The 144,179-nt window shown below is 39.2% G+C and overlaps 5 protein-coding genes across 7 annotated transcripts; 3 read left to right on the forward strand and 2 right to left on the reverse strand.

Moving 5' to 3' along the window:
- The first annotated feature begins 16,093 nt into the window (after nt 1–16,093).
- On the forward strand, nt 16,094–27,914 carry CCT8 (chaperonin containing TCP1 subunit 8). Of its 3 annotated transcripts, XM_050896050.1 has the most exons (16): nt 16,094–16,160; nt 17,924–18,014; nt 18,627–18,706; nt 19,914–20,063; nt 20,344–20,524; nt 21,258–21,319; nt 22,008–22,145; nt 22,578–22,756; nt 23,719–23,785; nt 23,866–23,953; nt 24,062–24,177; nt 25,461–25,532; nt 25,751–25,915; nt 26,352–26,471; nt 26,910–27,008; nt 27,673–27,738. In XM_050896050.1, the coding sequence occupies exons 1-15, from the start codon at nt 16,101–16,103 to the stop codon at nt 27,000–27,002; spliced, it is 1,662 nt and encodes a 553-aa protein (XP_050752007.1). In that variant the 5' UTR covers nt 16,094–16,100; the 3' UTR covers nt 27,003–27,008; nt 27,673–27,738. The 3 variants fall into 3 exon arrangements, with proteins under 3 accessions (XP_050752007.1, XP_050752013.1, XP_050752022.1); XM_050896056.1 differs by lacking the exon at nt 26,910–27,008 and having other exon boundaries at nt 27,673–27,914; XM_050896065.1 differs by lacking the exons at nt 16,094–16,160; nt 18,627–18,706; nt 26,910–27,008 and having other exon boundaries at nt 17,940–18,014; nt 27,673–27,914.
- A 2,265-nt stretch (nt 27,915–30,179) lies between these two features.
- USP16 (ubiquitin specific peptidase 16) lies at nt 30,180–51,234 on the reverse strand. Its single transcript, XM_050891262.1, has 18 exons — nt 51,177–51,234; nt 49,044–49,142; nt 46,307–46,485; nt 45,561–45,664; nt 43,074–43,177; nt 40,997–41,178; nt 39,912–40,004; nt 39,096–39,226; nt 38,645–38,732; nt 37,693–37,771; nt 36,698–36,789; nt 35,823–35,879; nt 34,485–34,652; nt 33,202–33,874; nt 32,383–32,477; nt 31,093–31,179; nt 30,622–30,778; nt 30,180–30,511 (listed from the first exon to the last, which is right to left on the reverse strand). The coding sequence occupies exons 2-18, from the start codon at nt 49,102–49,104 to the stop codon at nt 30,387–30,389; spliced, it is 2,475 nt and encodes an 824-aa protein (XP_050747219.1). The 5' UTR covers nt 49,105–49,142; nt 51,177–51,234; the 3' UTR covers nt 30,180–30,386.
- Nucleotides 51,235–51,554: 320 nt separating this feature from the next.
- RWDD2B (RWD domain containing 2B) lies at nt 51,555–54,745 on the forward strand. Its single transcript, XM_050891273.1, has 5 exons — nt 51,555–51,609; nt 51,853–52,071; nt 52,160–52,227; nt 52,940–53,305; nt 54,011–54,745. The coding sequence occupies exons 2-5, from the start codon at nt 51,865–51,867 to the stop codon at nt 54,246–54,248; spliced, it is 879 nt and encodes a 292-aa protein (XP_050747230.1). The 5' UTR covers nt 51,555–51,609; nt 51,853–51,864; the 3' UTR covers nt 54,249–54,745.
- Nucleotides 54,746–55,733: 988 nt separating this feature from the next.
- Nucleotides 55,734–86,832, forward strand: LTN1 (listerin E3 ubiquitin protein ligase 1). Its single transcript, XM_050895275.1, is given in 33 exon segments — nt 55,734–55,775; nt 57,337–57,540; nt 57,875–57,973; nt 59,023–59,253; nt 60,018–60,070; nt 60,521–60,701; nt 61,382–61,555; nt 62,654–62,844; nt 64,156–64,303; nt 64,683–65,468; nt 65,971–66,012; nt 67,051–67,243; nt 69,555–69,794; nt 70,802–70,955; nt 71,225–71,375; nt 72,108–72,255; nt 72,258–72,308; nt 73,241–73,400; nt 73,569–73,673; nt 73,974–74,116; nt 75,583–75,718; nt 76,629–76,773; nt 78,629–78,842; nt 79,136–79,373; nt 80,269–80,279; nt 80,282–80,342; nt 81,281–81,467; nt 81,938–82,109; nt 83,207–83,427; nt 83,948–84,068; nt 84,071–84,141; nt 84,802–84,969; nt 85,747–86,832. Coding segments are annotated over 33 exon segments (5,304 nt in total). The 3' UTR covers nt 85,810–86,832.
- Nucleotides 86,833–89,668: 2,836 nt separating this feature from the next.
- N6AMT1 (N-6 adenine-specific DNA methyltransferase 1) lies at nt 89,669–95,078 on the reverse strand. Its single transcript, XM_050911392.1, has 6 exons — nt 94,936–95,078; nt 93,785–93,874; nt 93,062–93,152; nt 92,073–92,156; nt 91,242–91,383; nt 89,669–90,202 (listed from the first exon to the last, which is right to left on the reverse strand). Exons 1-6 carry the CDS (start codon nt 95,076–95,078, stop codon nt 90,093–90,095), a joined length of 660 nt encoding a protein of 219 aa, XP_050767349.1. The 3' UTR covers nt 89,669–90,092.
- Nucleotides 95,079–144,179: the final 49,101 nt, after the last annotated feature.

Consider the following 144,179-nt stretch of genomic DNA (forward strand, 5'->3'; position numbering starts at 1 on the left):
CCTTTTCCGCTTTTCTCCACAATTCCGCTTTTCCTTCCTCTCCTTGCCAGTGACAAGGGATTATGATGCTTTCACGCTTCAGGGAGGAAAAAATCCTTCTGTCACAGGCATTATTAAGCAGCAAACTGTGGCAAGCCCAAGATTTTTAATTCATTAGTCCTGGCAAACCTAAAATACAAACAGACTTGCTTCATAGGACAGGAATGTTTTCAGCATGACCCAATCAGTGTCTGTGTCTATTCCAGCAAACTGGCAAAGATAGCATGACTCCAGTCAGCAAAAATGTCTGCAGCTCCAATCAGCTTGGGCTGACACTGCCAACTTGGACTGGCTACAAGTGAACTATCAAATGATAGCAGCGACTATCAAAGCTAACAACAAGGGATGGGCTTGGCATGTTAGCTAGGTTCATGTTGGCTTTGGTCAAGCCGGGCTTGTCTAATAGCAGACGATAGCCCTGCACTTCTGAGGAGGCAACGGGCAAATTTCAGAATGCGTACCCTGTGAAAGCAGATGTATTTATAGATGAGCTGGTGATGGCAGTGATAGCTGAAGCTGACTAAATCAGAGATTTGACTGAACTCAGAGGATTTCCTAGTGCGATTTCGGATTGCTTTTGTCAGTTTTGAAACCACAGGCAGGCAATTAATAGATAAACCTTGAAGTATCACAAGAGAGATGAATTTCTTCAGCTTAAACTTTTGTTTTCTGTAGCTGTGCCACGGACATGTACTGCCTACTTGAATTCTTTGATTGACTGCTATCACAGTCATTAGAACAAATGGAGAAAATGGAGAACAATTACGGAATGATTGTACAGAATATCTTTATAGTTATTGTTCTGTGCTTGAAAAGGGGGTTCTCCTCCTTTTATATTTCAAAATGTATTTTGAAAGTATATTTTATATTTTTAAATTCCAAATGGAAAAAGTTTATCTAACCCAGATCTCCTCTATAGGCACATTGCTAGATTCTCTTGGCTCAGCTGAGATATAGAGAGGTTGCAGGACAAATAGAGACATGAAGGTCTGAAGTCAAATTTTCATCCTTCCTCACCCTCTCACCTTCTGGCCCTAGCCCAGGATTGATCTAATCAGTGCAAATCTCAGGAAGCCAGCAGTTGCCCTTGTGGCCTCAAAAGACCTTTTTCATACTTTGAAATGACTAAACTGCAAAGATATTCTACCCACACTGCCTTTTCCCAGCAATGACCCAGGAGGCTATCAGACAGCTACACCATTAGTTAGGTATCTGGTGAGGCCGTCTTTTTAACTGCAGTGTGATTTCAGAGCAGAGTATGGGCTCTGGCCCAAAGAGTTAGTGAAAAGCGGGACTGCGCCTCTGACTACGCTGACCATTTTCTCTTCTCTTGATGTGTTTCTGAAAAGATTGAGGGTTCCTCCCTATATGTCTCCTTTGGAAGGCGAGGGAGAGAAATTTGTCTCTGATCACAACCATTATTGCAAATAACATTCTACAGCTCAATACCATCAGCAGTTGATATTGATCTCCAGCTCCAGGTCCAATTACTGTGAAAGTATTTGTTTGAAGATACAGAAAATCCTGGCTCCAGTGAAGTCACTAAAAATATTCTGCTTCAGTTTCCATGGAGCCAGGGTTTCCCCCAAATCATAAGATCCTCTTCTGCTTTGTATGGACAGATGGAATTTAGATGGTATGAGTGCCTTCATTACATGCCATTACAGTAAAGCCTAAAAAAGCCTCTCTACGTAAAATCTTAAGACATGGAAAATCTTCAATAGCCATGACAGCAAGGGTCTTGGACAGAAATGATAGCTGAACAGCCCAGGGGTGGTTTTTCCAGATGGCTCTGACACTCCACATTTCCAGACTGACACTTCAGTTGTACTCTGTTTAAACAGTACGTGCATTTGCAAATTGAGTTCATAATAATTTTATGTTTTGTATCCATTGTATACATGTTTTTTAAATGTCAGTGTTTCTAGTTAAATCTATATTATTATACACACTTTGCAAAAGAAGGCGGAATCACCTGTACTTCACTTAATATGCACACTCCTCTTCTAAGGGGTGTGCTGCTTCTGAAAGCTATGAATCGTGTGCTAAGATACCAAAACTGCACAAACCAAAAGGCCCCTGATTTGCATTTAAATATCAGTTCCATGCTTTACACAATGATTAGTCACCTGAAACTACTACTTTATGGAACGTAGCGTATTTTCAAAAAGTGAGAAAATTATAGCATTCTGTACACAGAACATTAAATTTGAAGCATCAGGATGAATGATTTGACTGTAACCATTTTATCATCTATTTATTATAGGGGCTATGGTGCTAAACCCCCCAACAATATGGATTTAAACAGCACATTTTAAAAGGTTCTCTAAATTACTTTATAACAATAAACTAGGGAAGATCTCAATTTTAAACAACGGGGAAATTGAAGTCCAAGATGCTTCACTTCCGTGACTTGCTCAAATTAATAGTCAAAGGCATTGTAAATTTTGGGTAGAGATAAATCCCACTTCTCTTATTCACTAAGTAGGTGACTAAAATCTGTGCATCTAAGAAAATTACTCTCCCATTTATTGCAACACAAAAAAAAACTTCTTTATAACAGTCTGCACATACACCTTACAGTCATCTCTGTGAAAATTACACAATGTTGATAACTCCAGGTTTTTTGTGCAGGAGCACAGCCTGTCCTGTTTCCTTTCCAGCATACTCTTAGTCATCAGATGCCAGGTACCCAAGCAAAATTCTTTCAATCCTGTATCACATTATGAAACTGGTGATATGCTAGAAGAGGATATCATGTTTTATTCATCAAAAACACCTTAAAGGAACATGCTCTAAATTAGGAACACTGGGACTTACTGATGTTCAGTAGCAGAAACATGCAAATTTGTAACAATTTTTAGGATGAAGTATCAGTTATTCTACAGATGTAAAAAAACCCCAATATCTGCTATCTAATAAAACACCTGTTGCCTTCCCTTTTTTAGCTGTGCTACTTTCAATTCATCTCAGTTTCCTAGTATAAGTAGTATTTTAGTAGCATATGACCTCATTCATGCTAAAATGGTGTTTCACAGATTGCCAGTCACTATTTAAAAATACACTTTAAATATTCTAGCATATGGAAGATGTTCCAAGAAGAAATTTAAAAAAAATAAAAATGCTTTGCCTAAAACCACACACAGAGCAAAATCTTCATTTTATAGATTCCTCTGAGTACAAACAGAATCCCATTTTTGACAATTTCTGATGAACTTAATTCTGCAGCAAAATTTGTTAAAAATCCCACTGTGGGAGGGATTTGGTCCCCTTTACTGACATTGGGGCTGATCAGGGTGAAGCTGCTCCATGCTATAGAGAATTGATTTTGAAAGCATAAACATTGGTGAGTCATGTCTTTTAACTCCACATTACCTGTAGAATTTCCAATACCACTTGGATTGCATGGCTCATAATTTGCCAAATATTAAAAGCTAGATGGTATATTCCGTTTGTCTGCCATGGTAATTGTATAAGTGCCCTCACACCAGCCACAAAAATAGAATTTCTTTGTTGACCTGATCTCTTCTTGCAGTCCATAAGGACAATCATTTCAAGTCTGCATGGAACTGGGTAGAGAATTGTTTTTTTATTACAGCAGCAGTTACCCTAGGTGAGATCAGAATATCCAATACGATGTAATCAAATCACAATTTTCCCAGTGAGAAATCTAGAACCAGAGAAGAATACTTCTTTCTTGTCTTTCGGATACTGGAAAGGTAGAGATCAAATATACATTATTTAGTTTTGTTGCACCTCACTCACAACCTGACATCCCAAGTCCTGACACCTGGAGCAGCCAACAGAGCACTTCATTACTGTTCTTAGATACTACCTCCAGTCTCCTTGCCTAGGTAGTATTTTAACACAGGTAAAATGATGTACTTTCCCCCAAGCTCTACACGCATAAATGGCTGAACCCTATCAGATTAAATTAAAAGTCATTAAAAATAGCATGAAACATACATTGAGCACTGACTTGAAAAATAGCACATAAGAAACTTTAATGGCAATTTGATATGCAATAGCTGAATTCACTTATATAGGATCATACAGATCTAATGAAGGAGATTGTTGCAGAGAAATTAAAAAATTGGCTTAGTCAAGGTAATGTGGATTTAAAGGAGCTGACTCAACAATTTTTACATCTCCCTTAAGATCACCTGGAAATAACTGCATCTTGAATCATTTGAAAACCTGACTGGTGAAAAACTCCATCACTTCCACAGCAAAATCTAGTTAGAAACTGTGGGAAGCTAATTCCGCTGAGAGGAAGAAAACTGAAGCCTTTGAGATATGATGCTGCCAAAGATCCTTGCATATCTCTTGCATGGAAAATAAGATGAAAGCTCAAGTTAGAAATATTACTGCAAAAGCCTCACTATTGTCAGAAATCAACAGGTGCAAACTTACACGCTTCACTCACATCAGCATATAGATGGAAATAACCTTTAGAAACTAATTACGGGAAGAATGATGGTGGGTCATCTCAACAGGGAATGAGGAAGGAGGATATGGATAGACAGTGTGCAGCAATTCACTGGGAGATCAGCAGCCAAATGTTCAAAGCTAGCATTGACTAGCACTGACTAACTGGAAACACCAGCGCTTTCTTGCAAGCACTTAAACACAAATGCATCAATTTTGCTTACCAATTGTGCCTCTAAACCACATCCAACTGTCCTAGGATAGAAAGATAATTCTCTCATATCCATGTAAAAGCAGAGTAATCGCTCCATTTCAACTGGACTTACTGTTCCTTAAGGGAATGCCTAGCTTACCTTACTTAAGAACTTACCTGAAGAGGATACTACAAGACATTACAGCCTCACTTGTTGATGATGGCTGAGGCCATCATGCTCTCATGGATACATGCACAAGACTTTCAAGTCAACACACTCTTTCATGAAGATTTGCTGCTCTAAGGAAGAAATCAGCATCCAGAAGAATGTGGCAAAATCCCCAGCAGCAGCTGGTATTCTGCCCATACTTGAAACCTCACTGCTGATTCAGCACCAAAACTGCTTTAGTTAATAGTGCCAGCTGCAAACATAGAGGAGAAGTTTAGAAACAATAAATGCTAGAATATTTATTAACAAAAAATTTTCATTAGTAAATGCAGCTTATAATAGTCCAGGAAGTCCTCACACCTCCTCTAGATATTTATCTTCCCTTCTTCCCTGAAGAGAAAACGTCTGGTATTATAACCAGCAAGAGCAGAGCAGACAGTTCAGCAGTGTGGTAGATGTATCAGGCGCATGACTATCACACAATGACAGGATGTGTGTACATGAATTTATCTTGTTCTGTGGAATGAACTACATTAAACAAGAAATCATTATGATTACAAGGTCAAAAACTGTCAGACTTATGACCTGCCTCCCTATTTACAGTTGCTTTGCAACCCTTGTGCATCTCTGATACAGTCTTTAATGATGGGTGCTCACACTATTTTCCCCCATGAACTCAAATTCAGCCAAAATTGCTTGTTCCAATGAAAGACATTATATTTTTATAAAGCCAAAGATATTATCTTTTTTATGAAGGCACACTAGAAAAAAACAAGACTTTGCTCTGGCAGATAAATTATACGAGACAATTTCAAAAGCCATCTTACCCAGGGACAGCTCCTGCCCAGAAAACAAGACTACCAATTTTCTATTGGGACGCCGACAAGACAAAGTAGGGTAAGGACAGTAAACTGCTTCTTTTTCAGAGGGGGAAAAGAGTGCTTGGACTTTGTTTTTCCTAAATGATTACCCAGGCCCCTGAGGCTGACTGCACGTGAAGTACCAAGCACTACCATTTTGTCATTATTAATGTCACGCTCTTCCTCTTATCACAGGACTTCAATAAGGAAGAAGCAAGATATTCTTGTGATCTAATGTACAGGACTAAGCCAGTGATATTAATACTCCAGAATATTCCCATATTAAGTCACCCACACAATACTGTTTAAGTGCAATACTGACAGGAAAGACTTGACATTATCTAATTAGCATTAGTCAAGATGACATATTGCTTCTAGAAACGACATAATATTGATATTTCTCACAAGAAAGAAATGCAAATAGGCTCTGCCATCAGTTTCTCACTAAAAAAAAAATTAACAAAATATCCAACTTTTTTGTATGATTTTGAGTACTCCACAGGGGAGAATTCCAATGGTTTTATCACTTAAACTGAAACATGTCTGCTACAGGATTTTTGACAGATTGGCAGTAATGACTCCCAAACATATTGGTTACCTTTGAAAACCTGTAATTCCAGACAACAGAGAATAAGCACTAATTTGTTAGTCACTTACTTACACATACTCTATATTATGAATAGAAGCAGCCGTTTACAGAGAGACCTGCTCTTCGATGCTGCCCCTTAGAGGACACAGTCGAGAAATTCATCCGTCTCATGTCAAAGCGCCTTTGAAGACAATACAAGAACTGGATCAGGACAGTGTAATGTTGCACCATTTGAAACCTATTGACTATTTTGATTCTGAATGTTCACCGATATGACATATTAATGTAAAACTCCTTAATCACTTTAAGAAATTGCCTTTGCTACAGCAATTTTTGTCAAAAAACAACCTTGATTCCCCATACCACGTTCATGCAAGCTCCTAATGACATCCTGGTTTTGATTTTATAATTTTCTCCATGTGGTCATCCACAATAATCCAAGAACAAAATGAAATCTCCAAACTAAACCTGTACTGAATCTTTTAAAATTCTTTTTTCCCTTTTTTTTTTTTTTTTTAAAAAGCTCTGTTGGCAATACCAGCTAATTGTTTTAACACCATGAACTATATGCAGGCTGCTGTAGCTCCTCCTTGAGCTCTCTAAATCCTGATTCTCATGTGAGAGTGACAGGAATGCTACCTTCACAGGGAGGCAGCAGGGAATGCTGATCTTTAAATTATCTGAATTACAGGCTCCTGATAAAAATGTCTAAGATTTTCATCTTGCAAAATACAACATCTCTATCTATGTGTGAAGCTTCATCATACCTTGAATGCCTTTCCTTTAGATGAGCAGTTAGATCTTAATGCCTGGTAACTGTCCATTTCAGACGAAACGTTATGGAACACAAGACTGCAGTCTCAAGTAGCCATCAATGGGATCATAAGAAAAGCTGTAAAATATGTGGGGTAGCACATGCATTTTTGGGGGAAAATTACTCCCATTTCATTCACTTAGTTTCTACAGGTTTACAGCCATAAATAAAATGACAGTGGTTTAAAATGAACAAAACTAGCTATTAATAAAGCCCACAATTCTTGAAATGTTAAATCCAGTAATAGAGTGCTGTTTACTAGAACTGGATAGTTTGTATCCCCACAGCTTAGCGGTTGATGACATTTCAATTTTAAAGCATTGCTTTCAAAAGTTACAAAAAACATGGCACATAGACATGACAGACTGCTTTTGAATTTTAAAAATGCAAAAAAGAAAGAAAAAGAAAACTTTCAAATATTTCTTCTCTTAAAAAATTTTTACAAGCCATAATTCACCATAATGATTACAAAATGGTGAAAATTGAGAAACATTGTCTAATTTCACTTGCTGATGAAACCCTTTTTTAAAGTTCTGAATATCCAAATATTACAAGGTTTTTGCTATTCATCTTCATACTACCACTCACAGATTTCACCATAACCTCACTTAAGCCTCCTAAAACCAAGAAATAGACACAAAAAGTTAAAGTAGTAGATTCCTATGAGACTGTAAGATGTTATGCAGAGGATTCATTCTTTTCTCCAAGATTTCAGGGAGGAACATTGAAACCACATATCTGGAATCCTTTAACACAGGCAACTAGAGACAGATGCACAACTGAAAACTACCTTTTCTTTAATGCTGCTGAGAAGTCTGCAGGAGGGCTCCTGGGGCATTTGGAACCTTTTAGAAATGTATATCATACAACAGGAAAAAAACTGTAATCCCACTTGTTCTAAGAGTTCCCTTATTTTCACCCTGTTGATGGTCCTGGGATAATTTATTATAACTACTAAGTCTGACCATAGATTAACTGAATAAGCCACACTGTTACTAGTAACTTAACCTACATCATCAGTGGGTAAAATCGTAAGAATTTATTTTTGGGTTTTTTTTACAGTAAAAATACTGTACATGGCACCCTTAAAAGCATACACTCTGTATTTCACTGTTTCAGCGTGGACTGTGATTCTAGTATGTAAAATCAATTATTAGCTCTCAAATTCATAATCCTTTATAAGTCTCATCAGAACAGAGCATTTTCTTTTGTAGTTCTCCTGTATGTGCCAGTGGTAACAGAAATTCAAGATCGAAGAAAAATTGCTGGTTAGACTGTATCATAGAGGATTGGAGGCATGGAGGCACAACGAAGTTCCCCGCTAGGTGTGAGAGTTTAAATTTCAGGGACTTTGAAGGCTTCAAAAGCAGGCATCAAGCTGCTGATGAAAGCAAAGGGAGTTACACTTGTGTTTTCAAAAGCATTGTAAATGGAATCACACACTGCTGAATGACTGCTTTGGGTTTCCCGTCTTTCCCAAAGATATCTTTCTGGACCCTACTCCACTGTATTTTTCTGAGTTCATGCACAAAGCAAGTCTAATTGTCAAATGTCTTCTTTTATTAACGAAGCAAATTAAGTTCAAATGAAGCAAAAACATAGCAGTATGGTTTGGAATCCTGTACACTCTGCCTTCCACCACTCCTCTCTGCGAAGGTGGTGTCTTCTGGGCCAACCTATCCAAAGCCTTCGTAAGTGATCAAACAAGACAGTTGCTCTCTCAGAGTTTCTGCAGGTGTTGGGAACACAGATGACTCCCTCCTAAACCCGCGACATGCTGATGTTCAAAGTAAGAGAGTGGTGGTATGGCTTGCTGCCACATATTGTCCCACTTCAAGCATTGGTTTAATGTCTTCTGCTGTCTCCTCGCCAGCTGGCTGACAACAAGGACATCTGTTAGTGGATCAAAATAACTGATGTGATGCTGTAGTATATGTTTGGGACCATTTTCATGCAAGAGAATGATTAGCAGAGAATCTGTTGTGAATCTCACACATGGCTTACTGATGCCCGTATTTTAGTCAACAGAACTCAGAACCTGGACCATGAAGATGAATAAAAAACATTTAGACATTCATTTCACTGTACTATGTTAAAAAAAAAATAGAAATGAAGAAGCTTAAATGCATCACAGAAAAAATCTATTCTTTGCTAAGCAATGAACACCTAGCCTGCAGAGTTGGTAAGATAAGCAGTATCAACGATGAAAAACAGCTGGGACAATTACCCTTCAAAAGCAAAAAAGGCAGAGATTTCTTTACCGCTTGATTACTGTTTCAAGAATCTTAACCCTAATACAGGGTTTGGAATTAAATCTGGCTGATGGCCAACAAGGAAAACTACTGATACTGCTGAGTCAGGGATGTGGTGTTGCCACCTTCACCTTGGAACTTCGATGTCTGGTAATATTCTTTTGCTTCCTTCAGCCTAGTTCTCTCATTCTCATTTCACCCATTCCTTGTGTAGGATGCAAAGTGTCTGGAGATCAAATACTTAGCAAATACACACAACTCTGAGCGAACAAAGTAAAGCAGTATTTCAGTAGTTTTACATATCATCCTAGCACAGTACAAACATTAGTTCCTGCTGATTAGATGTACATTAGGGTGATTTTCTTATTAAATAAACCTCCAGGACATTAACTTTTATTTTGTTGTACATATTACAACACCGGTACATTCACAATTATCTGTTTTGAAGTTGTTTATTAGAAAATGTTCTCTGTTTATTCTTTATATGTAAACTGTGTCACACTGCTTAAATGATACTTTGGTAACTGTCCATAATTATTTTATTCATATATATATGTTACTTTATTTTTCTCTATTGCAGAACTTAAATAGCAATGTTATAGTCTTCAACTTAACAGTTTTTTTAGGCAGTAGGTGATGTGTCTACCGTTCAGACACGAGATCGCACTTTTGGGATTTAGCATGCAATACTGGGAACAAGTCCTGTGTGATAGTCCCAACTTTTGGCATAAATCCATTCTGTGGCCTTTGGCCCTTACTACACTATGGCATGATTCCCTTATTTGTACAGCGTGGTATAGTATCTCCTGCTTTGCAGAAGTGCACAGCATTTATTCATTAACATTTCTTTAAACACTTCAAGAATCGTGTAGGAAAGACTATGCATTACTGTGCGAGCTATGATTCTTAGTTACAGCTAGGAAGGTTATGCAGTGCAGAAATGAGGGCTGCAAAGGTGTCTTTGGAATTCTTTTGATTCACAACCAAGCACAGGTTCAGGCCAATTTCCGAGCTGCTGGCAGATATATGGGGTTGACAGAATAGCCAGGAAATAATGGGACACACAGAAGTTCCCCAGGTCATGCTGGTGGGTAACGCTCTATGCTGGCAGCAAGGAGGAGAGTGCTCTGCAGACCCTGGGCCCGATTCAGAGACAGGTGGGCCAGGAGAACCCCACTGACCTGAGTTCTGGAGAATTTATGGATTTCTCAACAGGTATATTCAGATGACACACGATTAAGAACCCTAAAATTAATCCCCAAGTAAGAATGGGGACAATACGAGAAACAAAATTTGTAGTTACTTGGACAAGGTCTTTAAAATTATTTGGGTAGAGAAACAAAGTATTAAAAATTGGAAAAACCTCTGTCTTTGTCCTGAAGATCTAGTACTGGTTTAGATCATCCTTAGAAAATTCCAGATTAGGCATCCAAGGCAAAGCCATGACACAGTGAAGAAAGAAGACCACAGATCTCAGTGGCCCAGGCACCAACCAACATAAATTGTGGTCTTGATCTCAGAATCCTACCTTTTAGCTACATTTTTTTCTGCTTAGTGTCTGCAGAGCTGAAAGAAATGCAAATCAGGTGTGGTAGTAGCTTGTTTCCAGGAGTCTGCAGACAGTTGTTATTTATTTTACTCTTTGTGACTTCATTTGGGTGCTATTTCTGCAGAAGTCTTCATCTATTCAATGCCGAGCCCGCCACCCTCTTCCACTATTTCCTATCTTTTCTAATTACAGCCTACAATTCCTGTTTCCCTCACTCCTCAGTTTGATGTTCTCCAAGTTTCCACATCCATGTACCGATAAATTCTTCCCACCCCAACAAGAACAGCTGAACTTTTAATAGCAGTTGGCTTGTATTTCCAGGTATTTCCAGGCTCCTGTGCACTCCACTGGAAAAAAGTTCCCATATGACCACTTTGAAAACTGAAGAGATATGTTTCTCTAGCTCTTATCTGATCTTGGATTTGACCTCCTTATGCAAAACAGAACTCACCATCTAGAAGACATGTCATTTTTGCCCAATTATGCTTTCTTTCTTATGACATCAAAACCAGAAAGACCTCAACAATTTTGCTTTCTCTCCTGAAGTAGAGGCTCTTGAATTGTATTTTGGTGTGTACTGTACCAGTGTCACAGCATGATTTTATACTTTGATTGTACCTGCAATACAAAATCAATACAAACAACATTGATTCCTCTCTGAGACTATCATCCTTTCCAATCTTGTTTGTTTAGAGGTACCTCTGAATTCTTGCCACTTGTGCAGGTAGGATCAAACATACTGGATCCTTAACTCAGCTGGGGACTGTCATCACTATTTTAATACGTCAACATTTTCAAACAATTAAATCTACTGATCCCTTGCAAAGGCAATACTCCTCTAAAATCCCCAGAAGTGCTTTCCAGTGACTCAAACTAACTGGATTAGCTATAGCAGAAAGCACATACACTGAGGTAAGAATACTCAAATGCTAAGGAAATCTTGCTTTCCTGTCTAGCTTGCAATCCTCTGCACCAGCAAGCGACATAAGCCCAGGATGAGGGTAGCGTTTAACCCAGGAGCTGTGGACCAATGACCTAAGAAGTACTTAGTTGATTACAAGTACTCTAGTTGATTAGAGTGCTCCCTCTCATTATGTCACAAGTGAGATAAGCACAATCTGGGAAAAGCTGATGTAACTGCCGCTGCTGTTACTAAAAGAATTATGGTCACCCTGAATGTTCAGCCCTATGTGGTTCACAGTTCTCTGTTTCAGGTATAAGCATGATTCTCTGCAAACTAGGTATGGTCCTCAGGCTTCCCTCAACATGCCACTCACATTTTTTCATTGGCCAGATGTCAGTGTTGTTGGACAAACACAGTCAGATGCTATACTCACAACTTCAGCAGATACTTTTCTATCCCTTGTTTTCCAATCGCTCAGGTTCTCACTGCTGAATAAGCAAATAGAAATTAACATTCTGCCCTTTTTATGAGCTTCCCAAGATCTTGTTAAAATTTTACCGTCCTAGAATTTGACAAACATGTGCCTACAGATAAGCTGGGGATTTCCACGTGTACAGTAATAGATTTTGGCTGGTGAAAGGGCAGCCAACTGCCAATAGCCAACCCTCTGACCTTTGGATGGTCTTTTAGCGTGGCAATGTCTGTGCAGAATATAAATGGTGTAGATGAGTACCTAAAAAAAGATCAAGGCCAAGTCAAAGTCGTGATTAGACAGCGAGTCCCAAATAACTTCTGATTATAACAGAAAGAGATGTTTTAGTGATAGTTTAATACAGATTAATATATATGTATATTGTATATATTCATAATCACAAACATACATATATATTTTAGCTTTAGTGGTATTCTGGCTTTAAAAAATGTAGCTAGTGTAAGCTTCAATAAAAGCACTGTACCAACAGGGCAGTTCCAGAAATATTTGAAGATAGCATAAGGCAGCACTGCCACAGAGAGACTGCTGCTGCCCTGTCTCCCTTCATCTCTCCTTGTGCCAGCCCAAGATTTTGCACAGCCATGTAGCGAGCAGGAAAGCTGAAAGCTGGCCAGGCTTCTTTTGGGTTAGTCTTAATGCAGACCAGTTCCCTAATCTGGTTCATTGCATGGGTGCACAAATGTTTGGCAAGAGAGGCTTTGAGAGAAGGGGAAGGAGAATGCAGAGGTGAAACAAGCAGCCAGAGATGGGACTCCCTTTGTGGCCACTGTCCTTGCTTAAAATACTGGACCTGGACTGTGGAATCATTGAGCAACACTGACTTTATGACTCTGCAATATTATGAGTAGAAACAAACATGGGTACATTTACTTCTCCAAACAAAAGCAAGACTTAGGAAGAAGCTTAAACTGGAGTGAACTGGACAGCTGAAGTGCTGAATAAGAAGAGTTGAGTCTTTCACCCTCAAGTTGCTTATTTTACTCAAGCAGAGTTCACTTCACAAGAAGTGCCATGCAGTGCTGTGATGGTTACTGTTGGCCTGCGTGAGCCTACTTTGCTTTTTGCTGTAGTTCCAACATTATGCAATCTACACTTCCTGTATATAATCACTTGAGAGACTAATTAAATAACAGCATTTTAATCATTGAAGACTCAGAAAGGGAATGTCACCTTCTTAGTAGGATGAATGCTCACAAGGTTAACATGCCACGTTGACAGGCAATAATAACCCTTGATTTAATTTCTGAGCTAACATTTACTAAGGTTCTGATGAAGTGAGTGCTCTGGAGAGGCCATCCCTGAACAATCAGAGAATGGAGTTCAGAAGTTATGAAAACATAAATATTCAGCCTTTCTTGTTACGGAAAGGTTATAATGAATGTAAACTTGAGAAGTGTTTTTAACAGTAAAAGCCTGTTTCTTTAGCATCCTAAATACTATTGCCTTGATTCTTCTGTTATTTGTCTTGGTGCAAATCAAGGAAGGAGAATAATACCAATGTATACCAAAGAGCTCAGAAACATTTTTTAATACAAATCAATACTGTTTGGGGCATCATAATTTAAGCCCAGGTTGGCAATCCACCTAGGCAAGTGACAGGATCCTACAGGAAAAGAGCCATGGACTTCCTGGCTGAAGACTGCAAAATTTCCAGGAAGCCAGTTCATCATTTAACCACTGTTTCCTACCTGGAAAAAAATGTACTCATGGTAAGTCCTGCAACAACAAGGTAGCTACATCTGACTGATGGCATTAAGTATGTAAAATATATGGTAAAAAAATGACAAAACTTTTAAGTGTTGATGAATCACTAGAGACTTGCCTGAGGTCATGCAGCGTATTAGTCACAGAGAGCTGAAACGCATCCTGCAGTTACTGATCAGCAGTCTAACCACTTGAACCATCTTTCCTCTCTGCCTTAAAATGAATGTCTCTGACTAGAATGCATTCAACTATTGATATAATGCCCATGACTTCATGCTCATGACTACGAAAAGTCTTCTGCCTTGACTTAGGAGTAAGTACCTCCTCTGATCTTCACGGCTAACAATAGATTACAGAAGTTGCTTTATAAAATAGTTTCTGGTGTCTTGGCTGTAGAACAGGACAGACATTTCCTTCTTTCCTAGCTGCACTGTGGCGCAGATACATTGGAAGAGAGAAGAGAGGGATAAATGGGGTTATGCCCCCTGTGCCAAATCCCAGCACTTCCTTTTGGAAGTGCCCATACTCCTTGGTCACGATAGTCAGGGCTGAATAGATTCCCTCTTCTGCTTCAAGTGGCATCTGCCTCTAAGTACTTCTAGCAAAACTGCATAGAGATTTTTTGAAGTTCATTCATGAGGTGCTTTATGTAGTTTTGCTCTCTATCACTACTCTTTTTTACACTGCCATGATGTGTTACAGGTTAAAACTGATTGAATTTTAAGAATTATAGGACAGTAAAACTAAACCAAGTGTGTCCTCTTGAGGTTGCTTAAGCAACACGTATCAAGTGATTTAATTAACTTTGCAGGCGACCTATCTGTGCTGCAGAGGTGGAGCAACTCAGTCTCTGTTGGGTTACAGGCTCAGATACTGCCTGGCCTAAATGCAGCAGTATTATTTCTAAGGCCTTGAAGTTCTCGTCTTGAAACAGTATGTTTGATTTTTTGTGGCACAGAAGCAAAGTTAATAAAACTTATCAAACCTAAAGCAGTTCCATATGGAATCAGCCCCACTGTCTCCTGGCTGGACCTCAGCTACTTGTAGAGATGTCAAGGTGAGCCTCCAAAGCACTCTTCAGCATGTCCTGTAGCATGCATATTACTTGGGATTACCCTGGATAATGAGGACTTGACTGTACCTAGTCTTCCTATCAGTACATTTTGCTTCCATTTGAACAAGTCAGCTATGTACTAAGCAAAATACTCAACTGGAGTCTGCAAAGTTTTATGACCAATTTTTGCCATCAGTGGCAATGAAGGCTCTTAACTGTTTCTGGAACATGTGTCACTAAACGTACTCAGAGAAATGCCTGGGAGACAGTATGCTGAACTCAACAGTGAAAGACAGACTTTGAAGGAGCCAACATCAGCCACCGCCACAATACTGTGCATCACTTTACTACATGGACGATGATTCCTAGGAAAGACCACCACCACTCAGCACCCCTGACAAAAAGAGGTCGTGAGTTCCACGTAGTACAATGAATCAAGCAACACTATCTTACCTATTTCAGAAAAACATGAACTGGGCTCTTTTGCTTTTAAATAAATGACATAAATGTTACATAAATACTGTAAAAGTGAGATGAACTATCGACTTTGGTTGGTTTCGTTTACCTAACGCAAAACGCACAGCCACAGGACAAGCCGGTCATCCCTCAAGTTAGCAGTCTCTAAGTGCTACCCGTTCTATCAATCTCCGTTTTCTTTTAGAAACTCAGAGGCCTTAGTCCGACGGTCAGGCTGTCGGCTAGGCAGGCTTAGCCGGGACTGCGAGGAGAGGAAGACGCCAGAAGAGATGGTGTTTTGCAGGACCCGGCTTTCAAGGACACCCCTCCGACTGAGGAGCCGAGGCTCCGCCGGAGCGGGAAGCCGACGCCCGAGCACCACCCGCCGCCACCTCTGAGGAGAAGCAGCGGACACACCCCGCCCGCTGCAGCGCCTGAGGCCGCCTAACGGCTCCCTGCGCCCCGCCCCGCCATCGACCTTCCCTGGGCGCAACTCGTCCTGCCTGCGGGCAGCCCGCCTGTCCCATCGCGCCTGCGTGCCTCCTCTCTCCCGTCGTCCCCCGCGCGGCGCGGTGTCTGGCAGGAGGGGAGCGGAGATGGCGCTGCACGTCCCTAAGGCCCCGGGCTTCGCCCAGATGCTCAAGGAGGGGGCGAAGGTGAGAGCGGCGCCGGGCCGGCGCTGTTCCCTCCGGAGCATGGGCGGGGGGGGTTGGGGTTGGGGAGGAAGAAGTCTCAGCGTGGCGGCGCGGGGAAGGTTCTGGAAGGCCGGCGGGACCCGGCGGCTCCACGCGCCCCGCGGGGCGGGGCAGGGGCCTGGGGGGGGCCTCGCGCTCCCCGCCCCCCCCCCCCCCCCCCCCGGCCTTGGTCCCCTCGGCGGCCGTTGCGGGGCGGGGGCGGGGGTCCGCCCCGCGCCGCAGGCTCAGCGCGCGGGCGCGGGGCGGTGGCGGGAGGAGGGCGGCGCCTGGCGCACGCGACCTTCGAGAAAGCTCTGCCGGGGCCGGCGTCCCCTCTCCCCGTGCCCGGGGGCGCTGCCCCTGCTTCTCGCCGCCTCGGCGATGCTCGGTGGGTTCCCGCCGTTTCGCAGGGCGGCGGCCGGCCGGCCGGCCAGCATGCCGGGCGCTCTCCCGGGCTGTGTGCCTGACTCGTGCCTTCGCTGTGAAAACGGTGTCAGGAGGGCGTTTTGTTTGGAGAGCTTTTGTAGGTGGCGGTCAGCAAAATTCAACCGGGCCACATCGATGTGGCTGTTCAGAAGCGTCACGCTTGTTCTGTGCGTTCCTTGACTCTTTCTCTGTTACCGTGCCCGTAAGAAAAGTACCTTTGCCAGTGTCGTAGAGTAACGTAATATTTTCCATATATTTCGTTTCCATGAATCCGTTTTCATTGTGTTTAACGGTAACATAATGTAGATTTTGGTAGTAGTCAAGGACTGAGCCTGATAAAGCAGAAGCTTTTCTTGAAAAAGTGGACAGAAAGCAAGCAGGGTTTTTTTTATTGCAGGGGAAAATAAAAGAAGGAAATTTCTGGTTGCTGCTACTTAGTAGGAAGGAAAGTGAAGTTAGCAACTCAGAAAGCCCTCTGTTTTTCTTTTCAGAATCTTCCTTGGAGACAAAGAATGGCATGTGTCAAGGGGCAGGGGGAGAGCAGGGAAAGAAAGTGGCCTAGATGCTGGCTCTCTAAATAGAGGATTCAAGGCCAGAATAACAAGAATTGTCTTTTACAGAACAAGGAGGCAGCTGGCATTCTGAGATGTTTGTTTTGTATTTAGAGAGTAAATACTATTAGAGAGTACCTTTCTCCCTTCTTTTATGGGCCACACAGTATGTTTTACCCTGCTTGCTCTTCTGTCTTAAGGCCCTTTCTGGGGATCCCTCCTTTTCTTAAGGCTTCCAAACTGAAGCCAGGCTGATCGGCTTCTCAAACACAAATATTTTATGAATCGTTGTGCTTCTGAATTTTCAAACCACACGTTTGAATGTAGAACTGAGTTAAATGATTTTGTGGAATACAGAGTTGTGAATAAAGAAGCACATACAAAAACTCATGCTTAGAAAACCCTTGCCCCTTTCCAATCTGGTATTGGTTATTTTCTGTTTCCCTTTGGCATGCTACTAACTTTTTTGGAAGACTTAAGAGATGCAAACAGTATTGAAAATTGAGTCACTGTTCAAATTTTCTGTTCAGAAGCTTATTGTGCCTGCTGAGCTGCCTAGTTGAGAAGGAGTACACAGTAGTTCTTTTCTCACTGTCTTTGGGTAACGTTTCGTTTCTGTTTAAACTTTAAGTGAAATACCAAATCTAAATTAATCAAAAACTTTCATGGACTCAGTAGATTATTGCTGCTTTGATGAGAAATAACTAGTTCATCCCTTTCATTTTTTGTTAGAAAGCCTAATTCTGAGCAGAATGTTTTTCTTTTTAGCATTATTCAGGACTAGAAGAAGCTGTCTATAGGAACATCCAGGCATGCAAAGAACTTGCTCAAACCACCCGTACGGCTTATGGACCAAATGGTAAATAAATCCGAAAATTATTGTAGTGTTTTTGAGCAAAATGTTATGTTTGAAGGCTAAATCTACCTTGACAAGGAAGCAACTGTTTGTTTCTTGAGGAAACACATTGGACTTGCTCTAGAACTCTAAATATAGTCTTTGTGGCTGTACAGATCAGATTTTGTTTGGTTAGCTCTTGAGTTATGCACAATGTACCTGCCTTTGACAGGTTTTTGTGTCAGTTACTGTGTCCTCTTTGCTGTCTTACTCCTATATGGAAGACCTACAAAAATTAAAGGAAAGAAAATAACTTGGTAGATAGTCATAATGAACATAACCATACCATGTCCGGTCAGATATACCAAAACAAAAGGTGTTCTCCAGTATCGATTAATTAAATGATGTACTAATATTTCTGAAGAGAAAACTGCTTCTTCAGAAATTGTTGATTTCTCCTTAATGTAACGCACTCCCCAGCGTTATTTTGCAAAAATATTTTAGGTTCTTGAATTATAAATAGGGCTAACATTTTAATGTGTGAGATATACCTGAAAGTTATGAAACAGTATCTGTGTATAAAATGATGTTTGCCTAATGAATGATTTTTTTAAATTTTTTTTTTCCCCCTATTAGGAATGAACAAAATGGTTATCAATCATCTGGAGAAGCTTTTTGTAACAAATGATGCTGCTACTATCTTGAGAGAGCTGGAGGTAAGTTTTCTTGCTTCAGAAGATGTCAGTTGTGAACTAGTGTTTCTGTTCATGGGCTGCTATAGGTCTGAATGTTAATAAGGAAATACGTGTCACCCTGCCAGATGATTTATGTATGCCATTTTTTAAATCACTTACATTTTTCACTGGATTTGAGTAAAGTCAATGGGCTATATCTACATTGAGGATTAGAACTCTTTTGTAAAGCAGCATTAAGTAGTTCCAGGAGATGCTTAATAATTGCCTCCTTTTTTCCCCCCAAACCAGTGTAGATATAGAAGAGGGTGTGTCTAGACAATACAGTGTTTTGAAAACTGTGAATGAAATAGCCATTGTGTTAATCTCCCAGTGTTGGTGGTTGCCATGTTCTCCTGTCTGCTTAGAATATGTTAATTGGATTTAAGAAGCTGAGGATATAGCAGCATCCTCGTATGAATACAGTAAAACTGTAGAAAGACTGACCTGTCCTAACTGTTTCTCTTACTATCAAATTCATATTTGTATCACAACACAAATAATATTTTACAGAATTCTATACTTACTGATAGAAATAGTATAAGTAGTAAGTATTTCCTTACTTAATGCATTGTGTTAGTGTTTGGTATAAGTAGAATAACTGTGGAAGTCTCAGTTCTGTTTTTAAAAAATAATCTGCAGACTAGTTACTTAATCTAATGAGTCTTGCATGTTACTTTCTGGGATAAAATGGCAGCTGCTCTAATTATATTCAAGAATACAGCATTTTTATTGCATTTCTTTGAAAGAAAGGGAAAGCAGTGCAGTCTTTAAGCGGAAAAGACACTAGAATTAAACTGTAAATTAGACATCTACTTTGCGTGTTAAACATATGAATTCAGCTTGAAGATTTAAACTTCAGGCTGCTTTCCTGTTGCAGAGCTTGATTGTGAAGCCACTGCATCCTGTAAAAATAGCACAGAACCAATGTCAAGGATGTCTAATTCATGCTGTAGGGGGAATGTTCAGTTCTCTGATTTTTTTTTTTTTTCTCCATATATGTTTGTACTTTTGCTTATTAGGGAAGTTAGCCAATTAAGATAATTGTGCTGCTTTCTTTTCCAATTTTGTGCACTCTTAGTGTCTTTAGATACAATTTGAAATAAGAGATCTTATACTGGATGCACAGAAAAATCTGGAGCTGTAGTCTAGGTGGGATGTTAGTAACTAAGATGTGTAACTTCTTTTAAAGGTCCAGCATCCTGCTGCAAAAATGCTTGTGATGGCTTCCCACATGCAAGAGCAAGAAGTTGGAGATGGAACAAACTTTGTCCTTGTTTTTGCTGGAGTTCTTCTGGAGTTAGCAGAAGACCTTCTGAGGATGGGGTTATCAGTCTCAGAGGCAAGTTGTATTGTTATTACAATTCACATAGCTTGAATTCAGATCGCCGTTGGTCAGTATTCTTGGGTCACATTATTGTGAATCATCTGCTTCCTTCTGAACTAATTTTTTAGATAGAGTTGTATGAAGAAGAACAGTATATGTTTTGCTGCTTGTGATTGCTTGCTTCCCTTGTAAGCTTTTGCATTTGTTAATGTTTTGTGGCCATTTGAAAAGGAGATAGAAGCAGTATGAATGCATAGTGAAGTGGTGTAGTAAATATTTATTGTTTGCTGCACAGGTGATTGAAGGATATGAAAAGGCTTGCAAGAAAGCCCTAGAAATTCTTCCAGACTTGGTGTGCTGTTCTGCAAAGAACCTTCGGGATGTTGAAGAAGTGGCATCTTTGTTGCACACTTCAGTGATGAGCAAACAATATGGCAATGAACATTTTTTGGCAAAGCTTATTGCTCAGGCCTGTGGTAAGTGGACAAGAACAGATGTGTGCATGCATCTAAAAAACTGAGTAGGTTTGCTGAGGATCATTACTAATGTCTTCATGTAAGATAAAAGGTATGGTTAGTTTATCAGGTTGAATTGGATGGAATGGTTTAGCCTCTGAAACGAGTATAACTATCTTTCTCGTGTTGAACTCTTCATTGGTGTTGTGGCTCAGAAAAGGTCTGTGTTTTCTACTAAATGTTTATAGAAATAGCCTTCTAGTCTTTTTAAAGCAGAAACCCATCTTTCTTCCTCTTTTTTTATCATTAGGAAGATGTATAACACTTCAGAGAAGCTGTTACTAGTCTCAGCCACAGAACAATGGAAGCAAGACTGTAGTTGTGTTGAGTTGTTGTTTTCTCCCTTTAGATTTCCAAGAAAAAACTTTCATGTCTAATTTAAGTGTTTTCTCAAAATATTCTGGGTCAGACTTCACTCGTGAATGCACATGTGTAAATGGATATCTGGAGTTAATTAACTGAGCAGCCTGAATAGATACTGCTTTCTGATTACTACATTGGAAAAACAAAATTTCTGTTTCTCTTGATGCAGGTTATTAGCAGATTATAATTGCCTTAAATTTAGGCAGGCATCTCAAACCATTGAATTTTAGTACTTCAGAAAAACTTCAGACATTATTTATAGTGTCATTGTTCTACTGTATTGATTAAGCAATACAAATCCATTGTTTTTTTTCTCTGCCCCGCCAAACAGTTTCTATTCTTCCTGATTCCGGTCATTTCAACGTTGATAATATCAGAGTGTGCAAAATTGTGGTAAGTTGGAAGTAGCTAGCTTTACTGTATTATTAAGGTAAACATTTTGATGAAAGTTAATTTTTAGATCTTTGAACTTTGAAAGTGCCTTTTCTATTCTAATCTCTGTTGTGTTGTGGCATGCATAATAAGTTTTGGAAATTGGTCTTTACATTCCTTGTTTAGTGCCCAGTAGCAGCTTTTCTGAAACAAAAATCATTAATATTGAAAGTTTACGCTAAATCAGATACATCAACTTAATTATACACAGGCATGTTGATTGCGTCTTTGTTGTAGAAGCAGTCACAAGATTAGGCTAAGGTGCAGGCTGCCAGAAATGTAGCAGTCTAATCTTGCGTTCTTTTTGTCAGGCCTCAGTATGCTATGTAGGATTGGAACAAGTTTATATCTAGTATGAATTTCCCCCTGTGTTTTTTCCCTGCTAATAAATACATACCAAGTTGAGCACGGAAAATGAATGTCACAGGCCTTAACCTGGATCACCAACTAATCTTAAAATGGGAACCTGTAAGACAATGTTTGATGTTGCTAAATGAGCTTAAGTCTTATTTCTTTATGCTGCAATGAAAACTTAGGTTGCTACATTCAAATGAGTGTAAGGACTGCTTTTCATTAAAGGGTAATGCAGCTTTCTGACAGTAAATGATCAATAATAAGACTTTCCCCCATTCCATTTCTTTCCTTTCAGGGTGCTGGAATTTCTGCTTCCTCAGTACTGCATGGCATGGTTTTTAAAAAAGAAACTGAAGGAGATGTTACTTCTGTCAAAGATGCAAAAATAGCTGTGTATTCCTGCCCTTTTGACGGTATGATAACTGAAACTAAGGTATGTTAAAGCTCAAAATAAGTTAGATCTCTATTTATGCTCATGTGCTCTTATTTTTAGACTTAACTATAAATATTCTTGACACTTCGTGATTGAGATATTTTTGTTAATATTGAGTTCACTAGTTTAAAAAAGTTCATAGAAAACATCTGAACCTAATTTTGCTTTACAGGCTTTTTGGAGTTGGGGAGTTGTTGGTTTTGTTGCGTTGAGCCAAACTACATGATAGAATGTCTGAACCTCAAGGTTGTCTAGAAACGCTAGAATTGCCCTTTTTTGGACTTATTTTACCTCATTGCCTGGGAAGGGTGGCAGTATTATAAAATAGGATGACTTGAGGTTTATGAATAGGGTGGGAGACAAAATGGTTTGTCAAAAACTTTCAGACATGTAGTTAATGCTGGATTGATAACAGTGTATGTGTTTTACTAGGGCACCGTACTTATAAAGAATGCTGAAGAACTGATGAATTTCAGTAAGGGAGAAGAAAACCTAATGGATTTGCAGGTCAAAGCTATTGCTGATAGTGGTGCAAATGTAGTAGTAACAGGTGGCAAAGTGGCAGACATGGCACTTCATTATGCCAACAAATACAATCTTATGTTAGTCAGGTAAGTACTAGAAGAACATAAAAACATTTGATCTACCGGGTTTATGAAATGTACCTGCCATATTGTCTCTTGCCTCTCGAGCGAATTAGAAACAAAATATTGCAGCCTGTTTGGTTTTCTAGTGGGTCAAAACCTGAGCTGCAGTTTGGTTGTTTCATAGCTTATGTTTCTAGATAGTATTTCACCTCTATATGACAGCTAATTGGGGAGTAACTTGTGTATATGATACTGTTATTCTGGTTTAAGTGCCTTTATAGCACAACTGAAATCAAGAATATAAAAATTTGTGGATCTAGTAAAGAGGGATGTGGCCTCAAAGGCATATAAGACTATACCATAATGGTTCCTCCTGGTCACAGTCCTCATGTGATGCTTTAGCAATGATGAGATACGCCTCTGTGCATTACTAATGTATTGATGGATGGAAGAACTAATTCTTAATACTTTTTTGTCATTTTTGTGGGCCTTAAATCTTCTTATCTGTAAATAAAGCATGTTTGTGCGTCCTTGAAATACATTCTGCACAACATAAAGTCCAATTGCTAGCAGCAGCTCTCGTCTCACACAAATAAGTGGTCCTTTGTTGAAAGCCGTAACTTTATTGGTGGTGTCCAAAAAGTTTGAACTTCTGGAAATGGAGCATGATACTGTGATCTCTTGCGTAACAAAGAAGGATTATTATAGAGGTGTTGTAAAGATCAATTCAAGTCTTATGCACTAGAAGATGAAGTTTGATAATTTCCATGTATTTGAACTACTTACTTGTTTTTAAATTCTTAGAAAACAGTCTTTGCATAGCATCCCTGAAAATAGATAATTATAACTCGAAAAAATAGATGAGTGGATTTTATAACTTGATGGAGTAAATTTTGATAGATGTCATTAGTTTACAAAATGCTGCCAAATGAAGAGAATGCTTACTCGTATGTGTTAACATTTGTTCTGAAAACTTGTTTTTAAAGGTTGAACTCAAAGTGGGATCTGAGAAGACTGTGCAAAACTGTTGGTGCAACAGCCCTACCCAGACTGGTATGGACTTCCCAAATGAGGAGCAGAAGGGAGAGAACTGATGAGCAAGTTCACCTCTTAACTCTTGTTTTTCTTTCCAGACTCCCCCTACTCTAGAAGAAATGGGTCACTGTGATAGTGTATATTTATCGGAGGTTGGGGATACGCAAGTGGTTGTGTTTAAGCATGGTATGTATGTTCTGTAGCACTCCTAATGCTACTGTTCTAGAATTACGATGTTCATATGTGTTTTACATCTAACAGCCTTAATTCAGTAATGCACGTCTGTCTGAACAGAAAAGGAGGATGGTGCCATTTCTACTATACTCATTCGTGGATCTACAGACAATCTGATGGATGACATAGAGAGAGCAGTGGATGATGGTGTAAATACTTTCAAAGTACTCACAAGGGTGAGTAACCAGAACGCTTCAGTTATCAAAACTGAGCTATGGATCAGTTTGAGGGAAGATTCATGCTTGCTTTGTGCTCATTTGCTACAAAGGCTGTAGCAGATATTTACATGATCAGCTTAGAAGCCTTCCTGAGGTGTAGAGAAGGCTGTGTAGTATTGAGGTGTAGAGGGCTGTGTCGAGAAGATTGCTGCCGACATCCTTGTGAATACAGCGTACATAAAAGATGGTGCTCAGCATGTACTGCACTCAATTTTCCAGTAATGAGGTGAGTTTTTGAAGATAGATTAGTTTTACCACTTTCTGATGGCAGTCAGCTCTTTGACTATTTCCCTAAACGTTTTGTAATGTTCTGTGGAAACCAGGCACAGAAGAAAAGCTAGCTAGCTTTGTTTGTAGCTGGGTATCAGGAGGAACTCACTGGTTGCAAACTAAATTTCTAGTTCACTGATGACGATACACGCTTCCTCCACATGCTACAGATACGCTTTATAGATGGAAGAACTCAGTTCTTCAGAGTTTTTTCTGAGCAGCTTTTGTGGACTTGAATATTCTTCCTTTTTTTTTTCTTTTTTCTTTTTTTTTTTTTTAATACAAAAGGAAATGTTTGTGTATTTACTCCGAAGGTGGCATGCAAAAAATACTAAACTTCTGTTTGGCACTTTGTCCTGTACATACCAACACATGCACGTTGATTTAGAGTATAGAAACAGCCATAGACTGCATTTATGATTGTCTCCAGGAGTTGTCCTGACTTCTGATTTACGATGATTACTTTTCTGTTTAAAAGACTGGGAGTTCTTAAGTGGATGCTGGTTTGCCAAAGGATATACAAAATGCTTAATTTAAAAAAACAAACAACACCTTGTGATACCTGTTGACATATTAAACTTAGTGTACAGTAGATTGGTTTCCTGCATGATATTTCCCAACAAGTTAATGGAAAACGTGAGAAAATCTAGGAGTTCTATTATTAGTAAGCAAAGAGTTGAAATTACTTTTTTTTAAAAAACCAAACAAACACCCCAGACACAAAACCCACTGCATTATTATTTTCCTTTTTACAAAAGAAGCTATTTTTCTTCAAAGACATTTGGAATGAATGAGTGAATTCTGGTAAATTTCTCTCATAATGCATGTTTGTTCTGAAGCGAATTCTTATTAAGTCTGTGTGGGATAGTGTTGTGTTGCGTTCTTCTTGATAGAGTATATAAATTCTAAAAAGTAAAAATTAATATGATGCTTTAAGCAAAACTTTGTGTTTTGGGATGGTCTGTTCACAGGATAAACGTCTTGTTCCTGGAGGTGGTGCGACAGAGATTGAATTAGCCAAGCAGATCACATCTTACGGAGAGGTATAGCAAATGGGCTTTTTGACTTTTTTTTTTTAAATATATATACACACACATATATGTACTTAAATATATCTGTGACTTACAAAAATATATGCATATATTTTATACCAGAATATATATGTGTATTAATGCATATAAATCAATAAAAAATGTGGGGGCAAATACCTCCCTGTCTTACGGTTTTTGAAATGCTGATGTGGTTTTCAACTTCACTTTAGACTTGTCCTGGGCTCGACCAGTATGCTATCAAGAAGTTTGCTGAGGCATTTGAAGCCATTCCTCGAGCGCTGGCAGAAAACTCTGGAGTAAAGGCTAATGAGGTCATCTCCAAACTTTATGCTGTGCATCAGGAAGGGAACAAAAATGTTGGATTTGATATTGAGGTAAATAGTCTCTCATGTTACTTGGTGCTCTGCAATACAGGGTTATATTTAAACGTACTTCTGTCAGTATGAAGTATATATAGATTAATTTAAATCGTTGAAGCTCTGTGTTGCACAGTCTAGAAGAATAACTTCTTAGAATTGTAATACTGAAGTGGTTTTTTTTTTTTTTTCCGTCAGCAAGCAGTTAAATTCAATGTAATATAGTGGCCTTATGTAGGAGGTAAAGTGAGATACTGAGCTAATGTGATGGAGAATAAATCTTTAGTAATTACTTATTTTGTCTTCCTGCTAATGGATTAGGAATGAAGGTTTTCTGCAGAGAGGAGATCAGAAGAGTGATAATTTGTTCTAAACCTGTAACCTTGAAAACCCAATAACTTGCTAGGTAGAAGCCTGAGAAAGTTTTGAATAACGTTTTTCCCCCGTCTGATAGGCTGAAGCTGCTGCTGTGAAGGATATGTTGGAAGCTGGGGTATTAGACACATACCTTGGAAAATCCTGGGGTATCAAGCTAGCTACAAATGCAGCAGTAACTGTCCTAAGGGTAGATCAGGTAAGCTTACAAGTAATTTGGGCGCTGAACTGAAACCTTCAACTCAGCGTGCAGAACACTAATGCAAAATACGTGAATCTCCTGGGAATGCAGGGCATAAAAATAGGGTGCTTGAAAACGTGGTTTGTTTATTTCGGAAAGCCAGGAAGCAGTCTGTTCAAGAGCTCATAATTTGGAATGTTGCAACGTTGCGGCTTCCATAGGAGTGCTCTTAATGTTTCATTTTTTTAAGATTTGACAGTTGATACTTGTATCCAGAAAGTTATCTTAACTGCTGTAGGAACAAGATTTAACACAAGAAACCTCTCATATATTGTTTTTCCCTGAAAATCCAACTTTTAGGAAAAACGGAGGTTATAATCTTAGTGACAAAAATCTCAACTTTATATCTTTTGTGGAACTTTAGCAAAAATGTATTTGCATGTAAAATTTCTGTAGATTATTATGGCAAAACCAGCAGGCGGTCCAAAAGCCCCTAAGCAGCAAGGACACTGGGATAAGGATGACTGGAAAGATGAGCCTGAACAATAGCATGCAGTAAGCTCTGTTTCTCTCGCAGAGAGGTGTCTCCGTGTGCGAGTGCGTGCATGAGCATATTGACAAGCACATGGCAGATGATATCTTTCTTGAGGACACATAACACTGCTGTCTTTGCTACATTTTGTATTTGTGCCTTTGTGAATGAATTTTACTCCTAAAACCAATTTTTCATTGAAGGGATGAAAAGTGCAGTTTTAGTTTTACCTTACTTGTCACTATAGCAAGTGCAGAAAATGAGCCTTTAACGTGGTAGGACTAGTGTACTTCATGCTTTTAAAGTGTGATGTTTAGACTCACTAATTCAGAACAATAGCTCTGATAATTCTGCTTTCTGTAGTGTGCATCCTGTAAACCAGTCACTTGTTAGCCTGTTTAAGCACTCACTTTCTGTAGACTAACTCAAGTCTTAATTTGCATGCAAAAATGAGGTAAAAGCCCTTTTTTTTGTGTATCAGGGCTCAGCCTCTGCCATTTTCAAGAAAAAAATAACTGGTTTGTGAATATCTCAGTTAGGTGGATAATAATATTCGCTGGCTTAGGTTCAGAGTAGGGAAACTGCATGAATTTAGTGAATGTTGACAGTGTCATAGGGCTGCAAGTAAGAGTGGGGTAAGAGTCTGATTCTAACCTTATCTTTTTCTACTTTCCTATTATCTTCAAGATCATTATGGCAAAACCAGCTGGTGGCCCTAAACCTCCATCAGGAAGGAAAGACTGGGATGAAGACCAAAATGATTGAATAGTTTAACTGTACTTCTTAAGTGACATGATTGTGAGTTTTTTAATATTCCAGATGGCGCCTGTCATGATGTTTTGCTCTGTTGCCTTTAAGTTATGAACTGTGTCCAATGGAGTGCAGAACTTCAAACACTTCAATAAATGTACTCACTGTTAAAATGTTAACTGTCATTTTATTTGGACTTAGCATGACATGATTGTTCCCCATGTGAATATGCAGGCATGTGTGTGGGGATGACAGTGTGTGGGTGTGGTGGGCTGACCGCCAGATGCCCCTTGCTCACCAGGACTGAGGCAGAAAGTAAGTTGAAAAAGCTCATGGGCTGAAATAAAGACAGGGAAATCGCTTACCAATTACTGTTGCAGGCAAAACAGATTCACATGTGGAAAACTAATGTATTACAAATAGAGTTGGGGGCTGAGAAACAAGAACAAAACTAGAACACCTTCCTGTTCACCTCCCCTTCTTCCCAGGCTCAGCTGTACTCCTTCATTCCTGACTCTTCTACCTCTTCCCTCCGAGTGGTGTGGGGAACGGGGCTTGTGGTCAGTCCGTAACAGCTCCTCTTTGCTGCTCCTTCCTACACATGCTTTTCCCCTCGTCCCCTCCCAGAGAGTACAGTCCTTTGTGAGCTGCTTCAGCATGGGGATCCTCTGTACAGGTTATAGTCCGTCAGGAACAACGGCTCCTGCAGTTTCTGGCAGGGAAACCTGCTCCAGTCTGGGCTCCTCTCTACAGGCTGCGGCTTCCTTCAAAGCACACATCCACCTGCTCTGGCCTGGGGGCCTCTACCACTGCAGCGTGGAGGTCCAGCATGGTCCTCTCCATCAGCTGCAGGGGGACAACCTCCTCCAGCATGGGTCCTTCCCACAGGCTGCAGGGGATCCCTGCTGGGGCGCCTGGAGCACCTCCTCCCCCTCCTCCCCTCTCCCCTCCGGGCTGGCAGGGCTGTTTCTCGCAGTGTTTCCCTCACCCGGGCAGCATTTTGCCCTTCCTTACAGAGGCTTTCCCTGAGGTGCCGCCATCGTGGCTGCGGGGCTCAGCGTGCCCTGCGGTGGGTCGGTTGGAGCCAGCTGTGTCCAGCATCAGGCATGCCCAGCCTCTCCTCACACAGGCCACATCTGCCTGCAGGCCACCCCACTGTCTTGACGCCTGCACCCAGTACAGTGGATGAGGGAGACTGACCACGAGCCTGCTGCAGGGAGCTTGTAACTTCAGGAAAGCATAATCTGTAATTGTTGCAGCTCTGTGCTCTTAATTGTGCTCCTTACATATTGGGTAAAAAGTCAAACGAATATTGAAATAATTAAGTACGACAGCAGGTCTGTGGTCCATACCTACATTCATTTTTGTTACATGCATCTATTTCATCCTCACCCTTTAAGAGTCTCCACACTCTCAAAATGGCAGCCTGACAGCAGTGGACTGCATCTCATTCTAATGGCCTTAAAAATACATACTGAGCAGCGATAGCTAGCATGATGCAGAGTGCTGGAATCTTTCAACTGAAGCCCCCTGTTAAGATTCTTCTTGGAAAGTAAACAGCTTGTGTGTCTCAGAGTAGCTTGAAATTCAAGCCACTTCGATAATTTATCCTTTTATTACTCTTGCCAGTGCTACTCTGTTTCACAGCCAGAAGGGAGTGGAAGGCTAAATCAAGTCTGGAACTATCTTATGCCTAAATAAGGCTGCCATACAACAGCTACACTAATGCTTGCTTTATAGTCAGTTGCTGGTGTGGCTGAAAAATAAACTCAGCAAGTTTTCAGAAGGATTGGCATACTGATATAGTCAGCTGCACAAGTGCTACTGCTGATGACTGTAAGGGTAACAAGAACACATAAGACTGCCCATTTTCTTAGTAAGGTTGTTGTGAAAAACGCACTGAATGTAAGCAGCTGCTGCTCTAGTGTGGAGGAGCCAAGATTTTATTTATGTGAAACCGAATGTGAAGCCGAGCCTGTAGAGGAGAGAACGTTGAAGTTACAGGTCGCTGCGGGACCAGTTTTCTTACCCTCCAGTGCAGAAAGGCTACGCTGAAGTGCCTGTATTGAAAGGGAGAGAGATCTGAGCACTCAGCCTTGCCAAAATACCAGCGTAAGGTTCCCATGCAAAAGAATTCCTAGAGAGTTTGCAAACTGAAGGCTCCTCTATTGGACATAAACCAAACAGTGGAGAGAGAGCTGACGCTGAATTTGTCTCAGCTCTAAGATGTGTAGGAAGAAACAGCTTCCTATGCTTGGAACCCAGTCCTAAAATACACATGGAACAGATGATAGCCGAGATAGATAACTATAGTTCAAAACTATAGCTGGTCCCTCTAAAGTGAAAGAGTTGCTGACTAAGATGTATAGCACTTGCAGGAAACTAAAAGTAGTGGTCGCTTGTCTGTACCAACACACAAATTACTCAACAGAAGCTCAAAGCTGTAATTTTGAAAAAACTTTTATTTAAAAGTAGTGAAAACACTGGAAAAAGTATAAGTTAACCACTTGTCAGTGTGTCTAAGAAGCATCATGTATATTCCTGCAGTTGTATACAGTAGCTCCAACATTTAACAACATGATTTGCAAGTCTCTGCCTTCTTTCAGACCACTTGAAGATGGCTGCACAGACAAGGCGGCTTCTCAGATGAGTTACAGCAGTCGCTCATAGAACAGGAGATAGGCTTGTGAGCTCAGCACTTTCGATGCAGACACAGCTTGTACATGGGTGTCACTGATGTGGAACCACTGTCCTTTTACTGGTTCAGTTTCTAAAGCTGTGAAAGGAAGAATTTAGCAGTAAAAGTTATTACAAAGAATTGAAGCAATCAGTCCTGTTACTGTTCTGCAGTAAGAAATAATTTGTAGACTATTTCTAATTATTTACCTTGAGGAGATTGTCCTCGAAGGACAAGATCAGAGAGGCGGTTGTTCATACTTCTCATTTTAGCATAAGCAGTGTAGTGCCCAGACCTCATTGTTCCACTGTGTTCAACGACTCCATAGAGAGAGTACAGTACTTTTGTATTCCCTTCAGCCACGTTCTATAAAAGCAAAAGTTTAGGTATGTCAGTCAGGTACTGGGTTTTAAACAAGGCTAGAATGTAAACTCTTCACTTTGCTTTGCTTTGTTTGCTGATGAAAGGGAAGCTGGTCATTACAGGTTCGTGCAAGCACTACAGCTATGATCAGCTGAAGTACACTGACTCAAGTACAAGTTGCACTTGCAAGTTATCCTGGATTATCACACAAAATAACCAAAGCTTGACAAGCGTTCTACAAAGATTCCGCTAAGCAGCTTAATTGTGAAAGCACATTAGAACATGGAAAAGGAGAATCTGCTTGTTTTCCCACTTACTTTACATTTAGCTGTACAGAAAGGAGCCAAGTCTATCACTTCTGGAAACTTGATATGCCTGTTAACCTTCCGTAGATTAAATCCAGCCTTAAACACACAAAGTAGAGGAAAACCCCATAATGTTAAAATGTAGCATATTAAAACCATGCTTAGTTACTAAATGTTTCAGGTGAAAGTTTCAACAATACAAAATTAGTTTTACATTACACAAAATTGGGAAAAAGCAACATTGGGTTTTCTTTTTTCCTTCAGTGTCCAAGGTTTTCCAGCATTACCTCCTTGTCCCCACGTTCTGCACTGGAGTACAAGTTAAGATGGCTCTTCAACTCGCTCTTATGGTAACTTAATGGTAGCAAAAGCAGAAAAAGAATCAGCTCTAATGTGCTTATGTAACTATGAGGACATCTCTTGCTTCTCACATACTGTAATATGCCCGAGGATATAATTTTATATCATCAAAACTGATGTAACTTCTACTCCCACCTTACTCAAACAATCTTCCAGTATCTAACTGGAAAAACAAAAGGAGAAGGTGACAAATGTTATTTTCTTAATCATGTTACAGTCTCTTGGAGTAGGCTACACATTTCCATTTTCTCTGTGAAATTGTTTTTCATCTACTTAAGGTCACATCCCTTATTTTTCAAGTATTTTGACCAAAATACTGAACAGCTTTAAATTTAGAAGAGGCAATACTGTCTTCCTCTTGCTTTCTTGAAAAGCTAAAGCCCTAAATTAAAAATTTTCCTACAACTTGGAAAAAAGGTAAGCCACTTTACTTTGGCGTTTATAAATAAGACTTAAGTTGCATTGCTTTCCATTCATCCCTTCCGCCCCAGTAAGGCTCAGAATTCTCTCTTTTCCAATTCTACTGACCTATTTGTTACGTTCATTTAGTAAGGGATGCTATTCTACCTGTACCAAAATGTAAGAGTCCATGAACTGCTGTAGCAGCAGGAAACAATTAATGCTAAGACACTGCTTAATACAGTAAGCAATAACAATAGTGAGGGAATATATTGCAAATAAGCTCACAAAACAGTGTTTTCCAGATAACTAATGGAATATTCTTCCAGGAAAACACACCCCAACTCCTCAAAGACCACAAAAACCAATGCTGCGCACCAATGCCTTCCAAACCTTGGGAAAAAACCAAAACAAAACAGGCTTATAGGAAATGAAAATATGCTAACATTAGTTCTAAGTTAAGCTAGTACCATGTGCATACATACATATTAAACTGATACTATATATATATACACATTTTTGCAATATCAGCCTGGTACTTACTTGGTGAAACCTCTTTAAGTGAAGAGTTAAGATTGGAGGAGCAAGAGAGATTAGCATCTGCTTTTTGGCATTAGTATAAACATACTTCTTTTCACCTGCAGAAAAGAAAAAACCACCAATGATTAACATCTAAACAAATGTTACAGCAAGAATTTCTCTATTTTCACTATTTAGACTGTTATAATGTCATCTGCCGCAACAACTGGGAAACTGAACATTCCCCTTTTTAACATCACGTTAAATGATGAACTGTACAACAGCTGCCATCTTGCAGATCCCATATTACAGAAGTAACCGCTCACACTGTGCCCGAGCAGCGTCAGCACAAGCAGGATGAACTCTTGCTTGTTCTCTACAACTCTCATAATCAGAAATTGCATGCGGCTTTTATTGGCCTTTTCAGCAAACACCAACATGATTTCCCTATGACTGTCACAGCAGAATTTTCACATTTGGAGAAAGAACAGAAAAGTCACCTGCTGAACAGCTACTCCCTACATTCATCCACATAATGAATTTTTAGACTGAAATGCCCTGTCCCTCCCCCCAAACCCAAACCCACTCCTCTGCTCACTCTTCTTTTTCAGTCCTGCAGTACTCTGTACCCAACGTTGTAAGCCTACTAGTCTGCTCAGTTAAGAACTTACTTGTATTAACCTGTGTGAAAGAGGTTCTCACAACCTACCCGCTGAATACTAGTTCAACTGATCCAAGTTAAAGTTACACAAATACCGCTTTCGGGACATTCCCTCCCTTACCCACCCAAGCAGCAGATAGGGACATATTTAAAGTTTTCTCTTAAAAGGTAATTTGTCATACTTTTTATGTTCTTCTTTGGTCCATAATGTCTTTGTGTACATACATCACAGAGTAGTCTATTGGTCTCAGTAAGTTTTTCATTGCAGGTAAATTGATACAAACAGTGATGGATTGAACCTTCTTCTGGGTTCAGAGCTTCCCTGTTTGCAAGAGTACAAAATGCTGTTTCTGGATCTTCAGTCGATACTTCACAGGTCTTGACGGGCACAGTTTGAAGGTCATCCAAGGTACTCGTATCAGATTCAGCACTGGCACCCAAGCATAGTTTTGAAAAGTCAGTAGCAAGCTCTTCCTCATCTTCATTTTCATCATCATCATCTTTCAAAGATAGGTTGTCAAGGCCATTGACGAACTTTATAGGAGAATCTAAGCCTTCCATAGGGAGATCCATGAGAGACTCATTTTCTGCACACTCTTGTTCTGGCTTTCCTGTATTTTCATGCATGCTCTGAACTTCTGTACTATTTCCCTGTACACTCAAGTCTTTTTGAGTTAAGCAATGATCTTTGCAATCATTTGATGATTCCTCTTCTTGCTTCATATCAGGAGTTTCAGAGTTAGTTTCTGCCTCTGATTCTTGGTTATACTCGACATCTTTTTCTGACTGTTCAGTTGCACAGATGTCTGTCAAGTGAAGCACCTTTCCTTGAAGTTTTTGCTGGCGGCGCTGGCTCTGCAAATTGGAATATATAATACATAAGAATACAAAAACCAGAGCAAGTTTAAATGATATTTAGTATTTCTTATCATTTCTTTATCAAAATTTTTGTAGCATGCCATAGATGCAAAGGGCGGGAAGGGGGAGAATAATCTATGCTTTAATGATCAGAGGTGATCAATTCAACCAATACCAAATTTATCCTCACTCAGATATAGTTTCCACTGCTCCTTGTTACACAGTGTCTTCAAAATACAACTAATGATTCCTTTTATATCCTCCCGATCTGTTCTTATGTCTGTATTCTGAAGTTTTGGGAATATTCTTGCAATCAATGACTGGAGAACAGCTGTCTGATACAAATTAATGCTACATCAGACAGGCAACATAAATTCCACATTCCTCTGGACATTAGCTTATTCCTAGCACAGCAACTCTTAACAGAACATGTAACTTCTTAATAGCAAAGATGTAGATACAATTGGTCTTTTCAGTTGTGCATTTGAGTGAGGAGAAATTCTAAGCTGTCTCCTCCTTCATCTAAACCGAGAAAGCAAAAAGAATTTGTTTTACCAGAAGTTGCAAGCACTTCATTAATAAAAGTGAAATACTTATCAAAACCAACCTTGGCTTGTTTTTTGGCCTGTTTCTTTGCTTTTTTCTGAAGGTGCTTGCTTGTACCAGGAGGCTCATCTCTCTGCTTAAGATAACAGTCATTGTTTTTATCCTCCTCATCTTCAGATTCCTTTTCTTTGTTTTTTTTAACATTTCTCTCATTTGTAATTTTTACTTTCTACAAAAAACAAAAGCCACAAAACAACCAAAGAAGTAGAGATGTTACTGTCCTGAATAACAAAATAGTATTCCAAAGAAAACTGTAGGGATGAAATGTTATCTGAGTTTTCAGCTCAAGATATAACATTTTAGTGACTACAACATACAACTAACTAATTTATGCCACCCTAATGTTTACAAAAGAGGTGCCTCACTCCAGAGGGAGTCCACGTGAAACAATCACTTGCAGAATGAAACGGTATGAAAAAGTAAGACTATCAAGAGCCAGATCCTGAACCTGTAGAGGGGCAACATTACCTTTGGCTCTAACAGACGTAAATCTCATTAAATGCACTGAAGAGTAACATTTTACACAAGCAGAGACATTTTCAGTTGAACTGCCTGCCACAGAATTTGTTTGTTTCTGCTAAAATGAAATTTGTTTGTTGCAGAAGACATATGATCCCTTTGGCTGAGGGGGTTTCATTTCAATATTTACTTATTAGCTTTTGTGTGAGCAGTGCTACATAACAAATCTGAAATATTACATATACAGATTATCAATATGAAACACAAAGCAATTCAGGTATTTTGAGCGTCTAGAGATTGATCAAATAAATCAATATTGATCAAATAAGTATTCACATACTACCCTACCAATGTTTCTTAACTTTAGTCAGTAATCTGAATATTATGAAAAGTATTCTTGCACTCAGTGCAGAAAAATGCATGAAAAAAGTAAAAAAAAAAAAAAAAAAAAAAAAGGCATTCAAGCAACCACTAGGCACCCATCACTGTCATGCAATTTAGTTCTGTTTTACAACAGTGAAGATGAATTGGGAAACATTGTTCTTTGCAACTCAGTCTTCTACAATAGTGAGACAACATTGGAACACACTAGATTATTCCCTAAACCAATCTCTACATTAGAAACATTAACTGACAAAGCAGCAAGATCACCAAGAGACTATCAGTTATTTTCCAGAGACAATTTATGAGCCAGAACTTACAGGAATGACTCTCATGAAAATCTTACTCTCTATCTTTCTGGGCAAATTTATAATTTTAACTTTCAAAAGAGACATTTAGAAAGATGCATAAATTCATTCCCTAATGATTATATAATAAAGGAGTTTTCATATAAGCAAACAAAAACTAAACCAAAAAGCAAGCAGGTACAATTTCTTACCTGATCATCTAGTACAGGAAGCGACAAATCAAGGAAAGACTCATGGACCAAGGATACCTTTAAATGAATATTCAAGAGACCAATTTAATTTTGTTTGGAAGTGGCTGGCTTGCTGTCAATAGGCTTATTTGTATGTAGCCTTGCTTGCATTCAATGCATGCTTTCACTTGTGCATACAAACGTAAAATACAGCTAATCTACCTTTACAAACAGCTATCCATGACCAAAATCTAGCAGTCATATTATCACAGAAATAAGCAAGAAATACTGTTACAAATTTCTGTTTTCTAGTGGCCTAGAATGTGAGAACCCAACTTAGGGCCTATGAGATTGATATCTGCAATTTGTCATGACATTCACCTAGCCCACTCATTAACACCCTTAATTACTTCATTCTCAGGATGCATTATCCCAATAGTGCCTTCTTGCTTAACTATTCTCCTGGTAATCCCACAGTCATTCCAGTGTGGGAAAGGGAAAGACCTAATCATCTGATGAAAAAGGAAAGGGCCCCTGGCAGCATACTGCTGGTAGCAGAACAATTCATTTACTCTACAATTTGTACCACTGGAAGGTGTTTACTAGGAATCTGAGAGTGAATTCTTCTGGCAGAGGCAGCTTGCTGTTGCTGACCTCTTTTTCTGGAAGGCTTTTGAAAGGAACTGAAAGATTAGCTTTAATAACATAAGGGAAGAAAGATTCCAGCCAAACCATGCCCCTCTCTGAAAAGCATGCAGCCGGTCAATTCTTAGAAGTGTATTAACTGAAGCAAACCTCTCCGATTTCACTTAATTCTACTTATAGTTACTTTAGGGTTCTCCTGCACATTACATAAAATTATACCCTAGGCTATTCAAAGCAGGCGGTTTACTTACGGTTTTGCATTCCTCACACATAATCGTACTCGTTAATTCTCCACCAAAGATTCGATCTACAAAACTTTGTATTCCCTTTTTCTTTTCATATTCTGAGAATTGACAAAGTATATAGTAAAGTTAATAATATTACATATAATATACTGGCAACCAATTTAGTTATGGCATACCAAATAAAAAAAAAAAAAAGAGAATACAGTATGCAAGATGTATGATGGAACGTGTTGGCATGTTCTAGTTTCCTCAGGAAGTACAGCAAGATTCTTAATTTAAGATTGTTTCGCATATCAAAGGAATGGGGGCAAAAACACATTTGCAGAAGACAACTTGACTGAACCAACACCTTTACCACTTTCCCAACTCAAACGCACTTCCCTATTTTCTCAGAAGTACTGCATCCCAGTAAGAGTTCCTGTTTTCTCTCAGGACTTAACTCAAACAACTATCTGAACCTAAAAAACAAGCACCAACTTATGTCTGTATAGGTGCCCTACAAACAAAACCAATTTCCTCAAGTTATATTTTCAGTGTAGCACATAGTCTGAATTTAAGCCTGCTCTTAATCTTCTAACATAAGTCATGCTGAAGTTTAAAAATTCTTCTGTTCACTGTTTGGTTTTTTTTTTTTAATATCACTGTTAAGTAACAATGGACTATTAGGACTGAATAAATCATTACATTCATGTGCTAATATTTTAATTTCTTACATAACATTTGAATGATTAAACACTACTCAAACATATTTTAATGTATAATGTCTATAGAATCAACTCTCTCTTACACTGTTAAGAAGGAAATGCCACCAAGTTTGGTAAGACATTTAAATAAAGACTAACACTACTGAGCTTTATATTCTAGATACACATACTGAAGAGATGGCACAAAGTTGTACAATTAAACATGTATCTTTTAGTTGATACTATTAGTGTTACTTTGTGTACTTCAATGAAACAGAAGATTTTAAATTATCACAGCATCAGTAACATGTATTTTACCTTTAATTTTTTTTTTCAGTTCTTCTTCATTTTGTTTGTTAGAGTCAGTCAGTGCCTTCAGGATTCCAACACTTATTTGCTGAAATTTTCAAGACAAATACACACTGTAAAATTTCCTAAACTAATTCAGTTAACTAGTTCATTTTACAAAATGTTTCAGATGGAGGAAAAAGTTTAATTCTCACCAGTTAAGAGAATCAATGCAAACAACACAAATGCCTGTAGAGACACAAAATAGTTCCTGCGGATATTAAAAAATAACCAACCGAGAAACGAGCTTGCAACCATAATATTGCAATTAGTATGTAAGAAAATCAGTCTAAGGATGAAATAGTTTCCCAAATTAAAACTGGCAAAAAAAAAAAAATCATGGAATTTCCACAAGCGAACTTTCAGGCATTTCAGAAGTTAAGACAAAAGGACATTCTTTAGGGTGACTATACATACTCCAAACCCACTTTTTCTGTAGAAGTTTTGGACAAGTCAGTCTATTTCTGAAGGACAACAGACATTATTAGAAGTGCTGAACTAACCAAAGACCTGCAGAGCAAGCAAAACTGAACCTTTCTACTTGATTTTATTAGAAAAGCATAGAGAATAACCAGTACACTGCTTTCCAAAATGGCAGAAAATATCATTACCTTAGAAACCTAAACAATGTGCGCAACAGATGTACAAGAGGCCACAAACAAACTTCTCTCTTTGAATAGTTTTGTTAAATGAAAATAGTAATACCCGTGGTTGCTCCTTCACAACCCCACTGCTTAGAGGCTGCCCAGTTCTAAAGCTCTGTTGCTAATCTGCTTCAAGTGTGTGCTATGGGCAGCACAAACCACTCTACAATGGCTGACTTATCTCAGAAAGAATGTTCTTTCTCCCCTCAGCAGAGGAGAAAGACTTGGTCTGGGGTATGAAGCAGAAAGGTATGCACAACTATGAAATCAGCACTCACTTGGATTTCTTCTGCTCTCATTCCATCAAGTAAGTAACGAAGCAATTCATGACTGTCTTGCTGCTGATAACCTTTAAATCGTATTGCTCTGTTAAATGAAAGAATAATTGTATAACTGAACTTAGAGATAAAGTAAAACCAATTCATACTAGACACAAATGGACAAAGTCTCAAGCATGTATGTATATAAAAGCAATGAGTGTCTACAGATGGTATTTTCTAAAAATATGAAGCTAGCTCATCAGAATATGTCACTGAATATCTTTCATTTTACTTCTATTCATTTATATTTTGCTCTTTATCCTCTTCTTTCAAAACTTAAGTATTATACAAATTTTATATGCTGTGATGTGAGCTCACGAAAAAAAAAGGGAGAAAACCGACCTTCTTTTTAAACAACTAACAAACTGTTTTCATACTCACTATGACATGCAATTGTACAGATACTCACTTTTTACAAACCTGAGCAAAAAGTTCCTTAGGAGTCACTACCCCTTTTTTTGTCTCTTGCATTTCTGTCAGGAACTGATACATGGCTAATGTCAAAGGACCTGGCTGATCTAGTTTTATCAGCTGAGGTTCCTGTTTTAAACAAAAGCAACAAAGTTGTTTTGCCTTAATTTGATGACAGATCCTTCTGGAGTAAGTTTTTCCTTATCTAAACACTTCAGTACTTGAAAACATTATTATAAAATAGAATACACAAAATTCCAAAATGGCAATAAGTTAACCTGAGAAAAACAATCAACACATGGTTTCTCATGACATGATACCAAAACACTGGGCTAAGAATCATTATTTATTGCTTAGCTGCAACTCTGGATTTCTTGCTTTTATTATTGGGAAAAAAATACAATTTCTTAGAATGTACAACCCTTCTTTCCCCTCCAAATCCCTAACCGTAATAACAGGTGCGTTATTTAAGTTAGCGCTGCAGACATCCTCTAGTTTCCTTGCATTTAGACAAGTGACACTATAGCAAAAGTTACACATTTTCATCCTTTAAATAACTTAATCATAACGTAAGTACTCCTTTGATGACAACTAATAGTTAGAGTATTGAATCACTGCTCTTTCACTTTGAAAGACCTCCGCTGACTTCAGAAGCAGCTTTATGAAGTCAATGGTGAAGTTCCCACTGATTTTACATCTTAATCTTGTTAGTATTTAGCTGAAATAGCTTTAAAATTCAGAGATGAGTATTGCTTGGTTCTTTAACAGATTGGAAGGGTGAGGAGAAACACTATGGAGCTCAAAGCATATATACCATGGATAACTCAGGTGACTCGATTTTAACTGTTGTGCCAGGCATTTTAGCTTCTTTAAGCAGCTCCCTCAGGACTGGAGTTTGTGATAAATTCTGTAGAACACAAAAGAAAGAAAAAGATTGCTAAGTGGGGAACAAGAGGAAGGGCAGCTCAGTTCCACTGGTCATGGAATTTGTAGCAACCAGACTAGCAGCAATTTATTTTTCCCAAACACAGAACTAGAGTGGTAGCTACCACTCTGGAAATTGTAAGAGTGTTTAACAGTTAAAGGTACATTTCATACAGCTAATAGGACTTCCAAGTGTCCTCTCTATATACTACTTTAGATTGCAGAAACCCTAAATGTCCTATTCTTCTACAGACTGATCTTTTGACAGTCTATTTACTAGTGTCTGTTTCTATAATGAAAAGGTAAAATGCAGTGTGCATATTTGCTTGGTTTAAAACATGTTTAAAAAAAAAAAAAATCAAACAGTTTACTAAAACCTGCAAGTACAGTGGGAATTCTGTTTGAGTAAAGCTTCAGTATCAAGAGCCAAATAGCACAAGATTACTTGCAAGTTTTAATACACATGAAAAAGCAAGTTTATTCTATCCAAACACTTCTTAGCTGAGCAAGACGCAGAAGATGGCAGTGCAATATGCTTATCCTGTTAATATTTACTTTTATTTGATTTCCTGTTGCTGACAGAGACATTTTTGTTTCAGTAAACACCCATGGTCTTTGGGTATTAATGTCTTACATTTTAAGAGGTCAGCAAGGGTGACGTGCCAGACCATTTTATTTTTTTTAGTAAACTAGGAAGTTGGCATGCTTAATCTACATCAGTGAAAGACGCTGTCCCTCAAAGACAAGGCAGTTTGTTATATTTTCCCTTAGAGCAAGTCTAAACCTGCAGCTTCATTTCTTCATATTTCTCTAAAAATAGTGTATTGGCCCAGAAAGAACCCATCATTCTTGGCAGATAAAAATCACATTCTAATCATGTCATTGTAAAATACTAGGGGTGAGGTTGTTGTGGTCTAGGGGTTGGGGGTTTTTTGCTATTCAAAGTATTTTTAAGAGCGGCAATAACTACCGTACCTGCATCACTGCATTAAAGAAACATGTATTCCCCAAGTTACTAAGTCCTTTCACAGTCACTTCTGAGTTAGTACTCAAATGAGTATTCTCTCCTTTAAGCGAGACTTCTTTTTCTTGCTCATTTTTGCTGTCTTTTTCTACTTTTTTATTTTCAAATCCTTTGTTCTCTTCTTGTTTTTCTACTGAAATAATAATAAAACATACCACATATTAATGAAGTAATAGGGAATGGGCTAGGAAAAAGTTATTATAGGCAGCAGCAATCTACGATGTTTAAAACTTAAACATATGATAATGAATTCTGTAATTGTATAAATGTAACACTACTGGTTTAGGTTCTTAAACTGTCTAGGTAACAGGAGTTAAAAAACAAACAAAACAAACCAACAAACAAAAAAATAATAATCAAGAAACCCTTGAAATGCCATTTCAGATGAGCATGCAATTTAAACACGCCACTTGGCCCACAAGCCATTCATGCCAACAACCTCTGAAACTCTGCATGCGTTATCTGAAATTTCATTCCTGTTGCAAAATCACCTATGTTATGGCTTTATACAACATCCAACAAGACGGCATCTGAGATAATAGCCCTTTTGACATGGCACTATTGTCTGAAATGAAATGCACAGGCCTCCCACTATCAAAGCACTCTCATGTTCATTTCATGAACCTAAACAGATGAAACTGGAAGGTTTATATTCTTCAAGACATGTTAAAGATATTTTCCCCAAAATTACTGTGGTGTATAGCTCAAAATTTCGATGATCTGTTTAATAAAACCATAAGGGAATTCCAGGTAGTTTTCAGAATAACACCCACACTGGTTCTGCCAGTTTGCAGTCTACTATTGATTAGGTTTCTGATAAATAGGGCTGTAAGCCAAGATTAACTTTAAAATTAAGTAATGCCAGCTCAGAGAAAGCAAGGAAAACAGACAATACAGTCTTTGCAGATGGACAAGAAACAGATGGATGGACAACAACAGATGGAACACCTGAAACAGACAACAACTGCATCCAGGTATTCATCCATTTTCCAGTTCAAACCTGAGAAGAAAATTTTGGCAACCAATATGAAGTTCAAATGTTAGATGTAGAGAAACTACCTATCTGGGAAAGACTGACCAAATCCACTCAAAGATTCTGGTCCATGTGGGAAAACTTCAGCTGCTTCCTGAACAAATATTCAGAGACAGCCACTTGGCATTGCTGGATGGTTGTGATCTATTTCCCAAGGGGGCTATGATTTCACCCAAGTGTAGGATGGTGTTGGAATTTTTGGTAGCCATGAGTTATAGCATTTATTTTGATATGCAAATTCTTCCAAGCTTTCTAGTGGAAATGCCGTGTACAAAAACAGTTTTGCCATTGTGGAAACTGGGAGGTTTTGCTGGGTTTGTTTCCTTTTAAACAACCATGTTTTGCAGATAGACTGCAGGCTGAACATGCTATTTTAGAGAGTTCTGAATGCACTGCAGCTACATATACTGAATGTACAGACCCAGCAGACAAATCCTCTTGTATACTCCTTCCATTAGGAAATGTGCTGCAACAGCTGGAGACTTAAGTCATTCCAGCTGATACATTCACAAATACCTACAAAAATACCTTTAAAAAAATCAAATCAAATGATCCTTAAGCAATGACAATTTTCCTTCAGATCTCAAGACAGACTGAGCAATACTGATGAATAACCACAGCAGTTCTAAGTACTGAAAGTCAATTCCTTACTCACAGAACAACCGAACGTCACATTTAAAAAAAAAAGTCACAGTAAAATTGTATTTTTTTTCCTCCTACTCCTGTATTTCTGGTCTGAAAAAGTTTAGGGAACACTCAGCAAAATCCTGGTCCAATTAGGTCCATGGGCTAGGATGTTACTTATGCTATCAGAATTCTAACAAAGGAAAAAAAAAAGGGGGGGGGGGGAGGGAGAAGAAATGAGCTTTTACTTTACTTTACCTTTTAAGCTGCTCCAAACTTTAAATCTAATTTAGTGTACACTCTGGATTTACAGTACTGTCTCCTACATTTAAGGGACTTTCCGATTTACTCTATGTACTATAATTACTTACCTGTGCGTGATGAGTCAATACAAACTTGTTTTCTAACATAATCCACAGTCTGGCCCAAGTGGGTTGAAGTATTATATGGAACTTCATTATCACATATGTAGCACCTGTCTCCGCCCCCCCAAAAGAAAAACAATTAATCCTATTTTTTCCCTATTGTTTAAAAATCCTAAACTATTTGCTTGTTTGATGCAATTCATTACACCAAGTTATAAAATTACAAAATTTATTTTAAGATTTAGAAGTCTTAGAGAAGAGTTCAATCTATTTCTGATCAAGAAAATAAAAAGTTGAAAAATTATCTTTACTACATGATTTCAGTGACTGAAGGTTGCAATCTACAAATATAAATTAGACTCTTAAAAGATGTGCTTAGAAACCTTGTTGCAAGAAAAATAAATGCATGGAAAATTTTGCCAAAATCGAGAAACTAAGATATCAGGCCCTAAAGGAAATGACTTACGAATGTTATGGCATGGAAAAATATCCTGAGTATTCTAGCCAAGCAAGTACTTTGTTATGTTTAGATGGGATAAGAAATAAATCAGTGTCCTCCATTAGCCCTGCACACTTTTATGTGCTCTTCCGTTGCTGATACAAACCTATCTGTCTCTCTATGAGCAAAGAAGTGTGTGGTTAGGCCACTAATCTGTCTTAAACAAAATTGTGAGAGAAGCTGCAGTGATAAAGGCTCAAGTAAGAGTAAAATTCTGCCAGAACACATACAGCTGAAGGAGAGTTGTATGTACCGATTTTGTAGTTCTGCCCAATCAGCTCTTTGAAGAGGTGACAACAGGTATTGAAGAGAATGCAAATACTTCTGCACTTTGAAACACACCAATTACAGTTCTTAGGCACAAATGCATTTAGCAGATTTCAGGATTACTACAAGTCAGACTCTATTTTCTGATATTAAAAACAGCCAAAGTCTGCAGCAAAGTGCTTCCCTAAATCTCTAGCATCCCTGGAATTAGCTGCAATTTTCACATTTCTTCTTATCTCATTGAAAAAATTGGCTCAACTTTTGGATCCCTGAGTATGTCTGTCTGGTTAACTATAAAAATAGGCATTCTCACTCCTGGAATAACAAATGATAGTTACTTCCATAGGCAATTTTAACATAATAACGTTTCATCCGTCAAAAATTTTGTAGGAGACACTGAAGGAATCAAGGGATTGGAAAAAGTTTTTTCAGTGGGGGAAAAACATAATTAGAACTAACTACTACGTTATACCAGTACTGAAAATGCATACAATAGCACTTGTTGTAAACCCAAAACAGCAGAACTTAATGAATTACTAGAACTCTCCTCTTTCTCTCCAAGTTCATAACATTTCTTTTAACTGTTTACAGGTACTATTCAAATCCAATTTCAACCACATATGCATCTACACCATAGAGATTTATTCATACATTCACAGCATTAGTAAATTCTCATCAAAACTGCTTTTGCTTTTATGTACTAGGCCCACTGTGAAATACAGTTCTTGATTGTAGGCTTGATTTATAACAATAATTTATACCCAATATATCAATCTCTGAATAATTTCTTGTGCAAGTTTGTAGAACCAAGAAATTCTAGAAGGAAGCAAAACATCTTGCTTAGACAACTTCCTCTCATTCGCAAGTACTTTGATTTAAAAACTATGTAAGTTTTAGAAGAGAGAGAATAAAGCACTTCAAAACCATAATTTTAACACTAATTTAAATTCACAAAAAGAAGTTCACTAGTAATACATGTTATTAATAATATCCATTTCCATTCTAGAGTTCAATAAAAATACTGATTATTACACATGAAAGTGCTAAATACGATCAAGTAAAGAGATAATACTATATAAAATGAACATAATGACAAATAAGTTTTAAAAAAGGTTACTAAGCAAAATGAAAACTCTTTATGTCAGGGACAGTATTTCTGTATAGCACAGTTTAGAAAATTAAGGTTCCCCTTTATATAGTAACGTACTATTCCTTTTAAGAGAAGGAAATACTACCAGGGAGATGCAATTTGTATTGATTGATCCAGTAGCATCTTGTAATTCTACAGTTGTGCTTCTTAACTATACATATGGTATTAAGAAGTCATATTTATTGAGAAAATAAAAGTAATTGTTTGTCACTAAGTGCGCAGGAGAAAGGAGCTTCTCCCAAGGCTGAAAGTTAAGATTTAGAGCTACATATCAACATTTGTTTCCGCGTGCCAGTATTCTGACCAAGCAAAAGCAGCAAAATATGAACTCAACAGCATTTAGTAGTTGGTTGATTTCAACTTCAATTACAAAAAATTTTCTAGTTATGAATTTTACAGGAAAGTAGCATTTATTCAGCAAATCTCAGCAAAGACTGCTGGGATTTTTGCGTGTGGAAATGCTTTATATATGTCTAGAGATAAATCCTAGAATTCACAAAGAAAAGAAAACACAAGTTATACCCCAGCCTCTGTTGCCCTCTAGCTATGCCTTGTAACTGTTGCCTGACAAACTCACCACACACTCCAGTTGTCCAAACTGAGAACCAAACAATGGGGATCTGATCTTGGCGTTGTATAATGCTTTAAAGCATGCTGTTCTTGAGAATTTCTGCCACAGCCCTATAATGTTGATAACCAGAAGTGTCACAAAATCCAGTTGACTATCAATGAAACATACATAAACAAAGTACTAAAATGAAAACTGTTTAATTATGTTAAACTAATTAGGATGAACAGATGGGTCTCTATTTCAAGGCACTTATTTCTGCAGAGAGAAAGGTAACTTACTGGGTGCAGAATAACTATAAAGTTGCTCGGGGACCAAACATGTAATTTACAAATTCCAGTTTGAACAGCTTGAAGAACAAAACAGAACAAAAACCTCTTCAGCATGCAGAGTTCTAAGTTTAATAAACTAATGTGAGCATAAGATCTTACTGTAAAAATCACAAATTAGGAGCATTAACAGAAATTTTTATTTTCTTAGCAAAATAATTTGGACTTTCTAGGAAAATAAGTCCTCAAGATGGTGTTTTAGCCTTAAGTCTGCTAAATGCCTTTGTGCCAAGCTTCTGAGTACTTCATTTGCAATTCAGAGCAGATATTTTTTAATCACACTAAAATATATAAAATCATTTATGTAGCACCACCTTCAAAATAAAAAAGAGATAATATAAGAGTTTAATTAGAAGCTCTCTTGTTCCACTATATTACGAGGCACTGAAAGATATTAAGACAAATTAACAACAAAACAAGAGATACCCTATGGCCACATTTTAGACATAACCATATTGAAGGGCTTTCATCAGTCTGCTCCTCAGACTTCTCTTGTGTCTTATTGTCTGCCTTGCAGTCCTGACAAACATGCCATTCCACGTTCAGCAGTGCCTTTTTCAGATGACCTTGTTCCAATCCTTTACGAATATGCCTGCACACAGGTTCTACAAAATAAAAAGCACAAGAAGGATATAGGTATCATACCAAATGCAAATGTCTCTAGGCTTCAAAGACACAGGCAGCAATCCAGAAGCTAGGATAGCCTTTCTAGAGTCAAAGAAACATCGACAATTTAGCAGATATATCAGAAAGAAACCCTTTGTTACCCCATTCACAAGCTGGGGATATTGTTGCTGCATCCTAAACTACTGCATTAGTTTAAAAAAAAAAAAAAAAAGTATCACTCAAATCTACATCTAGTCAGAGGAGTGGACAAAACCTTTGGATACAAACCTACCTACTGTGCCAGGCTGTGGGCTTCTATTATTGTGGCGTTACGATTCCCACACCTCCCAGGGAGCAGCCACAGCCCACTGCCACGGTTCCCAGTCACCAAGGCAGCACCTGGCTGGCCTATAAAAGTGGAGATTATGGAGGTTACGCTTCCAGCTGAGCTGCCTCAGTGAAATCATGCAGCAGACTATGGTAAAAAAGAATGGCAGAGTCATCCTACCTATACCATTATCACTTCACACTACAATACTACACGCTACTTGGAGCTGCATCTTCTGGGCCTGGTGTGAACTCCATCTATTTAACCAAACTCTGCTAAGAATGCTTACACCGACAACAGGCATCTCGTTGCCAAGAGCTACTATCAGGAGTTTAATTGTCTTACTTCTTTTTTAATTTTTAAGGTTGTTGGTTACACTGTCACTTGAGCAAAGAGAAGCTGTCTCTAAGCTTAAGTCATGTACAGAGAAATTGTGATTGACAGACAATGCATATGCAAACTCATTCAAGTTCTTCAAAATAAAAAATGAGGAACATATTTTAATTTTTTGTTTTTATTTTATTTTTTACAGTGTAGGTTTCTAAGACATTTAGCATCAGCAGCCTACAATTCTTCACTATTTGCAGTTACAAATGTCTAAATTTACAAATACAGGGTCAAATATCTGACAGTACAGAGAGTTACCTCAAAAGTCAAAAAGCAGAGTAAACAAACCCATGCTAAAGGAAAAATGCTGTATGTACTTAATATGTTAAAAAAAAACCAACACATTTTTTTGAAACTATTATTGAGAAGAATTATATAGCTGTTTACATAATTCAACTGTCTTAAGTCCTTTGCTACAGAGGTATTTTTATTGCTCAGATAGTATAACAGCTCTGAATCTATCTTTGTTGAGGATCATATGCAAGATCACAGCCTCAAGACAGCAAACTTTTCTTGGAATGAGCTGAAACTGGTGAAAAGTTTTGTACCTACAGTTCTGTTTCTGTCCAAGATTACAGGATTTTACCACAGTACAAATGCTAACCAATGAGAGCCAAATACAGATATTTAGATGCATTCTTTAAGCCTTTTTAAAAAACACAAGCTTCATCTATAAACTTCAAAACTGTGTTTTTTAAACAAACCTTTTGTATATTGGCCGCTACTGTACAGTGGAATTATTCACAATGATCAGTCTTAGTTTACATTTGTGGCTTTACAGGAGTTTGTCGGGGTAAGCTAGGCTATTTTTAGCCAAAGAAGTGAGATGCCATCAGCAATTGCACCATAACTAATTTTTTTTGCTGGAGAAAAATGAGGAACAGTCATAGTAGACATTGATCTTGACTCCGGGGTTGGGGGGAAGACAGAAGCAGCTAAAAAGCCATGAGACAGAAGCTATCACAAGACCAGGACAAGCAGGAAACCAAAGCAGAATAGAATAGAATTTAAAACAAACAGGCCATCACACTGAGCCTCTTGGCTAAAACTGTAAGTGCTCTCTCTCCCGGCTAAATTAGCATGGCTCAACTTGTTTCCCCAGTCGGGATCAACAAAAAAAGATGGGCAAGACACAATCTGTGACCTGGTAGACAAGGTGGTAGAAGAGAATGCTACACAGCACAAGGAAAAACAAGAGCTAGAATAACCAGGGTACACAAGACAATAAATAAAATTTCAACACGGGGTGAGATCCAGCTAGAAGGATAACACTAACAATTTGGGATTTTCTCTAAAGGAACAGAAGGTGAGGAAGAGAAAGAGGTTTTAATGAAAAAGGACTATGACTAGAGAGCTGAAGTGCCCAGGGCTAGTATCAAGTTAGTTACTAGTGTAAAGACAAATAGTTTCAGAAAAATATTTTAATCACAATCTTTTTTGCTGAAGCAAGAATCTTCTGCAATAAAATCCTCATTAGGAAAATGCTACTTAAACCTATCATGACAAGCTTAGCAGCTGACTCTACAAACCCTTTATATTCTGAGGAATTTTATACGATTCAATATGATCTGTGTATCAGTAAAGAACTGTGTGTCTGAGTTTCCTGAAAATCAGAAAATAATCCTGGTATTCAAGACAGGATTATTTTCTAGCATACTTAGAAAAGTAGCAACACTAATGTTTCTTGGTAGACTTCAGTTTCAATTATAAAAACCCACACTTTGTAAATGAGACTTCAAAGCCAGTGACTAGTGTAAAGGCCTTCTAATATTAATGAGTTTTCAAGCCCTCTTTGAGGTTAAAACAAACATTAGGACCACAGACTTCTCTGAGGACACATACCCAGCGTACCCGGAGACTCATCAGACTGTGCAGTTTTGCCTTTGATGCGTTTCTTTCCCATATTTGTAGTCTGTAATTCTTCTTACATGCAACAGTGACCTAGCAAAGAAAAACAGTAAATTAGAAAGTAGGTTTTGGTTTTACTTCTTCATTGCTAAACAATAAATTATTTCTATGGCCAAGATGTCCCTTGAGATGAATTAACTTGTTTTAATTTGACATTTTCCAAAGAAAATAAATTAATTATACTTTAACAGGAAACAATTGTAACTGTTGTAGAGGCAAGATCACAGTGTGAATTATAAAACCCAAATGACTTAAAATCTTACATCAAAAGCATTGCACAAAAGAACAAGATGGGAAACTTTAGTATCAAAAATCCTACAAATCTTTAGGACTTGTACTTTAACTAACTAATAACACAGGGATTTTAGGAAAAAGAATTGGTTTTGTCCCAATTAAATCTTCAAGTTTTTTTGCAATTACAATCTTTCAGTTTTCCTTACTGCAAATTCCTTGTATCTTTGATGAAGCCTGACACGTGCAAATACTCTAACATATTTGAAAATATACAGACAATGGGAGTTCTGATGTCTCAATTTCTTCATTGCGGGAGATTTATCATTGCCTTCCCAACATACCAAGCAAATAATTGAGATGGGGTCTGTTATTTGGTATGCCTATAAACCCTTCTAGACAAGGGTGATCTACCACTGCAGAGTCCTAAGCCAAGTGCTTGCCTTCAAAAAGTTGGCTACTGCACATATGGTAGGACATTTTTAGCTTCTAGTTTGTAGCCCCTGTAAAGCCCTGTGCCTTATTATCACAAAAGATCATTCAAAAAGATAGGCGACGTTAAAAATCAACATATGCTATACAATGAAAACATGCAAGTTAAAAGGGTTCAAAATCAAGTCTCTGCAGTCTTACGCAGTCTTTGCAGGCTGGCCTAACTCTGCTGTCCACCCTTCACATAAACATGTTAGCACAGCACTAAATTTGACTTGTAACATTCGTCCTTTCAAAACCATTTCTTAGCTCATACTCAGCAGCACACCAGCCACAGAGAACAGCTGCCCACTTGGAGCTGTCACAGCCAAAAAATGAAGCCAGCCCAAGAGAATACCCACAGAGGACTTTTTGTATGAGAAACCTTTTCAAAGTATGCTTTTAGGACAGATTATCCAGTTGTTAAATGACAGGTAGGCAGCCACTTCATTAAGAGTAGAATCATCACCTTTTGCAACTTAGCATTCAATTTGTTCAGAAACGGCAGTTCATCCAACAAACTCCCTCTACAGCACATTTTTCCACAAAAAAGCTGCAGCATTTGGTCTTATATGAACTCTAAACAGTTAAAATCCTTTCCAAATTGACTTTACTCCTGCCAGGAAGACAGGACAGCATGAACACATGCAGCTGTTAAATTAACCCACGCTGTGTCTGGACAGACTTGTCTGACAGGCTCTTCACCAGCCTTTTCCACGGAACAGCCCACACGAGGAGAAGTGCTGCAGAGCCCAATAGCTAAAGCAATAAATAAAACGACTGGGTTGGGGTTTTTTTTAATAAGATAGAGCGGTCTGCAAACGACCAAAAGTCCACCTGCGTCGCACGGAGACCCGGGAAAAATGCCCACAGAGGCACGGCTGGGAAACCACCGGGGCGCGGCAGGCGCCTGCCCCAGGCACCAGGCCTGGCCCCAGAGGCTCCGCCGGACACCCGTCGCCAGCGGGGAGCCGACACTCCCTGTCCCGAGGGCAGCGGCGGGGAGCAGGTGCACCCCGGGACTCGGCACAGCCCGGCTAGGCGCTCGGCTCGTCCCCCAGCCGCACCCCCGGGCCGCACCACTCACCCCGTCCCGCCGGCCGGGCCGGGCCGCGCCGCCCGCGTGCTCCCCGGCCCCGCCGCCGCGCACCCCACCGCGCTGCACCGCCCCACCTGCTTCCGATTGGCCCGCGACCGCCTCCCGCGCCTTCACTGACAGGCGCCGCAGCCAATAGGGAAAGCCGAGTGTCCCGGCCGGAGCGGAGGCTGCGGAGCGCCGGAGGAGTGAGTCCCGGGGCGGGGGAAGGAGAGCGGCCGCGGTGGTAGCAGCCTGACGGCAGGACCGGGGAGCTTCCGTCCACTCACCTGCCGGTGCCGCGGGGCGAACAGCTTGGTGGCGCATGGCTCCGTCTCGGGGCAGCCCGGCAACTTCACCTCATCCCCAGGCGGTTGGGCGACGGTCACCGGCTACCGTGCGCGCTTCCGGCGCGTTGCATTGTGGGGCCGTCAAGATACGGCGAGGGGTAGGGCGATGAAGGGAACGGGGATGGGGACGTGTCGGCGCATGCGCGGGCACCTCGCCCCTCCCCTTCCGCCCCGCAGGGCTGCCGGTGGGCGCCCGGCGAGGGGAGCTGCTGCCGGCCGGGGCCGGGGCCGGGGCCGGGGCCGGGGCCGGGGCCGGGGCCGGGGCGGCGCTCGCTCGCAGGCTGGGCTTGCTTGCCGGGGGCGTGGAGGCTTCCCGGGCGCGCTAACGTCCACCTCTGCGGCCGCCAAAGCAGCAGGGGCGGCTGCGCTCCAGGTATGCGGCCCTGCGAGAGAGAAATTTATTTGGTGACACATCACCCCATCCTGTCCCATCTCAGGTCAATGGAGACCTCGTGGACTGTGACAGAGTATCTTCATGCTCCTAACTGCCCAACATATATGAGCTAGTTTTGATGGGCTTGGTTATAAGGATTAATGTGATTTACGTGGGAGTAGTTAATGAACATTGTCCCATATTCAAGCCCTGTTTTTCTTCCCTAATTTCTTCTTTGCTTAGGGAACAACAGAAATGACTAACCAAGAAGAAGCGGAGATACAAATTTCAGAATTAGATTTACTCTCTAGCATGTTTCCTTATGAGGAAGAGTTCATTGTGACTGACCAGCTGGCTGTAGCAGAACTAAAACACTATGTTGAAAATGAGTCTGCAGAGATGCCATCTTCAAAGGTTCAGTTTGTACTGAATGTAAAGCCAGAGATCTCTAATGCCTCTATGGTATTGTAAATACCTTTCTTCTTTTTTATTTTTATTTTGTGGGATTTTAGGGCTTACTTGAACTGGACATTTCCTTATTTATTTTTAGGTGGAATTCTCTATGGCCTGTGCTTTACCATTTAAATATCCAGCTGTTCTACCAGAAATTACTGTGAGGTATGGCATTAAAAGTACAGCTAATAAAAACGTTTAGAAGCTATGGTGTACTACATAAATACAGTTATTATAGGAAAAAGTAGTCCTTTTTTGATAGTTTACTGTCAAATTAAGCCAGATGGACAACAATGTTGAAGAAAAACAAATCTACAAGGTTATGATTTCTCTGGTGTCCTCAGCAAATAAGTGAGGGAAAAATGGGAAAAGCGTGGAGGAGTGCCATCTTCTGTACAGAGGGGTTACATGTAGATACTGTTCATAGGTCTGGTGCTCAAGAAGGGAGACTGTTGTCCGTTTTGACAAGGCTTAACACTAACTAAAGGAGTGAAAAGTTACTCAACGGTCTTATTCTTCCCTTGTCAAAATGCCGTTATTCCCAGACTTCTGTTTTTTTTATTGGAACATTTCTGTTTAAAGAAGTAGCCTTGCATATTACAGGAAATTAATTCAGCCACCATACCTACTTTTCAAGTACCTCTTTCTTGATTTTGATTCACAGATTGGTAGTACTATATGCGAACTCAAGAGTTAGCACACCAATTAAATACTAATTAAGGCCTTTTCATAGCTAATATGACTTAAATATCAATAGCAAGTGCATACCATCTAAATATAGCCTGATTTTTTTTGGCATCTTGAAGTAAAACTGTTTGAAAAACATGCTAAGTTGTAAGCATATTACACCTGCATTTATATTTTTCTTTTTCTTTAGGTCATCCTTATTAAGCCGCTCTCAGCAGATTCACCTGAACTCTGATCTAAAAACGTATTTGACGCAAAACTGCAGTGGTGAGCCCTGCATATTGTGTGCAAGGGAATGGGTTAAAGACCATGCAGCTGCTTACATTGACAAAGAGCTTTCATCTTCCTCGGTTACAACATCAACTGCCGTGCAGTCAGAAGACATCATGTTCACTCGATTGTGGATCTATAGTCATCACATTTACAACAAGCAAAAAAGAAAGAATATTATTGACTGGGCCAAGGAGCTCTCTCTGTCAGGGTTTTGCATGCCAGGGAAACCAGGTGTTGTTTGTGTAGAAGGTCTACAAAGTAGTTGTGAAGAGTTCTGGTCAAGGTTAGTTTTTCTTTGTACTTAAATGCCAATAGTAGTTAGAATATTACATTTTTCATGTCGTATATGTGGCCAGAAGGTGGGAAATCCAACCACCTTCCAACCTGTAAAGGTCTGCAAAGTATTTGTATTTATCATAATATATTTACAACTCTGAATATCCACTGTACTGTTGGTTGCAGCAGTCAAAGCTACTAGTACTGCATGGTGCACATTTATTTCTGTTTTATCTTCCTCTGTATTCCACTTGTATAGCGATGGACTGCAGTACCCCAGTCGTGTTAGATATGTATGCTGTTACACCGCTTTACATTCGTGTTTTATTCTGCTCCCATCATTTATACTTCTGGGTGGTGCAGACTAAATGAACATTGTCATTTGATTATAACAGCTAAGAGAGTATGAGAATATGAGAATTCTTAGAACAGGCAAGGCAGAAGTGAGCGCTGAAATTGAAACCACATCTTTATCAATTATTTTGTGAGGAATAACGTTAAGGTTTTTGAATCCCGAGGAGATATAAAGAAACAGGCTCTTGCTTATGGGAGTGTTTGCATGTGAGTAGTATTTCTATGACCAGCTAGGGAACCATTATCTCTGTAAGTACAAATGGAATTTATTGACTTCTGTGATAATAGCTATTTCATAGTATTTTCTAAAACAGTCTTTATTTTATAGATAGATTCATATTTCTCCAATTACTTTCAGAGTAAGAAGGTTACCATGGAAAAGAATTCTCATTCGGCACAGAGAAGATGTTTCTTTGGAAGGTGGAGGACATGCTGAGATTCAGAAACAAAGAAAGTTCTCCACTTTGGAAGAAAAATGTTTTGATGCACATGGTGCCAGAGGAAATCATATGGATTTGGGGCAGTTATATCATTTTTTAGAAGAAAAAGGATGTGCTGACATTTTTGAAATGTACTTTGGGGTTGAAGGGCATTGAAGGGGTTGAAGATCACCACAAGTCCAAGTACCTACATTTGTAAGTTAATCCCCGTAACAGATTCCTTAGCTGTTCTGCAACAGTTGATCAGAGAGGGAATTAATAATTTGTGGTTTATATGATGAATCCAGTTTTCAGTGAAAACAAATATCCAGTGAAATCCTGAATAATGAAAATGACTATATGAATGCTTTATTACGCTTTCTGGTTTTAAGGACATTTAGGGTACACACCTAATTACAATGAAAGAAAATACGTTTGATAACCTACTGGGCAGTTACAGAATTATAGATGAATGAATAGATGGATTTATGGTGAATGAATATATGAATAAGAAGAGACAAAAATGAAGTGTGGCTATCTCAGGAGAGGAAATGTGATGTTTACATTAGTTGTTACTGTTTACATACACTACACGAAGACTTTTTTGTAACAATCTTTTCTTCTACTTTCTACCTGAAAGTATATTAAGCCATGAGATTAATGTTTTATTTAAAAAAAAAAAAAAAAGGGGAGGGAGGAAGTTCACAAAAGCCTTCTTCATGCAAACAGAATGAGCTAGGATGGCTACTCTACGGCATAAGAATTTTCCGTAGGTAAAAGTGTGTGTGCAGTTAAGAGAGATACTGTGGTGGCTCCACTACATCTGTAGCTGAGGAGTCTCGTCTGTTTACTGATGTAAAAGCAGAAGCTTAGCAAGGACTGGGCTCCCTTACAGTGCACTCCAAAACAGTAGAACGATCCTCACCCTGCTGAGTTCCCGAGTTTGCAGTCCACCCATTTACAGCGCCTTACGCTGCATATGCTTTTCAGTCTGGTTTCAACAAATTTGTATCAATGAACGCTAGTTTGTTTCTTCGCTCATGGATTCTGTATCTAAATCACATCCACGTCATAAAAAGCAGACACTGGTTGCTTCTGATGTTGATTAAGTATTTCTGTGTAGATCCAGTAAAATTCCTGCCATTCAGATCTCTGGTATGGACTGGGACGCCTTTTGTCGTGATTTCACGCCTTCGCAGTGATTTCATTCGATAAGTGCAGGCTTCCTTCTAGTTGAAACCGCCAAATCGTAAGTCCTTGTAAGCGTATAAGAACAGCACGGCGTCATAAAGGACCCAGGATACGCTTGAAGTCTCCGCGCTTTAAGATCTGTCGATGGGTACGAAGTTTCAGGAAATTTCAGCGAGATTACATCGACGTCGTACTCCGCAGCCGTGCGTCGGCGGTTATTGAAACTGTTTGCCGTTTTCCTGTCAGCACGGGCTCATCCCTGAAAGCCGCGTTCCGGGGAAGGGCGGCCGTGTGTGCCGTGTGTCGCCGCGGGTACCGGCACTACCACCAGGCCTGCCAACGCCGGAGGACCCGCGGACCTCCGTGGGCGCCGCGCGCCTGGCCCCGCCCTCCGGAAGCGCCGCGCTCCGCCGCCCCGGCCGCGCGCCTCCTCGCTCCCGGCCGGTGCCCAGCGCCGTTGCCTCCGCCGCCATGGGGGGCAAGAACAAGCAGCGAACCAAGGGCAACCTGCGGGTAAGCGCGTCCCGCGGGGTGGGCGGCTGCTGCGCCTGTGGGCCCCGGGTCCCGTGTGGCCTCCGCCGGTGGCCCCGGCCGGGCCGGCAGGCGGCCTGGCCGGGGAGGGCGGCAGGGCCCGGGCCCGGGTCCAGGCCTGGACCTGGGCCTTGGGGCGGGGGCTTCCGGCACCGGCGGGCCGGTTAAGGCCGCCCTTCCCCTCCCGGTGCCTTGGGAAGGGGGCTGTAGGCCGCCGAAGCCCGTCCCCCCTTGGGAGGCGTCGCTGCCTTCGGGCCCGCTTGCAGTAGCGGGGGCCGGGGCCACCGCTGGGCTTCAGGGGCGACTCTTGGTCTGGGCCCGTGCTTCAGGGGAGTGTGACTGCAACTTCCTGTGGCGTTTGTACGTGTTTTCCAGAGAGGGTCAAGGGTAGGAGAGTGTCACTGCAAAATCACCACGGGTGTAAGGTGCAGCAAGGTACCGGTGGGTATATTTAGTGTGTTTTTCTGTGGAGAGTCTTAGAGTACACCTGTCGTGATGTCTCCATCTTGCCACCGGGCCTGAAGTGGTGTGACATCCATCATATGTGGCACTTGCTCAGGATGGGAGAATTGTGAGTGAAGCCTTGTGTTCAGGTTAGGTAATTCCTACAAATCTTCTCCCTCTCATGTACTTAGAGAAGACTAGGAAACACAAAAGTGCGTGTCCTTATAGCTGAGGTTTCACATGCAGAAAAAATGACTTAATCTGTAGATATAGTAGTCAGGTAAAATGTGGCTTACATACCTGAAGAAAATCAGGAAGGTATGACGAACTTCAGCAAATTGTCATTACTTTAAAAAAAGAAAAAAACCAACAAACAAAACTGCAACTGTCATTAGGAAATAAAAGGTATTTGGACTATAAGGTATCACAGAGAACGTTAGAGCATCAGTCATTTTGGGACAGTCTTTTCAAAAGAGTGTGGCTGAAATAAATGTGAGCCACTGATACAATGAGCAAGGTGTTGACTTAACTGGGGCAAACTAGAAGAGATGCTGAACTCCAGAACACTCACTGTAATACTAATGGGATAGTATTATACTGTGTTACATGTGTACCCTTTTGCTCCATTCCTCTAAATCCTTCTTGGCCCCTTTGTTGCTGGTAGCATCCTTTGTTTCGTGTGTGTTCTTGTTTTTCCCAATGATATGAAGAGCATTCCTTGGGAGCTGTATTGGTCCATATGCAATAACATGAGAAGAACTAGTAAAAACAGAAGTAGTGACGGAGGATAAATGGTTTCTTAATAAATTGTTCACTTACAGAAGGACTTTTCTGTTATACTTTTTTGTATGTATACCAATAAAATTTTCCATAAGTATTCATGGATTATGAGAAAAGGAAATGCTGATTCTAAAGAGAATAATAATTTTCTAGGTCAAACTTCTATGTTTAAAGCATAGGTGGCCTTTTTTTGTGAGACTTTGTTTTAAATAGAAGGTTAATTATACAATATAAATAGGATCGTTATTTCAAATGCATGATGCATGCAAAATAAAATGACTGAAATAGATAACTGACTTATGTCCCTGTTTTTTGTCAGCCTTCTAGCAGTGGCCGAGCTGCAGAGCTCCTTGCCAAAGAACGTGGAACAGTGCCTGGGTTTATTGGCTTTGGAACATCTCAGAGTGATCTAGGATACGTTCCTGCAGTTCAAGGAGCAGAGGAAATAGACAGCCTTGTGGATGCTGATTTTCGAATGGTGTTGCGAAAACTTTCTAAAAGGGATATCACAACAAAATTAAAAGTAGGTGTATCCTCTGTCCCCCGTAAAATTTTTTTTATTGGAAAACAATACATTTTTCTTAAGGATGGGAGAGGAAAATATCAAGGTAGCTAATGCTAATTGCATATTGGTATATTTGCTAGAACTGCAATCCAGAAGGTATCTTGGAGGACTTACAAAAAGGTCCATCACATGATGCTGATGGGGCATTCATAAAATTAACTCTATAGATGCTCAATTGCAAGAAATGAATTGATTTTTGAAAAAGAGAGTTGCAGTGTCTGGTAGAAGCTAGTAAATTACAGAACATACCTATCTGACTTCTTAAGTCATGCTCTTGATATTTTGATTTTAGGCTATGCAAGAGTTTGGGACAATGTGCAAGGAAAGAGAAGCAGAAGTTGTTAAAGGTGTTCTTCCTTACTGGCCAAGAATTTATTGTAAAATCTCACTAGTAAGTATTAAAGTATCTAAATCAAAAACTTCTCTGGATACTTCCTGTGAAAACCTCTAAGGCAGTCTTTATTGATGTATCTAACTTTGTTGGAATCACTGACTTGTTCTAGGAAAAACATGAAGTTGAAGGAAAGTAGTGTTCTTTATTGTGGAGATGTTTCAGTATTGGCAGTGGGTGGAATCTTGAACTGTTGATGCCTGGGCTGTACTTGCTGGATGGAGATAGCTGTTTGTTAGACCTTTATGTTAAAAAGATGACAAGATATTTCTTCTCATGGGAAGTTGTTTTAAGTAGATTCCAGAATGGCTGAAGAGAATGTACTCTTCAGTTAACATAATTATAAATCTTTTTGATCTAGGACTAATATCTGACCAGACTTAATATTAAAAAAAAAAAAAACAACAAACCCAAAAAACCCACAAAAAAAACCCAAACATGAAAAGACTATGCGTAGCCAGATAATTCATAATTTTCTGATATATTTAATACATCTCCAAACTGTCTGGACTGGCTACTGTTGGAAACGTGATATTGGACAAAATGATTCACTATTCTGATGTGTTAGAGCAATTCCTAGTATTTCTTTCAGGAGCCAAGAGCACAGAAAGTCACAATGATGTAAATTCCTACACAAATAATGGATAATGATGCACAGTTTGTGTAGGCTTATGGTCGTTTTAATCCAAAAAGCATCTTGAAGGCTTCCTGTTTCTCTTACCTCTTGTCTTTCTGTTAAATGTTTGTATAAAATGGAAATAGAAACTGTAGTTAGGGATATCAGGAAAAGGTTACAATTTTGAATGTACAACACATGGGGAATATGATGCTGCTAAGTTAGGACTCTCCCCTTATCTAGGGATGCTAAGAATTTTTTGTTGTTGTGTATTTTCAAATCTACATAGCCCAATTCATTGTGAAAATGGCTGAACTGAGAGACAGCTTTTTTTTTGTCATCACTTCTGCTTTGAAATACCTGGTGTCAAAGGTACATTTCTTAAAACAATAAACCTTTCTCTTTTTTTTTCTTTTTTTTTTTTTTTTAACAGGATCATGATCGCCGTGTTCGAGAAGCAACTCAGCAATCTTTTGAGCAACTGATTCTTAAAGTAAAGAAACACTTAGCTCCTTACTTAAAAAGTATCATGGGATACTGGCTGATTGCCCAATGTGACACTTACTCCCCTGCTGCTTCTGCTGCAAAAGTAGCTTTTGAAAAAGCTTTTCCTTCAAGCAAGCAACCTGAAGCCTTAGTATTCTGTAAAGATGAAATTCTTAATGTGAGTTTATACTTTTGTACTTCTTCAAGGCTTTGTGTTGAGTATATGTCAACTTTTATTACAAGTTTAAAACTCATCCTGCCCCCATCTGTTCTTCATGGTTAAATTTCTTTCACACCTGAAACTTTGCTCCTGCTAATGTGAAGAGAAGGCTGAGGCAAAGACACATCCTCTATTTTTTTGACTTGTGGTTAGAATGACTGGAACCAGAGGAATGAATATGAAGTGAATTTTATTGAGTGCATTTCTATGTAATGATGCTTAGTCATCATGTAATGTTATTGACAGATGGAATAATGATGCCGGAGTAGTTTTGCTGCAGTGGTAAAGGATTAAAGAATGCAGAGCAGTGTTTCAGAGAGCCTCTACAAGTTTAGTTCAAACCGAGGTTAATGCTGTTCTGCCAGTCATATATGAAACTGAATTAACTGAATTTAAAAAGGTGAAAGTTTGCATTGCTGGCCCATCATATGCAAACTTAACCATTTTGTTTTATCTCAGTATGGCTTCTTTTTACCAGAAGCATGTTGGCGTAGGACTGCAACTTACAAAGTATTATGAAGTCTTGATTCAAACAGTACCACAGCTACTATGTTCAGCAGGAGTCAATTAAATTAGGTTCTTGTTCACTAGCACGTCTAAAATGTGTTTAAAAGGTTGTGAAGTTTTATTGTAGAGCTGTTTTTGAATAACGTATAGACTATATTATTCACACATAAATATTAGATTCTCATGTGTATATATGTATTTTTTTTTTCCCCTAGGTACTTCAAGATCACCTTCTGAAAGAAACACCTGATACACTCAGTGACCCCCAGTATGTTAGCCTGTTTTAATGTATATTGTTTACATCTTGGTCTGTATTGAGTTCTCTGTCCCTGGAGGTAGTGGATTTAGTTTTGTTTCAAGAGACAGAATAGTTATTTGAGTCCAGATCCCAGCAACTTTGTTTGGGACTAAAGTATAAATGCTTTTGAAAGCGTTATCAGTTGTCTAATTTCTTGTTTCAGCTCTTTTAGGAGTAGCATTTTTGAATAGCTGGAAGATGAGATGACTTGAATCTCTCTCTTTTTCTAACACTTTATAATGTAATTTGGTAGCGTTAGAACCTATGGAAAGTTTACTTAATTTACATTGCTGGCATCTGAAATCAAAAGAATAACACAGAAAAACTGAAGACAGTTTAGACAGTTTAAAAGAGCTTGAGAAGCCTACTGATTTATTTATGGTTCACTTCAATTTCTTTTGTTTTATTTTGTTTTCTGAGAACTGTACCAGAGGAAGAAAGGGAAGCCAAATTTTTCCGGATTCTGACCTGTTCCTTGTTAGCTTTAAAAAAGTTGCTTGGCATGTTGCCAAAGAAAGAGATGCATTCATTGGAGGAAAAGTTAATGTCACTTCTGTCCCAAAACAAATTTTGGAAATATGGCAAACACAACATACCACAGGTGACTTCTTAATTTCTTCTTTGTTTTGGTTGTTTTTGGTTGAAGATAATACACTGAACCTAAGCAAGTATTAATTAATTGTATTCTGCAAGAATGAACTTTGTACTTCACTGAATTGTGTTTGAAACAGCCTTCAGATTTCTAGGCCTTAAATAGACAATATTGCTCTAAAATTTGGCCAATAGGCTAATTTGTTATTCCGTGTCACCATCATGTACTTCTTGGCAGTCTGCCGTCATTTCAAATTCATGTAGAAGATGCAAACTGGGTCAGCTTAATCCATGTGTTCTTAGTGCTTTTGGATTTTCATTTTTTTAAACCATTTTATTGGTCTTTGATCTGCTAAGACCAATAGTGCATAGAGTGATGAATTGATTCTGGTAGTATTTTGTTAAAAGTTTTAAGGTGCTTTTGGGAAAACATGCCTTTTGAGAAGTATATTAAAATAAAATTTTTCATAAGCATTTTGTCACTAAACAAATTACTTTAAAATATTAAACAGGCTTATCGATTTCTTTATTTTTCATTATTTTTAATAATATTTAAACCTTTGATGTGATAAAATACGGAGACGGTGTGTTGTAAGTTATGGTGACTTTAAAAGGAATGTTATAAACTGCATGTAGTGACAAAGTGTTGTCATTTGACTAAAATTTTTTTTTTTCTGTGGCCTATGTCAGGTTCGCTCAGCTTTCTTTGAGCTGGCTTCTGCTTTTTGCCAGTACTTGCCTGAGCTGGTGAAAGCTGAAGCACCAAGAATTTGTCCTACTGTTCTTCTCAGCATTGATGACAGTGATGCGGTGGTGTGTCCTGCTCTTTGGGAAGCTGTACTTTATGCTATCGCCACTATTGAGGTAATGCGGGAAACCTAAGGGGCAGATATTTTACTTGAATTTAACTTTTCACCAAGTGCCGTTGTTCTCTGTGTAGAATTAGGAAGAACAGCTTGACTGGGTTTTCTTTATGATTAATAACATGAACTTATCAATGCTACATGCTCCTTCTTCCTCCTTAGGGTTTCCGTGTAACTTTCAAATATATTGTGTCCAGCATGTCTGAAAATCAGAGTTGTTTTATAAGTTTAATTAAATTAACCTGAATCTCTTTGATTAAATATAGTTACTAATAAGTAAAAGAATACTTAAAACCTTTTTCTTGGTTAAAGATGGTTACAAAAATGACCTGCAGTGCATTTTTTGTTTGTTTGTTTCCCCTTCTAATTTAATGCTTGGTTCTATAACTTCTTTTTTTTTTTTTTTTTTTTTTTTTTTTTTTTTTTTTTTAGTTTTAAGTGAAATACTAGCTTTCAATTTATTAGCAGGATGAGTGGTGTTGCCATAGACTGGGATGTTTTGAGGGCTTAATGCTGCAGATCTCTTTTGTAACTGCTGGTATAAACTGTAACAATTTATGGGAAAAAAAAAAATCTTTGTTCAGCTTGCTATAAATCTAGGTGTCTGGAACTATGATAAATCAGATCAGATGACAAAAACCTTTGGGGTGTAGGGGGAAAGTGCCAAGGTATTTTGTAACCATCAGAAGATTTTGAGGGGAGTTTTGAAGTTCGTGGTACTTCTAAAGTTAGGATTTTGAAATCATTGCTTATTCTTGATAACAAGAACTCAGAATTAAATACAGGACCAGTTACAATAATGATTTTTATGAAGCATCCTTAAAGCATTATTAAAGAGAAGCCTTTAATTGCAGTTTGCTAATAAGGAAGGTCCATTGATTTTAAACAATACAGAAACAGTTTTATCACGTTGACTCCTTAAATTCACAAACTGAAATAGGGAGAAAGTGATTTTAAAAAATATTGGCAAGTGAATTTAAATTTTATAATAACTTGTTTCAGCTACAACATAGGGAGGTAGATTAAATGTCTAGCTTGGGAGTTCTTCCAAGGCAACATATTCTCATTTAATTTACAATAAGCGTATTTCTTTCTGTAGGACTGTTGGGGTCATGTGAATGCCAAAAAGGGAGTTCTACCAAAGTTATGGACAGTGCTTCGAGAAGGTGGTCGAGGACTAGCTACCGTTATATACCCAAATCTCTTGCCGTTCATTAGCAAGGTACCTCCTGGCATTGCAGAACCAAAGCTGGAATATTTCAGAACTTTTTTCAGCTCTATAATTCAAGGGTATGAACCACAAATTTATTTATTTGCTTTTTTGAAATCAGTCTCGTTTACATTTGTAAATAGGAGAACTAATCTTCTTTAAGCATTTAAAGATAAGTAGCATATCATTTGGCTTGAGGATATTTAAATATGCATTAATTGTTTATTTGAGAAAATACTATTTTCACTATGATATTTGAAAATCATATTTTTAAAATACTTGTAAATATCCAAAACTAGAGTCAGTCCTTTGTGGCTGTCCCTGTCTTCTTAAACCTTCAACCTTCTTTTTGATTTTATTGTGTCTTCCTTACCTAAAGCATTCTTATCTTTTCTTGTCAAAGCTTCATGTTTATTCTATGATAAGTTTTAAAATGGGAAATTAATTTAAAATTAAGAGTGGCTTTGAAGATATCAAGCTCTTCTCACCGGTGTGTAATTATTACAGAGGTTACTGGGGATTAGCATTGTGATTGTGAAATTTCCTTTATGCAGGAACTTTAATTTTTGTGATACTGATTTTTAAAGGCTTGAAACTGCTATAATTTTTTGCCTTTAAAATACATAAAAACCAACTTTCTATCAAATCTGATTTAAATAGATGTATGTGCATTGTGTACTCAAAAGCATATATAAGTTATTTTATGAATGACTAAAATGTAACTTATTTAAACAAAAATCAATTCTCAATTGATGTTGGTGTGGCCATTAGCAGACCTCTTGGAGAAGAGAGTTATGTATGAGTTGGTTTTGAAAAGTGTATAGAATTTTATTACAAGTAGTAAAATGGTTGTAATATTTGTATGGTAATTTGTGTGGTCTAATTTTCATTAAAAAGCAAACATCACAGTTGTTCAGACTCAAAGTGGCTATGGTGAAACTGTCTTTTGGTGGCGTTTTGGTTTAGCTGTTTTTCTTTTTTCTGTAATGACAGAAAGTGACACTTTCTAAAACTCTATGGTGTGTGTAGAAAATTGCAAAGGAGTTTTGACAAACAGCTGAAACAGTAGACAGTATGCTTGACTGGATATGTTTCCTCTGTTTACGTAGATTTTTTTTTTTTTTTTATGAATGCTAAAACTAGATGAAAAAGTTTATTTTAATATAAGTTATATTAAATGCCTAGATTTATTGTTTTGACTCTTTAAATATGTCCTATTGAATTTGTTTTGATCTGACTCCTATCAATGATTCTGTGATTCTATATTCTCATATTGGTGTTGTCTGGACAAGAACAACAGAACCAAGGTTACATTCATTACATACATACTGGGTTTCTCAGAAGCATAGATGACTGAGCATTGCCCTCCCTCCGATGTTGCCTTTCAATAGGTTGTCAAGTGAAAGAGCAATAGCCAGCCCTTCAGAAAGTTCAGCAATTGTAACTGCATTTATGGAATGTCTGCGCTTTGCCGTACTACAGAAAATAGATGAAGAAGATGACCAAAGGCAAATTCATCAAATGCTTATATATGACCAGGTATTTATTAGAAATACTTAATATTGTTGTGTGTACATTTAATAATTCAAAGTTAAAGAAAAATGTAAATTTCTGGGAGGATTTAATTCTCTGTTGAAAATTTTACTAGATTTTATGGAAAAAATAATGTTACTGAATTTAGTCAATTTTTTCCTTCCTATAAGGTCAGCCCTTTTACTGTGTAGTTTAAATTATATTAAAAAAAAAAAAAGTATCCCACCCTGTATATTTTTATTAAGTGCTCAAGCACGAGTAATTCTCATGTTTTCGGAATTGCTTCTGGAATATTTTTCAAAATTATAGAATTTCCTGGTATTGTAAAGAATAAAATGATCATCTAGTTGGATCACTGTTCTTTAATAATTTTTTGTCTTTATAGCTAATTCCTCTTACTGATGCTGTACTTAAGGAGCCCAGGTTACAAAATGGACCGTTATTTTATCAAATAGCAGAAACGCTGAGCTCCTGGGAAGCTAAAGCAGAGCTCTGCAACGATGATGGCACAGATGAAGTTTTCCAGAAACTGTTGTCAAATTTTTGGGACCATCTTTTAAAAATGTGTGTGCTTCATGTTGATACGTTGGATGCTGATGAGAAATCATTGTTTGCCATATCTGGTATGCTAGAAATTCTTCAGAATCCAAAGAGTGCTACAAAACCAAACAACAGAAAATCTCTAAAGATCAGATTTACGGATGAGGATGAATCTGAAAGAAACACAGAGAATGGAAAGCTCACGGAAGTGAGAAATAGTGACTCTGAAATACAGGCTGACTTGCAGCATAGTTCACTTCTAAGGAAAGAGCCTTTAGAGAATGTAGTCTGCAGCCTTGCTGAACTGAGTATTTTGTATGTCAATGAACAGAAGTCAGAACAGCATTTGAAATTTCTCTCTGCCCTGCTCAACTCTTTTTCTTCAAACAGAGTTTTTCAAGTACTTTTAGAGCAGGGAAATGATGCAAGCTCTGCTCAAGCTGAATCTCAAAATGAAATGAAAGCTCATCATGAAAGTCCATCTGTACAATTTCTGTATATGAATTTGATAACTTGGCTGAAAGAAGACTGGAGGAAAGACACCCATTTTCTGGTTGATATTTTGTACAGTGTGCTTAATTGTTGCAACAGTAATGATGAAAGGAAAATCATTCTTGATGATTTAACGAAGGTATGACTTGTACATTTTGTTATTAGTTTTTATCAAAGTGACTACTCTTTTTGTGGGCTGTGGTTGGTTAATCATTTTATTTTGGGGCTGTGGAATGGAAGATATTCTGCATGAACTTGGATAAGTTCAGCGTGAGGAAGGTAGATTTAGGAAAGGTTGACATGACAGTGTTGGGGTGAAAGGTTACGATGTGTCCCTTTCTATATGGTATAAATCATTAAAAAAAAAAAAAGTAACTGTTCTTGCTTCTTTATACAGTGTGCTTTCATACTAGTCATAGGTGGCCTTTCTTATAAATACAGTCCCTTACAGATCTGTGTGGTAGCGAAAGACTTGGAAGCCAAAAATAATATAATCAAGAACTTTCTTATTGAAACTTAGCAACTTCTGCTTATCCCCTGTAGAAAATAAAGTTGTAAAACAAACTGTTAAAATGGAATTAAATGCTTCCTATTCAGCAAAGAATTTGTTAAATATTGTGGAATTTTGTTTTTCTTTTCAGATGGATCTGAAATGGATTATTTTTCTCCAGATAATTCAAAAGGTACCTCTTAAGAATTTTTTTGTTCTTGTTTTGCATAGTTTTGAATATTTCCCTGGTGTTAGCTTTGAGTGTTACACGTGTTTGAATGACTTTTTTTTTTTTTTTTAATTGAAGTAGTGTTAATTTCCATAGTTTGAAAATCTTGTAGTAATAGTTTCAGTGTGTTGTTTGTTTTAACTGCATTTAAATCCAGGGACAGTCTTAGAAATGAAATGATGATACCAAAACAAAAGCATCTTCGTCCCTTCTGTTTTTGGTCAGTTTGCTCTTTGAGCCAGAGGGATTCCTGATTTGTTTCTAGTCATCCCTTCTAAGCTAGAGAGAATGGAGTTAGGTATTAGACCAATAATTTAAATGATTATTTGTATCATCACCCTTACATCGTGCTTACAAGGAAAAGATAGTGTACCATTTTTTCACACGGGGTATTGAGAGACTGACATTTAAGCAATTGCCTGGGATGAAATATGAAGTGTATTACAAATTTTTGGACAAGAACTCATAGCACTTGATTTACAATCCAGTGTGTTGACCATAGTTTCCTCACAGATACTGTGTATTTTCGGAATCCTCAGTGTTTATGATTTTGTAACTTATAATGGCTTATCACCAAAATAACGTTTTTCTGATTTGTGACCTTCCATTTCTTTTTAGAGAAATTCAGATGCTGTAAATAGATTTTATGTTGTAAATAGACTTTATTTCAGCCAATCTGGTCATCCAAAAGTTATCTTTCTAACTCCAGTGTAGGCATTGCCTGGGCTCTATAGTTGGAGAAAAGGAAAAAGAAGAGCTTTCAGAAGGTGACTTGTTTCACTCTAAAGTAGAGGTCTGACCTAGCCATAAGTTGCTGTCTCTGACTGAAAAGAAAGTTGGGGGGATTGTGGCAGACGTAAACACCTAGAGGCTTACTGTATATGACAGATGATATGATTCCCACTCCGTGTGTGCAGGTTTGACAGATTAATCTTATGCTTAGTTAGTAATAAAAGTTGATAACCCTCAAAAGATTATTAGAATTATTTTGTTGTGATTCAGGCATGCTCAAGCACAACAAAACTTTCCTTAGTCTCTGACTGGCTGAAAGGAGATACACTTGGAGAAAGACTTGTAATGCTGGCAGATGATCTGTGTCACCTGGGTTTAAAACCTATAGCAGCCTCATCAGAATCATCCTCTTCAGAAAGGTGGACCCTCCTGAGCTTAGTGTTGTCGCAACACATTAAAAATGGTAAGCATATTTATTCCTTGGAGTTTGTGAAGTGTAAATACGGCACTTATGCTTTGTAGAAGATTGAAAGGAATTTGAGATCGTCCAGAATACTTAATTTGTAACATCTAGACTTTCTGGTGGTTTGTTTGTTTGTTTGTTTTTTACCTGAGGCAATTAACCATGTCCAGTTTAATTTTGTAAATACTAACTTGCAGCAATGACATTGCAATTTTTTTGGTCTGCGTTGCTAAACAAAAGTCAATGTTTAAAGAACAGATTCAGATTTGTGAGTCTGGAAAACTTGAGGAAAATTTAAGTAAGTTTGATTTATTAGCTAATGTGCTGTAAAATAATATTAATTTTTAAACCATACCATCTGAAATTTACCTTCAAAACTAGAATATCAAAAATCAATGGTTATGGACCCATGTGTGCATTGGTAATGCCTTGTTACAGGACCTATGAATTGCTTTGAGCCATTTTCAGTTAGATTCATGTATTTTAAAAACTATGTGTGTGCACTTATGCTGTATATGTAATTTATTTTTTATTAATAACATCCTATTTCATTCCTTCCTTGCATTTTGTGGTATCTGTGATATAGACTTCTAGTGGAATTCAATTTTCTTGATGTTTTCCATGTAAACTTGTCATTTGTGTTTTGTTAAACTCAGCATTTGCTTTGATCGCTGAAGTAACATACTTCAGTTTATCTGAATGCTGGGCACGTTTGTGGTGCTTTCAAGTTTCAAAGAAGGACACAACAAGTTGACTGCAGTCGATGTTCATAGATAGTGCATCCTGAATATGTTGTAAGACTGTTATTTCTGTTACTGGAACTTTTGATGTAGAGGAGCATCAGGAAAACCTGTTCCCTCTCTCCAGAGAGAGTTCAACAAACTTGCTTGCTTGCGAGTCAGTGGTGTCTAAGGCTGATTGTCCAGTGACTTTGCTTTTTGGCTTTGGACCTGGAGGTATTGCTGAGCTCGTTTTGTGCTGGGTGCTGTGTGACCTGTTTTCAATGCATGTTGGATGAAGTCTAAGAGACCTTCAGGAGCTATGGTGGTTCTTGACTTAGTGATTTAGGCCAAAATAGAGTATGTGGACTTTCAAAAAGATTTTTAATGAGATCTCTCATCTAAGTTTCTCAAGGTAAACTGTCATGGAGTAAGGTCCCATGGAAGGGCCTCTCATGGATCAGTAACCTATCAGATGATAGGAAATAAGGGGGGAAAAGGATAAATACTGAAAGGATGATAATTATTTCTGATAAATTATTCAGAATAATCAAAACTAAAACTTCACGGAGCCGTAGCAGTGTGTTGTGATACTGAATGATTAACTGATACAATTACAAATGAAATTCAAACCCAATAAATATCAAAAGTATACATGGGAAGAACACAATTGTAACTGTATCTATTCAATGATAGGCTCTGAACTGTCAAAACTCAGAAAACAGATCTTCAGTCATTGTGATGGTTTCCTGTAAGTGGCAGGTTGGTGGTCAGCAAAAAAGGAATACAGGTTATTAGGAGCTGCTGTGAAAAGAACAGAGGACAAATGAAAACTATTATAGCAATGGTGTGTCAATATCTTGAATACTGCCTGTAGTTTTGGTCACTGCAATATTCTTGTTCACATATATGCTTTTGAAAAAAAGGTGTGATAGAATTAGAATATGCCCAAAGAAAGATGGCAGGGATGGTTAGGCAAATGCAGTGGCTTCTGCTTGTAGAGGCAATAAAACAGACTAGAATTTTTCAGCTTGCAGTGAAAGTGAGTGGGGATGGGGTTGTGGTAAAGAGCCATAAAATCATAATTTGTATGGAAAAAGCAAACAGGAAGAAACTTTTCATTGCTTCTTTAAGCGGAAGAGTGGAGTTTGAGGATAAATGGGATTAGCCTACTTAGATCCAGTGAGAAAAGGACTAAGTGTATTCATGGAAGATTGGTCTGATTGGGTTAATTACATGCAATGGTCCATGTGTAATCTCTGGCTCACAACTGATTGCCAGAAGCTAGGAAGACACAAAAGGGGAAGGGATCACTCTGCACTTGCTCTATGTTGTATACCTTTTGTCTAAGCTGCTTCAGCTGGTTTAGAGAAAGGATACTTGGCAATGTGAAACTTTGGCTAGGTGATCCTAGATGACTGTGGAATAAGAAAGAGAGTTTAGGTATACATTAGACTGAAACTACTTTGCACTTTATTTTGCATTCAAAATTAGTACATAAAAAACAAATCGGCACATACTAATATGATGTCTTTGAATGATCATGTTTATCAAGTAATCAAAGCATGCTGTCTTTTTCCTCTCCCCAATAGAATCTTTGATTGGTGAAACTTTTGTTGAAAGGATTATTGATAAACTTCAAGCAGCTCTGTCTAAAGCTAAGGATCTTTCTGAAGCTGGAAATACTGAACCATCAGTATCTTTTATCTGCGATGTAGCCTCAAGCTTTTTCAGCTCAGTTAAAGGGTGTTTACTGATGCCATCCTCAGAAGACTTGCTGCTTACCATCTTCCAATTGTGTGCTCAGAGGCAGGATGCTATGCACTTAACAGGTAATTTGGAAAAAGAACTTCAAACTTTTTCGTAGTTGATGATTACATTTAATTTCTTCTTTTTCATGAAACAGATTCAAGTATATAATAGAATACTGAGTTCACAGACATTGAGTGCTTGCAGCTGTAACTGATATGAAAATTTGTGCTTTAACTTACAGTTACAGTAATTTTAACAGTAGTTACTGCTAAACATCACAACAATCCTTTACAAGGATTTTAAACTTTTTTGATGTTAGTATCCCTGTGCTTCAGCTATCTTTGTGGCTGTGATATTCCACACTTTCTGGAGTGTTACATAAATTATTCAAGGACTATGGAGCACAAAGAATGAGCATTGTTTTTGTTCATTCTGCAATGTGGGATCCTATGAAAAAATGTGTGCAATCACTTCATTAAAGATACATATATTTATTCTGAAACCATTTATACTGGTCAAGTTGCTCTGATAAATTGTGACCCATTCCTCTCTTCACCAGCATCTCATTTTCAGACTAAGATCCTGATTTATATTCTTTGAATGCAGAATTTGAGAGTGATAAATTGGTATATGCATTTACTGACATAGATACAAAGGAGGAAATGTTGCAGTGTTGTTGTAGCAGTGAAGTAGGACAACACTAGCCTGAAAACCACTGCTGCTTTGCAAATGACTATTGATATTGTGAATATTCAGTATTTCAGTATTTTAAAAAGATTTGCAGTTTTGAAGACCATATGGACATATAGTAGTAGACAACAGGAACATCACTCTTATTCTCAAATAAATATTACTTGTGTGTCAGAGTTAATTTAAAATTGCTCTACAACAATAAACCCTTATATTTGCTCTTGATAGTTATTGCATGTAACCACATAGAAAAGAGAATTATTTTCCTGCTCTGGGACCTTTAGACATGTGATCGTTGCTGGATGCTGTAGGTTGTAATTTGAGTTTACCTGTTTGTGGTGGTTTTGCTTGTCTGTTTGTTGTTTTGTGTTTTGGTTTTTTTTTTCCCCTACAATAGATTTACTTGTATCTAAATTAAAACACACTTGGATGTCTGGTGTAAATTCACTTGTGCATCAACTTCGGAGTATGCAGAAACAGAGTATCTTTTTGCATAAATCTGCACTGTGGGTCAAGAATCAAATTCAGTCTTCCTCTTTGGATGTTAAAAGGTAATTGTGATGTACATGTCTGTTTCATAATATGTTGTTCTCCAAAACAAACTAAGATCAGTGCTATACCATTCTTTATTTAATTGGCATCTGCATTACTGAGGGAGTTTTCAGCCTGTCAGAGGTGAGAACTGTGGGTAGAGCATAACTTAAAACGCCATTGGTATAGCATGTATATAGCATTGATACAATGTATCAATGTAAAATAAAGCAGCTTGCCTTTACTGGATAGTGCCAAACTTGTTTGTAGTGTTTTCTCCTTTTCTCAGCCTTCAGGTTTTGATCTCTGCAGTCAGTGGTTTGTTGTCTAAGCTTATGGAAGCTGACGGACAGTCTGGATATCTTGTGGGAGCTTATGTTGAGCATGTCATGCCAAACAAAACTGAGTGGGGGAAATTGCACGAGTCTCTGTCTTCTGAGGTATGAAAATTATAACGGACTTGCACGCGGTAGTCAATCTTACCTCAAGTCTCTGTCCTTTAGGGTGATAAGCATTCTTTATTTTGACATGGCACTGCAGTTATGAATACGCATATGTCTGTGCAGAGGTTCTTTTCAGCCTCTGTCCATGACAGAGGACAAAATCTGTATGTTTATGGCCCCATCCAGTACTACTGGAGAAAATCAAAATCTGTGAAATTACCCTTTTCTGCATGGAACACCAGCAACTTACTTTACAATTCAGGAATTTTGTTGGACAGAATATACATCGTGAAGGTGTTCTTATCTTTAAATTAATTGTTCTATAAGATTCGTTTTGTGAAAGATGCCAATATCTACAGAGGAACATGATATACTGACTATCAGCAAAATGCTGACATACATAGAGTGGAGAGTGGGGAAGGACATAAATTTCCTGTCCAACCACCAATCTTCAGTAACCTTAGTATTTCTTGTAAAATATATAGAGTTCTAAAGATACATATTTATTTCTGAGGCAGCAATGCAGTTGCAAGTTACTGCTGTGCATTTAGGTTTTTTTAATATGCTGGAGTGGGTCATCCTCACCATTGTGCTTTTGGTGTTAATTTGTATCTTTCATGGTTATTTTTTAATAATTCTGAATTTCCAAGGTTAAACAGATCACAGCTCTTCTATGCATCATTAAAATGTCAATTATTTGTTCATGCTCTTTTTATGCACATATTACAGTGGATGCACAAACCTCTTTCAGAAGGAAGGCTTAGTATGAATTGTGAACCTTTGGAATCACGCGTTAAGCTGTGTGGCACAACTAAACTTCCAGGCCATCTGTGTACTTCAGCCTTATTAAGTAAAATGGTGCTACTTGTATTGGAAAATGTATAGTCTGTGGAAATGATGATGCTGAAAGAAAGAAAATTGACAATATAAGTAAGTTGCAATAGTAAAACTTAAAGGAATTTCATTTTATAGTAGTTGTAAATTAACCTGAATTGATAATTAGAAATGAATAGTTAAAGTTTGGCATATAGGTATGAGAAATCATCCTTTTACTTTTTTTTTTTTTTCCTTCAGTTCTCCTTTAAAAGCATAAGTATGCACAAGTATAGTGTTTATATTTCTAGGACTTTTTGTGATTATATACATGCTATCTCAACAGAACTTTGAATTTGGATAAGTTTGAATTTATGATGAACTTCAAAGTTGTTCATTGCCAAAACACATGGTGCATTGGCATGAGTGGGCAATAGGAGCTGTATCCATGCCATCAAATAAATGCCCTGAGTGTTTAGATAGATGTAAAGATATTTTGAGGCAGCAATTTTCCTTAATTCCACCAGGAGGAATTTTGTTTCTTTTTATTTATAGAATGCTCAAATTAGAGCCAGCATTATTAAATTAACAATTCTGTCTCCAAAAGTCTCACCATGATGAGAAGTATAATTGTTCAGTGTATGTCTTTGTAAGCTAATGAAGAAACCACATGTTAACTGTTAGCATCAAATTTGTTTGGTTTTTTTTCTGGACTTAGATCTTGATTGCCTTGTCTGCAAGAAATATATATATTTAAAAAAAAAAAAAAGACTAGAGAGGAGTTAGAGTTCTTGTCATGCTTGATTTACTTTAAATTCCCTGAACATCTAGAATAGATTACTGTAGCTTTTTCTTCTCTTATATTTTATTATGCAATGGCAAATATCCAGTTCATGCTCTGAAGCACCTGAGACAGCGTGTAAATATCTTTTTAATGCATTAAAAACATATTTTAAAAACCCGACAAAATCTTGACCTGAAACTTCTTGCTTATGCACTGAATATATTCAGCAGGTGTTTGTAAACAACACCTTCTGTTGTTTAATTAGTTGCAGAACTGTTGTACTCATTACAATGGATTGAAGAATTGGAGAATCCTCCTTATCTGCTTCTGGAATATCTTCATATGTTAGAAGAAATGCACATCACGTATGAGAAGTTCAGTACACTTAGTAATACAACTAGCCTTCAGCAAACAATATTTGATAGGTATGTAGGAACAAACAACCCTTAACTCTGTCTTCATATTTTGCATTGTGTAGAGTATTAAGTGCCACCATATTTCCTTATGTGTATTGATTCAAACATCATCCAAATGCTTTTGTTATGAGCTGTGCATCTGTATATATTAACCAGGGTCTTTCTTCTTCTTTGAAGATCAGAGGAACATGGAAGACTCTGGTCCTTAACCATGGCTAAAGTGATTCGTGCGGAAAACACTGTATCCTGTGAGATGAAACAACTTTTTAAGACAACAGAAGGGTATCTTAATACTGCTGCCTATAAACTTTTAGTTTGTTGCAGATGTTGATAATGTTAAATGATACTGATTCTGATGATACTTATGTTCGTTATCTGATGATAATGTTAAATGATACTTCTGACAACTGAAGACTGAAAATTTGGTAATATATGTGTATGGTATGTAAAAGTGAGACTCGGTTTAGCGTGTGGGATTAGTTATGTCATAGGATATTTGATCATTATGAACCAATTGACATTTTGTTTACTAGTTAAACTTTTGGGTTTGTTTCATTCTTGATGTTTTGCTTGTATGAATAGGTTTCTGCCATTAACAGAGGGCAGATTGCATACACTTCAGTGTCTATCACCTTTTTTAACTGAGGAAGAAAAGAAAGAACTTGTCTTCCACTGTGTGGCCAAACTTATGACATGCACACAGACAGAGCTTTCCAGCACTGATGGTGAGTATGTTCTTACCTCAGTCCACTTCATTAGAATTTAAGAATATTATTTTGTAATACTGTTTGCTTTTAGATAAAACTATAATAATATTGTTTTTCCTGGAAAGAAATGTCTTCTCAGTTTGCATATTTCTTCTAGACTGTTTGGCATAGTAGTTTTCTGCCTTATTAAGGAAGTACAAGCTATACTGCCTGGTACGAAATTAGAACTAAAGGATTTAGACTGATAATGTTAAAAGAATTTTGATATTGCTGTACTTCTTGTTTGGTCTATCCGATTTAAACACATCTGTAAATATCGAAGTTTTCAATTTATCATTTAGGCTTTACACAGCATGCAAAAATATTACTATTGTCAACTGGTAGTGTCATGATTGTCTTTAGATGCTTTAGCAAGAACTCTTTCACAGTTTATGTATAATTTTTGAGTAGTTCTTCCAGTACATGGGATATAGTGTGCTGAGTCAGAACTGCTGTACATACACTTTCAGCAGCTTTTGAAAAATTACTTAGAGGTGGTTGATAGTTTCCCTAACTCTTACTCTTCGGACTTAGTTAAGCCTTCTTGGCTTTCTGAGTGAACTGATGAACCAACCAAATGTGTCTGTGAAACTTTAAACAGAAAATGGGAAAAAGAATCCTCACTCCTCCCCTGCTGTGGCGTGCTCTTGTTTGTAACGCAGGTCTGCGTTTTCCTTTCTGCTGCTTCTCATTTTCCTAGGGATTGCTGAGCAGACAATATGTACCCAAATTTTCCCATTAAGTGTGATGTAGGTTGTAAGCTTACCATTCAAGTTTGAATTTTTTTCAGATCAGGAAAGTACTGGTAAAGTTCTTGTAAATCATTGCACTGCTGCTTAAGTGAAGTGGGTTTTTTGTTTGTTTGTCTTTGCTATGCATATATGGTACTTTAATTAACTCAGTTCTTTGTCGTCATGCTTGTAAGAAATGTTCTCCAAGAAATCTAGATACATGCAGTTTTCCTTAAAAATGGAAAACAGTACTAATGCAACTGTAGTACTTCACTCTGAAAGTAAAAATTAACACTTACAATAATACAGGAATTCACAACTCACAGTTACATTTACTTAGTTATCTGTCCAAATAATTGCTTAGCATACTACATTTTTAGTAGCACAAATAGATTTAAATCTTAGCAGGTATTTTTCCTTTTTGTTAATTGTATAAACCAACAATTAATCTTATAGGAGTTTTTGGTTGGTTTGAGTTTTTTTTGTTTTTGTTCTTTTTTCTTTTAAGTTTGGGTTGGATATAGTATGTTTGATTTAACAATGGCATCTCTGGATTAAGTGTTCAAAGAAGAAAGCTTAGGTATTATCCAAACTGTCTTAAGATATTAATGTTAGGTTCAAATAAAACGATCCGGTCAATTGACACACATTCTAATGTTTGTTTTGTCTTGATAATTAAGACCTATTGAGTATGATATTGTTATTATGTTATAGGAGCATTTGGGTGTCTTTCCATTTTGAACTCCTGCTTGAATGATAGAAGTATTGATTGTGATCATCTACTACCTGGAATACTAAAAATCATAATATCTTGGAAAAATGATAATGAGGACAGCTTTCTCTTTAGCTGGTGGGTGCAACTTTGAGATAATTTGACTTTTTTTTAATCTCTAAAACAAGAGTTTAAAAATACAGAGTGGTTATTAACTCAAAATCAACAAAATCCATTTGTAAGTTACAACTGCCATTCACTGCTCTAATATTACATTTTTAAGCCTTTGTAGAACCGCATGCCTCAGTTTAATATACCTGTCTTTATCTAATAACTCATACTGAAGAAAATTACTCAGGTGGTTGAAGGCTAGGAAACTAGGAGCTTAATGCGCCTAGATGTCAACTGTTTTCAAAAGCATTCAGAACTGACCAACTTTTGTAGGTGTTGCTGGATATTCAGTTCCAAATTCTTATTGCTTATTTAGGTAGCAGAAAGGGAACTTGGATACCAAACTTAGGTGTCTGGTTTTTAAAATTCTGGACCTGAAAATGTAACTTGGAAAGTTTCCAGTAAGGAGTGAAAATATACTGAGGTTCATTTGTCTTGAGTATAGTGAGAAAAATCCAAGCAACAAAGACTTGAAATAACGTACACTATTTGGACAGTTGAGGGCTTATATTTTATTTTTAAAATTAGTAACTTAAATGATTATTTTTCTTGCATTGATTTAGTTAAAATTGCTGAATTTAATAGTTTATGTAAGTATATTACTTGAGCGAATATGTAAACTGTACAATTTTAGGAATCTGTATAACATGCAAATGAGCAAGTAGCTCTGATAGCTTATTTTGTACCTGTTGACTGACTTATTTAGACTTGGCAGCTAATGTGGTATTCTAACTTTGAAAGACAGAGTATCAAAAGCACTTAGGGCAGAGCCTGGTGCAAGACTAATTTGTCCTAAGAGGAGGAGTGAAGGCAAGAACATATATCTTCGTGTTGTAGACACGAGTATTTATAAGCTTTAGTTGTATTTTTATTACAGCAATCTGAAAGAAACAAGTGCTCAGTTGCTTGGTTTCAACATAGAGATGATTCGTTACCTTCCCTTGTTGCTGAAGTATTCCACAGCTCCTTTGGCCGATAATGAATGGGACTTCATCATGTGCTCCATGCTGGCTTGGTTAGAGGTAGTATGAAAGAGACTATTACTAATCACTGCATTGCAGCTTTTAATAGGATCCTCCTGATGCCCTGTGAACCTACTGGACTGATGCCTGGGGGGCGGGGGGAGCTAAAAAAATAGGCAACAAAATAACTGAATTTTTATAATCTCACTGGGCTGTCTGATTGACATTTCATCCTAAATCTTTGAAAGCTTTATGTTAAAAGTTCACCTATCTATTTACAAAGTGGAATGTTGGGTATCAGGATGATACAGTAAAACATTGTAGAAGCTATGCCACATAGCAATTAAATTTGAACAAAGATGCATGAGGATTGCCAAGAGGAATGGAAATCAGAGTATTCCTAATGGTTCTTTCTTAGATTTTAGAACACAGTGGTCTTAACAGTTTTAACTTTGTGTCATTTAATGTGTGTGTTAACTTTCTAGTACTTTAGAGTAACGATCAATATTAGTAGCTGGGTACTCAGCATTTCAAAGATAACTTATTTTAAAAAGCATCTCAATCAAAATACGGAACTAAGAAAATAAACTTTACCTACCACGAGTGCTAATGCTGCATCTTTACTTTTGATGTACTTACGTTTTTAGATTATTCCCTGCATATGGCAGCGACATAGCCATGTCAGCTTAGCAAATATTTGACACAATGTTAAGAAGAATTGCACAAAATCCTCTTTTCATGACTGACAAAGGTCATGTGTGGCTTAGAAGTACAAGCAATACTGTATCTCCAGTTTCTTTTTGTATATGGAGATGAAATTACCTCACTCTTGAAGTAATATGACATTTAGTAATGGCATTGGTAATTGGAGAATAATTTTGAAATATGTCTGCTGTAGGTCTCTATGTTGAAAAATAATATCCATTTAAGACCAAAGGCTAACGTGACATATAAAAATTAACTGAAAAGCAGTATCTTCATTTCAATATCTAACTGATCACATGAAATATCAAAATTATATTCTAACACTGTTAGAAAACAGGTCAGAGTGAACAGCTGACTACTTTGTTAATCAAATAAAGATACAGAATCTCTCACCCACTAGTTTGTTGGTTTGGTTTTTTTTTTTTACTTTAAATTATAGTGCCCTCTGTCACTACACACTTATAAGAGCAGGCTGGAAACTTCTGTGTGGCCTTTCTTGGTCTCAGGATTAATCTTCTTACCTATGCTGTATGTGCCTCAAAACTGTATTTTTTTTATTTAAAAAAAGAAGACCAAACAACAAACTTGTATGAAAAACTTGTTGCATAGATTAAGTGCTTGGGAATATTTTTAATATTTAATGATATTCCTTTTTGGGGGAAACTAGTAAGAATAAAAATAAAAAGGAGCTATGTTGGGGGAAAGGAAATATTCTCCTGATAGCCACTGCAATAATTTCCAGTTTACAATAGTGTATTGTCGATTTCCTTTTGCAGTTTGGAAATGCAAGTATGATATTGGTATGGCTTTTATGTTTAGGAGAGAAAAGTGAGGGCACTTCAAATATCAATTTTAGCTCACTTGGCTGCACAAGTGCTACAGATAAGCTACAGCTGCGTACATTTCTATTTGAGTCCACTTGGTGGCAGTTTCTTTCTGTCATTATAAAGATGGTCATATAAGGGAAGCAATCCAGGATTCTAAATGTTGGTGAGACTTGGAAATTCATTTCAGTAAGTCTTACTAAAGTACAGATTACATTTTTAAACTCTTCCCCTCCCCTGCCCCCCCCCCCCGCCTTGTTTTAAAATGGTCTTTGCAATTGAGTCTTCTTTGAAATTACACTTTCTGGTATAGACAGGGAATGTGAAACAGGTATTTTAAAGCGAATTTATTGTTAAGAAATCTTCCTCTTATTTTTTCCTCCTAGACAACCAGTGAAAACCATTCGCTTTATCATATCCCGCTTGTGCAGATTTTTGCTTGTGTCAGTTGTGACTTGGCATCTGCCCTTAGCGCTTACTTTGAAGCTGCAGCTCCTGAAACTACTGAAAATCTTCCAGTGAACTTGATCAGTGAATGGAAAGAATTCTTTTCTGAGGGAATTCACAATTTGCTGCTACCTTTGTTGGTGAAAGTCACAGGCAAGTATATGGCAAGGCGGGTAACAGTGGTACCTATCAGGCTATTCTGAAATAGAACTCGATAGGCCGTATTTTTGAATTTATAGGAATATTATGTCAACATAGTTTACAAAAACTCACATAGTTTACAAAAACACTTAGATGCTAATTAGTGAAGTAATTGCACTTAACATTGTGACTCTTAAGATTAGATGAATTCTGATAAGCACAGTCTGAGTTGTTTCTAGTAATGCTTGTTTATTATATCATCCATAAATTCTGTATCACACTTTGTCTTTCTCTGTTTCAAATAGGAGAAACCAAAAATGCATCTGAAGGCTCTTTTCAGAACTCTGTGTTAACGTCTTTGGGTGAAGCTCTAACTTACATCTCGAAGGACCAGTTGTTAAACCATAAATTGCCAGCAAAGTTTGTTGCAGGCCAGGAAACAAATCTTCCAGATAAACTCCAGACTCTACTAAATACATTATCTCCATTGTTGCTTTTCTGGGCTAGACCTGTACAGATTTCTGTCTACCATATGTTGTATAAGTAAGAATCAACAAATTTCTCACTTCCCCGACCTCCCCCCCCCCCCCTTTTTTTTTTTTTAAATGTGCTGTAGAACATGCACTTATAGATACGTGTTTAGCAAAGTCATGTTCCATTATGGGAGAAAATCCTTAACTGGGCAATTTGTGTCCGTATTGGAGGACATTATATAAAACTATGAATGCTAAATTTAATTGTAAAAGTAGACTAAATATATACTGAGAAATTTTACTGCAGTACATGAAGATACAATTTTATTTTCTGTACCATAGTTACGTAGATATCGGTATGATAACTATAAAGCTATTTATTTTTAGCCCCTATTTTAAGACTCATAGAATCCTAAAATATAAACTGAAATATTCCAGGTTTGATCTGGGTCTGACAGTATCATTAAATAGCATGACCTTTTTCTTTTCACTAATTTAGATAAGAAATTAAGAAAGTGAATAAAAATGTGTAGTATTCTTGTGAACTTTTTGGATATCTCTAACACCAAAAGAGAGAATACAGAATAGTATGTGCATTTGACTGCTCAAAATGCAGATTGCGAGGCAGCTGGCTTAAGCGTAAGAAGCTACCATTGTCTTTCACTTATACTGAGGCATAAAGTTGCAATAGCTTTATTCTGATAGAGATGTTTATTTTAGCATGACTGAGGAAGTGTAAAACGTCTGGAAAAGAACCGAGCAAGGCTACATGCTCGTTGGCTGTCATTCAGGAACCATCTTTGCAATGGTGACATGTCTCTTAAAGATTCTGTGTTGTTATTAAGGAATAATTGCCATTATTTTATTGCTTATCATGAATGTTGACATTGATAAACAAAGAACTATGCATCACATATATTAAGATAGTAAAAATTAAATCTGATTTCCTTTTCATATTTCTACAGATTAATGCCTGAATGCCTAAATTTGATGACGAAGATCTCAAATCTTATGGTGACGAAGAGGAGGAATCAGCATTGTGTGTATTTTTTCCTCATGTTTTTTTACGACTGTTTTCCATATTTTTAAAATGTGTTACAAGAGTTGAGATTTGCAGCAGAGTAGTCGTGTGTCAGGAGATGTTAAAAAAAAAAAAAATGACATGGCTATGACAATAGGGTCATAAATATTGAAAATATTCAATATAATTGGTTAAATCTGCCTTTGTGCTAAAACTGGAAACAGTATTTGCAATTGTTTTCTAGGTACAGTTACTAGAGTAAGTGCAATATATATGCTTTATATTGTAAAATCTTGACAACTTTTACTGGACTGCTGCATTCAGAATGTGTCCAGCTGCACAGGTAACTTCAGTTTCTTGAACCTCCAAAATTGGCCTGGGTGTTTTATACAGCTTGAATCCGCTAAAGTCAACAGTTTGAAGAGGGAATACAGTAACTGATCTAAAAAAAAAGGGAGAAAAAAAATTGGTTGTTTTTTTTTTACCTCAGCCCAATGATTAATACCTTTCCTTACTATGGAGCTGCAAAAGGGTTTTTAATCCAAACCCAAACCCAACACGTTCAGTGATTAGGAGATCCATTGTTCAGTTGCTCCTTTGTTGGTGTGACTTGACAAACAAAGCAAGCAAGCAAACCAGCTGTCCGTGATGTAGGTTATGAGATCAGCTCAGCCATAGACCACTTTCAGATTAAGTGATCAGGATTCAGTTTATATTTGTCTTGCAAGAGGTAAAAACACCAACTGCCCCTTTCAGGAAAAAGAAATACTAAAATCTTAAAATCTAGCACTAATGTGTGAATCTGAAAGTAAATTTTTCTGTAATAAAAGGCTCCTTTTATGTTCTACATACATGGCTTTACTAACATGACTTTTCTAGGAAAGCTGTGAATATAAATTCAGTTAATGCTCTGCTCAAGACTTGAGTTTACTATGCCAGGTAACATTTTTCCATAGATCGCCTCCAGCGGCTCTTATGTCTGTCCTGGCCACTCAAGAACTCTTGCTAGAAAACATCCTGGAATGCATTCCAGTTGGAGAATTTGCAGTTATTCAGCCCCTGAGCGATGAGTTCTGCCTTGTTCTAGGATATCTTCTCACTTGGAAGTTAACATTAGCTTTCTTCAAAGCAGCTTCTTCTCAGGTATATGTTCAGAGTCTTTTCCTTTTGACTGAATTTCTTAACATACTTATTTGGTTTGAATCTTGCAGTTTCATCCAGCCTTTTTATTCTTCTAATTATGTATCTTCCTACCTCTTGTTTTTGTGTAAGTAGTGGAATTCTGACGGCATCAATAGACTTAGATTTCTGCACTGCAATAGTTAAGGATGGTAATATTAGAGTAATAAAGAATTAAGATTTATTAATAGATGATTCTTTCTTGCATTTTTGAACAAGCTTGCTACATTTTGTGATCTTCTAATCATTCAAAATGGTGCAGAAAACTAAATCACTCTTCTAAACACTTGTTCTGAATCACAGTCTTGCTTTTCCTCCCTACAGGAACATATTTGTATTATTTACAGAGTAAGCTATTTTTGTTAAGTCTCATCTGCATTTTGTGTGTGTGTGTTTTGTGTTTTGTTTTTGTTTTTTTTTTTTAACGCTATCAGCTGCGAGTTCTCTACTCACAATACCTTAGAAGAACTAAAAGCTTGAATAAACTGCTTTATCACTTGTTCAGGCTTATGCCTGAAAACCCTGTCTTTTCTGGGCCAACTTCAGAAGTTCCAAATAAGGACACAAAAACCTTCTTTACTGAAGAGCTTCATTTAGATGTCAAAGGTTAGTAAAAATTGTATTTGTGCTTGAGAGAGTTTTGATATTGCTGAAATTTAAATATGCTTTTCTGCTTAAAAATACGTATTTAGAAAAATCTTACCTATAAAATAGATACACATGGACCCATTTGAAGCTTAACCAAAGTTGAAATGTTTACCAGAAAAATCAAGAAAAAAAACCAAAACAGGAAATGCTTAGATTATTCACTTAGGGCAGAAATTAATACATTGCTACTACCTGAATCCTGAATGTATGCAAAGATTCCAAAATACTAAAAATGTGTGATGTGTTCTGGGACTTCTCCATTGCTTCTAGATTTTTTTTTTTAATGCTAAATGGAATTTCTATTTTTTTTCTTCTATTTTAATACATAAATAAAAACAAATTAAAAATATATTTTAATATATATTTTTTGAAATGTTTGAGATGTTAAATTGTGTGTTGTTTTCATCATGCTGTTCAGAAGACCCAGTTAATCAACCATGATGAGAGAAGATATGCTGGTTTTTTTAGCTGAGAAACATGAAACAGAGAATTAGTTTTTAAAGTTACTTCATTGATTATTTCATTGGTTATTTTATAGATGTAAGCAAAGATATGGTGTTTCCATTTCTCAATTTTTTGCTTGAACATCACTGTATGTTGCAGAACAATTTATCTGAATGACAGTAAGAAAGAATTACTAACATGGCATCCCAAGAGAAAGATTTCCCTTTATCTCTTTATGCACTTCTATAGAACACTGCAAACCTCAGACATCCTCCAAACATCTTATTGTTCGTTCTCTCCAAAGTGAGCATTTTGTCTTTCTAGAATAGAAAATTATTCTTGATTTCTGGCAGTCCACCTAGAGTTCATCTCTAAATTAGAAGATGAATTTCCAGTTCTGAAGTGTTAGCCTAAGCTAAAAAAAGAAACCAGACTGATGGAGAAAGGCAGAGTCAAACGAGCACTTACAGCAGCAAATATAGAAGGAGCATGTACATGAAATTCTGGTTACCAGTTATGTTGGTATCAAAATTTTTGTATGTGGTGTGGAGGAACCAACATTTGTGACTAATGTGTTAAGAATATTTCAACATCCTTTCTTTCCCTCCCAGGGACAGGATTCCTGTCATCCCAGATTCCGCACTTGGCCTGCTCTGTGTACCATATAACACTGAAAGACTTGCCGGCCATGGTCAGGCTGTGGTGGAATAGCTGTGAGAAACGTGTCTTCAATGTTGTAGATAAATTTACAAGCAAATATGTCAGCAGCGTGCTTTCTTCACAGGAAATATCTTCTGTTCAGACTAGCACACAGTTATTTAATGGCATGACGGTTAGTAAGACTTTTTGTCCTTTTTTGGATTTACTTTAGTTTTTTGCGAACATTGTAAGAAATGTTACTTCTCAGAACTACTGTATTACAGTGTTTTATATGATTGCATTTTTGTTGTTCTAAATGACTGATGAAAACATAATTTAGCTTGGTATCGATATATTATGTCGATGTTTATTAATATTCTGTTTGGAAAATAATAGAAAATAATGGTTTTTTTGATGTTGGGGAAGTTGAGGAGGTAAGTGGAAGATACTGCTATCAATATACTTCTTTTTAGTTTATTAAAAAATTAATCAGTAGATTGAAAAATGGATGGTAATTTCTTTTTGGTTTGCCAAGATATAAGTGGATTTTTATTTTCTTTGAGAAAAGTGTTTTCCTGGTCTAGGAAAATTATTTAATGTGTGTAGTAAAGTATTTATGGCTTTTTTTTATATATATATATATATATAAAACAAGACTAGAGATGGTGCATATCTCTCTGCAGAGTTTTTTAATATGTGCATTTTTTTTATAGGTAAAAGCTCGGTCTGCAGCACGGGAAGTCATTGCTACCTATTCAGTTGATGATATATTTATTGAACTAATAATACAGCTTCCATCAAATTACCCACTGGGATCCATAACAGTTGAGAGTGGAAGAGGGTTGGTGTGGCTGTACAGCAATGGCGCAATTGGATGCTACAGTTAAGCACGTATCTTACACATCAGGTGAGTTTAGAGAAAGCCCCTAGTTTTGAAAAGTTAAGAGTCCTGATAATAGAAAAATATTCCTAGTAATGCAATATTATTTAGATCTATATAATGGATCTCATCAGTAGATCTCAAAGGACTTCATAGAATTGGTCACTCTTACCATCTGCTTTTCTCCAGATGCTGAAACAGAGAGGTAAACTTATCGGCCTAATAAGTCCTGTTAAATCGATAGCCAAAGTTGAAAATTTAGATCTCATAAGACATGGGCCAGTGTTTGCCCCATGTGGCAATGCCATCTCAATTATAATTTGAAAAAAAAAAGAAAAAAAAAAAAAAAAAAACCCAAAACCCAGTACATGAAATTCTCTAAAAGATTAGTGGTTGCTGAAGTTGCATCATCTGTGACAAGAACAAAACAAAACAGTGATTGAAAATTTTAAAATCCCCTTTTAAGTGCTAAGTGTGTTCTTTTCGTTGTGATGAATGCTTGCGTTTCTATAGATTAAGACTCATCTGTATTTCATGTGTTGGCTTTATAATTTATTCACTGCATATGTTGCATATAATTTCAGATTATAAAGCCTTCAGGCTTTGTTTCCTTCATGTGCTTATGAATAACAGTAAGAATATTCTGAAGGAATTCTACAGTATTAACAGCTCTTTTCCCTCTGTTAGAATGGAAGTATTATGGAAGGCTTATCTTTGTGGAAAAATAACGTGGATAAACGTTTTGAGGGCGTTGAAGATTGCATGATCTGTTTTTCAGTCATTCATGGTTCCAACTATTCTCTTCCCAAAAAAGCTTGCAGAACATGCAAGAAAAAGTTTCATTCAGCTTGCTTGGTAAGTACCTAGACTAAATCTTTTTAAATAGGCAAAATATCCATTTATAGTTTGAACCAGGAACTTCTATTGTAATACCATCAATTCTCCATTACGTCGTTGGAGTATCTGGGATTAGCCGAACTCATAAATTATTTGTATGGATTTGTACTAAACTGTAAGGGCATGTAATGGGAGAGGGGTTGCTACACTTCACAGATAATAATTATCCATTTTGTGTTCACTAAGACATAAGCCATTACACCTACGTAGGGTGTAGCAACAGCATCTTGTTGTTATCAGCTCAGATATGGGAATAGAAAAGGTTAAATTTAATTTGTGCAGCATGCTCTTAAGTAAACCATGCTGATCTGGATAATTAACATTTAACTATATCCAAGTCGTCATAGGCATTGGTTGTATGGTTACAGAGTATACTGGAACAGGTTGGCATCTGTGTGGCCATACAATGGAGGAATTATTGCTGCTTTAAAAACGCTAGCTTTTCATTCTAAAATGAGACTGGATGAGGACTCCTTTGTGTCAGGTTTTTTAGAATAAAACTTTAGAGGGGGGGTGTGTAATATGTGTATATACATATACAAATACATATGTATGTATATACATGCATACATACACAAGTAGAAAGGTTTTTTTACTGTTTCTTGTTTTTTTAAAGTATAGTTAATGGTTTGATAGTTATATTCATTGGCAAATAATGGTTATTATTGATGATAAAGCAGCGTTCCTGATACTCAGCTTGCATTCGTATATTAAGCAGTTGTATTTCTCTTTCAGTACAAATGGTTCACATCCAGCAACAAATCCACCTGTCCACTCTGTCGAGAGACATTTTTCTGAAATAAAACGGTCTTTCTTCTTTCTGTGAGCTAAGTAGTAAATGAAGAGGAGGCAATAAACTGTATGTTGAAAGAAGCTAACTACTTGGAAATAATGTCAGTTACTTTAAATTCTTGACTAGTGGGATATGACACATATTTACCTCTGGACTGTTTTTTGTAAGTTTGAAGATTCTTCTTTGGTATAAAGAAATACATAAGAATAATTTATTTTAATTTGTATATTTTTAAGATATTGATATATATTAAAAATTCAGAAATAATGCAGAGTTATGTCTGAAAAGTGGTGTTTAAGCCACAGCATAGTTGATTAAAACCCCTTATTTTAGGTATATTCTAACATGGTGTTATACACTTAACCCAGATCATGCCTCGTAATATAACAGGGGAATTTAACATAGGTGGTATAAAGACTTGATTTTTGATTATAGTGCGTTCATAATAGTTCCTCTTATGGGGAAAAAAGAATGTTGTTGCTGTTAGACATTAAGGCATGGAACTAGGGTGGTAACCTTCTGTTAAAGCCTAAAATTTAAACATAGCATGCTCTAAATTAGCATGTTTATAAACTGAGCTTTCACCTTTAACAGTCTTGTTTTCCCCAAAATCCTCAGCCATCCAGCACCCTAAAAACATGAAAACTCGGAAGCCCAAGTAAGTCAAGAGAGCACAATCATTCCTGCATGACAATGAAAAACACTACCTATTTATTGCCAATTGGCTTCTAAAGAGAAGGTGTACACACTGATCAATTCTTGTTTTCATTATTTCAGTTAATGTCTTCATTAGCTGGCAAATTAACTATCACTGAATGTACACTGTACTTCCACTGTCCCATTATAATAAGGACTCTAAGTGAACATGACATGTATCAGAATTTAATACTGTCTTCAACTATACATTTTTTTTCATGCTTTTTTTCTAACAGCAGTAGCATACTAATATATTCTAACCTGGATGGTATTTGTGGTGGATTTCTTTGAAAAGCCAATAAAAGGGGGGGAATAAATTAATTTTGTCAGTCTCTGTAGTCTCTGGATTGCCGTCTCTTCCTCTGTGTTCAGAATACTATTAATTCAGAAATTAACAGTGTAAATTTTCAGATGCCGAGTTTATAGCGTACTCGGTTGGCTGTGCCTCAACAGCTATTTTTTTAGATTCTGTATGTTTTCTCAAAGTTGGTCCCTTTTGAGGTGACAGCTCTAGAAATGATTTTTAGCTGTTGATAACTTAAGTCTGTATTTTTGACAGGTAACACTGGGCTTCCAGAGGAGAAATTTCTTGACATTTTTTGAGAAAGAGAGAATGGAAAGGCTTTAAAACTGGTATTGAAAAGGTCTAACTGAAAACACAGATTAAGGAGCAAGCTGTATTGTTTCATAGTTACTGATACTAAAACTCCAGGATTGTCTCTGTTGCATCACTTTGGTTATTCTAAATTACTTCTTTGCAAGTTCAATAACTGATTTGAAGGCCAATTGTGGTTAACCGGGTATTGCTTGAAAAGGGCCATCTTGGCCTCTTCTAGCAGACCCTAACTGGCAAACTGTCTGCTAGGAACAGCCTTGTGGAGACCTTTTGTCTTGGTTCTGCTAGCACAAAGCAGTGCAGGCGCTTGCAAAGCAGCAGTATGTCTTTTGACACTGGTACTTGCTGACAGAGCAGTGCCTAGGGGTCTGGGGGAGCAGAATTTTTGCTTTCTTCTTGGTCAGTTTGACACTACATAGAAAGTCTGTATCTGCCATGCAGCGTATTCTCATGTGCGCTGAATGCAGCAATATGCTTCCCAAAACTCTCCAGGCAGTGTCACGTTCTTTGGTCTTCTAGGAGAAGGGAATAGGTGTGCCCTGGCAAATGCCAAGTGTATGTGCAGACCTCTGTGTAGACACAGCAAATTTCAAAATTAAAAAAAAAAAAAAAAGTTACCTGGCCTGTCACTAGTTCCCAGTCTTCACCAGGATGATGGGAGCATAGCAGGAATCACTTTGTACAGAACTCACCTATGTTCTTACTTGAATTGCATTTTGCCAAGTGCTTCCACTGAAGCTGCAGCAGACAGCAATACAGTGGGGCCAGGAGAACTGACTCACCATTTATTAAAGTGGATGCATATATTTCCTTGTCCAAATATCCAGTTGTTAGATAGTCCAGTGCAATCGTTTTTTGTTGAAAGCATGTTATGTTTTATTACACTTTCTGTTCTGATTTTCATTATTCTGTCCTTTATAATTTAAAACTGCATACACTGTTGAGCATTGTGATCTACTGTGCCAGATGACTGCCCTTTTTAATCTTTGATTACCTCTTTTAAAACTAATTCTTTAGTTATAACTACAAGCTAGACAGATTAATTAAAAGTTCCTTCTGTTAAACCTGTAGTTTGATTCTATTACATGTTTTGACTACATCTTAAAATCTTCTTTTGGTGTTACGACGTTTGCTCAGCAACCTAACTTTGTTAGCCAAAGTGGTTAACAACATAAAACTTCTGGAGCGGTCTAAGGATGACAGCATTTTGGTTCATTCAAACAGCCCTGCGGCTATGACTATAACCTCAAAAAACGTGCTTCTACATAAAAGCAAAATCGCCAAGCATAACACCTCTTCTCCTTACAGTTTTCTAAGGGAAAAATGAAAAAAAAAAAAAAAAAGGGTAGCTTAGCAAAGGGTCTGCCATCAAGTCAAAAAGGTTCTAGAAGTAGGAAGCAGTCAAATTGAAATATGACTTCTCAGAATTGACTAGTTGGTAAGCTGCAAGACCAAAACTTTGCTTAAATTCTTCAGTGGAAGACTGTGGAAACACATGTTGTTTCACAGATGGCCACAAAGTTTCCTCTCAGTTTCTCCATTTTGACATTCCTTAGACAAGTTATTCAGAAGGTAAGAATCAACAAAGTCCTGAGTCTAGCCTCACTTTGGTCAACGAAATGCATTCTTTTTAGACTCAGCAGTTTCAAGTACTAGAATTTCTTGTATATAGTATAAATGTTGAGTGACATCCTTAACATGACTGCATCTTCCCTCTAAGCCCTCCTACTGTGTGTTTGTGTTCACATTCATGTTTATCTATATAAAAACAAATTGACAGAAAAATTACTGAAGGGGATGCATTAGCTGTGTTTGAACTGTTGAATTGCAGTGTTGCTCTTCAATGGTCTTCTAAGCTGGGGAATGGGGACTCTTAGGATGTAACACAATCACCACTGCACGCTTCCTGCAATCTAATCCTTTTCGTATTTTCTTCAGGACGGTACAAGGAACAACTTTTATGCCAGACCAGTGTAAGCTGACTTTTGACTTGTATGAGTCAAAAGTGGCTTCTCACATTCCTTTGCAATAAAATACCTCAAATGGTCTAGCTAGGTTTGCAGTCACGTGTTTCTCCTAACAGCATCTGCACTTCTGACGTGTTATTCTGCCTGTCCAAAACCTCCTTTTTTCAATCTCCTAGGTAAGTCTTTTTGGGTGGTCAGCTCAAAACACAGAAGAATTTTTAATGTTTGTGCAAGCTGGGTAAGAACAGTGTCGTAAGTTTAGTTCTGAAGTCTTAAATGGAATAGTCTTTTCAGTGCCTCAGCATCCTACAAAAAAACCTGGTGACCTTAGTCCCCGTAAAAGAGCTAGCTAATGGTTTATCATAACATCACTTGACACAAACCCTTAAAAGTCAGTTTCTTTGAGAGCACAATCTCCACACTATTGCCCAGAAGACTTTAGGAGAGTAATAGCTTGCCTTTGTCCCAGCTCTTGAGATGATACACTTACTGCATCTTTCTGTTCAGAAGTACACCATTTCCTTACAATAGAAACAAACTCAGTAATTGTGCCTTAGACCTGTAGAAGTGCCTGATACTACATCAAAATGAGTAACGCTGATTCCAAGTATTCATTTCAACCCAGCATAGGTACAGACTAGCTATTAAAACAGGAAGAATTATATCAAGTACATTATTTTAATAAGCCACAATGACAAATATACATATTTATAGAGGAAAAAGTCTTTAGTGCTTAAGTGCAAATGCAACAAGGTAGGATATTTCACAGTTCCCCCACAACTGTCCTGCGGATAGCCAGAGGACAACTGTACCTCTGACAGCAGATAATAGCTGGTTAACATCCAGAATAAAAATAAATACAGAGTCTTGATCAGTTTCACTGCAGTTATCAGGAAGTGAAGATACACCTTAAGAGGGTGGAAATCTTGGCTTAAAAATTGATTTGACAACTTCACAGTACTCTGTGTTCAACTTTCTGCATGCCTACTATCCGGAAGGTTAAGAGCAGTTAGCAAGACTTCCTAAATTTGAGGATAGTAAGCATCTCTTGTCCTGCTTGCCTGGAAAGTACTCGTGTGCCTTCTAAGCCACATTTCTTCATTGTTTCCAGAATTTCATCTGTAATTGAAAGTGCAGTGTTACAACTGAGTTTATATAGAAATCAGCTATAAGAGGCAGCGCTAATGTATCTGCCAAACATAAGCTGTAAAGCAAAGATTATAAACTGTGTCGTCTTACTCTTTCAGACTAATTTTTATGCAAAGTAGTCTTCCACCAAGTACAAATAAAGTTTACAATTTACTAACTGAAGTTCTATATTTTGGTACTATTAATAGCAATGAACAATTCAGTTATGAAGCTAATTTAGAGGAGAAACTGAAATTTGTAGCACCTTCTCCCAAATGCTGCCTAATCAATGAGGTGTGAAAGAATACTCTTTCTTCTTGAAACTACTTGATAACATATAGCCATTAAGCATTAGATCAGAAGAAGCAAGTCCGAATCTCTTCTCTACGCATGTCACACTGAAAGACATCACATTTCCAACTAAAGGCTTTGCCTTTTAAGTTTACAACACCATTCTCTTTCATGAGAAAGGATTGGCCTGGCTTTGTTACTTAGTTCAGAAGATTTACAGTCACCTTTCAGACTTGGAACTGCAGTCTTGCAGAGCTGCTAGGGTCAGGACCTACATATTACCATTTTCCAAACTAGCTCAGGGAGTTGTTAGTTTTGGTAAATTTGCTTATATTTTTGGTCTAGCTCACCATATACTGGATGCACAAGGCATGAATTCAGAAAAAGGATTCCAAGAGGCTCTAAAAGTTCCTCTGTAGATTAGACACCCACACAAACTTGAAAGATTAGAAGCACAAGACTCCACAGAGATGCCATGGTTTGTATAAAGCATGCAGACACACACTAGCCATCTATAGCATTTCTAAATAATGACCTAGAACACCTATATGAATTTCAGTACATGCTACCAATCTTCAATTAGTCGCTATCACCATGTTAGATTCAACTGATGTTACGTACTACTTTTCCTTGTTTACTGAAGTCTGATAACCTAGAGAACATTGCTGTGATCAACATTTTGATTAATACAGTGTTAAATCTGGTTTGGCACATTTAAAGGTCCAAGGAAAGTGATCACCTGGATTATTTTCTTTAATTGTGACCAAGTAGAATAATCCTCCTGGTGAAAGCAGGTCTGGTACTAATGGAAAAACTCTATCCATTACTTCTCTGCCCTTTTTGCCACCAGCCCAGGATGCCTCTATTCCGTGGCTTTCCACCTAGGAAGAATGAAAGCAAAAACTGTCATAATACAGAATGATAGAAGTGTCAGTGGTACTTACAAGAGAAACATCACCATGATCTCTAGCTTTAGGTGTCTGCCATTAGAAATCTGACAACTTTGATTCAGCAGATTAGTTTATGCAGCAGAATTATTTCAAGACTACTTCCTACACGATGAACATAATACTTTTGTTTCAAGTTCTATTCTTAAACTGAATTAAAAGAGCTACATTTTGTCACGTGCTTTGTATGTATTTTCTTGTAATGTTTTATGAGCTTGTTTGTCAAGTGGAAGGTGGCCAGAAAACCCTTTAAGTGTTCATGGGTCAAATTCTGAGAGTAGGAGTCTGCAGAAGCAGAGGATATTTATTTTGCAGGGAACAAATGCATTTTCCACTGAAAGTCTTCTATAAGAATACTTTAGCATGCCTAACAGAAGTCTTACATGGTTTATATTTGATGGAGAAACTAGGTATTGAGAAGCAGCACCTAGCAATCCTTATTCCCATGTAGTCTTTACAAGCAACTCTAGCAAATTATTTTCACTAAAACAGTGCTGGTCCTACAACATCCTTTACTACTTCAAAAAAACACTGCAGTTTTCATACAGGAGCTTATTTGATTTGCCATCTCTCCTCTGACAGTAGAAATACCATTTCTATTGTGTATTTAGAATTTTTCCTACCTCTTCAGAAGGTGTTTCCACGTATGGTGGATTAAATAGCAGTAGATCAACCTTCCCGTTTAATCTTGGAGACAGTCCTTTGACCTATAGATGAAGTTGATGATTCTTTTGTTATTTTTTTTTTTTGAAACATAAAGAATGCAAACATTTTGTAAAAATACAGTTACATAGTGCTGGATATTGTGAGCATTTCAGCCTGACTCAGGAACACTAAACTTTACTTTCTATGTGCAAGAGAAGCATCAAGAAGAAGTACCCATGCATAGCAGAACAATTTCAATAGTCTTAAGACTATGTTATGTATGGGATGTAGAAGAGCAAGAGACACATATGCGGACACAAAGGTAGTACTTTATTCTTGCTCAGCTCAGAATCTAAGTTAGATATAAAAGAATTTTGAATTTATCATCGGTTAACGTGTTACCCGAAAATGACCAATCTGTGACAACTGCAGTTCAGTTGTCAAGTATGAGCAGTTGTTCATCCATTTCAGATCACATTTATTGTTGCCTGTCTTCATCACCTTTTATAAACATGTATATTCAGGGTATTTCAAAGAAATATCTTGCTAAAAAGATAAGAAACTTAGCTTTTCTCCATATCAAATTTTGTAAGAAACAAAACATAACAACATATGCAGTTCCTAATTAAATCAGACTGAGAACCAAGAACTGCGTAGCATTAGAGGAAGGGCTATGACAATGTCAGGTCACTGCAGAGTTCCATGTGCAGCATTTTCCAAACTATATGTACATAATTTATTTTTTAAAATAATGTATTTTTAAAGCTTAAATTTGAATTTTAGAACTTGAGTAGTTTGGTTTTCCCTTATTTCAGAAACACTTTGGCATTTTGTTGTTTTCTTTTTTTCATCCGTGCCAATTAAGAGAATGTTTGTTCTAGACTTCATGGTTACTTTCAGTATCTCTAGTAAGTATTAAAAAATTGAAAAAACAATAAAGAAGATATTATTGAAACATCTGTCTTACCAAGTCAGTAATGACTGGCTGAAGGTGAACATTGTTAAGCAGAGCTGTCTCCAGTGTACAGTAAGCTGCCATCGGGTTGATATCTGTACATCTAAAAGCAAAATATTACAAAGTGTAAGTTACTGGCTACTGTATCTGGAAGTTTAACCCTGTGAACAACATGCTAATTTACGTACTCTCAATGAAAATATCCTTTCCAGCACCCTTTACTTTGCAAGTAAATAGCAAAAAATAGCCAGTAAAATGCACACAATGTATCAGCAGCTAAACCACTCAACACTACACTGGAAGTTCTAATGACTGTCTGGAAGCTGAAGTATAGGATTTCCTTTTCAACACTAGCTCTGCATAAATATATTTCCATACAAGTCTCTAATAAAATCCAGTTACTGCCAATACCCAGGTAACTAATGTGTCATCAGACCTCAGTAAGACCAGTCAGTGGCTGAAATTTAGGATTCAACCCAGCAAACACAAGTGTAAGCTTAGCGATTTGTCTAAGAAGTGGGAAAATGGAATTCTAGTCACACCACTACTTAATTGTTACAGAACCTGACGTAAATAGTTTAGTCTCTCTTTGCTTTGATGTCCATATCTGCAGAATTGAGCTAATATTTCTTTGTGAAAAGAATAGTTTTTAAAATGTGAAAATGAAAAGTATACATGTGAGGGCTAAGTATTCTTTATTATTGCATGCAACAGTTTAAGTACTATTATACTTACATGTACAGTGCACTGGATCCAATAATGGAAGAAGCTAGAAATGTTGAAACCACACCAGATCCAGATCCTATTTCAAGGCAGATCTCAACTCTAAAGAGAGAAAACTGTGGATGACTTTTATTTGTAACACATAAGAGCACCTGCAACAGATGCAGAATTAGTGAAGACAGTGTTATGAAACCTGCTGCCCTTCTCCCAAACGTGCTGAAACACTTGCTGATCACACGGCCCTCAAAGCCCACATTACGACATGTTTCGTAATGGCTGCCAGGCCTACTGGTGCCCATACAGACAATTCCTGGTTATCACAAGCCACTTTGGGAAACACGTATGCTTCCCCCGTGCCTAACATTAAAGTTTCCATTAAGTACACAATCTCAACAGTACAGGCTACATTTCTACAGCATTTATTACACATTTATTGCAGCAAGACTGAACTCCAACAGAAATTATGGAAGATCACCATGAAGCCACACAACGAAAGCAGGACTCCAATACAGAATACCTCAGGAGAGTTTCAGCCAGCTCTGGACAAACAGCAGTGGCAGGCAATTTCAAAATAACCACTCATAGGATTAACTCCTTGGGTGATTTCTATAGCGGTTATGTTATGGATAACAACATACATAACAATGTAGTTATGTAGACATACTTCAGCCACGGAGACGACAGCCACTGACACTGGGCAGCAACCTGAGCAGCTACGCAACTCCTACAGCTTCTTCAGGGTTGAGACGCGGGCATTTTACCACCTTCAAATACGTGCTGCTGCCACCAGAGCAAGTATCGGCCCTCGGCGCAGCTGCTCCTGCCGTCGCCCCCCAGCGTGCCACCCTACAGCCAACGAGCAGAGGCCGAAGCCACCCCGAGAAGAGCCTGCGCCGCCGCGCTCCCCTCAGCCTCCCCCCGCCCTGCTCACAGCGGGAAGCCGTCACCCACCTCCCTCCAGGGCCTGAAACCCGATCAGCAGGCAACTCGGGGCCCTAGGGACAAGCGGCCGCGGGGCTCGACGCCCCCTCCCTCGCGTCCCCTCCCCGCGTGGGGAACCGTTAGCGCCGCCCACCGCCCCGTGGCGGCACGTGCTGGCCCCGCCCCCTCCCCCCCTCCTCCCCCCGCGATTGGCTGCTCCCGCCCCTCCCCGCCGCGCCTACCGAGCCTCCCTCAGGCGGGCCGCGTCCCGCTCCAGAGCATCCAGCAGCAGGAAGGTGTCCTCGGCCGGCTCGTACACGTCCCGGAAGGGCCCGCGCGGCCCCACGTGGTCGTACCGCGGGGTAGGGAGCGTCGGCGCCGCCATCCCTTCCCGCCCGGCGGCGCGCATGCGCAGGCAGGCCCGTCCGTCCTGGCCGACGCGGCAGGGGAAGGGGGCGGGGCCGAGGGCTCTGCGCGGGGCGCTAGCGCCGCGAGTGGAAGGGCGGGGCCTGCGCGGGGCTCCGGCGGCCGCGGGGAGGAGGGGGAGGGCCGCGGCACTCGCGCCACCGACACCGCCAATGGGAGGGCGCCGGGTTGGCCCCGCCCGTAGCGCCGCCCCACGGTCAGCGGCGGCGGCGCCCGCCTTGGCCTCGGTGGTCGTGATATTCAAACGTTAACTCCCAGTGAAAACTGCCGTTCTCAGTGAAATTCCAACGTCAGGTTTCATCATACTGATTCAACTGATCCAACATTAAAAATCTTCACTAAGTCAGTTTAAGTGTGCCTAGCGATCCCCGCAGTAGGTGACCTGGCCGTCCGCGAAGATGGATGGGAAAGGGACCTGCTACTCTCGCTTATTGTTTTTGCGTCAGCTTCCCAAATTAATGGCTTTTCCAGCCTGAGAAGTACCACCTTTGCACGGCAAGCTGGCAGGGAGCCAAACGAAAGAGGTGCTGAGGAAGTTTCCAAGTGGCAATTCCACAGCGAAGCACACAGGGGAAAGACCTCCATTGATACTCGACTTAAATGAAGCTCTTTTTTCCACTTATGAAAGAATATGTTTCTGTGATTCTTTGCCAGCGACACTTGACAGCATCCTTAGGTCCAACCCTATGAACTCCAGAATGCAAACAAAAATGAGGCTCTGCAAAACTATGGATTGAGGGGAAATTTCAGGGCACTGATCAGATGAATAATTTGCGCTACACAACAAAACACAAATGAGCAAACAAATTCTGATCAAAAGCAGGAGAGGGAGGTTCTAATTCCCATGAAACATCTGTGTTCAATTATTAATGCACTAAACAGTCAAATTCTGAGAGTCAGATGAATGTCTAGGTCAACAAAGGAAAAGGGTGACGCTAATAAACAGGCCAGAATCTTAAAACGTTATTTTTATAATAATTTCAAAGAACATCAGTTTTGAGAAAAGAAGAAAAAAAAAAAAGATCACGACTAATCCAGTAGATTAATCTTTGTTAACTTAAGGACATTCAAGGGTTGAGGTGTGTCTTGTTTGCTAGCCTCCATTTTTGGCTCTGGAGCTAAGGAAAGATAACCAATTTCCATTTTTCACTTGCAACTGTAAATGACCTCTGTAAAACCAAGCGTATCTTCCATTCCTACAGAAGAACTTGATTTTTGAGCAGCTCATAGTTCATAAATGCAGCTAACTCATTTTGAAGCTAAGTTTATTCTGTTTATTTCTATATCCACCATAGGTCAGCTTTGCATAGGAATATAGGAAAACACAGAGAGGGAGTTCCTGCTTCATGGGAGGGTTTCATCCTTTACCCTCCATTGCAAAGAACTGTGAAATAGATACTTAGTGCTGAAAGGTCATAGTTCATCTATTCCACATACCCATGTGAGGCAATCATGATGTCATCAATATACTCAGTCCTTGCAGTAACAAGAAATTTGTTCGGGTCAATTCTCTCAGAGAAAGGACTATGCCTGCACACTGGAGACAAAAAAAAGAGCAGCAAACGCTGAATCTCCGGGACTCTTACAGCAGGCGACAATTCCATTCTCATTGCAGATGTGATGACTGGTGTTACCTGACCCAAGTGTTGGACACCAGCTGACCAGCCAGGTATCTGGAAGATTTAGCTGAAAATTCAGTATCAGTGCATCCTGCCTTACATCTGCCTTTAGCTGTGGCCCACCTTCAACGTTTCCAGGGAAAATCAACACGCTACTCTTTAGCCTCAAAGCCAATGCTTTTCCAAGGAGCCAACAGATATTATGGAGAATCATAATTAATATAGCAGAAATACGTGCAAAGAATTATGATCAGTCAGTAGCAAGCAAGTGTCCTTTATGTCCAGTCTTTTGGGGTAAGTCAATGCAATCAGCTATCCAGAGATTAATAATCAGAGATCCAAAGATGAGGTTTTAACTCAAGGATCATTTTTGTCCTGTCACAGAAATTAAACCATCAAGCTTTATCTTAAAACAGTTTAGGTTTCTTGCTCCACTGTCTAGCTTGTAAAGCAATTCTAGAAACTCAGAATTTCAGAAAACTTCAGTTTCCAAAGTCAATTTATTCATGGACCTGATCTTGTACTAGTATTACCTTTTAGTTTAAAATGTTATTTTCTCTTAATTTATTCCCTGATATGAAGTGTTGTCATGACCTATCTCAATCTTCATTTCACCAACAAAATTAACTGTTGTTGCCTCCTAATTTATGTCGTTATCGTGCTCTTTCTTGAACCTGTTCTGATAGGAGTTATTCTGTCTTTCAACATGGTGCCTGCATACAGGCTAAACAAGATCTTAGCCTGTGAGAAGATACTAATGGTTTCCTTTACTGGAAATCCCTTGGCTGATGCAGAGTAGGATTATCACGTTTGTGTCAGAACGGCAGGTTCTGACAGAGGTTAACATTAATCTGTCTGCTCTTCCTAAGTTACCTCGACCATCAGTGGAGCAGGATAGACTGCTTCGGGGGGCAGTAGTGAGCAGGGGGCTGGCTGGAGACGATACCATTTTTTTGAAATGCAAAAGGAAACCCAGTAGATAGTCGTTCATTTCATCCGTCTTCCCAATGATTTGCTGCTGTGCCAGAGGAACAAGTAGTTGTAAAACATATTAAGCTTGCATAAAATTCCATTACTTTGGCAAAATGAAGTCATGTTAAGAGACAGAATTTTGCACTGTGTCCATATTAGGAAAATTAATTCTTTGGGTATTTTTTTTTAATCTCTACAGGTGGTCGGGCTTTGGAGTGCAGTAGAAATGACTTCACCATCTTCAGCTGTACTGGTTGTTATTTTTGGCTGTTTCATACTTCATGAAATCTGGTTAATTATTATTGGTTTTTTAAATACTTATAAGTCCTTCTGGGTGAATTTTATAAAACATTTATTTTTATTGCTTATATAACTACCTAAAATGTTTTTCTTGGTAGACAACCGTACTGTTTTTGCCAAAACAGATTCTATTTCAATTTTGGGAAATTGTTGGAAAGCTAATATTCCTGTTTTCGGTGGTGCCTGTGCCATGTTATTAAACTAGGCTTTATGGAGATGAAAAATTGTTCTTGACAGGAATCATGACCATTTGTTTACACTAACTAAGCTGTATGGCTCTATCCAATTTGGAATTCAGTGCCATTCCTCTCAGACAGTGATGCTTAACCCTGAACTTCCTAGCTGCCTCTCAGCCCTCAGAGATCTCCACTGTGAACTTCTCAAACATTTCATGGCTGCGTCTGGCCCTCCGCATCCTGGAAGAGATGTAGGCCTGTGCTGGACCCGCGAATACTCCTGTTCCGGTGCATTTGATGAAGTGGAGCCACCAGGATCACTGCAAAGACAGAACTGCTAAGAGAGGTCTGGAAGAAATCTCTTTATCTATGTAGTCCAGCAGGCAACCACATCATATAATTTCTTTCTTAAACTTTGCATGCCTGTTGCTTGCGTTCTGGTCATTTTGTTCCCCCTGCATGATCTCTCCTGACTTCACGTTTATGTCATCAAAGTGACGTCAAGGATATTGATAAAAACGCTAAGTAAAATCAGCCCCAAGACTGATATTTCAGGAAGTCACCATTAGTGACTTTTAACCTGATACTATTTCTTTTCAGCATGACGTATGACTATCTAACCTTTATTCAGTTTCTTGTTCATCTCGTGTTCTCTCTGCCAATTCCATCATCTCCAGCTTAGTTCGTACTTTTCCATGTAACATCACATCAAAAGCTGCATGGGAGTCTAAGTAGATTCGCTGTGCTTCATTTTTCTTGTTTAAAAATGGAGACAGACACTGCAGTAACGTAGCAAGATGTACTGCCTTTGCCATCATGGCCAAAATCATCAGCCGTCTGTTGTTTTTAATCGTTATCCCAGCTTAATGGTACAGAGCTCCTGCTGCTTTCCTTCTTGTCTTTTTTAACAGGTGTGCAAACCTTTTTGCTCTATGTTTTAATATCTTCATTAAGACTATTTCAAATTGATTTTAACAATTCTTATTTTACATTGTTTTTGCTAGCTTCTAAGACATAGCTTTTTTACTGATCAGTCTTTTTTTCTATTACTTTTTGACACTCTGCATATTCATAATATCTTGCTTGAGATGGTTATTTAACCAACTAGGTTTGAAGCCTATTCCTGCATGCATTCATCCCCATGCTTCCACCTTTAACCACGATCAGATATTTTCATCCCCTTTTGACCTGAAGCAATTAAGAGCCCTTTCACATTCGCATCCTGAAATCCCTTCCATATTTTGATTTTTTTCATTCAATTATTCTCTTAATTATTAAAGCTTGTCAATTTAGAATAGTGAGTTTTAGTTATGGACCTACTTTTGTTTATTCTTTGTTTAATTATATTAAATTATTCCATGGTCAGTCATGTAAGGTCATTTTCCTTGACATCCTTGAAGTAACATACTCATTACTTAGCAAAGTCAAAAGTAGTATCATCTTTTTACTGCTTCCCTGACTATTAAGTGAAGAACTATGCTACTGTTGATGTGAAGAACACTTGGACGTTACTCATTTCTAGTCTTTGGATAATTAACTTCTTTTTCCAAGTGTCACATTTCCCAATTACATTTCCCTTTCTAATCATATTACTGAGTTCCCTAACACTACCAAAAGCCAAACCTTGGAGTTTATAGCCCAATAAAATTTTTCTACTCCCCGTTCTCCATAGATACTCTCAGATGAGTCAATGCTAGTTTTTACACACTGTTCTTTCTTTTGTATTTCTAATGTGAATAGCTTGAATCTTTTTTTCACTTCCTTGCTTCCCTACTGACTGATGAAAATGCTTGACCTTACATCATGACATTGCTTCAATACACTGTGGCATGATAATGTTTAAGCACAGCTGTGGAATTTTTAGACCTGCTAAGGAAAGGTCCAGGGATGACATATTAGAGAGTAAGAATGATGGATGCTTGTTTATAGCCCTTCCTGAAAAGATCCCAGAGTGCATGCTATACTTTACAAACCAATTACCAACTATTCTATTGAAAGAATTACATCACTCATCATTGAAATGCAGCTACCTCAGGGAGAAGGCAAGGAACTTTTTAATAGCGTACAAAAGTATTTCAACACTTCAGGAGAGAAAATGAGTAATACCATAATCAACTAAGCAGAAAGAGAATGTTTAGGTAAGTAGTCATATATAGTTGTTTTAACTGGATGTAGGCCAGAAACCTAGGAAAAACCTACTGCTAATGAAAAAATGAAATTGGGATTTTTAAGTCACCAATGATCAAGTCCTCCGGTTTACATTTACATCTTAAAACACACCACCTCAAGCAGCAGAGTCGTAGCGGAGCTTTCTTTTATAACTGGGTTACCAACATTGGCTCCTTCAGTGGGTAGGAATGATGTCCGATTTCCCCAAGAACTTACAGCAGTGTGCCTGAGGGCAGATCGGCTCCTTCAGCTATTTTCAGGGCATTTCTGCTTTTTCTTGCCATTTTAAACTGTTAGTTTTTAGGGGTAAATAAGACTAAAAAATGTTTTATTGCATTGGTTTCTGACAAACAAACTAGCAAGAGAAGAGATTCCCTTACTTCCTGCCTGCCCAAATACTGAAGAGAAGTCTCTATCGTGACTACTAGTCTTGAGTGTGCTTTCTCATTTTGTCTCCAAAGACTTTGAATGGAGAATTCAGAGAGAAAGAGAGAAAACAGGAAAACGATGTGCAGTCACAAGACAATATTCCTTCTTGACAATTGTAAAAGATCAGGATTCCTTTTTAAAAAGGTTAAAAATAACGTGGATTACTCTAATCACCATGTTAGTCTGTCAGCAGCACTCATGATAGTCTAAAATGTAGCTGTATTCCTTGTACGTTTTAGCTAGAACCATCACCTACAGGAAGATGTAAGGGGTTGATTTGGAATCTCTTACAAATAGCAAAACTGCAATGCAGTCAGGCTCAGTAGGATCATGGCAAGGAATTTACCCAAGAAATAGCTGTTTTGAATGTATGCATACATAATACAGAGACTTTTATTGTTTTTTAATTACATTATTAATGAAATTTATATATCTGCAGGGAGCAGTGTGACACAGGAGAAAAACATACTGGCTAGAAGGGCATTTCTCCCAAGGCTGTATACAACAGAAAAAAAATCTAGAATACACGTTCAGCAAACATGTTCTAAAAAGGATGAAAAACCTCTCCTGTTTCAGAACTCGGGCTGAACTGACATTTTCATTACATGAATAATGGATAATTTCTATATGTGTCAGTCCACTGGAACTGGAGTAAAACAGAACTTACTGAACAGCTAAGCAGAAGTGACTGAATAAATTCAGAAGTTATCCCAAGAGGGACAGTTTCTCCTGCATCTCCTTAAGAAAGCTTTTTGGTTGCTAAGTCTTTCTCTCCTCGTTTGATAGAACATTAAAGTCTATCAGCTAGCCAGAGATAACACCTTCCTTTTTGGCCTAGAGAACGTTTAACAAGGAAATCAAAGAATATGTGCTCAATTTCTGGGATAAAAACAGGTTGGCAAGTTGCTCAAATTATCCAGAGTAGTTCTGACATCATTGTACAGGACTGTATAGAGAAGCAGCAACACTACTGTCAGTCGGTTATTTAAATGAGTGTTAGAGAAAACTATAATAAACACCAATCTTGTCTTATCATAGGCATCTGAGTAGGTATAAATACAGCAGATTAAATCTTTACCTATTTTAAATTATTGTAACTTTATTGACTTCAGCGGAGTCATAGCTACTCTAGTGTTCATAAACAGAAGATAGAAAAACTGGACAGAATAATTATAATTCTCCATATACATTTCAGAGTAAATTTGTTGTCACTCTTCAGAAAATCAATCACTGTCATGGAAAATCAGTGAAAATCTGTTTAACAAATGCAAGAGATACCATAGGAAAAGCTTAGGTTAGAATAGGAGAGAAAATAAAATTGGAAATATTGTAATAGTATTATATATATTGGTGTTGATATATATAAACATACATATATTTATAATGGCATTACATAAAAATGGTATTGTATATACATAATATCTGTTACCTGATGATGTATATATCTATTTTTATATACATATATAATCCTATTTATTGTATATTGGTTTTGTAAAGAAGCTCATAAATGGGTGATGGAAAGCTGTTGAAGCTAGGGAAAGACTCTGACTTTCTGGAGAATAGATTAGGATGCTAGGGAAGGGAAGAGTAAGAATAAAATGTGATTGAAGCTTTTAGAGCAGTGAATGATGAAAACTACATTGTATGAACTGAAGAAATTGAAGCTTTTAGAGCAGTGAATGATGAAAACTACATTGTATGAACTGAAGAAATTGAAACTTTAAGTGAGTTCTCAGGAACTCATAAAACTTAAAGGCAAGAAAATTTTTTTTCACAGTATATAATTAAGTAATAGAACTAATTTTCAAAATATGTAAATGAAGCCAACAGTTTGAAGCAATTTATTTAAGGAACAAGCAATAAAAGACACTAACACTTTTGCTTCAAATAAAAAGCAGCTGTCCACAAATGGGCATTTACAGTAACATTTATTAAACGGTCGGGTTATTCAAACATTATGCACTTAGTTTTAATTCTGACGAGGTTACTCTACATTAAGAGTGACTACTGAGAGTTGTTAGTAGAAAAAACATCATTTTCTGTTGACTCGCTGAAGCAGGTTACACCAGGAATACCAGGAGAAACTCATTAAGCAAAGTGATCCAGTTTGAACTGAGTCATCTTTAAGGAAGAGGCCTAAGAACAACCAAACATTGTAAGAAGGTTTGAGCTGATTTTTTTTTAATCTTGCTATTTCTATTCAAAGGTCTCGAATTACAGGATCAAAGAGTCACTCAGGTGGGAAGGGGCTTCAGGTCTCTGGTCCAACCTCCTGCCCAAAGCAGGGCCACCTCTGGGATGAGACAAGGCTGCCTGGGGCTTTCTCCAGGCAGGTCTTGAAACCCGCCAAAGATGGAGCCTGCACAACCTCACTGGCAAGTTGTTCCACTGCTTGACTGTCCTCAGGGTGAGAAAGTTTTCCTTTATATCCAGCCTGAACCTCTCTTGTTTCAGCTTGTGTCCATTGCTTCTTGTCCTTCCACCACAGAACTGGTCCTCCCAGTTGTTCATCTGAAAACTTGCTTGGGAGTCCATTATAATACAACGTGGGTGTAAAAACGTCAGGGAAAACACCCACCCTGGAGAAGATTCCGTGTACCTTCTTCTGGCCGACACTGCCAATACTGACTACACGGACACTGACACTAGATTAGGCAGGCTGTGGTTCTTGCATTTGTAAATGTTATGTCTTTCTCTTTTTGTTTGGATAGATTATGAACATTTTGCCAGCACCTTCTTATCCATACTATTTCCTGGACAATTTTCATGTGTTCATATAGTCAGTAAAGGAAAGTGTGACTATTAAGAAACTAAACAAAATCTGCATGTAATTATGTTTTTGGTGGCAGTTTTCCCTTTGTGTATTTTAGTATGAAAATCTAAGAAAGAGATATTAAAAAGGATTTTCACTTCAAAACAACCTTGAAATGTCTTTCATAATGACATTTGATATTCCATTACAGTCATGCTTCAAAAGCGGGGTGGGGGGGTGGGGGGGGCGGTTAGGCAGCTGTCTACCAAAACACTGGATGTTGATGTAGCAAGCTTAGTAGGTACTGGATAGAACATGTCATCAGGCACCTCAGAGGAAAGATTTTCTTGAGGATTATATAAATAAAGCATCTTGAGGATTATATAAATAAATCATCTTGACAGACTTAGGAAAAAGACATTAAATGTTATGCAAAATATATGTTGTCTATAGCTGTATATATTGTAGATGATTGATGAGTATACATTGTAAAAGTTCAGGTCTTAAGTATTCACATAATGCTGCTTCAGTAGAACAATTTCTGAAATCATACATTGTTCAGTCAAAAAAAGAATAGCAAAATTTGGCCCATAATGAAGGACCTTATCACAGTACCAGGCAGTGAAGATAAGACTGCCACCAAAACAGTCTAACTTAATGCTAAGGACTATGGATGGGAGTCCACATTTGCTGTGGCTTTCCACAGCAACAAACATCTGCTAGCACTTAATAAATAATGAAGCAATCCTGTATTTTATGGGCTTTGCAGGTTTTCAATAACTTTGTATCAAGACTTTTCTTTAATTATGTTTCCTAGTTTTTTTAAGGAAAAGTAAAAGGAGAAGATACAAAAAAGCATGACTGAAAGAAGAAACTAAATATATTGTGGGAAGGAGCCTGAAGATTAGCTTATTTCTGGCTGGGTTAGCCTGATCTACAATCAGAATGTGAGATTTGGGGAACTTTTTTTTTTGGCTTGCAAAGCTACATAGTGTAACATTTTCATTGGACTACGCTCAAATTGAGTCTTTGTCCAGCAACAACAACCTCCTTAAGCTGTCCGTTTTTCACACGCACACCTGTTAATATATTTTAAAGGAAATACTAAAAATATGTTACAAGTAGAGACATAACATATGTCAGTGAGAATAAATGAGGTGATTTAGAATTGTATTAAAATCTTCAAGGTGCCTGGTAGGTGAGCCATGCTCTAAAGCGTTGCAGATTGCCCTCAGCTGGAAACAGGATATAGCCGACCAAGTAAAATTGCTGCAACGGACCCTTGTCACTCCTGCTCTCTTTGCGTAGCACATTACACTCTCGCTTTGGTCTCTTAGTGTGGAGCTAAAGTTTGTAAGAAGTGTTGGAAAACATTTTGTGATCTGTGGTGAGTTGGGTCAAACGCAGTCAAAGCTCTCTAGATCTGCAGCTGTTGCTCAGTTGCATGTAACTTGGAGGACTGACCTCAAAGATCCGTTTGGTCCCTTTCAGCAGCAAATCCCCAGCTGGGAGCAAAGAGGGAAATAATAAACTGGGGATTTAAAACTGCAAAGGCGGTGAAGTTGAGGAGGAACTCACAGGGACAAATTTCCTAACAAGAAGAAACATTATAAAACGAAAGGCAAGCTCCACCTTGAAACAAGGAAAATGTTATTTGCTTTAGAAAGATCTAAATATTTCTTGTATTGTAGAAGATAAATTGCAATTTGTTTTCCTTTTGCTGAGTCTGTACGTGTTTTCTTCAACTGTCACCGGTATCAATGGTAAATTGGGATGTGCCAGAAGAGTTGGGGGACATTTGATCTCCTGAGGCACCTTTGGTGCCAAGACGCAAGGACTGGCAGCACCTGGATTTTGTGGAGACTTATTTCAGGGAAGCGTGTGGGGGAGTCTGCCCTCATGAAGCATGCCACTGAGCTGATGGCTGGATCCTTCCTAATCAGGGAGAATCTAAAGTCTTTTAAGCCCAGCACATCTGTAGTGACATAGAAACAGGATGAATAGCTAGAGGAAGGATTAATTGGCAGTGTTAATTTAAATACTAGACGACCATAAATGCAAATGTGAATATTAGTTAGATATCAAAATTGCCATTTTATTTTTCTTCCAAAGGGAGTACTGCTTTCTAAAGGGAGTAAATGCTCCCTAAATTGTAGACACGCTCTAGTTATCTATAATAGCCTCACTTTACAAACAACAATCTTTTGAAACATCACTTTCAAAACTCTAATAACTTGCACAGATGTTCAGTCAAACAACTATTTTATGAGAGATGTCAGTAAGCTCTAGGAGATAAAATTTGGGATGGAAGTCAAAACTTGTAAATAGATACATAAACAAGGTCACTGTTTAATAGGTCCACAGCAATTGCACATGGAAGAAAAATGTTATAAATCCTTTCTGCCTGTCATAGTCCAGTACGTATGTTAAAGAAAGCAAAACTAATCAAACACTGAAAGGTGGGTTGGTGGTCTGATTAGCTAGTGTAATTCTCCCAAATAAAATGATTTTTTTCTAAAATATGCTAGATGTTACAGTTAAACCTATCAAATAGAAATTCATATGGCCATGTTTTTTTCATTTCCAGCTTAAAATAACAATACTGACCTTGGCACGAGGTAAATTCTTGAGATTAATGACCAGCTTGGGTTAATGATCCTTGGCTGTGCTGCTGACCTTCATCTCCTCCCAGCCGGTCATTAATCCTCAGGAAATTTACTGCACCTTGATTGTTATTACTTACATAGCCCACGTACAAACCTCAGGAGCTGTGGGGAATATGTAAGTGGTACTTCACGTCGAGAACTCTTACAACAGAAAACAAAGCAAAACCAGCTTTGAAACTTGAGAAAATCAGAAAGGCAAATCATATGACTTTGATCAAAGTGTTAGTAACAGCCTTCATTGTGCGCTGTTCTCTCTGTATGAGTCTTGGAGCAATTATTGAAGAATATTACAGAATATGAAAACTGTAGCGTTTGGCAGTGACTGTCTGGTTCAGGCATTTCTAAAACAGCTATCAACTTTGAATTTAAATGCCAAATACAATATTTTGCCTTGATGTAATCCTTCAAAGTACCATTCATTCTCCTTTCGCTGGAAATGGTGCACATCAGAACAATGCTTTTATGAAGGTATGAAATCAGTGGGGAGGTTTTTGCTCATCAATTCTTTTTCCCTGCCCACCTGTCACGTAGTTAACTCTTGCACTTAGCTACAGCTTACAGATGGAGATTACGAGGCAGAGAGAAGATGTGATTTGCCCAAGACCTTACAAATAGCCACGTATGGAGTTATAATTAGAAGGTGAGATTTTTCTAGTTAATGCTGATGTTAGTGTTCATTCCCGAAGGCCATTTTTCCTTCTCTGGCTGTGCTAAGGATGTGACGTTTATACACCTGATGATGGTATATAAACCAGAGTTGCCTTTCCTAGCACTAAGAACTTCATCAGAGTTCCAGACACAGAAACAAATAGGAAGGAAAATAAGTGATACGATACTCCTTTCTACAGCTGTTTGAACTGGCAGTTCTGGAAAAACACAGAAACAACCCAAAACCCATGACTGGAATCAGACCTAAACACTTCATGGTGTCAGAGGTCTTACCGTTAAATTTGGACCTAACTAAACTTCCTTTTCCCTCCAAAAATGAACATGAGTTTGAGTAGAAAGACATCCTAGAATACTTTAGCCATGTAAGTTAATGTCTGTAGAATTTATTTAAGCAAAGACACTTTTCTTTTCAAATCAATGGCTTTCAAGGCGAAGGAGGCTAATTATTATAGTGCAGACCACCCTCCTGTAGAACAGAAGCTATAGAGCCTCAGATAGGGTATATGGAACATCCTTTATAGAAACGCCCATCTGATTTGCAGGCCACGTCCTGCCTCGCACGCGGTACTTGGGAAGAAGCCCGGGGCGCAGCGGGGCGCGGGAACGGAGCGGGCCTTTTCTCGGGTGACGCTCGGCGCCGTCAGGGCACAAAGCGCGCAAGTTCACCCTTTTCTTGGAAGAAGCCCGGCTCGCTCTCTCGGGCACACACGAGTGGGCCGAGGGCCCTGCTAGCGCAGCGTGGGCAGGGCCGCGGCGCTGCTCCCGTGGGGTGGCGGGAAAGCCAGCCCCGCCCTGCCCCGCCCCGCCCCGCCCACCGGGCAGCAGCGCCGCCTACCGGCAGAGCCCGGGCCTGCCTGCCGCCCGCGCCCTCGCCAGGACCCACAGGCTCCCGCTGCACCGGGGGTACCCTGGGGGAAAAGGGAAAGGCAGCGGGCCCTAGCCTGTCTTCCTCCTCCCGAAACCCCTCACAAATGGATATCCGTCTGCGACACATCTTATTTAAAGCTAAATTTGAAATTTATCCTGCTGCTAATGCCGCAGTAAGAAGTCGTACCTGGGCAAGGGTGCTTATTCTCCATCCATCCATGAGCATCTCCAGCGCTCCGTAGCAGGAGGAGTAGGAAGAGACGAATTCCCCAGTCATCAGCAAGGTGAATAATGTCAGCCCGGCTCTGTGCCGTGCTGGTAGCAGTCAGAGGCCAGGCTTGGCATGGTTTGCTTCACCACGGAGCCCCTGTTCCACCTGGGATGGTGGCGGGGTCCCTGCAGGTCTTCTGAAGCTGGCAGCTCTTCACTCAGAAGCGATGGGACACCCATTAGAATAGGAGAAAAAAAACCCAAACAAACCCAAAAAAACCCATTGTGTTCTTAACCCTTAGTCATTACTGGCTTGTCTGTAAACGGTTTTGCTAAGGAGACAAGATCTTATTTAATTTAAAATTGCACAGCATCCTCCGTCCTCTTCCATTCTTTGTGACTTTCTCATTTCAGTTTTCTACCAACCTAGGCCCTGCATTGCCTACCAGCAGTGTTCTGGCTAAGGAAAATTGGATGGGAAGCTCTGGAATTGCTATATTTTAACCAACTAGGAAGGTAACCAATGAAAGATGTAAGGCATTTTTTTCCCCATAAACAATTGATCACAATGTATTCCCAGCATTCCCAGGTCTGCCAGTCTGAGAGACAAAAAACCCCAGGAACAGAAATAAAACAGCTACTAAATGTTTTATTTCCAGTGTAATTTCTGGCTCTGTGCAGATGCGGACGGAGCAAGCGAAGGAGTGGTTTTCCCAAGAGAAGAAAAAGCATCAAAATGCAGTTACTTTATAAGGACTGTTGTTATGGCAAAAGCACTTTTTAACGAGAAGAAGAGTCATCTTTCTTCACACACTATATATAACTTTATAAACCCTCCCTTTGAACTGTTTGTGTGCAACATAAGCTGCATCCAAAAATCCATGAAACTCTTTAAAAAGTTAACATTTTATTGAAAGCTTGCCTACTACATTTTCATAATACAAAAGTACAAACAGTTTGACTTTTCTCTACATCTAAGAGGATTTTACTGAGATACAATGAGAAGACGTTCAGAAGTTAGTCAAAAGTCTGGGTTTAGTGCAAACGTAGTATCTTGTAATGGAGGGGAAGAAGGAAGAGAACAGCTCAGGAACTGACAGAGAGTTTATCTTTTGAAGCGCCGTGGTCTGATGAGGTAAGGATGGAAATCCTCAGTCAGCAGCAAGATGTTCAGAAAAACAGCTGAATTCAGCTAAGGACTTGCTTTCTGGGGACAGCGGTGGATGCCGGAGGTGGCAGTTGGTTGCCATAACAAGGGACAAGAGGCTGAAGATTTCCAGGGGTCAGCCAACCTGGCTGCTGGGAAAAGAAGAAGAGTGAGTGGATGAATAATGAAGGAAGGAATAGGCACTCTCCATCTCAAGTAGCCTGCAACATCGTTTTAATATACCAAGCAGCTTGATGTACATCTTGGATTACCAGCTAAGATGCAGATTTTTACTTATTTTCAGGGAGACTGAAAGACCTTAACAAGAAAATGTGCAAGTAACAGAACTTCATTGTTTTGGCCAATCCATAACATGAACTGAAATGTTTTTTTCTCCATATCTCTTTTGACCTTATGACATTTCACTAGCATGAAGTTTATCTAAAAATTCTTTTTTCAGATATTTTTTCTGAAGTCACACTGACATTGGAATATGAGTGATATTTTTGGAAATGTCAGCAATACAGGTAATAAACATTACTGATTAAACTAAAAGTAAAAAATTATGCATCGCTCATCACCCTTTCAGCCCTTTTCCAGCTCTGTCTCAATATCCCATACCTGAAGCAAACATCCTCAAATATTTGGTTATTGATTAACAGCAGCTAGCTTGAAAAGACTTCTAGGAATGGAGAGCTATTTAGGCAAACAATGAAATATAGTTTCAGTATCTCAACAGAGATTTCTGTCTTTCGTCCTGGCAGAAAAGGAACATATTAATGAAGAGCTCAGATTGCTAAATATATGAGACACATATACATTTCATACTGACAGAAGTAGCTTAATGCCAACTGAGATCTTCCCTGAAGAAAGTTTGCAGAAGTCCCTGCAAATACCTGCTTAAAGGATTCTTATGCATCATTATGTATTAATGGCAGCAATTTGATGATTTTCATTAAAAAACACATTGAAGGAAGAAGATGCAGAAGACAGAATAACTGTCATTTTAATAGATTAACAAGAGGATTTAATTAAAATTGCCTAGGTGAACTTAAATTTTGTATTCCTTAACTTTTGAATGCCTCACTTTACAACTGTAATTTTATTTTAGTGTAGTTAAAATGTGTAATGCACATGTAAAGGAAGAAGAAGAAGATGCACTAAATCAATATACTCTAAAATCACCAAAAACCTGCCATGAAAGTAATAGATATCTCTGCAATACAAGCAGTTTGTCTGGAGATCTTCATATTGATATTTTTCTTCATTGTTTATGGTAATGTTTAACGGCTTCTGACAGCCTGCTCCAAACAGTACAGATAAGTTTCATATTATCCCTATTATCATCTTGCTTAACATGTTTTGCTGTGAGGAATTCATAGAAAGAAAAAGCTAAAGTATGATAGGAAACAAGATTTGGAGGATTAAAAGAGAATCTCACCTGACATTTGTGCATTAAGGCTGCATCTACGCTACCAGTTTATTCTGGAGCTGTAGAGGTGTTTTAAAATGAACTGCTTGCCTCTGTTTTACCATGCATTGATCCAACATATGGAGTGGTTTCGGTATGTGTGAATGGGTATCGCTTTAGAGGAAACCAAACTGGAAGCTCCTCATCACCTGCATGCCAGGCCTTGATGGGGATCGTGTGAGTTAGCGTGTAGGCTGCATCCCTCTGGGACATCCTCCAGGACCCCTGCTCCCTGCCACTCACATCCACCACTGTCCTGTGCCAGTGCTCCTGGTAGATGTGCAGCTTTTTGTACATTTTGTACCCTTCACCCGCAAAGCTGATGGAGTGGGAGGGGAGTGCTTGAGGATTATGGAGGAGTTGGGACCTTTGGCTCATAGCTCCACAGAAGGAATCTATATGGCAAGTCTGGCTCCAGTCCCCCTGGAGACGTGGGCTGCAGGAGAGCCTTTCTGGGTGGCCGCTGCGTACATCAAAGACAGCCCATCTGTCGGCCACCCAGTGCGGCCACCCAGCTCCCTCCTGGGGGACTGAGCCCATACAGCCCCCCCAGACATCTCCACACAGATGCTGCTTGGGGGGGGGTCTCCTCCTCACCGCGAATGTGGTGGGTGACGGCCAGGGGAACAGTGCCATGCCCAGTGGGAGCGCGGTGCAGATCCTGTCCCTGTCCCCAGTCACATGAGAGGCAGGCTCGGGCTGAAGGGTTTCTGAGTATTGAGTAGTTATTGGCCGAGGAGGAGCAGCCAGTCCTGGTAACTCTCTTCTCCCCCTCCTCTGCATGCCCACCAGCACAAGTTACATGGCTGCCCGCCTTGGGTGCCACGCGCAGCAGGGGTGCAGGCCTGCCCCTGCATGTCCTCTGCCATGGGGAGCCAGCATGGCACCGAGCTTGCCCCTTGGCTTTGAGGGACTGCAGGTTTGCAGGAGCTCTGCAGCCTGCGCGCAGGATTGCTTCCCTTCCCGCTTTCAGCAGGCGCCCCACAGAGGGGATCTGCCAAGGGGGATCTTCCCAGCGAGCGGGGCAGGTAGAGAAGAGCTGCTGCATTCGCTGATGGGCCGGTGCTGCCCATGGAGCACGGAGTCTGGCCACGCTGTCTCCTCCACCGTGGTGGTGGGATGGGCGTGCGGGCGCTGCCTGTCAGCGTGTGGGGAGGCAGCCCGTGGTGTTCACTGCCACCCCTGCAGCGCATAAGACCATACCTCAGTCTGGATGGCGGTAGCATGGCACAGCTACCAGGTAAGATGCCCCTGGCCTTGCTTAAAGGCACTGTCAACTCCCTGGATCAATTCCCTCCAGCTGCAGTCAAGAGCAGATGCCTGGACAAGAGCGTAACAGCAGGGCAGATATGTAGGGATATTCCTAATACACCGCCTTGTCTTCCAGTACATACAAGGGATGGAAGGAAATGTTTTCTTTTCTAACCAGCTCCTCTTGCCCAAAATTACCTGCCAAAAACCTGAGCAGCATCCATCCACAACAGATACCCCAGCCTTCCCCTCCTGATGATGAGAGAGCAGGTGCATCGCCGCTGTGGCACAGAGAAGGACAGCTTCGGGCTCTCTCTGGATGACCACCTGCAAATTCAGGTGTGCAGGAGCCACGGAGGGTGGAGGGAATAGTGAGGGAGGGCTACACACACTGCTGAGCAGATTCAAAGCTATGTGGAGCACTTGACAAGACGAGTCTTGGACAGGCCTGTAGAGTTAGGGGCTGTACAGGGGTCTTCTCTGACCCGTTTTCTGGTGAGGAAATAGAAAAGATGCTTAAACCTACCATTACCCCCACTTCCGTCCACCTGAGGGGATTAGGCAGTCCATCCCCCCATCCAAGGCAGGATCAACAGCACTGTGGTCATTCCTGACAGATACCTATGTGGTGTGTCCTTAAAGATATCCGTGATGCAGGCTCCATAGTTTTCTAGGCAATCTACTACACTTCTACATTTTCCTTAAAATTAGAAAGGACTTTTCAAAATCCGTATCCTAAACAGCTTTCATTTCAGTTCAAGCCTGTGACTCCTTGTTGTTTCCACCAAAGACACAGAGAAAAAAAGATTACTCCTTGCAGTAACCTGCAGTGAAAGACTGTTATCCTGTCTGTCACTTAGGGTACCTACCTTTGAGTTGTCTGCTCAGTGTGTGTATATATGTATATTACGTCTTTTAAGGCATAATCTTTGAAAAAGCGTTCCGCTCAAGGAATATGTGTTGAAATCTACAGCAAGGGCTGTACAAAAGTTCCTTCCCAAATAAAACTATTATTTAGTGCTTAATTATTTGCTACCAATTTGAATAGATGCTGCAGTTAAATATGGTCACACCCGATTCACAACATATGTGCCAGAACAAGAGGAAAACAATTAGCCCTTCTGTTCTATTCACTTCACATTTACTGCGGAGAAAAAGTTTCTTTCTTCACGCAGGAAGATTTTTAAAAGGGTTTCTTTTCCTCTCTAGCCGTGCCAACATTCCTTTCACATTAGAAAACTTGAACAGATTTAAGCCCTCATTCAAAGCGCAGTTTGTAGTACAAACATGCTACAGTTGTCAACACACAATGCACAAACACACGGGGGCAAAAATAGACCGAGCGGAGCAGCCGCTAGCCCATATTGCTAAACTGCTTGTGAGAGCGGGGAATGAAACTATTTTTACGAACAGCCAGCCAAGCTCTTCGAAGTCTCAGAAAGTCTATATTTGGAGTAATTATATGACTATGTTACATCTTGGCTAATTATGGCAGTCATGTTAAATAATGAAATTATTCAGCCATTTCCCTTTGTGTGAGAAATGGCCCCAGATGGTCACCCTCGTCCATTTCAGACCAGTGTAGTGCAGCAGCACTACTTATTAAGAGCATATGGGGAAATATTTTAAGTGCAGTGTAACTAGCTTTATACTGCAGTTCATTTTAAAGAAATAAACAAACTGCAGTAATTCCTCAAATTTTTTATTCCACAGATGTTCTATAAAATTCTTGTTATATCCGGGCTCTTACAACATAATTTTAGAAGTTGGCAAAGGAAATAAGTGTTATAAAAGCAAATCACTATTCTGTATGATTCACAACGTAAAAAGTGGTAAAACTAGTGTTGTCTATAGGATTTAAGTTATATACTCAATAATAAAAAAGTTCAATCTCTATAAAATACAATTTACCTCAGCACACTTTTGCTCCATCTGCTTGGATTCCACAGGTTAGCTTTATAACACCACCAAGGAGACAAGAGTTATTTTTGAAATTCCACCTGTCCTCAGTGGTATGTACCCCAAACCAGTGCCAAGTCCAGCATGATGTCAAAATGAATTCACTCACACAAGAGCAGAATTAGCCTAACTGCAAGCATCTGATATTATCCAGACACTCTTAGAAAAGGGAGAAAAGCTAAACTGAGCTGAATTTTGATTAGGGAAAATATTATGCAAAAAAGAGGTGCTAAGATTTCTGCTGAGTATTAATCTCTGAAAATTATTTCGATAGCCTTCTCATTTAGTGCTTAGGTGCGCCGGGGCACTGCTATGCCAAGGGGTGACAGTAGTATATACGCAAGGCTATCTTGTTGCATCCTAAATGAACAACACGATAAACTCCAAGTGCTTATGCACATCGTTAGAGAGAATATTCATGGAACAGCTCCTCGAAGCCATACCTTCAAAGATGACAGAATAAAACCAGAATCAGATAGATGTATCGCAGTGCCAGTCCCAAGCTGGCTTTCTAAGAGAACAAAAATCTCTTTTCTTTACTTGTTTGCAGGTGGCCATGCATATTAGTTTTTAAGCTCTTTGAGTTTTTGTGTAGGCTGTTTTTTGCATAGGGTGTCTGAAATAAGAGCCATTTGGAACAGAGTCCTGGGTTAGATTTTTCAAGATTCCTTAGATTTATCCTTAAAAAAAAAGAGTAGGTTATCTACATATAAACTGACAGAGAGGGAGATCTAAAATTGAGTTGGTTTCTTTTAAGAAACATTTGGAATTCAGTGTCTTTAAAAGTATTATTTCCTGTAAGTGGGAGTCTGTCTTCAAGAGGTGGCCCATAAAGTCTTCTACCGATTCAGGATGCTGGGCCCTTCTTCTAAATGTCAGCATCCTCCTCTTCTTCCTACAGTTGCTGCTCAGTAATGTTGGCTGGCCGTTCCCTCCAATCCCCTTCAGAAAAGAGCTCAGGCTCTGCAGACTTAGCAAGTCATCCCCTAAAGTCCCTGGGGGGTGAAACCAGCCTCCCCTGGAAAGGTGTCACACTGTGTGGGTGAGGGGACACTGAAGGAACAGATTACAAGGGAAATGCAGGTGTAACTGGGGAAAATTGCTTTGTGTGTGTGTATGTGAGAGATCTTGCAGAGGAAATGTCAAGAACAGAGGTGGAAATACATCAGGATGAAGTTGAAGGGAGTTATGAGGTACAGTAGAAAACTTGAACAGATTTTGAAGAGGATACAGCCTCTCTTTTACCTAATGGCAATCATTTGGTGATTGAGGGAACTGCGAGGGTGTTAACCATTAGCACAAGTGCCTACAGTGCACTGTTCTTTGTGGCAATGGTTCCTGATATTAGTGGAGAAATAGGTAACTAACTCATGGAAAGGCTGGAAATAATATGATGTGCACAAGTCTTTTGCAAGGCACGAAAGATTGTCACCACTGAATGATTTAATGGATGATTTCTGTACCCTATTGTTTTGCATTCAGTTGCTGAGTCATCCCTTTTAGTGTCCATGAGGTTTATTAAGGTCAGAGCTTCTTTCTGGTGTCATATTGCAATTGAATTGCTTAATGTAATAGTTAACATCCAGCTCATGAATGGATGTTTTTCCCCTGAAAGAGATGTTTAGGTGAGAATACTCAATATTAACTTGGGCAGATTTATCAAGAGGATACAGGACAAAAAAAAAAAAAAGGAAGGAAAAAAAAAAGAAGGAAAAGCTCCAGTATTCCCTGGCAGATAAATCTGTAATGGCTACATGTATCTGATGGGTGTAGTAGCATTTTGCTAAACAACATTTAGAGTTCCTTTAGTGCATAGTTTGGCAGGACACTGTTGTTCCTCAAGAATGCATAATTCATATGCCTAAATATTGGAAACATACTGTAATTAAAATTACTGCTTTATTAATAGGTGGTTTGTAAACTATGTGATACCCCACTCCAGCAAAATTGGAAATAGTACTAACAGACATACCTGATGAACTGAAACAGGTTCTAGAAATTCAACATAAGTACAATCTATTACAAAGTGGGGAAAGCATCTGTATGGATCAGAGAGTATAGGCATGGAAAATACGGGATTTTGAATTGAAGCTCAAAGAATTTTTATTTCTAAAAATACAAGTAGTCTAAAATCTACATAATTTCCTTTGCCATGTTATACATGAGATCATCCTTTAAAAGGTCTTAGGAAGGCACCAATGAGACTGAAGGTTCAGAGGGACCCGTCTTTTAAGATTTGGCATTCCTAACACAATGCCTTTACACAGGCAGTAGAAGGTGCTCTTGTAACAGCAAACAATGTTCCTTAATCTGACCAGTTAGAGCTCAAAATCATCCTGCCCCTCATGTAGCCCAGCATCCTGTATTTCAAAAGCCATGGAGCCAAATGATTGCACAACCTAATTGTTTTTGATCAAGCAAGGCCAGTTTTAGTTACATTGAAGTGTATAGAGAGAACTATACTTTTCAAAGTTCCAGTTGATCTCTTGGGTATCTTCAGACAAAGATTTCTAAATTGTATAAATATATCCTATTGTTGCTAGGATTGCATGTGGTTTTGTGAATGAAGAATGGTGTGAGTGATTTGATGGGGAATAAGGAAATAAAAGTCAGTATCATACATGTACTTCATGCAATACTAGTGTTGGCATAGCCCCTGTGGTCTCAGTACCTGAGAGGCAAGTTTTGTAGGATTTCCTCACTATTGCCTGGGATAACAAGTTATTGGATAATAGTTTTCCAAAAGTTTATTCTAGGTCTTAACCTCACCTAGATCTTTCCATAGGACTTAACCACTGGCCCAGCCCATCTCCTTAAACACTACCTAATGTCCTGATAAGATCTGCCTCTAAAACACAACCACTACTGGCTTTTCTGCCTTACCTTGACTCTCCCAAAAGTTCTAGCCTCCCGCAAATTCTTCAACAGAATATCTTCGTGATGTGGGGACTTACCCCATTGCTTTTGCTCACTTTCTCAAGTCCTTTATCTCTGGCAGCTGGCTTGTCCCACACCCCTGGAAGTTCTGACAACTCTGATGGTGCAGAATATTTCTCTCAAATAAAGTAGAAAAGCTAATTTCTACTATGTATGGTTTTTCTATGTATCCATTAGGATAGATCAGTGTGAAGTAACTTTTACAGTGTCAGCTGTTTGGAAATCTATGCCTGCAGTCTTCAAGAACGGGAGCTGTGTTTTTTCAGTTAACTGTGATGGAGGAAAACTCAACCATTTTTCAGTTGTCTTAACTCCTTATCTGGTAGCTGACAGCATGTTTGTATCTGAGCATCGCTGCAGTTCTACAAGAGAGCTGGTGCTTTCTGAGCCCTTTTATGTCCCTAGGTAAAATAAAGCGTGCAACTGTGGAAAAGAGCTTGCAACTGAACAGTTGTTGAAGGTTTCTGGTTCCAATGATTGGGACGTGGATCTCAGCACTCAGAGAATGAGCTTCGTGGAAGAGAAACAGATAAGTAACACATGTTAAGTTAGCTGGAACATTTTAAAAAAAAGTTACCATTTTCTTTAGACATTAATAGATGAATTTCAATTCATCCCTCCAAGATCTAAAACAACTTACAGCTGTTAGTTTCTGGAGGAGGATGCCTCCAGTATTTTAATTCTGACTATGCACTGGAAATGCCTGTATATTTTCACTCTCATCTTAGTATCAGTATACCAATACTACTATCATTATTCTCTAAATAAGTCCCTTTTATGGATTTTTATAGTTCATGATGCTTCGCTGCGTGAAGAAAGTACAGTGCCTTTTTGTTAAGCTTCAGTCTGCTGGAAGGTTTTAGTGTTGTTTTGATACATACGAAACTCAAGCTAAAATGAAAACTCATCCTTCTATTATGTAACAGTAAGTTAGAAAATACTGGTAAATGCAATTTTATGGGCTCAGCAGGTAGCGAAAGGACCCTGATTATTAGGACTAAGGTGTATCAGTTTAGGTGACTACATTTCTATTCACCTACCTAGATAAATGCAGCCTCATTTTCAGGGGTGTTTGAGCATCCGTAATGAGGTGGAGCAGCAGGGGGTCAGTAAGAGTGAAAACCTGACCATTTTATGGTGAGTGCAGATTGCCTATGAAAACTTTGGCAACTACATTTCGTTTTCGGCCCAAGGTGCTTATTTGCATGCAATTAATTAGGAACAGTTTAGTTAAAAGATTATTTACACAAATTTTTAACTAACACCAATGTCTACCTGCAGAATGAAGCTAGCCTTTCCCATTAAATGCATTTAAAAAGGTAGAATAATCTACCTACCATGTTTTAACAATCTTGAACAAAGTCTCCTAAATTTCTTGTAATATGAGTAAGTGCTAGTGAGATTACACTAACAATGTGACCCTATATTGGTTTGTTATCTTGTTCTGTTGTAAATTAAGACACTTGAATGCTGTAGACTTGAAAATGGGCCACCGAAGAGAGTCACATGATTAACAGCACAGATGTGTCAAACCAGTTTGGAAGAAACCTGAATGAGGAGATGGGCAATAGGTAAATTTCATCATGTGTGCTGAGATCTCAGACTCTGAGCTGGTGGCTGCTGCCAGCTGGAGCAGTGTTGTAACAGGGACTTGCATCATATATGCTCCAGTGCTGAATCTGGGCTGGCAATGTGTGCTGGACCTTCAGTCTCTTACCCAGGCTGCATGTGACTGTTACTGCCCGTATTTCCACTTACTTACCTTGCTTGCTTTTGTTTTTGTCTCTTACTGAATATGAATGAAGTAATACAGCTTTCTCTTCTTGCAACTTCAAAGCAGTCTTACAGACCTTGCAAAAGTGACAGAAGAGTTACTGAAGAAGCAATTCTTGGTCTATTTTCTCCTGAAATTTAAAGCTACATATTCTTAGAATCATAAACATAATTTTAGCTTGCGCTAAGCTACCCTTTTTAAACTGATGCTCTTTCCCATTTGAGCAGCACCATCACAGAATCTATTTCAAGGTCCCATATTTGATCAGAAATAATCTTGCCTTGCCTCGGCTGTCCTTTACAGCTGAGATCAAAGTATCTTGGATATCTTCTATAACTGTATCTCCTGATTAATTACAAAATTAGTAGCAAGACAAATCAAAAGGATACATACTTAAAGAAGCCCCAAACATTGCAGATATTAATTAGTACATAAGAACTTGTTAATGATATTTTAGAAGCAAAAAGGAAACTGATGTTTTGAAGTCAAGATTTCAAAAAAAATAATCAGCAATTTTGGTGCTGCAGTTTCCACACATTGTCAACTAGAGACAGTTTAAATACAGAATATTTTCAGGAAGTGTCTAATAAACGCTCTTGAAAGTGTCACAGTTTGTCCACTCAAGATTAATATAATCTTAAAATCTGATTTCAGTAATGGAATCATATCTAGATATAGTGAGAAAGCATCAATACACTTCTCTAATCCTTTTATTTATGATTTTCTGAGGGATTTAATTTTAAATAATAAATGTAAATATCAACAATTAAATGAAAAATATTAACTTGCCTTTTTGTATTGACACTATTTCATTTGAAAAGGGGATCTTTTTTGGGCAATGAAAAAAGTATCCTGAGGGGTAGTGCAGGGTAAGACGTTCAAGGCATACTTCCTTTTTATGCCAGGGAACTTGGAACAGTAATTCTAAGCATACAAAGTACTTCCATTTCCTTAAGCACTTCTTACACAGTCTTTGTTAATATAGTGCTTGACCTCTCCCAGTCTGTGGCGTGTAGGAGTTACCCATGTGCTGATAAAGCAGGGAAAGACCACTGCCCAATTAGACCAATAGGGAAATTCAGGCCCAAAGAGATGAATGGCCTTAGTTCAGGTTGCTGAAGGCATCTGTGAAAGAGCAAGGAACTGGAATCACTTCAGATCACAGATGAACACGTAGTTAGGGAGATGTGCTTACTCTCTAAATTCACTTAAGTTTGTCTCCTGTTTTCAGCTTCCTATGCACTCCCACTACATACCTCTCACATCATAACAAAAGCAAACGTCAGAAGAAAATATCAAACCCATGCTTTTATATGACAGAATATTTTAACAATGGAGAAAGTTTTACCTACCTTCTTACAGTTGTAAAACAATTGACTTTTCATCCTACTTAGGAATAAAGTAAAAAACCCACCCCAAACCTGTGAGAATATATACTGAAAAGCTTAACCCATAAGCTAAATACTATGAAACGCTCTGATGCAGAATGTGCCAGTCATTGCCAATGACAATGCATCGGTTACATATAAAAAGTAATCAATACTGGTTTTTACATTATGGCTACAAGATGAAACTAAGCATTTGCTTAACAACTTTGAGTTAAATCATCCATTGCTAGCAAACAGGCAATAATCAGTTTTTCTTCAATTATATAGTTTTAGGAAATACTGCCAGCTGTGTTGTCAAAGCACTGAATAGTGCGTGCTAGAAGCCATGTAATTAAGTACACAAAAGGAGCAGATTACAGCTTGTTAAAACAATTACTTTTTCACTCCTGAGACTATTGCTCTTTGAATTAACAGGAAGCCTGGTTTCAGGCACTGCTTTAAGTCCTATGTTTGCAACCGTATTTTATTTTAAACACTGAAAATTCAGCTCCTCTAAATTAAAGAGGATTCTCTATTTGGATGTTCAAAACAATTTGTTAAAACAGCATTCAACGTTTTAGCTCATCAGTGCTCATCCACCTAACTTTCTGTCCAAGGATCATCAGTCTAAAGCCTGTTCTCTATCCTCTTATTTGTACTTTTTGTCTCCTGTAACCATTTTACACAAGTATCCCTGTAGTCTATTCCCTTTGTTGCTAGTGATGTATTACAATGTCAGTTCTCCATATGATGTTCACTTTGAACACTGCCTGCAAGCTGTAACAAGCAAACGCGTTGAAATGCATAACATTACTGTGGAAACACTTTTGCAGTAAGCCAATTCTACCTCCCATAAGCTGCAAGAAAGTTGAACAGAGCACCAGCTCTGTTGTCAATTTGGTGTGGCAACAAAAATGTCTTTTTGGGATCGTAAAAGAACCCTGCGATGTTGGAAAAGGTATGGCTCCATCGCCACAGCTAAGGGGGAGGCCACTGACATGGCAGTTAAACGTGAGAAAGAGGCTTTCAATAATCCTGAGGGTTTAATATGCCATGGGAGAAAAAATTGCCAGCCAAACAGCATGCCCACTCTGGTTTGCGAGGAGCTGAGAGCATCCACTTCTAATACGCATGCTTTCATCCCCATCCAGTGCTGTTGTATTTATTGCCATCCACAAAAAGCCACTTGCAGATGAATCAATGGAAATGGCAGTGGCTTTGGGGTCCAGTCGTACTTTGTGGTTTTGCGGGAGGAAGGAAGAGCAAGTCTGTTTGCATTTATATTCTAAATGTGATTCTTTATTTACAGCCCACTGCAGTTGTGCTCATTAGCGGTGGTATGCATTACAGACTGAAAAGCTGTGCCAACAAGTTCCCATAAAAATTTTTAAATAAAAAGAAGAAAAAAGGAAATTTAGAATTACATGATCACATGTCTAGTCAATTGTTTCTTAACTGAAGCAAAGACTGGTCCATTGCAACGCACGGAATTCCGGATCCAGCAGGTATTTCCCTAAACGAACTACCCTGTTCTTCTGCACAATATACAGACATTATCCCTTTAATAGCTTTGGCCTTTAAGGTGGCACAGTAACCCACACATCCTCAAACAGTACCACCAGACATCCTCAGATGCTCTGTTTGGCAGAGCATTTGAACAGAGAAAATACGACAGATAAAATGATAAATTGACCCGGAGAATCGTTCCCGTCTCCTAAAAGGCAACCCCGTTTGTTACAGATATAGTCACTGCACTAATGTCTTCTAGTGGTTGAAGTTACGTTCATGCTTAAAGTAGCTCGAGTTTATGCAAACGATGCACTGCAATACAAACAGGGCATTGGCCTTTGCTGCTTTAGACACAGGACCGGTAGGGACCGGTGCATCCCCATGCTCACAGCACCGTGTCCGTTTGCTTTTTCCCATGCGTATTCTTTGCCCAATTCACTCCTTAAATGGATCTCACATTCCACCAGCCATCTCTCTCACCACAACAGATATCCGTCAGAGGACAGATCATCATGAAGGGAAAATAGCCGGTGTGGTTTTTTTCTTAGATGGATTTTTGGCAAACGGGCAGACAGTTTAGAGCATAAATGTTATGAAGTGCAGTTGCCAAGTCACAAGGCATTTTCCTTTTCCTGATCAGCTTGCTCCTCTCAACCCTGTCTGATACAGAGGTTTTGGTGCAGCTACCTCACGATGTCTGTGTCCTCTAGAGCCACGTCACTAATACCATTGTCTTTGCGATGTTGCAGCTGATATGTTTTGTTTGTGCTTCCAGCATCCTCCTCCTATTTTTGAAAATTACTTTTCATCATCCTGGTATCTGGGTGACCAGTGTAGTTCTGGCGCTTTGAGTCTGCAGCCTCTTCTAGCACCAGCACAAGGGAGGGGAGGGAGAACCAGACAGAGGAGTTTAAGGAAGATTCATTAGCCTTTCCAAACCAAGCGCAATGTTTTTTATGAACAGACGTAACTAATAGCACTAGTCAGAGGCAGACAAGAGTCAGGAGAACGCAGGCATTGTGTAAGCTCCACACACATTTATGTCACAGTTGGATCCTGATCTCCAACACCCCCTTTGACCTCATATTCAACTTTCTTTTGAATACAGCCTGCCAGCCATGTTCCATTGGGCAATGTTTTTGCGGTGTGCAGGGTGACCGCTGAGGACATTGATGACATAATTAAGATATCGCAAAAACGGGGCAAGCTTTAAACCTTCATGTCTGGAAGTGCTATATGTATGCTTGAAAGTCCTCTGATGTCTTGCAGAAATCCAGGTTCGCTGTATCCCATCTCTATTTTCCGAATCTTGCTTTATAGTGAACGGAACAGGGAGAAGTTTAGTTTCTGCTGAACATGGGTATGAGTCTAGTTCAGGACTTTGTAATTAGTTAGGTTATTTCACAGAACGCTCATGTGGCATGCAGCAAGTGATTGCAAAATGAGTAATAAATTAACCTGTAAAAAATGTGAAACTTTGGCTCATGACAAATTTCCAAACAAAAGTGTTGGACGTTGGATGTTATTTTGATTTTTAACACCTGCAAGCACATGGAGGTTTATTTCTCCACCATGCTCCTAGCCTGAAGCTACAGATATATTTTGCTCATATTGCAAACAGGCTTATCTGGAGTTTAGGGTTTAACGTCTGATTAAGCTTTCAGGTGCTAATGCAACAACAATTATTTTAAGATGGGTGGTTGTACCTATTCCAGTTATGCTGTGCTGCTTCAGCAAATTTTTAATTCTCATGTATGCATTTATTTTGTAGTTTATCTTGGCATTACAAGAAACGTTCTTCATGAATCTCTTGAAATCCCAGCAGTCTTCTCCTGTGTACGTCTCTTACATACATTCTTATAGGAAAGAGTTTCTGACAGGCTATAAGAAGCCTGGTAATTCTATTTCTGACCTGGACATTAAAGGTTATGCAAGTCTGCTGTGAGAGGCTTTTCCTTATTTTCCTATTCCTTTTTACCCAAACAATTGGCTCAATCAAGTTGCAGAAAGCATCATGTAACTACCACATATAACGTCTGAATTTAGGACTCCCATGATATTGGATAGAGAGTGAATTAGTGAATTGATCTCTCTACAATAATACAGTAGATTTTTGTTTGCAATATATTAAAATATGCTTTTTATTTTAATATATTTTTGTTCTCCTCTTGCATTCAAACTATTCCCAGCAATTAGAGAAGAACATTATAAATTCTCTTCTGATTTATGGAACCTTAAATAATTTTCTTCAGTGGAACTTATCCTGCTGGTTGTATGGTCAACACATGTTCAACACTTGCTCTGTAAAAGCACTGCTAAGCTCATTAAACTCAGAAGAAAACCCCAAGAATTTAAAAGAAGCTAAAGTAATAATCTAAGTTTAAAATAAATTGAGTGGTTTTCTTTGTCTTAAAAATGTGGTATTGAAACAGAATGGATAACTTAAAAACATCTACTTTTTGGTAGATTATGTTTCAGTTTTTTAAAACCAGAGTTTTAGTTATCATAAATGAAAATCTATAATGCATGCACACATTTAACTAAATATGATAAAGCCTGCAGAATCATGCTGTGATGGATGTGCAGACACCAGGGGAGTCAGGAAAGAATTAAGGCATTGCTCTGTTAGGGAGATGGCTCCCCTGTTAGAGTCTCCACTTGAAAAGGGAGACCTGAGGGTGATCCCCTTCTTCCTCTTCTATGTCTGTCTTAAGGCTAATTCTGAGTCGCGGTCAACTCTAGCCCACGTTGAAGAGCCTAGCTCTGGCACCGTGGGACTCGGTATGGGCTGCAAACGCCTGCCCGGAGGCTGCCCTGTGCCCTGTGCTATGGCCAGCGGGCTCTGACCGCGTCCTTCCAGGAGGAAGCCAACTGGGTTTGTCCCCACGGGCTCCTGTCGAACCTTTGCTATAGAGTGTGAATCTCAGGCTTGCCCTCTGGCTTCTCTGAGCTGCAGCGCTGTATTCTTGTGCTCTTTGCGAGACCTCTGGTTTTTGGCTATGGTGAGAGACAGGACGACAGGGCAGAGCAAGCCAGTGCTGCCACGCCACGTCTTTGATATGCAGGCACTCAGAAGTGTACCTGCTTTTTAGGGGCCATTTGGGAGATATAATTTGCAGTCTTCAGGTGCGCACTCTGTGGCCGCAGGGATGATAATCTGGCGATATTTTAGTCTTTGAAACAAAATCAGCAGAGATACTGGGACTGCTGCCAGGTAAACAACAACATGTAATCTGTAATAAATTAGCAGTAACTTTCATGGGAGAGACAAAAATGGCATCCCCCACAGTCTTTGAAATCACATGAAATACATAATTACTGTACAGATAGTTAGATTTGATATTTGGTTAGGTTTGATACATATTTCTAGGTCCCAAATCAGGGTGTATGTAATAGCAACTATAACTTCTGGTAGCTCTTAGTCGCTTATGGGAAAGAATTTGATAGTATTACTCTAGTTCCTGGGGGGACGTGTGCTTACATCCGCACCTTCCCCTCGTGGCTTTCATCCTACACAGTGGTTTTGGAAGATGCCACGTTGGCTGAATACGCGGTGAGTGCTGCACCAGGATGTGCTCGGGATTTGGCTACCGGTGGGCGGCAATGTAGGTACGAGTGCCTACCTCTAGTTACAGTGAGGGCCTCTTTCCCCAGGGGTCTCTGTCAGTACCGTGAATCTTAAATAGTAGCACAGTCAGGCAAGCTCAGCCCACGGTAAGGATGCACGCAATTCTGGGCGTTCACCTTGACTCTGATGGCTCCATATGAATTTTGAAAATGCATACGGCTGCCTTGCACATTATAGTTCTCATCTGCGAAATGGGGGTAGCGCTGTCTTATCTTGCCCACTCCAAAGGGGATGGTGAAATAATGTTTTTCCTCTTTGCTCTATTGCTAGGATTTGTGCTTGTTATTTTAATTACTGTATTTAGTTAAAGTAGGGACTTTCCTCTCTATGATCAGGCCTTCTATTATTTTTAAAAAAAACCAGTTTATTTTCTTGCCTTAAATTTTGTTTAAATATGCTGTTCAGATTTGTTAATGGTTGATCGCTTATCTTGGAAAACAAGCTTCAAAAAGACATCCAAAGCAGATGTTTTTGTGCAACTCTTTAGACTGCAGATGATACAAAGTGAGTGACCTGTATCCTTTCATTAATAGACATAATTCACTACTTATTGAACTGCGAATTTAATTGGCAGTGCTGTAAGAATTCCAGAAATAACTGAAGATTTAAATTCCTACAAAAATATGTTACCAAGTTGTCCTGCCTCAAATCTGCAAGAAGAATGCTTTTGTTTATACAGCCCTTAGAGTGATTCATCCACATATTTCTAAATACAGCTGATCTGGGTTTTTTCTAAGGGAAAAGGTTCTCTTCAGACCTTGATGAAGGCTAAACCACATCCATCTCCATGCAGATGCACAGGAGGCAAATTACAGTCTCTTGAAGCAAGTAGAGAAGAACAACTGATGCTGTTCGTTTCAGGTGCAGTGTGAATTTGCCTCCACGACTAGATACTGGGGTGGCCATACAACAAAAAGAGCTAGCCTTCTTCTAAGAGTTTCATACCATATTAGAGGGATTATACCTCAGTGCACAGTTCAGCCAGGCAAACTGAAAAGTCAGAAGCAAACGTCATTTGGGTTGTGCTGAATATGAAGTTCTTTGATTTGTTTCCCAACCTGAAAAACCTCTGAAAGGGTTTTGTGGAAAATTCAACAAAATTGGAGCAACAAGTTCCTGCCTGGACCACCTCTAACAGGAACCAAGGAAACAAAGGAGCCAGCTTGCAGAACTTGTGGAATTGGGCTTGATGGCAGTGCTAGTGCCATCTTCCTTTTATCCAGGCGTCTGATAACCAGGGCACATGTAGGCTTGACCCACCTCTCTGCCTCGTGGGGTTTGAATTTACTTCCTCTGCAAAAGGTATTATGGAGAGACTCGACTCTAGACCATGCTGCTTGGGAAATGAGTTCCCTAGTTAACAAAGCTCAGCCATCTCACAGTCCTTTTAAGTCATTAATACCTCACTAATGAGGGCCTCAGCATCAACAGCTCTGATCTGCTGATCTGCTTCTCCTGTGCTGCTTTGCTTGCTGATGTCTGCAGTCCCATATATACATACCCTGTTCTTTGGACTGGCCTACACTTTCTTCCAATTCCGCGCCCCCCCCCCCCCCCCCCCCCGAGTACTTCTGCTCCCCTTCTACTTGGTTTAATCCTTGTCCTCCTTTGCTTTTGTCACCCCACCAAAACAAGGGAATGACAACCCGTGAACAGCAGATCATAAAGTCGCAACAGAAATTACACAGACTGGGATTTTCCAACATAAAGTGCTTCATCCCCATGCATTCAAACTCATCTAAAAGGCCTTTGCTTGTTCTTTTTTCAGCTATGTCTTCTGGGAAAGACTATACTTGCATTTGTGTTTTTCTGTTATTCCTTGTCCTCTTTGGAGAACTGCCTGCTCTTCTCATCGTTTGGATACTGCTCTTCTCTCTGGTTCTACCTGCGTGTTGCACTGCATTCACTCCAACGCTGTGACAGCAGAGCTGCCCATTTGCTGCGGTGAGGTGGAGTGGGCCACTTCATAACAAAAGACAAAGTACAGTAGGGATGTGGTGAGAGTACAGACCCCTTAAGACATACTGAACATGCACCAGAGAAGTCTGAAACAGTGTTTTGCTCTTGTAGTTGCCCTGTGAGGGTGCTGCAGCTCCCCAGGCAGAGTGTCATAATGGAAGGTTCAGCGCAAAGAGACATGGATGGTTTCAGGATCAATAAGTGAAAGAAATTTGAAACCAGGATATATCTAGGTGAGTCTAGAATTTAGCAGTAGCTGCACAGGCAGGAATTTGTGCAGGGATATAAGAAAGCAGTGTATATTTCATATTTCTTATGAAAAAGGCAAAAAGTCCAAAACAACTAAATAAGCTCTCTAAAGCATTTCCTGTTACTTATAAAAGTCCTAAGACATCAAGTTGCAAAATTAAGCACCTGATTTAGGAAGTGCCAGTCATAAGATTTTCTGACCAACCTCAATGCCTCTGAATTGTGATTCAGTGCTGCAAGTATTCTGGCCCACATCTCATTTACAGTGCATGGAAGACTGCAAAGCAGTTCTATATTTGAATTATATGTACAAAAGAAGAGGATTTGTTTCTGTAAATTAGGTGTTCATCTGACATAGATTGAATAAAAACCATGCAATGGTATCCTACAGAGGTAATAGTGTCTTAGACTTTGCCTGCAGTTCATTACAATGTCTCCTGCTGAAGAGAGGGTTTGCTGCCCATCCCAACCTAGTAGCTTTTCTTTGTGTCGCACAGAGGATCCAGTTCAGCAAACGCATACTAACCACATGCAAAAGCCTTTTTGCTGAACTGGGGCCCTAGCAAATGATGCCTACCACAGTATCTTTTCTTTAAAAAATAACTTCTGATGATGATTTTGATTTGGAGAGGTTTCAGTTTCACATTAAATAAAAGACATCTATAAACTTTGATTACTCTTTCCATACACCATTGCCAACGTTCATTTTTAATATCTTTTCACAGCCCCTTTTCCATTGCATTTAAGCTGCACATTTTGAAGGCAAAGCCTACCATCCTAAATACTCCCTTGGCAGCTGCAGGTAGCAGCTCTCACAGAACAGAGGTACCCAGCACTGTGCTTGGAAAACGTGCTTTTACTGACCTACTGATGATGTGTAAAAAGCGATGTGGCAGGTCTTGCTGAAGGCCTCAAACTGCAAATCAATGGAAGCAGGTATACGTACCAAAAATTGTTTAGATATGCAATTATGTTTGCTACCAAATGGGTGAAGAGTCCTATCAGAGTGTCCTATCTAATAGAAAGCAGAATAGATTACATGCCAGGATCAGCTGATGGTTGAAGTGTATCACATTGTTCCCATGAAACAGTCTCTTACAGGTGTCTGTTTGATGTTTCATTGTGAATAATAATATTAAAGATTTTAGTACCATTCCTCACTATCTGCTTCTGATTTCGTGGGGTTTTATTAAATTTGGATCAGCAAGGTAGGGTAGCAGAGAGAAATTTGAACCTTGTGCTCACCTGTGCCAGGTGCTGCAACCAGACAGAGCTGGTTTGCACCACTAGCTGCAGAAAGGTGTTTTATTTTTCCAGGACAGAAGTGGTAGTCATGGCAGTAGCAATACTGTCAGCCAAAGATAAAGTTTTCTCAGTTTTTCTGCCTCTGACAGAGCCTAAAGAGGCTGGAGAAGAGTATGGGAATAGAGCTCACATGTATGATACTTCTACCTAATATTTTCCCAGCCTCCAGCGTTCTGAATCATATGAGGTTTCTGTATAATTAAAAAACCCCTTAACCTGTGCATTTGCTGTAGTTGCCCATTGGTTCATGTAAAATTTTATCATCTGCAGCATCTGCATCCTGCAGGAAGCAGATCTACAGCGTGACAAAACACATCCATTGGTTTGCTCAGAACTTGGATCCTATGAGGTTCATTTAATGCCCTATAGTTCTTACACTGGAAGAGAAAGCAACCCCTCCATGTCATACCACGGTTTCATAGACCTCTGTCATATTCACTCTCAGACATCTCTTTTCCAGACTGAGGAGTCCCAGTTGAGTATCGTTTGTGGATGTACTGTTGGCTGCAGAAATTGGCATCCCTAACCTTTGCAAACCCACTAAGACTTGGTTGTTCCTAGGCTGCAGGAGAGATCTCTTGTTTTCATTCACAAAACACTGTATTTAGCAGCTGTGTTGGTAGGTCTCTGTGCCTCTCAGTCATCTGGAGCTCCTGGATCCAGCCCCAGCGCTGGAAGCAAAGAATAAAACCATATACACTTAATTTTTTATAGGTCACTTAAGCGGGCATAAATTATTCAGAGCTGGAATTTGTCCAGCACAGCAGACTTTAACAGAGCTCGTCTCACAAAAAAATGTACCGTAGGAATTTTTACCGGTCTTGAGGATTCAAAAACCTGTGACTTCAGTATCCCACCTACCGGCATAGGGCTTCCTAGGAGCAAGCTGAGACACTGGATCAGACCTGGTGAATCACCAACACCCAGGAACATCCTGAGGACTCCTAAGCTAAGTGTCGACTGTGTTTGACCCTGCGTAGTTTGTACAAGATGAAATCCTGATTTTGTATGGCTAGAGCAGATCAGTAACATTCTTCATTAGTTTATTGGCGCCTCCTCGAATTTGGAATCGTGCCCAGCTGTATCAAGTCCCCAGAACTATTTGTTCAAACTGGCGGAGGTTTTGTCTTTTTTAACCATTAATCACTAAATTGTGCAAAGTGAAGAGTGGGAGACAGAGAGAGAGCAGCATATAGCCACAGACATAATAAATAGTTTACCAAGAATATTAAATGAAGTCACATGTATAATTCGCTAGTTATTTATCTTTAGTACACACCAGCTAAGAGCGGCCTAAAGTACATTTGCTGACAAGATCTGTGTGCCATCAGGAAGACATTTTATAGAGCTGTCACAATAGTCCAGGTATTATACTAAGAGCAATAATGACAGTGCTATCATAGTACCTGAAGAACTCCTCTCAGTCAGAGGATGGTTTTAGGTGCGTGGATGGAAAAGATAACAAATTTGCCTCATCAGGAAAAATTTGAAAGCCAATTAAAATATTTTTCCTTTGCCAAGAGTGTGATTTGGCAGTTAATTTTGTAAATGTTCTTTAACTCAAACAAAAATGTTTTCCATTAAAAAAAACATTATTCTTTTGCTCTTTGGTTGCGTAAGACAAGCCTGAGACAACCATTTTATTGCTGAAGTCTGTTTAAATTTATCTTGTGACTAATTGGGCTTTGATTACAGTACAATAAAACTTTAAGTGTCTGTAGGCTGAGTCCAATGATTACTTTTCCTTCTTCTCAAAAGATAGATGGCTTTTGAGCCTATATGACCCAATATTTCAGGGTTCTTTAGTCTAAGGAACTACTAGTACTGCAAGTACTTGCAGCAGTACTTACAATTTGTGGTTACTTGCAGCATGTAGCGATTTGTGGTTACTCACAGAAGAAAACCACTACATAATGTACCATATTGCTGTGCTATCTTCATAAAAAAATACCATGATTTGATTAGCTTGTAGAAACAGCAGATCTTTACTCTCAGGATGGGAGCTGGGAACTCCATGTCTCCAAGACTGTTTGTGAAGTACTGGAAATGTCTCTTGCTCTAAACATCTGCAATAAGATCCTGTGACTAAGCCCCTAACTTAATGCTGATGGCAATTTATATTCTGCTTGCAGTTACCGTAAGCTGAAGAGTGTGTATTCTGGTTTCCTACCATTTTCTACCATTGAGCATAAAGAAAAAAGGATATAAATATCATCAACATATTTTGTATGTTAATACAAGTAAATATTTATTTCTTCCACCCCTCCCCTGCCCTCACTGACATAAAACTGAAGTGCCCCTAATGGAGGAGCTGGCCTCAGGGTCAATACAGAGTTGGGGATAATGCTTGTGCTTTCTGCTGTTATTTTTATACCTTTTTTAAACAAACACTCTGATTTATTTTTCTGACTTTCTCATGGGTCTGTGTCGTGGTTTAACCCCAGCCGGCAACTAAGCACCACGCAGCCGCTCGCTCACTGCCCCCCACCCAGTGGGATGGGGGAGAGAATCAGAAAAAAACCCCTCATGGGTTGAGATAAAGACAGTTTAATAGGACAGAAAGGAATGAAAAACAATGATAATGATAATAATAATATGACAATAGTAATACTAAAAGAATTAAACTATACAAAGCAAGTGATGCACAATGCAATTGCTCACCACTTGTTGACCGATGCCCAGTTAGTTCCCGAGCCACGATCCACCCCTCCCAGCCAGCTCCCCCAGTTTATATACTGGGCATGATGTCATATGGTATGAAATAGCTCTTTGGCCAGTTTGGGTCATCTGTCCTGGCTGTGTCCCCTCCCAACTTCTTGTGCCCCTTCAGCCTTCTTGCTGGCTGGACATGAGAAGCTGAAAAATCCTTGACTTAGTATAAACACTACTTAGCAACAACTAAAAACATCAGTGTGTTATCAACATTATTTTCCTACTAAATCCAAAACACTGCACTATATCAGCTACTAGGAAGAAAGTTAACTCTGTCCTAGCCAAAACCAGGACAGTCTGCTGTTGTGCCAGTAGGGAGACTGTACATGGCCCATTCAAATGCAGTTGTCACCACCTCTGCCCACTGTTGCTGTCCATCTGCACTGGGTTTTCAGATGTGCTGCTGTCCTAAAAGCTCAGCCATGCAGAAAAATATCTCTGGCCCAAAACCTGCCACTTTGAAACAGTGAATTTATCCCTTAGCATTGAAAGGACAAATTAAAAATTTACGTATGCAATCAGAATTTTTCTTCCTCCTTTCTCTGTTTCTTTACCAGAAAAAACAAAGTGAGTACAAAATGCATGCTGAAAGGGCCTCCTACACTACTGAGGTTATATTCTGAACAATAACACAGAAAATATGGCGTGATATAGTTTCATGTCTATGTAACAGCAGCTTTTATGGAATTTTGTTGAGTTTACAAGACATATTTGTCCACCTGCCAGCTCTGCAGGCTTCTGATCTTCTTGAAATCCAAGCTGCATTCTCCTTGACTTCTTCATTGTCACCATAACTTTCCATCAGCCAAACCGTGTCTTGCGTTGTATTTATGCAAGCACACGTTCTTCAGGTTCTGTTTCTAGTTAATCTTTTTCATTCCCTGTCTTCCAGAGGCTGTCTGGAGAGACAGGATTATGGCCTTGGATTTGGAACATATTGATACATGATGCAGAACAGAAAACCGTTAATTCATGATGCAGAACAGTAAAACGTATCGATACATGATGCAGAGCAGAGTCTTACTCATTCTTCCTTAATGGACATGGCTTTGCAGTACTTAGAAGGGGTAGAAATAAGAATAGATATCTACTTCAGGAAGAAAAAAAGTAGTACGACTCTTAATATCAGCAGAAATATATTAATTTTACAGAACTGCTTTCCAGAGCAGGAACTGATTCTTGTTATGTGCTAGAGTTGACATCATGTATAATTTAGAGGCTAAGGTAGGGTAGTCCATAGGATGGATAGCATAGGACTCAAGAGGGTTCAAGTCTCTCCTTTGCTGTAGTTTCACTTAAGCAAGTCACTTAAACTCTTTGTGATTCACTTCCCTGCTTCTCAGAAATATTATGAAAACAAACACAAGCAATATTTCAGGTAAACATATCTTAAATGGATTGCAATAACTAGGCTTGCTAATCTTGTTATACACCTATATAATGCCAAATGATCTTTATTCTGTTGAATTTTCCAGAAGGACCTCTTAAAAGCATGATGATGATCATGCACAAATTGTGAAATTCATTAATACAGTGTTTTGAAGCTGTTTGTCCTGAAAGTGTTTTCTTCAAGCCAGCAGGTTAGTCTATGTGGGTATTGTGATTCTTCTTAAGCTGCAGGGTGTCACTTCTCAAAGCCCACAGATTATTTTGGGACCATGTGTGCAGTAAGTTACGCTTGGTGGTTCATTTGAAAGCAAGGGACATTGCACGGTATCTTAAGTGGTGTGTTTCCTGAAACCTCGGGCTTTTGGAAATACCTCAGGGGTGATCAGTTTGTGTTGTTCAGTGTTGGTGGATGTTGCATGATTATTTCAGATGAGCCGTATCACAGCGATAAGACAGAAAGTTAAGAAGAGCAATCTGCCTGGACTTAACACTGACTTGCACTAACAGTGCCATTATACCTTCTGCCAGAATTTGCAGAAGTTTTTTAGCACATGGGAAGGCGGATCCTGCAGCTCCTCCTTGAGGGACATACGTTCTCCTTAGTGGCACAAATAGAGCAGTCTGTCAGGAAAATGGGGTATGGGATGTGCCTACACCTTGCTGACTGTCCCCTACACTTTTCACTCCCTGTGTTTGAGCACAACGAATGTGGCATAGTCCTAGTCCTCGCTGATCAGCAGTCTGAAGTCTCTTGATACAACCGACATTTTTGTAGGCTTAGTTTACTTGTTAAAGTTATCCCTTGAAGGACTGTGGTGAGGAGCAAAGAGCAGTGTGGAGCCTGTGGTGTGTACTGAGGTATCACTATGCAACATTAATGCAATCTCCCTTTTCCCTGCCTTGCAGCCTGACTTTTCTGTGGATGCATGGACAGATCTCAGACTTTTCAGGAATTAAAAAAAAAAAAGAGCATGAATCAGACATAACTCCTGCAGTGAAAGAGTACCAAGTAACGCCTAAAGAATAATATTTCCCACAACGTGAATGCCTGTGTACATTTCTCAGATAGGACACCCCCCCCCCCCCCCATCCCCCTTGCTGCTCTAGAAATTTCAGCAAATGGCCCGTACTAACCCACATCCATGTATTATCCACAAGATGACTCTGCTGGCTGTAAGGTGGTAGGGATGTCTCAGGACCACCACAGATGAAGCTTCAGGCCTTCATCACCACAAGCTCCAGAAAGTTTTCAGCAGCACAGTGAGAGCTGAAAGGCTGTCGGCAGCTCAGCTCAACAGCTTCCAGAGAGTGAGACAGCTTCAGTTTGCATCCAGTGGTACATGCTACTGACTGAAGGCTTCACATCCTGGCCCTCAACTATTCAGCTGCCGTTTCCCAGAGCTGGTTCCCAACCAGTGCTGTCATGTTGACTAATACTGTATTAGTCTCTGGCACTCTCCAGAGAGTCTGTAAGTCTCATTTACCTCCTGGCTTATACTGTGTTATACATGGACAAATTCTTTCAGATAGGAACCATCACTTGTGCAACATCTACCCCTGCAGTGTTTTGCTCCATGGCTGAATTTCCTGGTCACTGCGCTAAGGTGAAAAACAGCTCACCCATTTTTCATCTGTTCCTTTCAGAGATCAGCTCTGCTTTCATCAGGGAGGAGAGCCTGCAAAGATCATTGCCCTTCATGTGTACTTTCTCATCTGCTTTCATCTGCTTTCATCTACTGGACCTGTCCTATGTCTATCTCATCACCTGCATGCCTTGTTCTTAATGCTTCTATGCCTCTTTGAGCGGAGACATCCAGAATTTGACACGTGCCTCTTCCCCCATGCTTTCACGGAATCACAGAAAAGCTGAGATTGGAAGGGACCACTTGACATCATCTTTCCCTCTCTTGAAAGCGGGGCCTTAGGTTCGGTTATCCAGGGCCCTGTCAAGCCAAATCTGGAGTCTTCCCAGTGAAGGAGATTCCACCACTTCTCTGAGCAACCATTTCTAATGCTGAATTGTTCTCACAGTGAGTATTTTTTTTCCTTATATCTAGATGGCATTTTCCCTGTAGTCACTTGTTCCCATTGCCTCTTGTCCTGTTGCTGTGCATCCCTGTGAAGACAATACTTCTCTGTACCTCTGTCTACCTCTCTAAAACTACCTTTTGGGTGTTAGAAGACTGTGATTAGATTCCCCATGGGCCTTCTCTTGGCTGAAAAACTCAACTCCTTCAACGTTTCCTTCTGCATCAAGTTCTCCAGCACTCTGATTATCATCTACCAGGCTGTCTCAGATTTTTCAACGTCTCTTTTGAGCAGAGAGAAAGCAAAACTGAGTGACGTAGTCCAGGTGTGGCCTGACAAGTGCCAAGCACAGAGGAATAATCACATCTTCTGGTTTGCTGGTTGTACTCTTGCTAATGCAGCCCAGGACACAGTTTGCCTTCCTTGCTGCCAGGGCAGGCTGCTGGCCCATGCTCAGCTTGCTGTCTGCCCAGACCCCCAGGGCCTTTTCAGCAGAGCTGCTCCCCAGCCAGCCAGTCCCCAGCCTGTACTGCTGCTTGGGATTATTCCATCTCAGCTGCAGGACTTTACATTTGTCTTCATTAAACCTCAAACATTTATTGTTTTAACCTCATATTAAACAGCAATCTTGTTGGCTCAGTCTTCCAGCCTGTTGAGGTCTCTCTGTGTGGTGGCTCTTCTCCTTCCAGTATATCTCTTTTCCCAGTTTGGTGTCACCCAGAAACTTGGTGTGGGCATTCAGTCCCATTATCCAGATCATTGAAAAATATGTTGAATAGTATTGGACCCCATATCAACCTCTGAGGAATGCCATTTGTGACTGGCTGTTGGTTCAATTTTGTGCCATTAATTAACCATTACATTTTGAGCTTTTAGCTGCATTTCCACCCATCTTGTTTTGACCCGTTCTTTGGATTTCAAGAGAGATCAATGATGTCAGTGCAGATCTATGGGCTGCAGAGTCCATCAGACAAGGTAGATGACTGAACCTTCACGTCGGAAAAGGTGACTGTGAAAAAATTAATTTAGGGGGGATGTGTTGAAGTGCTAAGGAAAAGGAACAAAAGCTGAATCAAGAAGACGGAGGGAGGGGGACCAGTCCTGAAAGTAGGAGTTGGAAGCAGTATGCGGTTTTGGTCATGAAAAAGGACAAAAGTTGGCAATAGAGAGAAAAAGCTTTGCAGGTGTGAAGAGCTGGATGGCTGTAAGTGGCTGAGTTCCTTCATAACAGAGAGAGAGGCCTTTGAGAGGCAGCAAACACAGAAAGAAAGCAGTGAGCAGGCAAGAGTAAGAAAATGAAGGAAAAAGGGTGAGAAGACTAAGGAAAGGAAAGAAGATGAACACTAAAGAGAGAAATGAAGGGGCGCAGTGGGTGAAACTGAAAGTGATAGGGCAGTACTGAGAGTCACCAAATGAAGAGGACTGATGAAATGGAAAAAATAGTACACCCAAGCTGTAAACCTATGGTGTCGTCTGAGTATTCTACTGCTTTGTCATGGTGCAGTATTATCAGGCTAATTCTTGATGTTCAAAACTGTCATATAAACCCACATAACTCTCCTGAGTTGTTCTAAGAAAAGTTAGAAATTTGCTTTTTTTCTTGGTATTTCTGAAGATTTTATTTTGGCACCCACCTTTGTCATTTTCCAATGACAAACGGAGCAGCTTGCCACGTAAATGCACTCATTTGTCATCAAAACCTCCTTTAGAGCCCCCTGTATTTCCCATACTGTAATAAATGCTAAAATTTTCAGCTGGAGCCCACAGTACTGTTGGTATAAAACATAACAGGGTGTGATCATAGTTTTTTGGCTTAATCTAGCTCTTACTGAAATTATTGGAAGATTTGCCATTGACGTCAATGGGAAGAGAATTGGGCCCATGATAGGAACTACAGTAGTAATAACAATGCATTTGACTTATATAGCCCTCTCTCTGCTTGCCAGAGGCCTTTGGGCACTGCATGTAAATGAATACAAAACAATAAAAGAGATTAAAATGTCTCTGATTCCTGCAGGATTAGAACAGACAAACAGTGAAAATCAAAGTATGCCTATATATGGGCCACTTCTTATGCAACGGTTCTAACTGTGTCATCACACAATTTATGGCAGGTCATCACGTATTTGATCTCTGCAGAGCTGTTGTGGATTGATCCATGAAGCCACCGCCTGTTTAGAATTTTCTTAGCATGCAAATAAGCACAAAAAATGGGTATTGATAAAAGAGAATATTTTTAGGCTTGCAAATCAGCCAGAATCAGTCAAATTCTTGGCCCCAGCCATGTGCTGCTGAGTAGTGTCAGATGCTCACACATACACAAATTGACATTTACAAGGCACGCCGTGCCTAGTGCCAAGTTCAGAAATAAATTGCCTCTTTTGATAGGTTCACCAGAGCCTCCTAAGTACACCAGAGCCTCCTAAGATTCATTTATTGTTTGCTACTGGAGGGACTGGAATGCTCCTGGACACAGAATGAAAATCCATTCAGCGCAGCATAAGGGAAACTACATAAACTGAAGTACAATAACTGTGAAGCTGCAGTTTCATAGGGTAACGTGTTCAGCGTGCTGCATGTGGAGGATTAGGTGCTTGGCTGTCATTAACAGTAATGTGGGCTGTGTAATTAACTCCATGTGTATGCTGCTGAAAACCTACTCCAATAAATACCAACGCCACTTACCTGGGGAGCATAGAGGAGGCTGGGTCTGACCCCTGGAGCTTTGCTTGTAAAGCATACAGCCCTGAAAGGATTTCCTTCAGCTGCACGGGGGTGATGCTGACTGCTGGTGGATCTCCCCAAGAACATGTAGTATTTTGATGCTGGAGGAAGCTGAAGATCCTCGTTTTGCCTCTTCACTTGTCCAGAGCCAATGTGAGATTAAGTTCTGCAAGTCCACGTGAGGCAAAATCTGTACACATTTATAGTACAAGAAAGAGGATAGCCTCACCTGGTCAGATGATTCATTGATCAAAAATCCAGCACACTGTTCCTTAGGCTGACCGGTACAGCTCATGGTATCTCAAAGGAAACATATAATTCACTCAGGCAATCATGCAATAGTGTACAATAATTAGACATGACAAGTATTAAACACAGCAGCCATAAGCTTACTTCTCAGAGCCTGCAAAGCCTATCTAAACATCTTCATGAAGCCCTGAGATTCAGCGTTTGCCAAATTCAGATTTACCAGGCTTTGTCCTCTGCCTTGGACTGTTTTGCCTCCTGCAGAAGGTACAGGCAGTGACTTTGCTGACGAGGCCAGTTCTCAATAGCATTGTCTTTTTGCAGATAATTATAGTATGGGTTTGGATAGTTAAAAATTATGATCTTTACCACATGGTGCTGTAGTATTTATCAAGGGAGCTGAAGAAGACAAAGCTTTACCACAAACTGGCCTAGTTAGGCAAGATGGTGCCTGTGGTGAGAGGTCCTATTCCCTGTTACAGTAACTGAAAACACTGCAAGAGGAAGATGGGCAGAAGCCTTTTTAGTAGTCATCGTTCTGAAAAAGAGCTTGCGTGTCTGCCAGCTTGTTTGGTTTTTCAGATCTGGGGAAGGTCTTGAGTTGTTTTGTTGGTGCCACTAGCAGTAATTGTGTTGCTGTGATGGTCTCCCCTAAGTGAGGGAAGGTTTCTAGGGAGAAGTATGGTCCTCCGTTGGGCTAGCTCATACACACGGGAAAAACTGGACAAGCTTTGAGGCACAAAAGCCCCTTTTGGCTCAGAAGGGTCTCAGCTAGGGTGCCTCATAGCTTGCCTGTTTATTCCAGTTCTATCAGTTGGTCTAATAAAAGGTATTGCCTCACCCTAAAAACTTTGCTGTGCTTACATCTGTAGTTCCTAGAGCTTCAATAATACTTCAAGAGTATTTATCCTGTTTAAAACTGACCTATGCAGCTTCAAGCCCTAGTATGAAGAAGTGTCGTGTGTGTGACCTGGTCTTGGCTTCAGCAGCACCAGTCCTGACAGCTGTGGCTTTGATGACTGCTCCGGTTTTAAAGAAGTTTAGGGATCTCGATACATACGATACATACATCTCTAAACTTGGTTAACGTCTCAAGAATTTCTTGCAACCATAGTTAATGATGACCTGATGCCGTCTGCAGTCATTTGATACCTCTGGATACGGTGAGCTGTGAAGGCCTGCGGGGAGGATTTGTGTAACCATGTACCTGCGTGCCAGCTGCTGTTATTGGAAACAAATGGTCCTGAAATTAGTTATTAATTACATTGTCACTGTTCATAATTATTTTCTGTGATTGTTACCAGCCATGAAATGTGTTGACTTGACAGACTGGAAGACTGAACACTTCCCATCTACACGGGCATCTGTGTTGCAAACACTGCCCGCTGCCTAGCAATAACGACAGGCGAATCTCTCAGTCTTTAGATAATGCTTGTATTTTAAGGGCCTATTACCAAGACAAATGGGAAATAAGAAATGGAATGACCTCATCTTCTTCCCTCTATTATACATTATTTTAAAGGCAGTGGGAAAAAAAGTGCCTCACAGGCATGGTCTCAAGTGCGGTGGAAATGGAGGGGCAGAGCTGGGAGAGCTCATGGAGACACTGTACCCCCTCACCCCCACAGCCCTCCACCTCTGCTTTTAAATATCCTGCTTTTAAATATTTGCCCCCTTTTGGGGCCAGAAGGTGGAATCATCTTGTGGGAAAAAGAAGGGAATATGTTGAGGGAGCATCTTTCCCACCCTTTGCCGTTCCTGTGAGAGGACTTTGGACACTTTAGAGGCAGAGTTTGTTTAAAGTGCAAAGAAGCCGAGAAGTGGCTTGGGAGCAGCGTGTTGGGGAGGATGGGAACAGCCTGAGGCTCTGAGATGTGAACTCCCACTCTTGCCTATTGGTGCCTTAGTAACTGTAACCAAATAGTTCCCAGTCCTTTTTTATTAGCAGGCTTTATGTGTTTAGGGATAAATATTAAACTGTACAATTTGGTGTGAATGTCAGCTGTTGATGAAAAGCAGATCCCAGCTGGGACAGCAAGGACATTGCATCCAGGCTGTGTTTGAGGTACATCAGTGGAGCTGTGTGGGAGAGGCTCAGCTGAGTTTATTGCTCAAGGCCAGCTCGGGCTGCTGCTTCTCTGTAACTTCAGCCAAAATCATTTGATCTACTTGGGCATGTGGCTCCATTCTGCCCTCAGAAATACCTCTCTTAGCATGGTGACATTAGTTCCTCCCTTTCTATTCTCTCATGTTAAAAATAAAGAGGAAAAAATCCGGCTTTTATTGGCAGAGCGTTCTGCTTGTGCCTGTTGTCATCAGGGGACTACACCCACACCTAGCTTCCAGCTCCTGGGTGCGGGGGATGCCTAAACACGTACAGTGGATGTACTTGCCCGGGGGTCAGGCTTACATGGTCTTGCAAGTGCTGTTGGAACATCTGCCCCTTAGTTCAGGGCAGTCACCCAAATGTCCTGGGTTAGGAGACAGGTCTTTCTCAGCTTCTTCTGCGTCGTCCATGGAGAGAGAGGGAGATGATGACTCTGGATACTTCACAGCTTTAGGTATGCTCTTGCTTTGAATTGTTCTTTAGAGGAGCCTTTCCTAAAGTACATGGTATTTATGGTATTAGCAACTGTGAACTATTCATAACAGGGAGGCCCAGTTTTTCTCCATTTCGGTAAGAATTCACACTGCAGATACAGGGGACATTCAGCACTGTGCTGAGTGTCAGTGCAGAACTTTGCAGGGTGGCCCTGAGAGCTTCTTTTTTCTCCATGGAGCCCTGAAAAGCAGGGAGGAGAGGATGGCTGGCTTTTCTTCTTGCAGGTTTTGTCTTCCTTGCTTTCCATTTTCGCCCTGTTTTATTTAAACCCATCTCCTAACTCTTTTCTTGCCCCTTCCCCTTGAAGAGATCTACTGGGCTTGACCTGTAATGATGGCTTGGAGTAAGCCTACACCGTGAAGTGGAGTGTGGTGCAAAGATCGCAGAGCTCGTCTTGAGCCCCCCCAGTATTGGGTGGTTGGCTGGCTGGAGAGGACGTAGCTTCAAGCCCAGAGCCAAGCAGCCGGGCGAGCTCGGCACTGTACCTAGGCTCTCCAGCCCTGAAGTCAGCAGGGTCAGGAGGCTTCACGAGCTGCTGAGTTGGCTGCCAGTAGCTCGAAGATCTGTGCCAACTACCATGGCACAGTGTGGATGTGCTCTTTGGCTGTGCCTGCACATAGTCTTTTATCTAGCCTTTCTCATACAGATCCCCAGCAATCCTTCCTTGCCCTTGCTCCAGCATCATCCTTCGTCTCCCCACTCTCTTTGCCTTACAGGCTGAAAAGAGAAAAGAGCTTATGTTCTTGGCAGTCAGAGTGGATTAAAACTGGTGTGAGGATGGTGTCTCATTAAGACTGGAGAAGTGAAGATTAGTCAGATCTTCCCATTTTATTTGGGCCAAACTATATTCGTATTCTTCCATAAGCACTTACTGCTGGTCACTAGATACTGATGTAAGGGTATCTATCTGTCAGCTGATCAAAAAGGGGCATTTTTGTGTTTCATAAACTTTCACCCTGGCCTTAAAAATGAAGAAATGTAACAAGGACACACATTTACTAGTAATCTGTAAAATTTCCTGAATGCTGAGACAATTTTACAATTTTTACTGTTAAACACTTTTTTGACTGACCGGCTTTAAATGCAGCTCTACCATTAGGCTGAGACTTACAAATGGAGACAGGGCTAACAAGTACATGCAAAAGTAGAAACTGAAATGAGCGTTTATATATAAACTTCATGATTGCAACCACTAATACACTGGGGGAGCCACATACTGTTCTGCTGAAAAAAAGAGTATATCTTACCATGCTGTAACAATTTACAAGTTAATTCCCCCCAGGTGCATGTTTAAATGTCCTGCACAAGCCACAAGATGTCAGTCTGGCTACATGAAAATTCAACCACAGCCCTACACACTGATTCATGCAGTATGATTTTTAACTCTAATATCTCTGGTAACATATCTCTTCATTTACCTCTACAACTTGTCCTGCACTTTTCCCCATATAGCCATAAATCTCCTTTCTCTTTGCAGTGACGCCTTCACATAGAGCAATATATTGAAGACAAAAAATGGTGTCAGGGAATACAATTTACCTCTTTGTAAAATAGTTTTTAATATTGATGTGTCCTTGATCTTTACGTTTTGGCTACTGTTTTGCTATGCTAACACTTGCAAGGACACATACTGGCAGTAGGGATTAGTTGTACTATTACAAACCATTTCCTTGAAGCCGTTTGTGCAGTAAGAGCATTATGTATTAGACAAGTCATGGGTCACTTTCTCCCCATGTTTCCCTATTTGATCCCTGTGGTACAGTTTAAATTTCCACATGCATTCCCTAAGACCTTTGCTCCAGCAATTAAATGTATATTTTTGTTGTGTCATTGGTATCTGGGGAACTGCAAGTGCTCAGTTCAGGGTGCCCAACCTCATCAGCTATGGGGCTGGATCCCAGTTTTGGAATCCTTCTTGCTGATTTCCTCGATGTGATGGTTTTTCTGGCCACATGCCTGTGTACGATATACCTCTAGCTCAACCCCTGACTCGTAAGAGACTCGTGGGTCTAGTACTAAGCACTGTGATTTGACCAGGCACTGGAAGAAGCATTTGGCTCTTAAGGTAAAGCTGACCAAGTAGCTATTCCCTCTCTGCATCACAAGGCCTGTAGCTACAAGTGTTCAGGAGGCAGGATCTGGCCCATGGGCTGCTAGTGAGACAGTGCTAAATCTTTCAGAACATGACAATCACCCTGAATAAATTTATTGAGTTTATGGATCTTTCCAGGCTCATTCTTTATTTCAGATCAAAGCCTACCAAATCCTTAAACCATACTAGCAATATTGAAACAATTTACTTTGCAAATTTGCTGTAGAGCAGGGGTTAGTGCCAGAAGCGTGAGTTCCCAAGGCAGCGTGTGGGTGGATTTTAAATACCAAGCAGCAGGGCAGAGGCAGGGCCAGGAGCTTGGTGCTGCAGCAGCTCAAGAAAGGCATCCATGCAGGACAGCAGCTCATGGCTCCTTACTCTGCTGACTTCTGAATGCAGCAAGAGCTGAGAGCTGCTGCCTTACACCAAGGTGGGATACCGCTGATAATATGTGGCATCTTACCTCTCGAACAGCCAGTATCCCCTTGGCTCCCCCTGAGCTCCCAGCAGCATGCTTGATCTCTAATTTGGGAAAGGATGGTCTGCTCAGACAGCCCCGTCCCCCACCAGCTCGGTGTTCCCAGTGCTGCTGGGGCATCCTGCACTCAGTGCCTCGCACTTCCTCAAGAGCAGCAGCCTGTTTTGCAGCATGCATGTACACCGTGATCAATACCCACTGACTGATGTGTCACCTCCTAGCAACAGAGGGAGAAGACGTGCAAAACCAATGTCAAGGCATCTGTTAGTCACTCAGGTTCTAGCAGGTCTGACTTACTTACACTTGAGTTACACCAGGTTTTAGAGGGGTTATGGTAAATAGTGCAGCTGAGTTGCTCCCTTCAAGGCAGACTTGATGTTCTGAGGTGCCTTATTTGCTCTTTGACAGCCAGTGGATATTCTCGATTTATCTTATTACCATAAACCAGTCAATTTTTTCCAAACCACTTTTTAATGTCTGTTTTCTCTTCTTAATCCAGGACCTTTTTCTTTGTCTGAGAAAAGCTCATTCTGATTATCCTATAGCATTCCTGGTCTAGCAGTGACTCTGTCTCTGCAAACACCGTGCTAATTCTCTGCTTTACAATCATCAACAAAGATAAATTCATTCCAAAAGAGCAGAAGGGATCAGTCATATGAACTAGTCATCACAGCTTACTAAATTACTGCATTGTCAGAGGAGATGGGGTGCATGGCCAGGAGGTAGTGCCTGGAGCACACCTGAGTTTTAAACTCATTTATTTCAACAACCCCTAAGGGGTTGTTGTTTTACCTCTCAGACTGGGGGAAGTTTCTTGAAGGACCATGGTCAGCTGTGGTTGCTCACCACTGGTGCATGGTAGCTTGCTAAGCCACCGTACCTTGTTAAATTCAGCGACATGCCAGTACCCTGATGGGTAGTAGCCCAGTGCCGTTTTAGCTGATCTGCTTCCGTAACCTGGAACAGATTAAATATTATAGCATGTTTTTAGAGTCCAGGCAACTTTTGCATACAAGAAAAGATGTTTATACTTCTCTGGTGATAGATGTTAGGGGATATATTCTATTAAAACTCAATTTTAATGCTGTAACTATAATTACACAAATTAAAAACAATTTCCATATGTAGCCAAGACACCCTGTGTGACTTCTAAAACACTTTTATTTATCAGCATATTGCAAACTTTCTGGGTTATTAAATATGTTGCACTTTGGGTCTGATATTCAACTTCAGTTAGCAAAGACAGCAGAGAAGTGAGATAAAACAGAAAACAAAAAAAAGCTGGAAAAAGAACAAACATCATCTTGAAAAAGAGGAATAGTTTGATTATTTTAATCTGATAATATTGCCTGCCACTGAACACTCCTAATGTTTACAGGGACCACGCCGTTGCTAAGGTCGATG

The sequence above is a fragment of the Gymnogyps californianus genome, chromosome 1 (genome assembly GCF_018139145.2).
Source record: "Gymnogyps californianus isolate 813 chromosome 1, ASM1813914v2, whole genome shotgun sequence".
Lineage (NCBI taxonomy): Eukaryota > Metazoa > Chordata > Aves > Accipitriformes > Cathartidae > Gymnogyps > Gymnogyps californianus.

Coding starts and splice junctions, on each gene's coding strand:
- N6AMT1 (XM_050911392.1), bottom strand. CDS start 95,078: ATGGCGGCGCCGACGCTCCCTACCCCGCGGTACGACCACGTGGGGCCG. Junction 91,384..92,072: donor TGGAAACACCTTCTGAAGAG/GTAGGAAAAATT, acceptor CATTCTTCCTAG/GTGGAAAGCCACGGAATAGA. Junction 90,203..91,241: donor AATTAAAGAAAATAATCCAG/GTGATCACTTTC, acceptor TTTCAATTACAG/ATGAAATTCTGGAAACAATG.
- CCT8 (XM_050896050.1), top strand. CDS start 16,101: ATGGCGCTGCACGTCCCTAAGGCCCCGGGCTTCGCCCAGATGCTCAAG. Junction 21,320..22,007: donor TCAGAGTGTGCAAAATTGTG/GTAAGTTGGAAG, acceptor CTTTCCTTTCAG/GGTGCTGGAATTTCTGCTTC. Junction 25,533..25,750: donor AGATCACATCTTACGGAGAG/GTATAGCAAATG, acceptor ACTTCACTTTAG/ACTTGTCCTGGGCTCGACCA.
- RWDD2B (XM_050891273.1), top strand. CDS start 51,865: ATGACTAACCAAGAAGAAGCGGAGATACAAATTTCAGAATTAGATTTA. Junction 52,072..52,159: donor AGATCTCTAATGCCTCTATG/GTATTGTAAATA, acceptor ATTTATTTTTAG/GTGGAATTCTCTATGGCCTG. Junction 53,306..54,010: donor TGTGAAGAGTTCTGGTCAAG/GTTAGTTTTTCT, acceptor AATTACTTTCAG/AGTAAGAAGGTTACCATGGA.
- USP16 (XM_050891262.1), bottom strand. CDS start 49,104: ATGGGAAAGAAACGCATCAAAGGCAAAACTGCACAGTCTGATGAGTCT. Junction 36,790..37,692: donor ACTGAAAAAAAAAATTAAAG/GTAAAATACATG, acceptor GTCAATTCTCAG/AATATGAAAAGAAAAAGGGA. Junction 34,653..35,822: donor TTCCTGTACTAGATGATCAG/GTAAGAAATTGT, acceptor TGTTTTTTGTAG/AAAGTAAAAATTACAAATGA.